This window comes from Lactuca serriola, chromosome 9, assembly GCF_051521515.1.
Source record: "Lactuca serriola cultivar US96UC23 chromosome 9, Lser_US96UC23_V15, whole genome shotgun sequence".
NCBI classification, from domain to species: Eukaryota; Viridiplantae; Streptophyta; class Magnoliopsida; order Asterales; family Asteraceae; genus Lactuca; species Lactuca serriola.
In genome coordinates this window covers 60,450,207-60,594,385 of record NC_136416.1, presented here as the reverse complement: position 1 = coordinate 60,594,385, position 144,179 = coordinate 60,450,207, and the positions used below count along the sequence as shown (strand labels likewise).

The 144,179-nt window shown below is 38.5% G+C and overlaps 1 long non-coding RNA gene across 1 annotated transcript; it reads left to right on the top strand.

The window, feature by feature from the left end:
* Window positions 1-75,026: 75,026 nt before the first annotated feature.
* LOC145074511 (uncharacterized) lies at window positions 75,027-76,156 on the top strand. Its single transcript, XR_013691876.1, has 3 exons — window positions 75,027-75,212; window positions 75,791-75,919; window positions 76,012-76,156. It is a non-coding gene; the product is annotated as an uncharacterized LOC145074511 (long non-coding RNA).
* The last annotated feature ends 68,023 nt before the right edge of the window (window positions 76,157-144,179 follow it).

Sequence of the window (144,179 nt, the reverse complement as noted above, 5' to 3'; positions counted from 1 at the left end):
AACAATGGTAATTGATGGGTTATGAGCATTCTAACACTTCCTAAGTGTACATGCAACCCTAATAACCTTGGATCTATGTTTGTCTAATTATCATGCAAAGTTGAATTCCAAGGTTATATTCCTATCTAGCATACATGGGGAACAATTTTAACTTGAATCATAGATAGAATAACTTACCTTGTTGTTGCTTGTGTTCCTTGAAACCTTGTGAGCCTAGCACCCCAAGTGTGATGCCTCAAATGCTTCACACAACACCAAATGCTCTTGGAAAGACTCTTGAGATAACACACTTCACAAAAATCGGCCAAGCCCTCTTGTTTCCTTAGTAGTGCCGATTTTGGTGGAGAATATGCTTCTTATATAGTGTTGACACATCTAGGGTTACACCATGTAAACCCTAATGTGTCATGACTCTTCATTTCCATGACCCATGGGTTTGTAACTCCCATGGAGCATCCATGGAGCATCCTATGGGTAGAACCCAACTTGATAATCCATGGAGCCTCTTAGCCCACTATACAAGATATGGATGATTTACACAATCAACCCATATATTTAATTAGTTATCCTTTGATCACTTAATTAATTCCAAATTAATTCTTTGATCAACTAATCAAATAATATTATTAATATATTAGAACTTATAATATATTAATAATCTCCACGTGTTATTTCTCTCATTTAGTCTATCCAATTGCATGGTGCCATGCAACCCAAATGGACCATGCCGGGTCGGGTCAAGTACAAGCCCGAAATAGTTATGGACTTAGACACCTTATCCAACAGTCTCCCACTTGGATAAGTCTAATAACTATATCTCTAGTACTTCAGGAACCGACCGGCAATCGTAGCTCTTTACAAGGTTTCTCGAAACTTGAGAAGATGATGGTACGCCATTTAAGATAAGTGATCATATAATCCTCCGTTCTAGATATCAGCCGGACAAATACATGGAACATAGTCTTGCTTATTGTCCAGCATTTGTTTCCCGATTTCCGATTTGTTTGACATAGAACTTAATTGAACACATCAACTTAGTTCTGACCGGGCCCGGTACATGGGTCAAAACAAAATCATCGAGGGGCCCAGATATCAACTTCTAATCCAAGAAGGAACAGATAAACTTCGACTCATATGTTTGTTCTACCACTCATTGAATTACACACAAAAGTACGTTTTATAACATCGAGTTACCAATGCGGTTTCGTACAGTCAATGCATAACCAACTTGTAAGTAACAAATCATATCTCTAGGTTTGAAGACTTATATGATATTACCGTCTCACGATCACTCGAGATAGAATTCCATGAAGTGATTCCAGTGAGCGTGGGTTGAGTCCAATGCTCAGAACTTATGAGCACTCATGATTGTTGTAGCCTTGTCCAACACCTTGGACCTCTACAACCCATCATGACAGTCTTGATTCATACCTACTTCCGACATATGACCGACTGTGGAGGTTTGAATAATATGTTACACCAAACAAAATTATTCTGGAAGTCAAAACATGCAAAAGAAATATAGTAAACGATTGACAAGAGATAGCAACACTTTACTCTTAAATAAAACACCTTTTATTCATCATCAAATGTCAATTACACTTTACAAATTTCTGAGTTATCTAACTACTAAAACTTATATCATCCTTCAGCCCTATGCTCCGAGCATGCTGGAGATGCTTAACCCTACTCAGTCCCTTCGTGAGGGGATCTGCTGGGTTCTCATCCGATGATACCCTCTTTGCCACGAGGAGTCCTTCTTCGATCCGATGTCTAATGAAATGGTATTTTCTGTCGATGTGTCTGGATCTCCCATGATCCCTTGGTTCCTTGGCTAAGGCAACAGCACTTTCACTATCACAGAAAATTTCCATTGGCTCTTTAATAGCTGGTACAACTCCAAGGTCTCCAATGAAGTTCTTCAGCCATATCGCTTCCTTTGCTGCTTCACTAGCTGCAATATACTCTGATTCACAGGTAGAATCAGCCACTGTCTCTTGCTTGGAACTCTTCCAAGAAATTGCTCCTCCGTTTAGAGTAAAGACCCAGCCCGACTGAGAGCGGAAATTATCCCTATCAGTCTGGAAGCTAGCATCACTATACCCTACAACTCTCAAGTTATCACTCCCACCGAGGGTAAGGACCCAGTCCTTAGTCCTCCGTAGGTACTTGAGGATATTCTTTACCGCAGTCCAGTGTGCCTTGCCAGGGTTCGCCTGATACCTGCTAACCATGCTCAAGGCAAAAGCTACATCGGGTCGAGTACACGTCATAGCATACATGATCGATCCTACAGCCGAAGCATAAGGTGTTCGACTCATTTCTGCTATCTCAGCCTCAGTGCTAGGGCTTTGTGTCTTACTCAACCTGGTGTTACTCTGGATGGGTAGCTCTCCTTTCTTGGAGTCCTGCATGCTGAATCTCTTCAGCACCTTATCCAAGTAGGTACTCTGACTAAGTCCAATTAGTCTTTTACTCCGATCTCTCAAGATTCTTATCCCTAGAATATAGGCAGCTTCACCAAGGTCCTTCATAGCGAAACACTTCCCAAGCCAGGACTTTACTTCCTGCAGGGTTGGAATGTCGTTTCCTATGAGTAGTATGTCATCCACATACAATACCAAAAAGCTCACTATACTCCCACTAGCCTTGACATACACACAAGATTCATCTTCGCTCCTAGAAAAGCCAAATTCCTTGACCTTTTCATCAAAGCAAAGATTCCATCTGCGAGGTGCTTGCTTCAATCCATAAATGGATTTCTCAAGCTTACACACTCTACTAGGGTACTCGTTGCTGACAAAACCCTCTGGCTGACTCATGTAAACATCTTCAGCCAACTTCCCATTAAGGAAAGCGGTTTTGACATCCATCTGCCATATTTCATAATCATGAAATGCAGCTATGGCTAACAGAACCCGAATAGACTTAATCTTGGCTACCGGAGAAAAGGTCTCATCATAGTCCACTCCAGGAATTTGAGAGAAGCCCTTTGCAACCAGTCTAGCCTTATAAGTGTGTACTTTACCATCCATGTCGGTCTTCTTCTTGAAGACCCATTTGCACCCTACTGTCTTACGACCTGGTACATTCTCAACCAAGTTCCAAACTTGATTGTCATACATGGATTGTATCTCGCTATCCATAGCCTCTTTCCATTTAGCAGACTCGGGGCCTGCCATGGCTTCCTCGTAGCTGTTAGGGTCATCTTGACTTACTAGTGTTTCATCACTAATAAGTGTCTCACCTTCTGCAGTAATATGGAATCCATAGTAATGCTCAGGTGCACTCCTAACTCTCGTGGAACGTCTCAGAGGTACAGATTTGTCAATTTGCTCAACAGGAGTTTCCTCCTCAAGTTGAGGGCTAGAGTTTGAAGTTCCTTCACCGCTTGATTCTTGAATTTCTTCAAGATCAATTTGCCTCCCACTGTCTCCTTGGCTTATAAACTCTCTTTCTCGAAAGACTCCTCTTCTTGCTACAAAGACCACATTGTCACTAGGTCTGTAGAAGAGGTAACCAAAGGAATGCTGTGGGTAGCCGATGAAAATACACCTCTCGCTTCGAGGTTCGAGCTTATCATGAGTCTCGCGTCTCACGAAAGCCTCGCAACCCCAAATCTTGATGTGGTCTAGTTTAGGTACTTTACCAGTCCACATCTCGTGAGGAGTTTTGGCAACTTTCTTTGTAGGGACTAGATTGAGGATATGGGCGGCAGTCTCTAAGGCATACCCCCAGAATGAGATTGGTAGCGTAGCTCGACTCATCATGGAACGAACCATATCCAACAAGGTTCGATTACGCCTCTCAGCCACACCATTCAACTGTGGTGTCCTGGGAGGTGTCAATTGTGAGACTATCCCACATTCCCTTAGATAGTCGAGGAACTCTGAACTAAGATACTCACCACCACGATCGGATCGAAGCATCTTAATGTTCCTGCCCAATTGATTCTCGACTTCCTGTTTAAATTCCTTAAACCTCTCGAAAGTCTCTGACTTATGCTTGATCAAGTAGACATATCCATATCTACTATAATCATCAGTAAAAGTCAAATAATAACGATTAGCATCCCTTGTGGCATGTTTGAATGGTCCACACACATCCGTGTGTATAAGGTCCAACAAACCTTCACCCCTCTCACATGAACCTGTGAAGGGTGACTTTGTCATTTTTCCAAGTAAGCATGATTCGCAACTATCATCTGACTTTAGGTCAAACGACTCCAAGACTCCATCTTTTTGGAGTTGGCCTATGCGTTTCTTGCTTATATGTCCAAGACGACAATGCCATAAAGATGCTTTATCCAAGTTATTATTAGTAGAATCAATACACAAAACATTATTTCCCAAGTTATCTATAACAGATACAGCTTCATACACACCATCACAAGGTAATGCTTTAAAATAAAAGACATTATTATAGAACACATCTATAGAACCAACTTCATTATTAAATGAAAAGGTAAACCCTTGTTTGTACAAAGCATGAAAGGAAATAATATTTCTTGCCATTCCTGGCGAATAACAACACTTATTCAAATCTAAACTAAACCCACTACTTAGCGATAAAGTATAAACTCCAATCTTGGTAACAGGTATAACTTTCCTATTCCCCATGATCAAGTTTATCCTTCCTTTCTCCACATCCTCACTTCTTCTTAGTCCCTGCAAGTCACAACAAATGTGAATACCACAACCGGTATCAAGGACCCAAGAATTAGAATGGGGTGAGTTATTAGAAATGATAGTGTAAATACCTGCATGGTTGGGTTTAACTTTCCCATCCTTCACATCTTGCTGGTATTTTGGGCAGTTCCGCTTCCAATGAGCTTTTTCATGGCAATAGAAGCATTCAGCCTCTTTTGGGTCAGAAGAAGGAGTAACGAAACCTTTCTTGGTTCGACTTGAAGAAGAGCCATCAAGGGTCCGAGCCTTGGTACCCTTAGAAGAGCTCTTTCTCTTCCTCCCTCGATTCTTCCCGATTGCCAAAACCGGAGTAGAGTTTTGAGTAGGAGTGATAGCAACCGACTTCCCCTTAAGACCTGTTTCTGCGGTCTTGAGAAGTCCTTGAAGTTTGCTGAGAGTGACTTCTTCCTTGTTCATGTGATATGTCATGCGAAATTGATCATAGCACGATGGTAAGGAATGCAAAATAATATCTATTGCAAGATCCTCCGGGAAGTTCACATTAAGCTTCAGCAAACGATCCACATACCTTTGCATTTTCTGCATGTGGCTCGTGACGGATTCCCCGTCCTTCATCATGGTTGTTATCATGGAGCAGATGATCTCATACCTCTCTTGTCTTGCACTTTGATGGTATCTTTCCATCAAATCTTGGTGCATGTCATAAGGGTAGAAATCTTCATAAGACTTTTGGAGTTCCGCTGTCATCGTGGCCGTCATGATGCAAGCCACTTTCGTAGCATCCCTTTCATGTGCCCGAAATTCAGCGATCTCCTGAGGAGTTGCAGTGGACTCATTAATCTCCTTAAGCTCCTTGTCAAGGACATATTCTTTGTCCTCATAGCGGGTAATCATCCTGATGTTTCTGATCCACTCATTAAAGTTGGATCCATCAAAGGTGACTTTCCCACACAAGTTCATAAGGGAAAAGGAGCCATTAGGATTAGAGCCAGAAGCATTGTTGAAAGACATCTGAAGGAGAGAGGACAAGATTAGTTTAGATATGAGAGAGTCCTTAATAAAACACCCAAATGTAATATTAAGGCTAGGATCCAATCACAATATAATATAACTTAGAAGAGGTATGCCGTAATCTAAGCTATATCATATTTGAAAGGTAGGTGAATGACGATTCACCAATTTCCACCACGAAAACCGCAATATTTTACTATTAGGTTTTTGAATGGTTCTTAGAAATTCCTAGATTCTTTGAGATTCAATGAACTTTTCAAAGGCATGTTTCAATCTCGAGTGTGCCCTCCAAGTTTTGTGACTGGGATACCGAGGATCACAAAACGAGGTGTGAAGTAACCATGCAAATCACTTGGTACCCTTAAAGTTTATCACTCAATCGATGTGCCGGTTAACCACACACGCTCCATCGATACTATAATAAACCCTAAGTCACCCTTTACCTACCTTGTTAAGTCCAAGTTAGTGTGCCGGTTAACCACACACGCTCCACCAACGACTTAATCAAAGTGTAAAGTGTAATTTCATGGAATAGCACCTTATTCACATTTTTCCTAAAGTAACTAAGATTGGGAATTTAATAAAACATTTAGTTACTTTATAATATTCATCATACTTTGAATGAGAATTAATAAGTCCTTGTCTTACCCGTTCGGCTAACGACCCTCCACCGATCAAGCAAGCGGTGGGTGAGAGTGGACACCCATTAAGTCACCATTTTATAGGCAACAACCTTATACCCACCTTATAGACCGGCTTCGTGAATGAGGCGTACTAGCGGTAAGACGACTTTGTTCTTATACATATATATATAATTATTAAATCATAATAATATAAGTATAAGGGTTGAATTTTAACTTTTAAAATTCTAGGGGTTGGAACTAAAGTTTTAACTTAACTTTACTTGTTCCAAAACTTGAGGGCAAGTTTTGTAAACTTTCAAAACTTTTCATTTCTTGTAACTTATGAGTTTAATAGAGTAATAAAATGAGAACTTTTCATTTTTCTAACTCTTGTGTTCTTTTAATGGTTTTTTTTTTAATCCAAGAGACTTTTGGTTTTCCATAACTTGAGGACAAGTTATGGACTCCATTAAAACACATTATGATCATGAATTAATCTACCACATAGGTTACAAATAATTCCTATGATCATCTAAACATCATAAGAACAAGAATATGAATATGAACACTTTCAAGAATCAAAATCACATTTAATCTTTGTAATTTTGATAACTAGTTGTTGTAAATGAATTAGAAAACACATTACACCTTCTAAAATAAGTTTTCAAGTACCAAAACATTTTAGGGTAATGATTCTAATCCATTTCCAGCAACACAAGTCGAAATTCTGCACTCTGTCGACCCTACTCGCCGAGTGCATAAACCTACTCGCCGAGTAGGTTGAAGATACACATGAACTCGTCGAGTCCTCCCCATGGACTCGCCGAGTCCATCAGTCAGACAGCAAGATTTTCGACTTTCTTCAACTTTTAAGCACAAATAACAAACAAACAAGCCTAGGCTCTGATACCACTGATGGGTTATGAGCATTCTAACACTTCCTAAGTGTACATGCAACCCTAATAACCTTGGATCTATGTTTGTCTAATTATCATGCAAAGTTGAATTCCAAGGTTATATTCCTATCTAGCATACATGGGGAACAATTTTAACTTGAATCATAGATAGAATAACTTACCTTGTTGTTGCTTGTGTTCCTTGAAACCTTGTGAGCCTAGCACCCCAAGTGTGATGCCTCAAATGCTTCACACAACACCAAATGCTCTTGGAAAGACTCTTGAGATAACACACTTCACAAAAATCGGCCAAGCCCTCTTGTTTCCTTAGTAGTGCCGATTTTGGTGGAGAATATGCTTCTTATATAGTGTTGACACATCTAGGGTTACACCATGTAAACCCTAATGTGTCATGACTCTTCATTTCCATGACCCATGGGTTTGTAACTCCCATGGAGCATCCATGGAGCATCCTATGGGTAGAACCCAACTTGATAATCCATGGAGCCTCTTAGCCCACTATACAAGATATGGATGATTTACACAATCAACCCATATATTTAATTAGTTATCCTTTGATCACTTAATTAATTCCAAATTAATTCTTTGATCAACTAATCAAATAATATTATTAATATATTAGAACTTATAATATATTAATAATCTCCACGTGTTATTTCTCTCATTTAGTCTATCCAATTGCATGGTGCCATGCAACCCAAATGGACCATGCCGGGTCGGGTCAAGTACAAGCCCGAAATAGTTATGGACTTAGACACCTTATCCAACAGTAATGACATACCAGAATAAAACGTAATCAATCACCAGCTTCTTGGTAACCTTGTTACTTTCCCTGATCCAAGTGCGAGTCCTGTGCTTCTGGTAGTATATGCATCTACTACCTTTCACACCTACTCATACTCGTCCTAAGTATTGTCCCGCAGTTGACCAAGTCACCATACAAGAAAATCACAAAACAATTTAACACCTATGAATGTGTCCAAATAATCATAAACAATTTCCCTAGACTCTACTAGGACTTCTTCATTGCTCAATCTTCAATCATCAACTCTACTTCAACTCGATTGGTGATGAAAATATCAGACGATGAGACAACTTCAAGAATTTCATCAATCGTTCCATCATCCTGCCAATCGAAGGTGTACCTCAAACGTACCGTACTCCTCTAAACGTAGTGTTATTTCATAAGACATACTCTAAAGGCAAGATACCACTCTTATGATATCTTCTGATAGGTGTCATCCACTAGCATAAGCCTTCTTCATTTCCTCCATTTACTTAATTTCTCTACGAGTCTTCACCATGACCTCTCGTACATCCAAGCAGACATTCGGTGTACTAAGCGAGAATTTAAGATAAGAAAGCTTTAATTACGATAAACGTATAAATCTCCTTATCACCCCGAAACGTTTACATACTAGTTCTAATATCGTAGTCATATGCTTAGAATCCTACACACATAAGGTTTCAAGATCCGGTCGGCAACAGACCATAGAGTCGAACAAATAATAACATCAATTTAGCTATCACACAAAACAATTAGCACATAAAAGCATTTTAGGCATCATTCCTAAAATGAACTAGTGCTTGTGTCAATTTAGGTGTACTACATATTTTAGACACACTCCTCACAATCATTACTTAGCATTCTAAGTTTAAGTTTAGAAATTTCCTACAAATTCCTAGTTTGCTTAAACTAATGCTCTGATACCAACTATGACATCCCCAATTTCATGGCCAGAAAAGACCGATTTGTTTATGCTTTGTTTTATAAAATCAGAGTAATCTTTTATAGAAAACAATTGCGGAATTTGTTCCCAAAACAAAACATGATAAGAATTTATCAAAGCATTTCTTTAAAGAAATGTATTTTCATTATATAACAAAATCTCAGGATGTCATGTTCAATACAGACCAAAAGCATAAACAGAACAACATAGACCTTACATCAGTCATTTATAACTACTAATCTATTAATCCAAAATCTCTCATCAAGTCCACCGACTTATACTCTTGTGCCATTACATGTAATGCAAAGAAAAATGAGTGGGTCAGGCTTGGGAGCCTGGTGAGCAAATAGGGTTTTCGACCCACAATAATATAATTATTATATTCAACCATCAAACAATCAATCCAATTACCCATTCCCATTATCTTCTTTATTTCTTAGGATTTTACCCTATGAATTCAACTACCCGTCATCCATTCATTCCTAAGGATTGAACTAAGGAATTGGCACAAAATCTATTGCTACATAAGGCGCATCTACAAACATCATCCTTTAAGCGCCTCTTCCATGATTACGTCATACAGTATGAGGCGTGACTGCCAGGTTTATGACATTTTCGTTTAGGCACATCTGCCAACATTATCCAATAAGCGCATCTACCAGGATTATCCTATAAGCGCATCTGCTAGTATTATGACAATCTCTATTTGGCGCATCTGCCGACGTTATCCTATAAGCGCATCTGCCAGGATTATCCTATAAGCGCAGCTGCTAATATTATGACAATCACTATCTGACGCTTCTGCCGCCATTATCCTATAAGTGTGTCTACCAATATTATTCTTAAGCGCATCTGCTAGTATTATGACATTCTCTAATTGGTGCATCTACCAATATTATTCTTAAGCGCATCTGCTAGTATTATGATATTCTCTAATTGGTGCATCTACCAATATTATTATATTATGACATTCTCTAATTGGTGCATCTACCAATATTATTCTTAATCATCTTACATGCCTCATCATTTTATCACATACCAACTATCTCATCTACCCATGTTCTACCCAACATATTAGTAGATATAAAATACATATACAGTTTAACTAATTAAAACCTATATAGTTCATCCATTCCACCAACATCTCAAATAAACAACAATATATAAACACATAGCACGTATTTCATAGCAAATACTTCATACTTATGTGTTAGAAGAAAGTAACCACACACTCACACATATAAACAACAATATATATACACATAGCACGTATTTCGTAAAATACTTAATATATATGCGGTAGAAGAAAGTGACTATACACTCACTTGATCAGAAGATGATAGGACAGCACTATGGATTGTAGAAGTAGTATTCTTCGGTAGATCTGGAAGATCTTCACAAAAACCGGGCTCCTCGCGAGCAGAGCTTCGGCTCGGAAACTCTTTTCTTCACGGGATCTTCAGGCTTCGGGACTTGCTTCGGGTCTCGGGGTTGATACTGGGGCTTCAAGATATTTCTTGCACGTAAATCGAGGTAAAATGGGAGAGAGAGAGAGAGAGAGAAGAGAAAATAGCAACCCTAAACGGCTGCCCCTTCAAATCTATTTATCGGGTTGTTTTCCCATTTTCCACGTTGTGGGCACTTCTCCCACGTCGTGGGCTTGAATGTCATTGCAGGCGTCATCGTCCACTTGCTCTGCCTGCGTCCAGAATGCGTCAGAAGTCCTGCCACATCGTGGCCACTGCTGCCACGTCGTGGTCTCTGACACAGCTTTGGGGTTCGCGCCCTGAAATTCAGAAATTCATAACTTTTGCATACAAACTCCGTTTTCGACGTTCTTTATATCAACGCGTAGGTGAGATTACGAGGTAAAGTATATTACTTATATGTTATTTTTAGTTGGCCGGGATAGGAAAACTCCGTTATAAATTCATAACTTCTTCATCCGACGTCCGTTTACGCCTATCTTTTTATCGTTTCACTACTATTAATGAGATCTTCAATACTCATTTACATTGTTTCGGCTAAAAACCGATCGATCTCAAATCGAGTATTTGGGCTGCATACTGCTAAGTCGAAACTTCAGAAAATCATAACTTTCTCATACGAAGTCAGATTTGGGCGTTCTTTTTATGCACGCTCTCGGTTTAACGAACTCTTCAACTTTCTTTAGATTACTAAGGCTAGATATCGTTCTATCTTAAATTCATATTTTACGTCATTCGGCGTTGTGCCGGTTCTGTCGCGAAACTTCGACAGATCATAACTTCTTCGTTACAGCTCGGATTTCGGTGTTCACTATATGGACGGAATCCTTGTAACATATACTACAAATTAGTTAAAATTATTCATTCTAAATAATCTTCTATCAAAATTCATTTTTGACACTTATCTTCTCTAAATTGACAATCCCTGATCTACGGGCGTTACAATTATCTCCCCCTTAGGATGATTACGTCCCGGAATCATCAAAGAAAATAGGGCTTGTATAATGATTCCATACGTCATCCTTCCATACTAAGTAATCACCGTGATGCTCAATCTTGCATCTGCTCTTCGTACTATGTTGGACTTTCCATCATTACCTTCAAGCCACAAAATAAGTCCTATTTGTGGACTCCTTCTTCTTCTTAGGATAAATACTTTCCTTTATCTATTGTAACTGACCGATGGGTCGTGCTCTAATGACCTCTCATCAAATGATGCAACGCTTAGACTTAGCTCTCTTAGAGTTAAATTCCAAAATGGAATGTACCTCCCTTCATATTTTAATGTGATATAATCACATTCCATCACGTAGCATGCCTAGCTACAAACTCCTTTAATAACGAGCGCGATACAATTAGTCACATTAATTTCAACCTTCTGACTTACGTCCGATGTTACATCGAACTTGGGTCTCTGAACCACGTAACATACTCATCGTAGTCGGACTCAATTTGATATGACCACTAGGGTCGAAATAACAACCATCTTACTAGTCACTACCGAAACAATGGTAATGACATACCAGAATAAAACGTAATCAATCACCAGCTTCTTGGTAACCTTGTTACTTTCCCTGATCCAAGTGCGAGTCCTATGCTTCTGGTAGTATATGCATCTACTACCTTTCACACCTACTCATACTCGTCCTAAGTATTGTCCCGCAGTTGACCAAGTCACCATACAAGAAAATCACAAAACAATTTAACACCTATGAATGTGTCCAAATAATCATAAACAATTTCCCTAGACTCTACTAGGACTTCTTCATTGCTCAATCTTCAATCATCAACTCTACTTCAACTCGATTGGTGATGAAAATATCAGACGATGAGACAACTTCAAGAATTTCATCAATCGTTCCATCATCCTGCCAATCGAAGGTGTACCTCAAACGTACCGTACTCCTCTAAACGTAGTGTTATTTCATAAGACATACTCTAAAGGCAAGATACCACTCTTATGATATCTTCTGATAGGTGTCATCCACTAGCATAAGCCTTCTTCATTTCCTCCATTTACTTAATTTCTCTACGAGTCTTCACCATGACCTCTCGTACATCCAAGCAGACATTCGGTGTACTAAGCGAGAATTTAAGATAAGAAAGCTTTAATTACGATAAACGTATAAATCTCCTTATCACCCCGAAACGTTTACATACTAGTTCTAATATCGTAGTCATATGCTTAGAATCCTACACACATAAGGTTTCAAGATCCGGTCGGCAACAGACCATAGAGTCGAACAAATAATAACATCAATTTAGCTATCACACAAAACAATTAGCACATAAAAGCATTTTAGGCATCATTCCTAAAATGAACTAGTGCTTGTGTCAATTTAGGTGTACTACATATTTTAGACACACTCCTCACAATCATTACTTAGCATTCTAAGTTTAAGTTTAGAAATTTCCTACAAATTCCTAGTTTGCTTAAACTAATGCTCTGATACCAACTATGACATCCCCAATTTCATGGCCAGAAAAGACCGATTTGTTTATGCTTTGTTTTATAAAATCAGAGTAATCTTTTATAGAAAACAATTGCGGAATTTGTTCCCAAAACAAAACATGATAAGAATTTATCAAAGCATTTCTTTAAAGAAATGTATTTTCATTATATAACAAAATCTCAGGATGTCATGTTCAATACAGACCAAAAGCATAAACAGAACAACATAGACCTTACATCAGTCATTTATAACTACTAATCTATTAATCCAAAATCTCTCATCAAGTCCACCGACTTATACTCTTGTGCCATTACATGTAATGCAAAGAAAAATGAGTGGGTCAGGCTTGGGAGCCTGGTGAGCAAATAGGGTTTTCGACCCACAATAATATAATTATTATATTCAACCATCAAACAATCAACCCAATTACCCATTCCCATTATCTTCTTTATTTCTTAGGATTTTACCCTATGAATTCAACTACCCGTCATCCATTCATTCCTAAGGATTGAACTAAGGAATTGGCACAAAATCTATTGCTACATAAGGCGCATCTACAAACATCATCCTTTAAGCGCCTCTTCCATGATTACGTCATACAGTATGAGGCGTGACTGCCAGGTTTATGACATTTTCGTTTAGGCACATCTGCCAACATTATCCAATAAGCGCATCTACCAGGATTATCCTATAAGCGCATCTGCTAGTATTATGACAATCTCTATTTGGCGCATCTGCCGACGTTATCCTATAAGCGCATCTGCCAGGATTATCCTATAAGCGCAGCTGCTAATATTATGACAATCACTATCTGACGCTTCTGCCGCCATTATCCTATAAGTGTGTCTACCAATATTATTCTTAAGCGCATCTGCTAGTATTATGACATTCTCTAATTGGTGCATCTACCAATATTATTCTTAAGCGCATCTGCTAGTATTATGATATTCTCTAATTGGTGCATCTACCAATATTATTATATTATGACATTCTCTAATTGGTGCATCTACCAATATTATTCTTAATCATCTTACATGCCTCATCATTTTATCACATACCAACTATCTCATCTACCCATGTTCTACCCAACATATTAGTAGATATAAAATACATATACAGTTTAACTAATTAAAACCTATATAGTTCATCCATTCCACCAACATCTCAAATAAACAACAATATATAAACACATAGCACGTATTTCATAGCAAATACTTCATACTTATGTGTTAGAAGAAAGTAACCACACACTCACACATATAAACAACAATATATATACACATAGCACGTATTTCGTAAAATACTTAATATATATGCGGTAGAAGAAAGTGACTATACACTCACTTGATCAGAAGATGATAGGACAGCACTATGGATTGTAGAAGTAGTATTCTTCGGTAGATCTGGAAGATCTTCACAAAAACCGGGCTCCTCGCGAGCAGAGCTTCGGCTCGGAAACTCTTTTCTTCACGGGATCTTCAGGCTTCGGGACTTGCTTCGGGTCTCGGGGTTGATACTGGGGCTTCAAGATATTTCTTGCACGTAAATCGAGGTAAAATGGGAGAGAGAGAGAGAGAGAAGAGAAAATAGCAACCCTAAACGGCTGCCCCTTCAAATCTATTTATCGGGTTGTTTTCCCATTTTCCACGTTGTGGGCACTTCTCCCACGTCGTGGGCTTGAATGTCATTGCATGCGTCATCGTCCACTTGCTCTGCCTGCGTCCAGAATGCGTCAGAAGTCCTGCCACATCGTGGCCACTGCTGCCACGTCGTGGTCTCTGACACAGCTTTGGGGTTCGCGCCCTGAAATTCAGAAATTCATAACTTTTGCATACAAACTCCGTTTTCGACGTTCTTTATATCAACGCGTAGGTGAGATTACGAGGTAAAGTATATTACTTATATGTTATTTTTAGTTGGCCGGGATAGGAAAACTCCGTTATAAATTCATAACTTCTTCATCCGACGTCCGTTTACGCCTATCTTTTTATCGTTTCACTACTATTAATGAGATCTTCAATACTCATTTACATTGTTTCGGCTAAAAACCGATCGATCTCAAATCGAGTATTCGGGCTGCATACTGCTAAGTCGAAACTTCAGAAAATCATAACTTTCTCATACGAAGTCAGATTTAGACGTTGTTTTTATGCATGCTCTCGGTTTAACGATGTCACACCCCCAAACCAGAACGGCGGAAACGTTCGGGGGCGGAGGACGTCATATTCAGTATCATAACAGTTCATAGAAAGGAAAGTACACACCACCATACATATATAAAGGTTTTAAAAATGTTTACATCATTGTATTCATTACATGCTCAAAAGATAAATGCATAAACATCTTTCAAAATAAGTAGTTAATGCCAGCGCGTTAATCCCCAAAAGTTGATTTCCAAACCTGCTTAACGGTTCCCTGAGAATACAAGTTATTTCAAAGAAAAAGTGTCAACAATTAAGTTGGTGAGTTCATAAGTGATTTAGAAACATTGAATGCCATTCCAAAATGAGTGTATATTTTCCAAGAAAATCCCTTATTTTCTTATAAAAGTATGTAGTGCATGAGAGTATTTGTGTTGAAAAATGTAGATAGTTGAACCAAGAAAATCCCTTATTTTCCTAATAGTTGTTTGGTTTGTATACGGGAAAATCCCATATTTTCCTAAAATAGTAGTTTGTTTAATGTCCAAGACTAAAAATTGGAAGCAATCCACATGCTTTAGAAGATTTTAAACATAGATTTATATAATAAACCTATCAGAAGATTTCAATTTGTTAGATAAGGAATAACTTTAATAGCTACTCGTTCATCAAACAGAAGTACTATAATAGTTGTGTATCCGATGAGTTTTATAACCATACTAAACATAATATGCCTGTAGCGACGTTCTTCAGGCGTCGTAGCGTTATGACAAACTGTCACCCCAAAGGAAGGACTGTAGCTAACAGTCAGGGCGCGGGATCATGACTTCCCGTACAGATCTATACACATTTGACACGTTCTCCGAACGGGAGACTCTGGTTATAGACAGGACTTGTAGCGATACCCTCTAACAAAAGACAGTATTTGAAGATGTACACGTCTCATGGATTCTCAACTAAGTCTGTATTAAAGTAATAGTTTTGTATGCAAAGTTTATCCTTTTTCACAATGTTTGACAAAACATAAATCATCAGTTTTTTAAAATGTATAAAACGGTTTAGCAACGAAGGATACGTTGGAATTACTAAATACTTTGTATAAATCTAGTGCATGCAAAGTATGACAAGAGTTTTCACATAGTAGAACTAAATCACAAGTGATTCATTTGATAAAAACGAGTAAAGTGAAATTTTATGAAATACACGATAATAACCGTATGTTTACTTGTATTCCCCCCCCCCCCCTAAAAGAGTATATATATATATATATATATATATATATATATATATATATATATATATATATATATATATATATATATATATAAAGAAAAACATTTAAAACGTAATTAAAGTGTGTTTGTAGGGGTATGAACTCACTTGAAAGTTTGAAGATAGCGAGATGGAAAACCGGGCAGAGTTTCGTCTCGGGAAACGGATTTTTCTCGGGATTCTCGGGAATCTCGGGAGAAAAATCGAACTTCGGGACTTGAGCAAAATGATCAGGGCTTCGGGGTAGTGCGGGCACGGAAAACGAGGCAAAACGCAAGAGAAATGAGAGGAAATGAGCAAATTTTCCGGAAACCCTCGCATCTCTATTTATAGGGGTTGAGAGGTCTCGGTACGCGGGGCGTACGAGCGTACGCAGCGCGTACCCGTGCGTCATGCATGAGCGAGTCCTCGACTGCCCCGGAGCTCGGATGGGACGGATTCGCATAAGCTCGCATAGGGGCGACATGGACGGACCGAGACCAAGGCCCTCGCGTACGCGGGGCGTACGAGGCTACGCAACGCGTAACCCGGATGAGGATGCTGACTCCTCCTTCGGATATTACTAGAATTTTGATTTAAATTTATTTATAATTTATTTAATAAACTTCAAAAAATCATATCCTCTTCATACAAACTCCGTTTTCGATGGTCTTTATATCCACGCGTAGGTGAGACTATGCTCTACAACTTTCGTTTAGACTCCGTTGGCAAATTATGAAATTATTTTTATTATTTATTTTATAAAATGACGTGATTAAGGAATTTCTTTAAAAATTCATAACTTCTTTATCTGACGTCGGTTTTTGCCAGACTTTTTACCACTGAAATACCATTGTCGAGACCTTCGATTCTCGTTTAGGTCATTCCGGCCAAAAGTCGCTCGATCTCCGATTCGAGTTTTTAGTTGTCTGCTGCTAAGCCGAACTTGGAAAAATCTTAACTTCAATATACGAAGCCGGATTTGAGCATTTTTTTTACGTACGATTCTAGTTTAATGATATTAAACATAGTAGGAATTTAAATAGATACTTTTTGGGCATTTTATTATCAAAGTTAATTTTATTAACTCCAAGGTGGTTACAATACTTGACTTTTTAGGTCATTACAAAGGGTTGAAATATCGGGTTGTTACATCATCCCCCCGTTAGAGGGAATTTCGTCCCGAAATTTTAATACAAAAGAGAAGTCTTAGGCGCTGAGGAAGAGGTGCAGATACTTCTGTTGCATTTGGTCTTCCCGTTCCCATGTGAACTCGGGTCCTCTCTTAGCATTCCATCGAACCTTTACTATTGGAATGCGACTCTGTTTAGTTCGTTTAACCTCCCTATCCATGATCTCGACGGGTTCTTCCACAAAGTTAAGATTTTCATTTAGTTCGATTTCATCGAGTGGAATTACAAGTGTTTCGTCGGACAAACACTTCTTCAGGTTCGATACGTGGAATACTGGATGTACTTTGTTAAGCTCGATTGGAAGTTGGAGTTTGTAGGCCACTGGGCCAACTCTTGAAATGATTTCGAAGGGTCCAATGTACCTAGGATTTAGCTTTCCACGCTTTCCAAAGCGTATCATGCCCTTCCAGGGTAAGACCTTCAGTAGTACACGGTCGCCAATCTGGAATTCCAAGGGTTTACGTCTTTTGTCGGCATAGCTCTTTTGCCTATCCCTTGAGGACTTCAGTCGTTCTCGTATTTGCACGATCTTTTTAGTCGTTTCTCTGATGATCTCCGGACCAGTGAGGGTGCTATTAGGGACTAGACCTTTTACCAATTGCGTGTCGCCCACTTCCGTCCAGCACAGGGGTGATCTGCACTTACGGCCGGAAAGGGCTTCAAATGGAGCAGTCTTGATACTAGTATGATAACTATTGTTATAAGAGAACTCGACCAAAGGTAAGTGAACATCCCATGCCTTACCAAAGTCAATTACACATGCTCGCAACATGTCTTCCAAGGTTTGGATCGTCCTCTCACTCTGTCTGTCAGTTTGTTGGTGGTATGCTGTACTCATATCCAACCTTGTTCCCATGGATTTTTGCAGTGATTGCCAGAATCTGGAAGTGAATCTGCTGTCTCTATCTGAGATGATGGACATCGGTACTCCATGAAGTCGTACGATCTCCCGAATGTAGGTTCTTGATAGTTTTTCCATCCTATCAGTTTCCTTGATCGGTAAGAAATGGGCTGACTTGGTTAATCTGTCGACGATTACCCAAATAGTATCTTGGCCACTCTGAGTTTTGGGCAGTTTGGTTATGAAGTCCATGGAAATCTGCTCCCATTTCCACTCAGGTATTTCAGGTTGTTGGAGTAGACCTGAGGGTTTCTGGTGTTCTATTTTTATTTTGGCGCAAGTCAAACACTTGCTCACATAAGTAGCAATCTCCGCTTTCATGTTTGGCCACCAGTAGAGTTGCTTGAGATCTAGATACATCTTGTCTGACCCTGGGTGTACGGAGTATGGAGTCCTATGTGCCTCGCTCATAACTACCTCTCTGAATCCACCAAACTTGGGTGTCCAGATCCGGTTCATGAGGTAGTGTGCTCCGTCACTCTTGATTTCTAAGTTCTTGTCCATTCCCCTAAGGGCCTCACCTGTCATGTTTTTGGGTTTCAAGGCCTCTATTTGAGCTTCCTTGACTTGCGCTGACAGGTGCGAATGGATCGACATGGCTAATGACTTCACTCTTCGGCCAGAGTACTCCTTTCGACTAAGGGCATCGGCCACAACGTTTGCCTTTCCCGGATGATAGCGAATCTCACATTCGTAGTCGTTGAGCAATTCGACCCAACGTCATTGTCTCATGTTTAACTCCTTCTGGTCGAAGATGTATTGGAGGCTCTTGTGGTCTGTAAAGATAGTGCACTTGGTACCGTATAGGTAGTGCCTCCAGATTTTAAGAGCGAAGACCACCGCTCCAAGTTCTAAGTCATGAGTGGTGTAATTGACCTCATGAGTTTTTAGTTGTCGTGAGGCATATGCAATAACCTTTCCCCTCTGCATTAGCACACAGCCCAGCCCTTGCTTCGAAGCGTCGCAATACACCATAAAATCTTCGGTCCCCTCCGGAAGAGAAAGGATAGGTGCACTGCAAAGGGCTTGTTTTAAAGTCTGAAATGCAGCATCTTGCTTTTCTCCCCAGTTGTAGGTCACACCTTTCTGGGTTAAAGCGGTAAGAGGCTTTGCGATGCTGGAGAAATTCTAGATGAACCTTCGATAATAACCAGCAATACCTAGAAACTGGCGAATTTCGGTTGGTGTAGTTGGTGCAGACCAATTTTCGATAGCCTTGATTTTTGAGGGGTCCACGTGGATTCCTTCTTTGCTGACCACGTGACCGAGGAAGTCCACCTTTCTAATCCAAAACTCAGATTTTGAGAATTTTGCATAAAGTCTCTCAGTCTGTAACGTCTCTAAGACTTGTCTCAGGTGTTGACTATGTTCTTCTTTATTCTTTGAATAAATGAGTATGTCGTCTATGAATACTATCACAAATTTATCCAAGAATGGACGACATACCCGATTCATTAGATCCATGAATACGGCCGGGGCATTGGTTAGTCCGAACGGCATCACTACGAACTCATAATGTCCGTATCTCGTTCGGAAGGCCGTCTTGGGAACATCACTCTCTAGGACTCGCAGCTGGTGATATCCCGACCTCAGATCGATCTTGGAGAAGTAGTTGGCTCCTTGGAGTTGATCGAATAAGTCGTCGATTTGGGGTAGGGGGTATAGGTTCTTGATGGTAAGTTTGTTGAGTTCTCGGTAGTCGATGCACATCCTGAACGATCCATACTTCTTTTTCACGAACAACACGGGTGCTCCCCATGGCGGGAAGCTCAGCCTGATGGATCCTTTTCCATGTAGTTCATTCAGTTGGCTGGATAGCTCCTGCATCTCTGCCGGGGCTAATCGATAGGGTGCTTTGGCGGGGTAGCTCCGGGAACCAGATCAATTCTGAATTTGACTTGTCTTGCGGGTGGTATTCCTGGAAGGTCCTCGGGAAAAACGTCGGGAAAATCGCATACGTCGGGCACATCCTTGATGTCCTGGACTTTGCGCTTCACATCTACAACATGTGCCAAAAACGCGTGACACTCCTTGCGTAGGTACTTCTGAGCTTGGATACTTGAGATGATACTAAGAGTGGTACTAGGTTTGTCGCCCAAGACAAGGAAGGTTTCGCCGGTTGGCAGATTAAGGCGAACGACCTTATCGTAACATAAAATGTCCACACGATGTGAACTCAGCCAATCCATGCCAATGATGACATCGAAACTCTTAATCGAGACTGGCATGAGGTTGATTGGAAAGGGATTATCGTTTAGAGTTAGGGTGCAGTTTAAATATATCTCCTTAGTGCCTTCGGTTTTCCCGTTGGCCATTTCTACTATGAATGGTTCCCTTAATGATTGTGGTATTGGTTTTAGCATGCCTTTAAAGTCGTGACTCACAAAACTCCTTTCCGCTCCACTATCAAACAAAATGCATGCATACGAGTTATCGAGAAGAAACGTACCCGTAACAACCGTAGGGTCCGCAACGGCTTCATCTTGTCCCATTGCGAAAACTCGGCCCCTTCCGCCGGTATTCCTGTTGTTTGCCTTCGGGCAGTCCCTGCGGTAGTGCCCCGTGTCTCCGCACTCAAAGCAGGCGCGACTTACTCCGGTATTAGCAGTGGGGGCGGATTGTTGGGTTGGCTCTTTGCAATAGCGGGCTGTATGACCCTTCTTATTGCACCTGGTGCATTGAAGGTCACGGCAGAGACCGTGGTGGTGGAAGTTGCATTGGTTACATTTCGGAAGTTTTCCATTGTATGAACTTGTGGGAGCAGTGGTGGTAGGTACAGTAATAGCGTGGGTCGCTACCACTTGTTGTTTCTTGGGGTTCTCCTGGAGGGCTTGACCCCTCCTCTTGTTCCAAGGTCTACTCTAGCCCTGAGCCTCTTTAGGTGGAATTGCGGTTGCTGCAATGGTACCTTGTTTTACTCCGTGGTCGATAAGTCGCTGAGCCAGGCGTTTAGCGCTGTTGTAGGTAATAGGGTTGGAAGCTAGGACATGCCCTTGAATCTGGGGTGACAACCCCCAAATGTACCTTTCGACCTTCTTTGATTCTGGGTTGACCATGGTAGGGCACAAAGCAGCGAGGTCATTGAACCTAGCTATGTAGGCGACTAGATCAGACCCAGTCATTTTCAGATTCCAGAGCTCCTGCTCAAGCTTTTGCACTTCGCCTCTTGGGCAGTATTCTTCTAGTAGTAGAACCTTCAGATCTTCCCAACTCATGGCGTTAGCGACAGTGAGCGTCACTGAATTCACATGGCTTTTCCACCAAGTGAGGGCTCGATCTATGAAGGTGCAAGCGGCGAACTTAACCTTGCTTGTTTCTTGGCACGAGCAGATCTCGAAGACTGTTTCGGTCTTTTCAAACCATTGCATTAGTGCAATGACTCCTCTAATGCCATTAAAAGTCTTTGGCTTTAAGTTGGAGAACTCCTTGTAGGTACACTCCCTTAATTGACCATGGCCGGTGCCACGATTTGAATGATTAGTGCTGCTTCCTGTACCTCCATTTGCATTGGAGTTTATTTGCGAGAGAGCTGCTGTTACTGCTGCCGTGATAGCAGCCTAGACCATTGCCGGATCATAAGTTAGTGGTGGAGGTGGTGGTGGGGTTGTGTTTGTACGTGCTGATCTACGAGGAGGCATTGCGCTGCCAAAAGAAAAAAAATGAGATATTATAAGTTTTGGTGGTTACGAGTTGAATGATATTGAGTTAACTTCCTTTAATAGATTAAGAATTTGGTTTGGCCAACACAGGGTTTTGAGCTTGATTCATAAATAACGTTTGAATAGATGTACTTATGAATTGAACGGACTACACATAATTAAAACAAGAAAGAGATATGCCCTATATATATTAAACATATAGTTGTGTTACATCCGAGTTTAGACAAAACTTTTTGACCTTTCTAAAGGTCTCTGATTACAGAAAGTTTTAAAGAAAATTATATTCTTATCCGAAGTCCTAATTTATAACAAAATTTGAAATCCTGGCAAGCACTATTTGCGACGTAGGTTGCGCTTGGAGCTTGACTCCGCATCTGATTGCTTCGATTCCATTAGACACCTATCAAAAGCGGCTTGTTGCTCCCTTAACTCGGCTAGGGCTGCAATCATTTGTGCCTGAAATGCCTCAGTTTGGAGTTGGGCATGGTCCTGAATCCCATCCAGCCTACGGATGTCAGAAGTGTGAACCTGTACTTCTACGTTGATCTCGCGGATCCGGTTGGCTTGAACTTTGGATTGATTGCATTGGTTGGCTAGTTTGCCAACCATGACCGGAAGTGCTCGGTCTGCCGATCCCCCGCCTCTGACATCATAAAAGTCTCGGCACATGCCGTAGGGAGGGCGTAAGCTTTGTTGTCGGCTCCAATGGTGGAGGTGACTTCCCCACACAGGAGTGGGTCCTTGGAAGTTCCTCACATGGACATGAGGTTGTGGGGTCGGTGGATTGATAACCTCTGGCTCTGAATCTGTACCAGATTCATCTCCCTCATCCAATTCTATCGGCTCTTCGTATTCTTCGGGATCTTCTTTGATCCATCCTCCATTACCTTGGTTGGGGTAGTAGGGGTCATTGGGGTGATGGAATCCAACCATTTAGTCTGTACGAGAATAGGGTTAAGAATATACTATAAGCTAGAGCACATGAAATTTACCCTTAAGTTTAATGGTTGATGACAACACAAAAACTCCCTTAGTATTATGTAATGATGTGCTTTTGGTAAGTTTTAAAATTGTTGTCCACTGCAGACACTCCTTGGCACATGTTAGTCGACTCTCAGACAAATATAGTTGATCAGGCTATATTCTTCCCAGTTCCGATTACATGTTCCAAGGCGTACCTGTACTGCACAACTTATTTATAATACTTCTAAAATTATCCGATATGAAACTGTTATTAGTATGAAATGAGTGCATGACTACTTTAAAAACTAATTAAATTTAATTTCAAAAGTATGACTCTTCTCAGAGTGTTTTTGCCCAGCTGAGTTTATAGTTGTATACCAAAAAGAAATGGTTTTTATATACTTAATTCCCTATAAACAAAGATCTGATACCAATCTGTCACACCCCCAAACCAGAACGGCGGAAACGTTCGGGGGGCGAAGGACGTCATATTCAGTATCATAACAGTTCATAGAAAGGAAAGTACACACCACCATACATATATAAAGGTTTTAAAAATGTTTACATCATTGTATTCATTACATGCTCAAAAGATAAATGCATAAACATCTTTCAAAAGAAGTAATTAATGCCAGCGCGTTAATCCCCAAAAGTTGATTTCCAAACCTGCTTAACGGTTCCTTGAGAATACAAGTTATTTCAAAGAAAAAGTGTCAACAATTAAGTTGGTGAGTTCATGAGTGATTTAGAAACATTGAATGCCATTCCAAAATGAGTGTATATTTTCTAAGAAAATCCCTTATTTTCTTATAAAAGTATGTAGTGCATGAGAGTATTTGTGTTGAAAAATGTAGATAGTTGAACAAAAAAAATCCCTTATTTTCCTAATAGTTGTTTGGTTTGTATACGGGAAAATCCCATATTTTCCTAAAATAGTAGTTTGTTTAATGTCCAAGACTAAAAATTGGAAGCAATCCACATGCTTTAGAAGATTTTAAACATAGATTTATATAATAAACCTATCAGAAGATTTCAGTTTGTTAGATAATGAATAAATTTAATAGCTACTCGTTCATCAAACATAAGTACTATAATAGTTGTGTATCCGATGAGTTTTATAACCATACTAAACATAATATGCTTGTAGCGACGTTCTTCAAACGTCGTAGCGTTATGACAAACTGTCACCCCAAAGGAAGGACTGTAGCTAACAGTCATGGCGTGGGATCATGACTTCCCGTATAGATCTATACACATTTGACACGTTCTCCGAACGGGAGACTCTGGTTATAGACAGGACTTGTAGCGATACCCTCTAACAAAAGATAGTATTTGAAGATGTACACGTCTCATGGATTCTCAACTAAGTCTGTATTAAAGTAATAGTTTTGTATGCAAAGTTTATCCTTTTTCACAATGTTTGACAAAACATAAATCATAAGTTTTTTAAAATGTATAAAACGGTTTAGCAACGAAGGATACTTTGGAATTACTAAATACTTTGTATAAATCTAGTGCATGCAAAGTATGACTAGAGTTTTCACATAGTAGAACTAAATCACAAGTGATTCATTTGATAAAAACGAGTAAAGTGAAATTTTATGAAATACACGATAATAACCGTATGTTTACTTGTATTCCCCCCCCTAAAAGAGTATATATATATATATATATATATATATATATATATATATATATATATATATATATATATAAGAAAAATATTTAAAACGTATTTAAAGTGTGTTTGTAGGGGTATGAACTCACTTGAACGTTTGAAGATAGCGAGATGGAAAACTGGGCAGAGTTTCATCTCGGGAAACGGATTTTTCTCGGGATTCTCGGGAATCTCGGGAGAAAAATCGACCTTCGGGACTTGAGCAAAATGATCAGGGCTTCGGGGTAGTGCGGTCACGGAAAACGAGGCAAAACGCAAGAGAAATGAGAGGAAATGAGCAAATTTTCCGGAAACCCTCGCATCTCTATTTATAGGGGCTGAGAGGCCTCAGTACGCGGGGCGTACGAGCGTACGCAGCGCGTACCCGTGCGTCATGCATGAGCGAGTCCTCGACTGCCCCGGAGCTCGGATGGGACAGATTTGCATAGGCTCGCATAGGGGCGACGTGGACGAACCGAGACCAAGGCCCTCACGTACGCGGGGCGTACGAGGCTACGCAGCGCGTTACCCGGATGAGGATGCTGACTCCTCCTTCGGATATTACTAGAATTTTGATTTAAATTTATTTATAATTTATTTAATAAACTTCAAAAAATCATATCCTCTTCATACGAACTCCGTTTTCAATGGTCTTTATATCCACGCGTAGGTGAGACTATGCTCTACAACTTTCGTTTAGACTCCGTTGGCAAATTATGAAATTATTTTTATTATTTATTTATTAAAATGACGTGATTAAGGAATTTCTTTAAAAATTCATAACTTCTTTATCTGACGTCGGTTTTTGCCAGACTTTTTACCGCTGAAATACCATTGTCGAGACCTTCGATTCTCGTTTAGGTCATTCTGGCCAAAAGTCGCTCGATCTCCGATTCGAGTTTTTAGTTGTCTGCTGCTAAGCCGAACTTGGAAAAATCTTAATTTCAATATACGAAGCCGGATTTGGGCATCTTTTTTTTTACGTACGATTCTGGTTTAATGATGTTAAACATAGTAGGAATTTAAATAGATACTTTTTGGGCATTTTATTATCAAAGTTAATTTTATTAACTCCAAGGTGGTTACAATACTTGACTTTTTAGGTCATTACAAAGGGTTGAAATATCGGGTTGTTACAAACGAACTCTTCAACTTTAGTTTAGATTACTAAGGCTAGATATCATTCTATCTTAAATTCGTATTTTATGTCATTCGGCGTTGTGCCGGTTCTGTCGTGAAACTTCGACAGATCATAACTTCTTCATTATAGCTCGGATTTCGGCGTTCATTATATGTACGGAATCCTTGTAACATATGCTACAACTTAGTTAAGATTATTCATTCTAAATAATCTTCTATCAAAAGTCATTTTTGACGCTTATCGTCTCTAAATTGACTAGCCCTAATCTACGGGGGTTACAAATCAGTTATTTTACTTAATTTGTTCTTGATTCGTGTTTTAGAAGAGAAATAGAAGAAGAATTTCGTGTTTATTCTCATATTTGTGTTCAGATCTACTTTATCTCTCTAAAAATCGTCTCGCATCTACTTTCTCTCTCTAGAAACCATCTCAAATCCATTTTCTTTACCTAGAATTCTTATCAAATCTACTTTCTGTCTCTTCAATTTCAGTTTCTTGTTGAAGATCTAATGGATTCTTTATTATTTGACTCCATTTTAGAACTTGGATTAAAGGTTACTAAACCAATATATGGTGTTAAGAAAGTGACTATGTGGCATATTCTTAGTGAATCTACATTGAATAATGCTACTCAGTTGTATAATCTTTTTGTTGATAAGAAAATATATGAATACTCATGTGTTGATATGGGTGAGTTACAAAAGAATGAGAAAATAGTATAGCAATTTCATGATGTTCTTGGCATTTTTTTGGTGAAGTTGATAATGTTCTTCATGTTTCTGAAGAAAAGGTGACTCTAGATGTTCTTGTTGAGGGGGAGTCAAGTAGTTCATGTTTTTCAGAAGTGTTCCGAATTTGGCATTTCTAAAGATGAATCTCAAAGAAATTCTTCTAAAATCGTGAAAGTGAAGAAGTTTTGTTCCATTGGAACTCAAACAGACGATTTTTCATGTTTTGATGATGTTTTTTAAGGAATGGTTCCCTACAGAAAGCCAATAATTCAAGATATTCAGATTTACCAAACTCCTAATGATTGAGTTCAAAAGACTTCTAATGCTCAGATTCAGAAAGGTGAAGAGGTTGTTCAGATCTGAAAATCCTTTCTGAAGCCTAGAAATCTGAAAAGAAAGAAGAAGAAGACTAAAATGAAGAAAGTTTGGATGCCCTAGGTACAAGTCCCTCAAGCTTGTGAAAAAGTTCAAAAACTTGAAGCCAATCATGTTCAAAGAAAATTTATTTCTCATTTTTCTTCAGATGTAGATGTTAGAAGTTGGAGAAAAGAAAAAAGAGTATTTGGTCGGTTTAATGAAATTTTTGTATTCCAACTAAAAAGCGAATGTCGTTCTCAGAAGATAATCGTTTTTCTTCAAAGAAGTGAGTATGCAAAAAGTATTCATCAATTTTGAATCTTAAATGGGTACCAAAGGTTTCATAAAGTTGAGTTTAAAAAAAATGACGAAAATTCATTAAAAAGTGTGAAGTCTTGTTGAAGAAATCTATTTTTATTGATTTTTAAATGGTTGTAATTGACAAAAGGCGGAAAAGTTCAAAAAGATAGGCTGAAAAGTAACTTTTTCTGCAAAAATGGCTGAAAACCCACACATTTCAGCAAAAAGGGGTGCAAGCTGTCAGTGTCTGTAACAGGAGGGTTAAATTCGGAATTATTGCCAAAAAGGTGTTACTTTCGGAACTTTTGGTGAAATCTGCCATTTCTTTAAAACATTAAGGATTGATTTCGGAATTTATTAGAAACTCTCTTGAGTTACGGAAGTCTCTCAAATTGGACTGTATTTGGGCGTCAACATTAGCAAACAGAAATCGGTTCTTCAAATCTTGATCGGAGTTTATTAGACACCGAAACTGTTTTCTGAACTTGAATTCGGAATCTACTGTTCGCATTCCGAGCATTCGGAGTCATTCGGATTCGGAATTTGTTCCGTTCATCGGAGTTTACTGTTTATCTCGGAAACGTTCGGAATCGTTCGGAGTTCTGCGATCGGAATTTGCATTAGGAATTGCACAGGCTTTCGGAACAATTATCTGCAACCGTTAGTTTCCCGATACTGAAATCGGAATTTCAAGCATCAAAATTTTGAAATCCTTTTCAAGACATATTAATCGGAATCTGGGAACAGAAGAATGCGTTACTTGTATTCGGAATTGATCGGAAAATTTATTCTAATTTGATTAAAGGTCTGCATTCGGTATTCTATCCTCGGTATAAAATCGATTTCGGAATTGGTTTTGCTAAATCAAAATCAGAAATGAAGAAAGCAAAATCGGAAATTGTTGACTGCATCATGATAGGAATTACTAAAGAAATTTGACATCAGAGTCAATTGATGTTTCGGAATTGTCGATTTGATAGAACGAATTTGATTAGTAACTGATTTGACTTTTTAAAGTCAAAGAACGCGTCGTCCAATTATTGAAGATGATTCAATTTATGAATTCAGTCCTCAGAGGTTACACAGCTTGGCAAAATTAAACCCTATTTCTAAATCCTTTAAAAATCCATGGGTTTTACCATTAGAATTTTCAGAAATTGACAAATTCTACCCTATTTCTTTATTCTTCACAAATTAATGGATTTTTAACATTTTTACCCCTTCTTACCAAAATATTTTCAATTCTTATCATTTTCTTTGTTCTTATTCTTTTCAAACCCTTTTAAATAATTGCTTCTTATTCTATTCTTTATGTCTAATATTTACAAACCAAAAAATACAAAATAATTTATGTTATTTTTCCGGTTTTAATTTTTGAGAATTGCGAATATTATAAAAGGATTTATTTCATCAAATTTGATGGGTTTTGAAGATCTATTTTGTCAAACTCGCTCCTTATGACAGACCAGGTTATACACAGACTTACTCTATGAGATAGCGAAGATTCTTGGTGATTCTTCTTAACTATCTGGATTCTCTCCATGGTATTTGTTGAAGATTGAAGGGGGAGTTCGTATTTGGAAGATGATATTCGTTTCTCTCGCTTTGAAGACCCCATGTACTGATGAGTCTCACAATTTATGGGAGGAATGCCAAGAAGATTGAAAATCGTGATCTTCATCAGTTTCAACTTCTAGGGGGAGATTGTTGAGTATTTGAGATATTGAAACTAATTTGGCATCTTTGGTTATTTAGGGAAACCTTTTTAGGGTTTTATATTTTTAGTAAATATTTTACATTCCCTATAAATAACCATTAGTTTAGCTTTTGATGTAAGCTTTTTTTCATGAAAAGGTTTCTTTGTACGTCCCATTCCAAATCATTAATACACAAAACCTTTGACAAATTACTTGCAACTTATTGGTGATTGATTCATGATTGTTCTTCAGATTCCGCATTCGTCATCTCGTCTTTATTCCTAACAAAAACACCTTCTTTTACTTACAAGGCTCAAACTAGGGTTAGGGTTTCAATGGAGGATATTGGAGAGGTAGTGGTTGAGAATGGAAAGGGTTTAGGGAAGTTAAGGAGCTTAAATAAGGATCAAAACCCTGAAATTAGGGTTTGGGTTCTAATCGCGTAATCCAGCATACACTTGGTACACCCAGCGTACCAGGTTGAATGCCCGCGATCATCCTTGCCTACTACACCTAGTGTACACCCTGTACGCCCAATATACTAGGCTAAATCCAAAACCCTCTTAACTTCTAACAGTCATAATGTACTCATTCCAACTTTGTTTTCGACAATATTTATATCCACGGAAAGGTATTGAAGAGCCCTACAATATTATCTAAATATCTTGGACTAAAAATTATCCAACAAAAATCCATATTTCATGCAAGAACCCAGCCTGTGACTTTTCCCTTTCTACCCTTCGGCCCAAAACACAATTCAAGGGTTAAATCTCTTAACCATCATTAACTCCTTCCACATGGACTAAACTTTGCCTCCTTAAGGCCCAAAGCCTTTGCACAATCGACTTTCGGCCCACAATCCTGAAATAAGAAACGATAGGAAACAGGATGTTACAATTATCCCCCACTTAAATTAGATTTCTTCCTTGAAATCAACTCTCACATCCAATTCATGATGCAAACCCTCACATCAACCAAACTGTCTGTAAATCCTCAGATTTGATTGCTTCAAGACCTTCTCGGCCAAAGATCGTCATGCTAATCTCGTACATAAGCGCATCATCTTGACGAAAACCAATTGGTCACATATTCTAAACGGGGCCATGCTCCTACTCGGCTGTGACAACTCTACTTAGCTATCTACTGTCAACATTCAGGCTCACCCTTGGTCTTATAACTGACAACAGTACTCGGGCATACCCCTGATCCACTAACCAAAAACAGCACTCGGGCTTACTCCTGATCCAATAACCAACAACAACACTCGTAGTCTAACAAAATGCAAATCGATCTGAATAAGACTTAACTGATCCTACTAGGTCTTTGGTTTGTGACTCATACCTCCAAGCCCCAATCAAACATGAACAGACAAGGAATCCCTCATCACATCCCTCAACCAGGGATCCTAACACCCTAGAGTCTAAATCACAAACACGCTCTACAGATGCTTTCACAACTAAAACTAATATGACTCAAAGGGAAATCCAACAGTTGTCGATGATCTTTACGCGAAATCAGAAGATTCAACAGGTGCATGGAAGTCTTAGACTTGGAGAAATCCGACTAAAAACCAAACCTTGGTACAAGGTCTTCTTGTTGTGAGGTTCTACTCTCCCTTACTTGAAATATACTAGAATCTGAAAAATTCACAATTCTTCGATATCCAGACTAACTTGAACTCTACCACTTGATCCCAACCACTGATATCCAGATACACCGGAAAATCTGAACCCACACAACATTCTCAAATTCCAATACACATACAACAGAGGACAAAGATAATTAATTCATTCATAACAAGAAATAAAATTTAACAGAGCTAAAGACAATTTCATTCAACTGATAATCCAAGATTACAACTGAACTTCAAACATCAACAGAAAATACATATGAATACCAACACTACAACAATCAACCAAGTAGAGGAACTGATAACTCAAACCTCGATCTTCAGGACTTCGGCCGCCCCATGACGACCATCGGGTAACTGCCAAGCTAGGGGTGTATCGTCCAGCACCTCACCAAAAGTAAGAAAGGGAAAATGAGCTCTGATATGGCCCTCTTGACCGCAATGGAAACAAGCCCGCAAACACCACCTGCAATCCCTACCAACATGAACCTCTTCGCCACACCTATGACATACAAATGATCGGCACCTTCCATCATGAAACTTCCCACACCTTCCACACTCGGAACTCCTCCCCTCAGTTGATCCTAAACCTGAGTCAATAGACTTGACCACCTTGGTTTCCGACTGATACTATCCTAAAGTTGTTCCCTCCTCCTTTTTCTGAATCTCCAAGTCAATCTCCCTCCTCATAGCGCTTAACTGCATCTCAGTCAAGGTATGGTATTGCTAAGCAGATACAAACTCTCAAATCTCCTTCTTGAGCATACTCAAGTATCGTGACATCTGTGCCTGCTCTAAAGCGGCGTACTTAGGGCAGAAAAGTGCCCTATCCGTGAACATTTTAATGATCTCCATTACAAAATCAGTCGTCTGCATGAGTGACAGGTATTCCTATAACAGTTGCTCTCACTCCACAAGAGGAACATACTCCGCTCGGAAATATCTAGAAACTACTCCTAAGTTACTATAATTCACTTTGCATGCGAAAAGCCCTGGGTCATAAAATCCCACCAATCCTCTGCACCTCATCGAATAAGATTCATCGCAATTTCACATTCTAGACCTCAAGGAATGAACATGTGAAGAAACATCCCCCCACATCATAAATCCATCTCGAAGCGATGATCGAGTCCTTGTTGCCTCTGAACTCTAGAGGCTTCGTATAACTGAACTCTCGGTACTGCATCACCTCACCTCCCTGAGATCCTATAATGGCTACAACTGTTATGGTTGCAGCAATAGCTATCTGTGTGACGGCGGCATAGCACCAGTCAAAATCCTCGATCAACGCGATCTTGACTAACCCAAACAACTCCAAAGTCACCTCCTTAATCACCTCAGCCACTCCGACATCAATGATCCCGCGGATCTCCTCCTCACTCAGACCTACTCTCCCAGTGTCACCAGTTCCTGATCTTGAACCTTTAAAAGTTGCCATAATGAAAATATACCAAGGAAAGATCAGATATCAAAACATAGTGCCCAACATACCAAGAGACACTCCTATTAGTCCCTTATTAGCTTCTAGGTTCCTCCTGAATCTCATACGAATCCTGTGCTTTCAATTGTACAGACCCGTACTACCTTTCACACCTATCCATAGTTGATTCAGAATTCATCCCAAGGTCCTAAGTCACTACACCATACCACTCTTAGGCATGCTAACACCTACTTCTCCTACGAGATACAACTAACTTCGTAGGCACTCTTTCTAGGATTATCCTGGATCCTGTACCACTGGTTGGTTTTATGCATGCCTGTTGTACACAATACGAGGTCAGATAGACTATCAAATAATCAACTCTACCCTACATCGACAACCGAACAAGGAACATGAAGTAAGGCTAAGTCGATCATTCTAATGTTATTCAATCCTGACCATATACAGCTAATCAAAATACATGTACCAATCACACAATAAAGTAATGTAACATCCTGATGTCAAGGAATTTCTCATTTCAGCCCCATGTATGAATAATATTGTATTTTAGCCCTTGGGATTTAAAAAGATTGCAAAATGTCCCATAGTGGCAATATGATAATTTTGTCTAGGTGTAGTACGTTGAGCGTACGTTGTATATGCTAGGCGTACTAAGGCACGCCCTAGTACGCTGAGCGTACACCTCGTACGCGGGGCGTACGTGAAGGAAGTTCAAACCCTAAATTTTAAGGTTTGGTCTATATATAAACCCTATTATAGCCTCGTGTCTCATTTCTTCATTAGCCTCCCTCTGTGAAAAATGACCCCAAGTAAACCCTAAGTGAGAAGAGTGCATTTTGAGTCCGTTGGAGTGTTTTGGAGATGTTCTTGAAGAAAAAAAGTGGTGAGAAGAGCTTGGAGCGTGGAAGCATCTTGGATCTGAGATATCCTTCTTGATAGCAACCTCCAAGAGGTATAAAGTTTGCAACTTGATCACTCAATCTTGTAGATATAGGCACTTCTACCTTTAAAACACTTTTTGTCCCAAATATGGTGATTCTTAAGCATGGCATGTCCTTGGCCCAATAAGTCATTCTTTCAGACCTTAGGAGGGGTCTTAAGTCATAAAAATGTGGTCTTGATGGTTAGTTTTTCTCCATTCATGCTATAGAAGTTTTTAATGCATTAAGATTTTGAGATTTTGTGTTTTAAGAACCTAATGGACATGCAAAGTCATAAAGTTGGAAACTTTATGACTCTTGATGATATTTTGGCTTTGGATCTGATTTTGGACATGAAGATTTGGAGTATTAAACTCTTAATGGGGAAAGGGTTGAATTAGAACATACATTGGGCATACGAAGTGGTACGTTGCACATACGTGGTCAGTGGCTCGTGATCTAGTCAACCACCGAGTATGCCCCGCATACAGAAGAGTATGGCCAACATACTCGGCTGAGTCGAGTTGGTCAGGTTGGCACGGCTGGGTTGAATCGGCTTGGTGTTGACCTAACTTCTAACCATTAACCAAGTTTGACTAAATGCATTTTGGGGGAAAATATTATTAATGGATAATTTTTTGACATTTAGGATTTAGGTTGAGCCGCTATTTGGGAGCAAGTATTGATCAACTATTCGTTCGATTGTAAGGTGAGTCTTCCTCACTGTACTTACGGGTCGAAGGCACCAAGGCCGACCCATTAGATTGGATATCCTGTTATTTGATAATATGTTATTATGATGTAGAGATCTGTTAGATCGGTATCCTGGTACATAGGATGTTAGCATGTGGTAGTGATCTGTACAGCTGCCTGTTTTTCTGTTGACTGATTGTATGTTTATTTGTTATGTATATGTCGACATGTTATGTTTTACTAGGTTGAGGAGGTCCTCCTTTGTGTTGAAGGCCAAGATACCTGAGGCAGTATGGATAGACTGTAGGCCCTACGAGGCGGTCCAGTCAAGTCGAAGGCTCGAAGAGTGGTCCGGATAGGTTGTAAGCCCTATGCATTGGTACAGTCATGCTAAAGGCTCAGAGAGCGGTCTATATAAGTTATAGGCCTTCTGAGGCAATCCAGTCAGGCTAAAGGCTGATTTATGCATGTTGTTGTTTGTTATGTTTATGTGATGGTACTTTGGGGGAAACTCACTAAGCATTGGCTTACAGTTTTTGGTTATGGTTTTAGGTACTTCAGAGGACTATGGCAAGGCAAAGCCGTGACCGTGCACATCCTGATTTTTTACACTGTTGATCTTGGGAGACTCTGTTCTACATAATATTTTGGAAATAACGGTTTTGTAAACACTTTTATTAGTAAATGGGTTGATTTGAAAAGTTTAAATTGGTTGTGATGTTTAAGACGTTACAAGTTGGTATCAAAGCCTTGGTTTTAGCAAATTGGAGGAACATGCGTGTGAATCTAGACTCAAACTAAGGAACTGCAAAGGTTTTAAAAATGATTTTCAAAAAAATAATAATCAAGAAACGAAGTGATGTTTATGATCAACCAGAGCCAGTAATTATACCCCTAAGTTACCAAATAGTTATTTGTTATTATGTTTACGGTAGAATAGCATGCTAGTTGTAGGATAGGGATTTTCAGGAATTGCATAATAGAATTGTTTGATATATGATGCCCTAATTCCTACAGAGTTTTCTTGCTCGTTACTATATGACTCTTTCGGGTGTGAATTAACTATTAATTGAACACACTAAGTTACATGCTACATGGGTTAAATAATTTTAGAGTGAAGGGTTTGGTCCTGTTGCATAACTCTTATCTGGGTCCAACCGTTGTAGGGTTGAATCTTTTAATCTAGGATTATTTAAGTTATGTTGCATGTGATTGTATTTATGAAATAGTTAACTGGCACAAATGGTGGTCGTTTGACAGTTGACGGTTGGGTGAGACGTGGTCCTAAGATAACCTAGGGAGTATGTAGTACTTATGTTGTGTGTTTGCAAGTGTTGGGGAGTTTCATTATGAGTGAGTATGGATGTAACGGCCCGGTTTAGAAGGATTAGTCACTCTCTAGAGAGTGGGGATAGGATGTATGTGTATCCTAGTTGTTGCATTGGTTTTGGGTGGTTGTGATGATCCTTGAGACAAATATGGGTAGTTGTGGAAAGTAGTATAGGCCCGTACTATAGGAATCACCGGACCCGCGAATGTTCAGACAAATATGGGTAGTTGTGGAAAGTAGTATGGGCCCGTAGTTGTGAATCCATTAATCAAGAGTAAAAATTTCATTTTTAGTATTGCTAAAACATTGATACAATTGATTTCCAACATTCCGAATCATCCTTAAGTAAAACATTTATCAGAGTTTATCCCAAAACGATTCATTGTAGAAATCATAGGTGTGTACATTGCGATCAATCTAAGCCCTTCCTTTCCAAAACAATGATACCTTAAACCATAAACAAACATGTAAGTAAGAAGATTAGTGAGTTTCCCAGAGCATACCACACACACAATTCACATATCACATAACCTGTTAGCTATAAAAGCTACCTATATCACATAAGCCATGTATACATAAACCTGTAAGGATGTCGTGGGCTCCCCCAGGGTCTTACACCGTTGTGCCATGGGCTACCCCACATGGTCTTAACCTAGGAATGTCATGGGCTACCCCACATGTGCTTACATCTAATGTGCCATGGGCAACCCCACATGGTCTTTACCTAGGAATGCCATGGGCTACCCCACATGGTCTTACATCCAATCCCACGGGCTCCCGTCGGGGTCTTCCATGCAAGTATCATAAAGAAAACTAACATATCACATATCATATAATTACTAGCATACCACTTAGCATAAAGCTAACTAACTATCATACCACATATCTCTACTACAGCTAGTGTACCACATAACATATGGGTCAGCCTTGGTGCCTTAGACCCGTTGATATGGTGAGAAGACTCAGCTCGCACTACAGAAGCTTCCCGCATGAATTCCTTAGCTGCTACTCTGACCCCTTCCGGAGTTATCAATACCGATCAATATACCCAATTAACAAGTGGGCCCAATACCATAATCCTTAATCCGTGCATGGGGGTAAAATGACTATTCTACCCCTGTCCCAATATCATCCAAACTTAGGCCCAATCCCAAAACAAAAGCCCAACACTAGGTAGGACTTCCAAGCCCACTAGTGGCCCACTAATGGCCTAATTTGCAAAATTGGGCCCAACCCATCTAATGAGCCTTACCTTAAGCCCAAACATATTTCTGGCCCAAAACATCTGACTTCTGATGGTCCACTGAGGCCCAAAGGGCCAAATTCCATTGCCTGGCCCAACCCTAGGCCCAAAACACTCCAAGCCCATAACTGATGGGTATGCGGGGCATACTCCCTCATACGCTAAGCGTACTAGCTGAAGGTGGTGTATGCTGCATGTACCTACATGTACGCCCAACGTACTCCTCTGTTAAGCTACCCCACATGGTCTTAACCTAGGAATGTCATGGGCTACCCCCACATGGTCTTACATCCAATATGCCATGGGCTACCCCACATGGTCTTTACCTACGAATGCCATGGGCTACCCCACATGTTCTTATATCCAATCCCATGGGCTCCCCCCGGGGTCTTCCATGCAAGTATCACAAAGACAACTAGCATATCACATATCATATAATTACTAGTATACCACTTAGCATAAAGCTAACTATCATACCACATATCTCTACTACAGCTAGTGTACCACATAACATAACATGGGCATGACTTGGTGCCTTAGACCCATTGATACGGTGAGAAGACTCACCTCGCACTGCAGAAACTTCCCGCATGAATTTCTTAGTTGCTGCTCTGACCCCTTCTGGAGCTATCAATACCGATCAATATACCCAATTAGCAAGTGGGCCCCAATAACATAATCCTTAATCCGTGCATGGGGACTAAAATAACCATTCTACCCCTAGCCCAGTATGATCCAAACTTAGGTCCAATCCCAAAACAAAAGCCCAACACTAGGTAGGCTTTCCAAGCCCACTAGTGTCCCACTAATGGCCCAATTTGCAAAATTAGGCCCAACCCCTCTAATGGGCCTTACCTTAAGCCCAAACATATTCGTGGACCAAAACATCTGACTTCTGATGGTCCACTAAGTCCTAAAGGCCCAAATTCCACTGTCTGGCCCAACCTGAGGCCCAAAACACTCCAAGCCATAACTGATGAGTACACGGGGCATGCTTCCTCGTACGCTAAGCGTACTGGCTGAAGGTGGTGTACGTTGTGTGTACCTGCATGTATGCCCAGCGTACTCCTCTGTTAAGCTACTTTTCCATTAAGTTCTTAATACTTCATTCCAATAGCTACTATTACAGATCTAGATCCTCTTCGACATCTTAATTCATAAAGTTGATTACTTGATGGCTTGCAATCCACCAAATGAGTCCAAACTTGGAATGTGATGGCAGACTTCCATGAAAAGGTCTAGATCTCATGAATGGCTACAAATAAGCCATAAAGATTGAAACTTTATTGCTTATGGGACTCACATGATACTAAGGGTGGAAACCCTGGACCTAAAAACATGCTTGGGTCATAAAGACCCATTCTTGGGACCAAAAGAGTCCATAAACTCATCTTAAGGGAGATCTAAGAGATTAATCATCAAGCTCATGACTTTATACCTTGAAAAGGTCTGAAGTAAGGCAACAATCCCATATCTAAACCTTCTCTTTTGCACCAACACCTTGCCTTGACCTTTGCTTCCTTGAAGGGTGGATCCAAAACACCAAAATGCTCCCACAAAGCCTTCCAAGCTCCAAGAACACTAAAAGAAGATTAGGGTTTCGTGAAAACTATCTAAGGGTGAGAAGGAGGCTGACCCTTGAGGGTATAATGTTCTGTATATAGTGGCACGCCCTAGAAATTAGGGTTTAAAGACTCGAGCGTACGTTGGGCGTACGTCTCCAACATCCACGACCACTTATCCCATCTACGTTGGGCGTACTCTTGTGCTGGCCACCTTGAATGCGTGGGATCTCCTTTCCATTTTTCTCTACTAAGGATTAATAATGCCAATATCTTCGAAGTACTATAACTTTTTCATCCTAAGTCTGTTTCCTACGAACTTTATATCCACGAAAAGTAGATTAGAAACCCTGTTCTCCCAGCTCCACACCCGAGCCCTACAACCTTCCGAATAAGACCCGAGATCCATAAAAGGATGAATCGACATATTATGCTTATACCCTTGGCCTCTGAAGTTGAAATCGAACACTTTCAAAACCGGGTGTTACAATATGGGCCCAGTGATAATGATTATTTATCTCTTCTTCATATCGTACATTCGGTGTTGGTGCATTGTTGAAAATCGGGAGACTCATAAACCAACTTGTTTGGATCAAGTGAGCTGTTAAGGGTTGTTGGGAGTATCAATCGTACATCATGGAGTCTCTTAAGGAGTGGTTGCATTATAGATCTAGTTTGTTTGTTGGTTGTTATTAGGGATTTGGTTATCAAGTTTGGGTACCAATTATGTAGCCTCGAGTCATGAAGTTCATATGTCTCGAGTGATTTCAAGGTGGGGGTACACCTGAGCTGATAAGGGCGGATGTTATATGAAAACTCTTGGATTAATCATCTTCACTCGTAGGAGCAGTGGTTGGTAATGGTGTGTTAGGGAGTTAAGGGTTTAATTAAGGTTTTGGTACATCTTATGGATTTAGAATTGGTTGAAATTTGCAATAGATGTGTTTTGAGTACTTCATTCCAATAGATGTGTTTTGATTACTTCATTCCAATATATGTGTTTTGGTACATCTTATGGATTTGGAATTGGTTTAAATTCGAAATAGATGTGTTTTGAGTACTTCATTTCACGTGTTCGGTGTTGTTTTTAGTCAAAGACGAGGGGTGGGTTCAATGAATAGTTGAATATCAGTCCTGGAATATAGGTTTTGAAGGTTAGATCTGATGGGTTTCCAATCCCATGAAGCAAATCATTAGAGTTGACTTGATGATTGTAGCTTTGAGAGTCCATGGCTCTATAGCTCTCATTAGAATATAGGTGTTATAGATAGGAAGTTGTGGAATATGTTGGCGTTGTATGTGTTTGTCTACAAAGGATATCTAGTTGAGGCTCGTGTTGGGGGTCGCCTTGTTTTCAGATAAAGGGTTCAAAAATAGTGAATGGTTGGGAGTCCTGTTTTTTCAGTGGTATTAGCAAGGCAATTCAGGTTCAGAAGGGTTCTGTACGGTTCAGATTGTAAGGAGAAGTCATAGTAACCACATTCCAAGATAATTCCGCTCTCTTGAGAGTCAGTCGAGGTATTGGATTTCCTAATTTTTAGGAGAATAATTGTGATGGTTTTCTTCAATGGTAAAATTTAGCGAGTTAAGGATTTGTTATTGGTCAGGGTGCATGATTTTTGTTAAGATTGGGTTAAGGATAGTACGGGAAGGTAGTCGCCTAAAAGATCTGACTTTTAGTTCGAATTGGGTTCTAGGGAGGACCGTCCGAGTGACCGAGGTGGAGATGTAGGAATACTATCCTAAGTTAGTTGCAGCAACAGACGTCGAGGACGAAGTCTAGTTCAAGTGGGGGAGAAATGTAACATCACAATGTCAAGTAAATTCCAATTTCAAACCCATGTTTGAATAATATTACAGTTTAGCACTTAGGATTTAAAAGGATTGCAAAATGGCCCATATTGGCAATATGGTAATTTTGTCCTGGTGTAGTACGATGAGAGTACTTTGTGTACGCTAGGCGTACTAGGGCGCACTTTAGTATGTTGGGCGTACACATCGTATACGAGGCATACGCTAAGTTAGTGCAAACCCTAAATTTTAGGGTTTGGTCCATATATAAACCCCATTATAGCCTCATGCCACATTTCTTCATCAGCCTCCCTCTGTGAAAAACGACCCCAAGCAAACCCTAAGTGAGAAGAGTGCATTTTGAGTCCGTTGGATTGTTTTGGAGGTGTCCTTGAAGAAAAAGAAGGTGGTGAGAAGAACTTGGAGCTTGGAAGCATCTTGGATCTGAGATTTCCTTCTTGCTAGCAACCTCCAGGAGGTATAAAGTTTGCAACTTGATCAATCCATCTTGTAGATCTCACTACAAGAAAAAGACCCTTTTACGACGTGCAAACCACGACACTCATTGATTTGTGTTATGCAAAAGGGAGTGACATTAAAAAGGTGTCATCTCTTAAAAATATTTAAGGATTTATGTCACGCATTATTGTGTGCCCTTAAACTAGTGTCTCATGTAAAAAAATTAAAAACACAGAGGGCACTTTATCTAAAATGTGCATCCTTTGTCAAAGTCGTTTTATATTTTCTAAGAAACGTGTGTCTCTCCTCTTATAGGGAAAATGAAATCCCCAAAAAATTTAACCCCGCTTTCTTCTTCTACATTCGTTTCTATCTGTTGTCTAATATCTCCTCTCCTTCGTCTCCGCCCCTCAACCACCACCACTACCTCCAACCCAAACCGACTCTTCAGGCCTGTACGACAACGATGTACCGGCCTTATCGACCAATACTTCATCAACCATCACCATTTGCAACTCTCTCACCGCATCCTCAAGGAAACCGACTCGCTAACACTTAGGAAAAACAAAATGAAAATGACCTATGATTAGGATTATTCGATCGGTGCAAGTCCCAAAGGAGAGGCTCTACTTCTATCAGCAATGGCATCTTCCATCTCCACTTCATGAAGGTTTCTCATGATTTTTTGTTGTACTTACAAGCCCTAGGTCCGATTTCAACCAATATCTCGTTCGATTAACACAATTTATCAAACCCTAGAATCATAAAGGAAACCCAGCCCCCATAGCTTTCTTCACACTTCACCTCCTCAAAGATCTATCGGTAATAAATCAAATTATTCTATTCTTTATACTCTTCGTATACGACCTTCTAATCTCTTTGATCCAAGGTATATTTAGGCTCCATCTGGAGGAAGTATCTTCGTATGCGACCTTCTAATATCTTTCATCTCTTTTTACTTGTCAACGTGTTTCTCGGAAGCATCATAACTGGAACCGCGCTTCAGCAACTAAAAGACTTCTTGGATCAGTCGTCATCCCAGAGAAGATAGAGGAAACCATAGATCCTGGTTCATTTCTTTGGCCAGTAACTGAGCCTCGATTACAGTTGTACTTCTTGCTTGGACTTGTGTACTCAACCATCACCCTTACTCTCTTTCTATTCATCATCGTCTTCTTTGCGTTTGATTATATGTTTTTTCATCATCAGGTAACGTGATTTTTCTTATATCTGAAACATAATATAAAGTTTAAATTTGTGAGTAATATCTGAATTGTGGAATTTTCGTTTTGTAGTGTTAGATTATCAATGCGTAGCACCGGAAGTATGAGAGTGCAGCATCGTTTTGGACAGATGTTCATAGGCTTATTATTATTGGTTTGATGATTTTGCTTATATTTTTCTTTTTCTCTTTCAACTGGGTTTCTTCCTAAAACCCTAAATTTTGTTTGTTCTTCTTCCATATTTTGGGTTATGGTGTGACAACCCGATATTTTTTAAAATCAATGTAACATTCAAAATGTCAAATATAACGAACTATTTGGAATCAACGAAATTAACCTAAAAAATGAAGTGTTTTAAAATCTTAATTGGGATGCATAAAGTGTTAGATATCGTGTCAAGGTTTCCAAAAACATAAAGAACACTCAATTCCGAGTTATAACGAAGGAGTTATGACCAATCGAAGATCCACGACACACCCGGTAAAACATTGCTAAACATAAAAAGTGAAATTTCAATAAAATGCTTTTCATCCTCAGGTATCTAAACGAAAGTCGTAGATTACGTTAAACTGTAAACATGCATAAAAAGAACGCCCAAATCTGACTTCGTATGAAGAAGTTACGATTTTTCTAAGTTTCGGAACAGCGGTAGACAACTAAAATCTCGGAATAAAGATCGAGCGATTTTTAGCCGACGCAACCTAAACGAGAGTTGAAGATCTCTACAATAGTAGTACAACGGTAAAAAGACAGACGAAAACGGACGTCGGATAAAGAAGTCATGGATTTTAAACGAAATTATCGTGTCCCGGCCTATTAAATAAAATATAATTAAAATTAGAGTCAAAATTAGCCGACAAAGTCTAAATCAAAGCTGTATAGTATTTTCTCGCCTAAGCGTGGATATAAAGAACGTCGAAAACGGAGCTCGTATGCGAAAGTTATGCATTTTAGAAGTTTTTGGCACACATTTCAAAGCTTATCTGAAGGAGTACGCCCAGCATACTTCGGAGTACGCCCAACGTACTGAATGAAGGGCCTCGGATCGACCACGTCGCCCCTATTACTCTACGCCCCATCCCGTCCGAAGTCTAGCAGTCGATGATGCGGTAAGCAGTGACGCCCGAGTACGCCCCGCGTACAAGGGTACGCCCAGCGTACGAGGTACACCCCGCGTACTTCGGAGTACGCCCAGCGTACGAGGGCAGTGTTCCTCACCTATAAATAGGATGCGAGACCTCCGACTTTCCTTGCCCATTTCCTCCTTCTCTCTCATTCTTACTCCACATTTAGCATCCCGAGACGATCCCGACTTCCTGGTTTCATACCCCCGCCCCGACGAAGGTCCGAAGCCCCGAGATTCCCGAGAATCTCGCCACTTTCCGGTCGAAGTGCCGCCCGAGAAAAAGCTCGCTTTCTTCAAATTGTCACACTTTCCAAGTGAGTTCATACCCCTACTTTTTCACGTCTTTTTCATGTTTTATGGGGGAAATACAAGTGTAATACGAGAACGCATATCGCTTTATATAGATTTAAATACAACATCTACAAACACTTCGATATCAACATTATGCTTTACATGGAAAGTTATTATTACATCGAGTTATTATCACCAAAATGGAACACACTTTCGGAAAAACTATCATGGGTATAGTTTGCGAGTAATTCATTACATCCTTACGTAAACATTGTGAAAATGAAATACTTTCATCTGCATGAAATATAGACTTTCTTTTCGTAAATCTATTAATACTAAGTGTTGTCAGATATTCAACTTTAACATACTCTTAAGTATGCATTTCAAGTCCTGTATTATAAACCATAATCTCTTGGAGGGAGAGTGTGATACTTGTGTATAGATATATACGAGATTGACAATCCCGCACCTAAATTGTTAGCTACAGTTAGACCGGCAGGTCTGGGGTGACAAACGTCATAACGCTACAACGCCTGAAGAACGTTGTTACATGCAGTCTGGGTCAATAGCATGGTTATAAAACTCACACGGAAGTATGAAAATAAGTTTGATTTACGAGACTCTTGAATGCATTCAGTAAATACAATATTTTGAGTATAAATTTACTTTCTTCATTTGAGCACGAAAGATACTATTACACTCCAACCTTTGGGACTTTTTCAAACTATATGTAAAAAATATTGGATTTTCTGAAAAACACATTCATCTATTTTTACTAAAAGACATGGTACAAAAACACTTATGAACTCACCAACTTAATTGTTGACACTTTTTCGAAACTACTTGTGTTTCTCAGAAAATCAGTAATTCAGGTAACCACCAGCTTTTGGAGAAGGAACGCTAAGGCGTGTATTATCAAAATATTTTAAATCATCATATTTGTAATATTCTTTTGAAACATGTATTACACGCAACAATGTAGACTTTTATTATATTTATGATGGTTATGTTACTTTCTTTACAATATTCAACTGTTATGATACTACGTGAAGTCACCCACCCCCGAATGTTTCTGCCATTCTGGTTTGGGGGTGTGACAGATTGGTATCAGAGCATTGTTTATAATGAACTAAGTATATCGAACCACATAAGATATACAAACTATAAATGCAAAGGGACCGAAAAACATCTGAGAAAACGTTTTCATAAACGATAGTCTTAATAAATTAAAGTGATATGCATTTTTATTATACAAGTATAAGTACACGCATGCATCAGTCTCGTATCATAAGCAAAGCTTTATAAAAGTATTATGGCAAGTTGAGACACTATGACTAGGCCTTGGGATATGTAATCAAAACGAGAATAAATATAGCCTGATCAACTATATTTATCCTGGATGTGACCAACATATGTCAAGAAATGGTTGTAGTGAGTAACAAGTCGAAAACTTACCAAAGAAATTACTAGAATCAAACTTACAAATTTGAAATACTGTAGGAGTGTTTTATAGAACTATAACATGGGCATGACTTGGTGCCTTAGACCCATTGATACGGTGAGAAGACTCACCTCGCACTGCAGAAACTTCCCCCATGAATTTCTTAGCTGCTGCTCTGACCCCTTCTGGAGCTATCAATACCGATCAATATACCCAATTAGCAAGTGGGCCCCAATAACATAATCCTTAATCCGTGCATGGGGACTAAAATAACCATTCTACGCCTAGCCCAGTATGATCCGAACTTAGGTTTAATCCCAAAACAAAAGCCCAACACTAGGTAGGCTTTCCAAGCCCACTAGTGTCCCACTAATGGCCCAATTTGCAAAATTGGGCCCAACCCCTCTAATGGGCCTTACCTTAAGCCCAAACATATTCCTGTACCAAAACATCTGACTTCTGATGGTCCACTAAGTCCTAAAGGCCCAAATTCCACTGTTTGGCCCAACCTGAGGCCCAAAACACTCCAAGCCATAACTGATGAGTACACGGGGCAAGCTTCCTCGTACGCTAAGCGTACTGGCTGAAGGTGGTGTACGTTGTGTGTACCTGCATGTATGCCCAGCGTACTCCTCTGTTAAGCTACTTTTCCATTAAGTTCTTAATACTTCATTCCAATAGCTACAATTACAAATCCAAATCCTCTTCAACATCTTAATTCATAAAGTTGATTACTTGATGGCTTGCAATCCACCAAATGAGTCCAAACTTGGAATGTGATTGCAAACTTCCATGAAAAGGTCTAGATCTCATGAATGGCTACAAATAATCCATAAAGATTGAAACTTTATTGCTTATGGGACTCACATGATACTAAGGGTGGAAACCCTGGACCTAAAAACGTGCTTGGGTCATAAAGACCCATTCTTGGGACCAAAAGAGTCCATAAACTCATCTTAAGGGAGATCTAAGAGATTAATCATCAAGCTCATGACTTTATACCTTGAAAAGGTCTGAAGTAAGGCAACAATCCCATATCTGAACCTTCTCTTTTGCACCAACACCTTGCCTCGACCTTTGCTTCCTTGAAGGGTGGATCCAAAACACCAAAATGCTCCCACAAAGCCTTCCAAGCTCCAAGAACACTAAAAGAAGATTAGGGTTTCGTGAAAACTATCTAAGGGTGAGAAGCAGGCTAACCCTTGAGGGTATAATGTTCTGTATATAGTGGCACACCCTAGAAATTAGGGTTTAAAGACTCGAGCGTACGTTGGGCGTACGTCTCCAACATCCACGACCACTTATCCCATCTACGTTGGGCATACTCTTGTGCTGGCCACCTTGAATGCGTGGGATCTCCTTTCCATTTTTCTCTACTAAGGATTAATAATGCCAATATCTTCGAAGTACTATAACTTTTTCATTCTAAGTCTGTTTCCTACGAACTTTATATCCACGAAAAGTAGATTAGAAACCCTATTCTCCCAGCTCCACACCCGAGCCCTACAACCTTCCGAATAAGACCCGAGATCCATAAAAGGATGAATCAACATATTATGCTTATACCCTTGGCCTCTGAAGTTGAAATCGAACACTTTCAAAACCGGGTGTTACAATATGGGCCCAGTGATAATGATAATTTATCTCTTCTTCATATCGTACATTCGGTGTTGGTGCATTGTTGAAAATCGGGAGACTCATAAACCAACTGGTTTGGATCAAGTGAGCTGTTAAGGGTTGTTGGGAGTATCAATCGTACATCATGGAGTCTCTTAAGGAGTGGTTGCATTATAGATCTAGTTTGTTTGTTGGTTGTTATTAGGGATTTGGTTATCAAGTTTGGGTACCAATTATGTAGCCTCGAGTCATGAAGTTCATATGTCTCGAGTGATTTCAAGGTGGGGGTACACCTGAGCTGATAAGGGCGGATGTTATATGAAAACTCTTGGATTAATCATCTTCACTCGTAGGAGCAGTGGTTGGTAATGGTGTGTTAGGGAGTTAAGGGTTTAATTAAGGTTTTGGTACATCTTATGGATTTAGAATTGGTTGAAATTTGCAATAGATGTGTTTTGAGTACTTCATTCCAATAGATGTGTTTTGATTACTTCATTCCAATATATGTGTTTTGGTACATCTTATGGATTTGGAATTGGTTTAAATTCGAAATAGATGTGTTTTGAGTACTTCATTTCACGTGTTCGGTGTTGTTTTTAGTCAAAGACGAGGGGTGGGTTCAATGAATAGTTGAATATCAGTCCTGGAATATAGGTTTTGAAGGTTAGATCTGATGGGTTTCCAATCCCATGAAGCAAATCATTAGAGTTGACTTGATGATTGTAGCTTTGAGAGTCCATGGCTCTATAGCTCTCATTAGAATATAGGTGTTATAGATAGGAAGTTGTGGAATATGTTGGCGTTGTATGTGTTTGTCTACAAAGGATATCTAGTTGAGGCTCGTGTTGGGGGTCGCCTTGTTTTCAGATAAAGGGTTCAAAAATAGTGAATGGTTGGGAGTCCTGTTTTTTCAGTGGTATTAGCAAGGCAATTCAGGTTCAGAAGGGTTCTGTACGGTTCAGATTGTAAGGAGAAGTCATAGTAACCACATTCCAAGATAATTCCGCTCTCTTGAGAGTCAGTCGAGGTATTGGATTTCCTAATTTTTAGGAGAATAATTGTGATGGTTTTCTTCAATGGTAAAATTTAGCGAGTTAAGGATTTGTTATTGGTCAGGGTGCATGATTTTTGTTAAGATTGGGTTAAGGATAGTACGGGAAGGTAGTCGCCTAAAAGATCTGACTTTTAGTTCGAATTGGGTTCTAGGGAGGACCGTCCGAGTGACCGAGGTGGAGATGTAGGAATACTATCCTAAGTTAGTTGCAGCAACAGACGTCGAGGACGAAGTCTAGTTCAAGTGGGGGAGAAATGTAACATCACAATGTCAAGTAAATTCCAATTTCAAACCCATGTTTGAATAATATTACAGTTTAGCACTTAGGATTTAAAAGGATTGCAAAATGGCCCATATTGGCAATATGGTAATTTTGTCCGGCCTGGTGTAGTACGATGAGAGTACTTTGTGTACGCTAGGCGTACTAGGGCGCACTTTAGTATGTTGGGCGTACACATCGTATGTGGGGCGTACACATCGTATACGAGGCATACGCTAAGTTAGTGCAAACCCTAAATTTTAGGGTTTGGTCCATATATAAACCCCATTATAGCCTCATGCCACATTTCTTCATCAGCCTCCCTCTGTGAAAAACGACCCCAAGCAAACCCTAAGTGAGAAGAGTGCATTTTGAGTCCGTTGGATTGTTTTGGAGGTGTCCTTGAAGAAAAAGAAGGTGGTGAGAAGAACTTGGAGCTTGGAAGCATCTTGGATCTGAGATTTCCTTCTTGCTAGCAACCTCCAGGAGGTATAAAGTTTGCAACTTGATCAATCCATCTTGTAGATCTCACTACAAGAAAAAGACCCTTTTACGACGTGCAAACCACGACACTCATTGATTTGTGTTATGCAAAAGGGAGTGACATTAAAAAGGTGTCATCTCTTAAAAATATTTAAGGATTTATGTCACGCATTATTGTGTGCCCTTAAACTAGTGTCTCATGTAAAAAAATTAAAAACACAGAGGGCACTTTATCTAAAATGTGCATCCTTTGTCAAAGTCGTTTTATATTTTCTAAGAAACGTGTGTCTCTCCTCTTATAGGGAAAATGAAATCCCCAAAAAATTTAACCCCGCTTTCTTCTTCTACATTCGTTTCTATCTGTTGTCTAATATCTCCTCTCCTTCGTCTCCGCCCCTCAACCACCACCACTACCTCCAACCCAAACCGACTCTTCAGGCCTGTACGACAACGATGTACCGGCCTTATCGACCAATACTTCATCAACCATCACCATTTGCAACTCTCTCACCGCATCCTCAAGGAAACCGACTCGCTAACACTTAGGAAAAACAAAATGAAAATGACCTATGATTAGGATTATTCGATCGGTGCAAGTCCCAAAGGAGAGGCTCTACTTCTATCAGCAATGGCATCTTCCATCTCCACTTCATGAAGGTTTCTCATGATTTTTTGTTGTACTTACAAGCCCTAGGTCCGATTTCAACCAATATCTCGTTCGATTAACACAATTTATCAAACCCTAGAATCATAAAGGAAACCCAGCCCCCATAGCTTTCTTCACACTTCACCTCCTCAAAGATCTATCGGTAATAAATCAAATTATTCTTTTCTTTATACTCTTCGTATACGACCTTCTAATCTCTTTGATCCAAGGTATATTTAGGCTCCATCTGGAGGAAGTATCTTCGTATGCGACCTTCTAATATCTTTCATCTCTTTTTACTTGTCAATGTGTTTCTCGGAAGCATCATAACTGGAACCGCGCTTCAGCAACTAAAAGACTTCTTGGATCAGTCGTCATCCCGGAGAAGATAGAGGAAACCATAGATCCTGGTTCATTGCTTTGGCCAGTAACTGAGCCTCGATTACAGTTGTACTTCTTGCTTGGACTCGTGTACTCAACCATCACCCTTACTCTCTTTCTATTCATCATCGTCTTCGTTGCGTTTGATTATATGTTTTTTCATTATCAGGTAACGTGATTTTTCTTATATCTGAAACATAATATAAAGTTTAAATTTGTGAGTAATATCTGAATTGTGGAATTTTCGTTTTGTAGTGTTAGATTATCAATGCGTAGCACCGGAAGTATGAGAGTTCAACATCGTTTTGGACAGATGTTCATAGGCTTATTATTATTGGTTTGATGATTTTGCTTATATTTTTCTTTTTCTCTTTCAACTGGGTTTCTTCCTAAAACCCTAAATTTTGTTTGTTCTTCTTCCATATTTTGGGTTATGGTGTGACAACCCGATATTTTTTAAAATCAATGTAACATTCAAAACGTCAAATATAACGAACTATTTGGAATCAACGAAATTAACCTAAAAAATGAAGTGTTTTAAAATCTTAATTGGGATGCATAAAGTGTTAGATATCGTGTCAAGGTTTCCAAAAACATAAAGAACACTCAATTCCGAGTTATAACGAAGGAGTTATGACCAATCGAAGATCCACGACACACCCGGTAAAACATTGCTAAACATAAAAAGTGAAATTTCAATAAAATGCTTTTCATCCTCAGGTATCTAAACGAAAGTCGTAGATTACGTTAAACTGTAAACATGCATAAAAAGAACGCCCAAATCTGACTTCGTATGAAGAAGTTACGATTTTTCTAAGTTTCGGAACAGCGGTAGACAACTAAAATCTCGGAATAAAGATCGAGCGATTTTTAGCCGACGCAACCTAAACGAGAGTTGAAGGTCTCTACAATAGTAGTACAATGGTAAAAAGACAGACGAAAACGGACGTCGGATAAAGAAGTCATGGATTATAAACGAAATTATCGTGTCCCGGCCTATTAAATAAAATATAATTAAAATTAGAGTCAAAATTAGCCGACAAAGTCTAAATCAAAGTTGTATAGTATTTTCTCGCCTAAGCGTGGATATAAAGAACGTCGAAAACGGAGCTCGTATGCGAAAGTTATGCATTTTAGAAGTTTTTGGCACACATTTCAAAGCTTATCTGAAGGAGTACGCCCAGCATACTTCGGAGTACGCCCAACGTACTGAATGAAGGGCCTCGGATCGACCACGTCGCCCCTATTACTCTACGCCCCATCCCGTCCGAAGTCTAGCAGTCGATGATGCGGTAAGCAGTGACGCCCGAGTACGCCCCGCGTACAAGGGTACGCCCAGCGTACGAGGTACACCCCGCGTACTTCGGAGTACGCCCAGCGTACGAGGGCAGTGTTCCTCACCTATAAATAGGATGCGAGACCTCCGACTTTCCTTGCCCATTTCCTCCTTCTCTCTCATTCTTACTCCACATTTAGCATCCCGAGACGATCCCGACTTCCTGGTTTCATACCCCCGCCCCGACGAAGGTCCGAAGCCCCGAGATTCCCGAGAATCTCGCCACTTTCCGGTCGAAGTGCCGCCCGAGAAAAAGCTCGCTTTCTTCAAATTGTCACACTTTCCAAGTGAGTTCATACCCCTACTTTTTCACGTCTTTTTCATGTTTTATGGGGGAAATACAAGTGTAATACGAGAACGCATATCGCTTTATATAGATTTAAATACAACATCTACAAACACTTCGATATCAACATTATGCTTTACATGGAAAGTTATTGTTACATCGAGTTATTATCACCAAAATGGAACACACTTTCGGAAAAACTATCATGGGTATAGTTTGCGAGTAATTCATTACATCCTTACGTAAACATTGTGAAAATGAAATACTTTCATCTGCATGAAATATAGACTTTCTTTTCGTAAATCTATTAATACTAAGTGTTGTCAGATATTCAACTTCAACATACTCTTAAGTATGCATTCCAAGTCCTGTATTATAAACCATAATCTCTTGGAGGGAGAGTGTGATACTTGTGTATAGATATATACGAGATTGACAATCCCGCACCTAAATTGTTAGCTACAGTTAGACCGGCAGGTCTGGGGTGACAAACGTCATAACGCTACAACGCCTGAAGAACGTTGTTACAGGCAGTCTGGGTCAATAGCATGGTTATAAAACTCACACGGAAGTATTAAAATAAGTTTGATTTACGAGACTCTTGAATGCATTCAGTAAATACATTATTTTGAGTATAAATTTACTTTCTTCATTTGAGCACGAAAGATACTATTACACTCCAACCTTTGGGACTTTTTCAAACTATATGTAGAAAATATTGGATTTTCTGAAAAACACATTCATCTATTTTTACTAAAAGACATGCAAATTTCAGTACAAAAACACTTATGAACTCACCAACTTAATTGTTGGCACTTTTTCGAAACTACTTGTATTTCTCAGGAAATCAGTAATTCAGGTGACCACCAGCTTTTGGAGAAGGAACGCTAAGGCGTCTATTATCAAAATATTTTAAATCATCATATTTGTAATATTCTTTTGAAACATGTATTACACGCAACAATGTAGACTATTATTATATTTATGATGGTTATGTTACTTTCTTTACAATATTCAACTGTTATGATACTACGTGAAGTCACCCACCCCCCGAATGTTTCTGCCATTCTGGTTTGGGGGTGTGACAGATTGGTATCAGAGTATTGTTTATAATGAACTAAGTATATCGAACCACATAAGATATACAAACTATAAATGCAAAGGGACCGAAAAACATCTAACAAAACGTTTTCATAAACGATACTCTTAATAAATTAAAGTGATATGCATTTTTATTATAAAAGTATAAGTACACGCATGCATCAGTCTCGTATCATAAGCAAAGCTTTATAAAAGTATTATGGCAAGTTGTGACACTATGACTAGGCCTCGGGATATGTAATCAAATCAAGAATAAATATAGCCTGATCAACTATATTTATCCTGGATGTGACCAACATATGTCGAGAAATGGTTGTAGTGAGTAACAAGTTGAAAACTTACCAAAGAAATTACTAGAATCAAACTTACAAATTTGAAATACTGTAGGAGTGTTTTATAGAACTATAAGAGCTATAGAAATCGTGCAAACCTCCAATATTTAGTTAAAATTAGGAAATCGTCAAATAAATATTTTCTTATCAAAAATTACTTTTCTCCCAAATTTCTTACCTCTACTTCTCGACCAGACAAAATGGCAGGATTTTCACATTCCCGGGGACCCCTACTATCCCAACCAAGGAAATGGAGGTTGGATTGAGGACGACCCGGAAGAGGATTCTGAAGAGGAAATTACCGAGGAAGAACCAGAAGAGGAATCCGAAGAGGATTCTGAGGAAGACCCCGACGAAGAATCAGAAGAGGAAGGTGATGGTGGGAGCACAGACTCGGAGCCTGAAATCTACAACCCTCCCAGAGGAGCAGCAATTCCCCGACGAGAATTTTAGGGCCCGACGCCATGCTGGGCTATGGATCTGAAACAATGGAGCAGGGAACAAGGGCAACGCCCACCCTATGGCATGGCGCGGAGCTTTTATAACCTCCACAACGGGGGTTCGGCTGACAGGGCCCTCCCTGTCATGGTTCGTCGCATTGCCAACCAAGGAGAGCAAGCAAGAGCAAATGCCAACCAACTCTTGGACATTGGGGCTACCACTGTTGTCAATGTGGTACGTCTTCGTCGTCTGGACGAAGAACATGATCGGACAATGGAGCACACCTTTTCCCTTTAGAAAGACATTACTACTACTAGAGACGAAGTAAGGGCGTTCCGTGAGCAACAAGCCGCAATGGAAAGGCGTATCATCGAGGCTGAACGTCAAGTAGCCCGAGCTAAGAGTTCCACAACTACCTTCCATGGTCCGCAACACCCTACCCGCTCAGAATAAAACACGTACTTCTGACACTATAATTATATCTATCGACTAAGTGTTGGTGTTACCTTTTCTTGTATAAATGTAAAACCCGATGGATTGTGAGTACACAATTCGGAGGCCAGAATGCTGTCAACTGTTCCATTTTCATTGATGTAACCTAGACCTATAAAAGGTCAAATTTTCCTGATCGTTGTATCATATACTGATATCAATGAAGTTGAAACGCATTTATTACTTTCTTGAGTATCCCATTAATCATACGCTTGTTTCTTTTGAAAGTTTCCATTAACATACAAAAACCAGAAATGTTCAGAACAAAAATTTATGAACCTTCCTTAATCATTCCAAATGACTTATCAAGTATTCGTCTCTTAACTTATGGCAGAATCATGCCACCAAGAAGGAATCCCCGACGTTTCAATACAAACGAAGCACTAGCACCACCTCCACCACCCCATCCAACGATGGATGCTGCTACCTTTCAGGCTACTGTAACAGCTGCGGTAACCGCAACAATGGCACAAATGAGTAACAACGGATCAGGAGGAAGGATAAACAACTTTATAAATGGCCAAATCCAAGGTCGTTCTGGGGAATGTACTTACAAAGACTTCTCCAATAGCAAACCCATCCCGTTTAATGGAACTGGGGGAGTGATGGCTCTATCCCAATGGATAGAGAAAACGGAAGCTGTGTTCGAGATATAATCATGCCCCGAAGAAAGCAAAGTAAAATTTGTCGCCTGTACTTTCTCCGAACGAGCCCTAACGTGGTTGAATGGCCACGTCAAGTCACTAACTCTGGTGGTGGCAAAATCCATGGGTTGGGAGAACCTAAAACGAATGATACTTTGGGAGTACTGCCCAAGAGGCGAGATTCAGAAGCTCAAGCAGGAGCTTTGGGGCCTTACGATGGTAGGCTCGGACATCACAGGCTATACAAATAGATTCAGTGACTTGATAATATTTTGCCCAGGAATGATGATTCTGGAAATCCAAAAGGTAGAAAGGTATATCTGGGGGCTGTCACCCCAGCTTCGAGGAAGTGTGCTAGCTTCCAAACCCACCACGTTCGACAGCACCAAGGAACTGGCACAATCTCTCATTGATCATGGGGTTTGCCAAAGTGTCACAACCGTCGTCCCGGAACCAACCAAAGGAAGCAAAAACAATGACAACAATGCCAACAACAACAACAACAACAAGAAGTTTTGGAACAAGAGAAAAGGTCAAACTTTGCAAGAATCTTCAAAGAAACAGATAGTGGCGGTCCATACCGTTACTGCCCCCACTGTTGTTCCCGATACCCCCGAGCCAACAAAGCAATATGCTGGGAACCTGCCAAAGTGCAAAAAATGTAATTACCGTCACCACGGTAATTGCCGGGAGATGCACTGTAAAAACTGCGACAGGAAAGGGCACACTGCCTGTTTCTGTAAGGCACCAGCGCGACCAATCACCCAAGTTCCTGGAACTGGAGTAAGCCAGGCATGTTATGGGTGTGGGGAAACTGGGCAGTTCAAGAGGGATTTCCCTAAGACGAAGAATACAGGCGATGTAGGAAGAGTGCTGGCAATAGGGCAGAACGAAGCAATAGCCGATCCCACGGTGGTTACGGATACGTTTCTCCCCAACGACATTTATGCATGCATACTCTTTGACTGCGGTGCGGAGAGGAGTTTCGTGAGTCATAAATTTAAACACTTACTTAATCAAAAACCCCAAGCACTCAATAAAATATTCATTGTAGAAATGGAAAACGGTAAAACGGAAAGCGCAAACGACATGTACTTAGGCGGTACATTAAATTTAAATGAGCACTTGTTCCAAATCGATCTTATGCCAATTACTATAAGAAGTTTTGATGTCATCATCGATATGGACTGTTTAAGCCTTCACCATGACGATATACTTTGTCATGAAAGGGTCGTTCGCCTCAATCTGCCAAACGGAAAAACTCTTGTCATTTATGGTGACAAACCCAACACAAATTTACAAATCATCTCCTGCGTCAAAGCCCAAAAATACCTTCACAAGGAATATCATGACTTTCTAGCCCATGTGGTAGACAAGAAACGAGAATCGAAAGACATTAAAGACATTCCGGAAGTTTACAATTTCCCAGATGTCTTCCTAGAAGATCTTCCAGGAGTCCCATTGGAGCGCCAAGTCGAGTTCAGGATCGACTTGATTCCCGGAGCTACCCCAGTAGCAAAATCGCCATACCGTCTAGCCCCAACCGAGACGCAGGAACTGTCCAGTCAGCTAAACGAGCTATTGAGAAAAGGCTTCATCAAACCGAGCTTCTCACCATAGGGAGCACCGACCCTGTTCGTAAAGAAGAAGGACGGATCTTTTCGCATGTGCATCGATTACCGGGAACTGAACAAACTGACGATCAATAACCGATATCCCTTACCGCGCATAGACGGTCTGTTCGATCAACTACAAGGAGCAAGCTACTTCTCAAAGATCGATCTAAGATCTGGGTATCACCAGCTACGAGTCCTGGAAGGAGACATTCCTAAAACGGCATTCGAAACTCGCTATGGTCACTATGAGTTTGTAGTGATGCCCTTTGGATTGACAAATGAACTAGCGGTGTTCATGGACTTGATGAACCGAGTATGTCGTCCCTTCCTAAATAAATTTGTGATCGTGTTCATAGATGATATACTCATCTATTCAAGGAGCAAGGAAGAACATAGCCAACACCTCCGCCAAGTTTTGGAAACATTAAGGACAGAGAACCTATACGCGAAATTCTCAAAGTGAGAATTTTGGATTCGGGAAGTAAATTTCCTAGGTCACGTGGTCAGCAAGGAGGGGATATACGTGGACCCATCCAAAATCAAGGCAATCGAGAATTGGACAACTCCAAGGACTCCAACGGAAATCCGGTAATTCTTGGACCTCGCAGGGTATTACCGAAGTTTCATACAAAACTTCTCAAAGATTGCTAAGCCACTTACCACCCTGACTCAGAAGAGTGTAACCTTCGACTGGGGAGAAAAACAAGACAACGCATTCCAAACACTAAAGCGAGCCCTATGCAGTGCACCTATTTTAACATTACCGGAAAGAACAGAAGACTTTGTAGTCTACTGTGATGCGTCAAACCAAGGACTTGGATGTGTTCTAATGCAGCGAGGGAAGGTCATCGCCTACGCCTCAAGACAACTGAAGACACACGCGGTAAACTACACGACGCACGATCTCGAGCTAGGAGCTATGGTGTTCGCTCTAAAGATCTGGAGGGACTATCTCTACGGCACGAAATGTACAATCTTCACCAATCATAAAAGCCTCCAGCATATCCTCAACTAGAAAGAACTCAACATGCGACAAAGACAGTGGGTAGAACTACTGAACGATTACGAATGCGAAATTCGTTATCATCTCGGGAAAGCTAACATAGTAGCTGATGCACTCAGCCGAATGGAATACTCGGGGTGCTGAGTGAAATACTTAACCATGACTATCCATTCACACCTGTCCACACAAATCAAGGAAGCTCAAATAGAAGCCTTGAAATCCGAAAACGTGGCAAGTGAATCCTTAATAGGAATGGATAAGAATCTTAAAATCAAGGATGACGAAGTTCGTTACTTCATGAATCGGATCTGGACGCCGAAGTTTGGCGGATTCAGAGATGTTGTCATGGATGAAGCCCATAAGACAAGATACTCCATACATCGCGGTTCAGATAAGATGTATTTGGACCTCAAGAAATTGTACTGGTGGATGAACATGAAAGCCGAAATTGCTACCTACGTAGGCAAATGTTTGACTTGCGTCAAAGTCAAGGTGGAATACCAAAAGCCTTCGAGATTGTTGCACCAACCAGAAATACCCGAGTGGAAGTGGGAACGGATAACCATGGACTTCATAACCAAGTTACCCAAGACGACAAGCGGATTCGACACCATCTGGATGATCGTCGACAGGTTAACCAAATCCGCGCACTTCCTACCATTCAAAGAAACGAATAAACTGGAGAAACTAACTAGAACATACATCATGGAGATTGTACGACTGCATAATGTGCCTATATCCATTATCTCGGACCAAGATAGTAGATTCACCTTGAGGTTTTGGCAGTCACTACAGAAATCTCTAGGAACGAGGCCAGACATGAGTACCGCTTATCACCCGCACACCGACGGCCAGAGTGAGAGAACCATACAAACCATAGAAGATATGCTGAGAGCTTGCATAATCGATTTTTGGCAAGGCGTGGGACACCCATTTACCATAGGTCAAGTTTTCGTACAACAATAGCTACCACACTAGCATCAAGGTTGCCCCATTCGAAGCCCTTTATGGCCGTAAGTGCAGATCACCTCTGTGTTGGGCTGAAGTGGGTGACACGCAGCTAGCAAGTGGTCAGGTATCCAACAACACTCTCACTAGATCGGAGATCATAAGGGAAACTACAGAGAAGATTGTTCAAATCCGGGAGTGACTGCAGGCTTCAAGAGATAGACAAAAGAGTTATGCGGATAAAAACATAAACCCTTGGAATTCCAGGTTGGAGACCATGTTCTACTAAAAGTCACGCCCTGGAAGGGGTTAATACGTTTCGAAAAGTGTGGAAAGCTAAACCCAAGGTACATCGGGCCATTCGAGATACTTGCCAGGATCGGACCAGTGGCTTACAAACTTCGATTACCACAGGAACTCAACAACGTACACCCTACCTTTCACGTATCGAACCTAAAGAAGTGCTTGTCCGATGAGACCCTCGTTATCCCTCTGGATGAAATTGCAATCAACGAGATTCTCCAATTCGTAGAAGATCCAGTAGAGATCATGGATCGGGAAATTAAAAGAACTAAACAAAGTTGCATGCCTGTTGTGAAGGTCCGCTGGAACGCCAAACGAGGACCTGAATTCACCTGGGAACACGAGGAACAGATGAAACAAAAGTACCCGCATCTTTTTCCTAACCTATAAACTCTGTCTTAGATTAAATTTCGGGATGAAATTCCCTCTAACGGGGGGATGATGTGACAACCCGATATTTTTTCAAATCAATGTAACATTCAAAAAGTCAAATATAACGAACTATTTTGAATCAACGAAATTAACCTAAAAAATGAAGTGTTTTAAAATCTTATTTGGGATGTATAAAGTGTTATATATCGTGCCAAGGTTTCCAAAAACATAAAGAACACTCAAATTCGAGTTATAACGAAGGAGTTATGACCAATCGAAGATCCACGACACACCCGGTAAAACATTGCTAAACATAAAAATTGAAATTTCAATAAAATGCTTTTCAGCCTTAGGTATCTAAACAAAAGTCGTAGATTACGTTAAACCGTGAACGTGCATAAAAAGAACGCCCAAATATGACTTTGTATGAAGAAGTTACGATTTTTCTAAGTTTCGGAACAGCGGTAGACAACTAAAATCTCGGAATAAAGATCGAGCGATTTTTAGCCGACACAACCTAAATGAGAGTTGAAGGTCTCTACAATAGTAATACAATGGTAAAAAGACAGACAAAAACAGACGTCGGATAAAGAAGTTATGGATTTTAAACGAAATTATCGTGTCCCGGCCTATTAAATAAAATATAGTTAAAATTATATTCAAAATTAGTCGACGAAGTCTGAACGAAAGTTGTAGAGTATTTTCTCGCCTACGCGTGGATATAAAGAATGTCGAAAATGAAGCTCGTATGCGAAAGTTATGCATTTTAAAAGTTTTTGGCACGCATTTCAAAGCTTATCCGCAGGAGTACGCCCAACGTACTTCGGAGTACGCCCAGCGTACTGAATGAAGGGCCTCGGATTGACCACGTCGCCCCTACGCCTCTACGCCCCGTCCCTTCCGAAGTCCAGCAGTCGATGATGCAGTAAGCAGTGACGCCCGAGTACGCCCCGCGTATGAGGGTACGCCCAGCGTACGAGGTACGTCCCGCGTACTTCGGAGTACGCCCAGCGTACGAGGGCAGTGTTCCTTGCCTATAAATAGGATGCGAGACCTCAGAATTTCCTTGCCCATTTCCTCCTTCTCTCTCATTCTTACTCCACATTTAGCATCCCGAGACGATCTCGACTTCCTGGTTTCATACCCCCGCCCCAACGAAGTGCCGCCCGAGAAAAAGCTTGCTTTCTTCAAATCATCACACTTTCCAAGTGAGTTCATACCCTTACTTTTTAACGTCTTTTTTCATGTTTTAGGGGGGAAATACAAGTGTAATACGAGGAAACATATAGCTTTATATAGATTTAAATACAACATCTACAAACACTTCGATATCAGCATTATGCTTTACATGGAAAGTTAGTATTACATTGAGTTATTATCACCAAAATAGAACACACTTTTGGAAAAACTATAATGGGTATAGTTTGCGAGTTATTCATTACATCCTTACGTAAACATTGTGAAAATGAAATACTTTCATCTGCATGAAATATAGACCTTCTTTTCGTAAATCTATAAATACTAAGTGTTGTGAGATATTCAACTTTAACATACTCTTAAGTATGCATTTCAAGTCCTGTATTATAAACCATAATCTCTTGGAGGGAGAGCGTGATACTTGTGTATAGATATATACGGGATTGACAATCCCGCACCTAAACTGTTAGCTACAGTTAGACCGGCAAGTCTGGGGTGACAAACGTCATAACACTACAACGCCTGAAGAACTTTGTTATAGACAGTCTGGGTCAATACCATGGTTATAAAACTCACACGGAAGTATTAAAATAAGTTTGATTTACGAGACTCTTGAATGCATTCAGTAAATACATTATTTTGAGTATAAATTTACTTTCTTCATTTGAGCACGAAAGATACTAATACACTCCAACCTTTGGGACTTTTTCAAACTATATGTAGAAAATATTGGATTTTCTGGAAAACACATTCATCTATTTTTACTAAAAGACATGCTAATTTCAGTACAAAAACACTTATGAACTCACCAACTTAATTGTTGACATTTTTTCAAAACTACTTGTATTTCTCAGGAAATCAGTAATTCAGGTAACCATCAGCTTTTGGAGAAGGAACGCTAAGGCGTCTATTATCAAAATATTTTAAATCATCATATTTGTAATATACTTTTGAAACATGTATTACACGCAACAATGTAAACTTTTATTATATTTATGATGGTTGTGTTACTTTCTTTACAATATTCAACTGTTATGATACTACGTGAAGTCACCCACCCCCGAATGTTTCTGCCATTCTAGTTTGGGGGTGTGACATATGGGGATAAATTCTTGCTCAGCATTTCAACAGTTATGAACTAAGCTATTGAATCTGAGGGGTGACACTATGGCATCTTTACTATTGTTTGACTCAGTTTGAGAGAATGAATCTGAGGAGACAGTATTTTAAGCCACTGGACTTTTTCTGAAATCAAATCCATTGTTCTTCTTCTTTTGTGAATCATCATTATGTCCATTTGGAAATGAAAATAGATCATTTGGTTTGTGAGAAGTATCATTAAGAACAAATGGGGAGTTGATTTCCTTAGATACTTCCTGCATGTTTAGGTTAACCTTAAATTAGACTTGGTCAAACCTAGATATCAAGTGTATTATAAGTTAATAACTAATGTCAATTCTATAACAGACTAACAGTTTTGATTCAGAGTAGGTTGTCATCACTTGAGGCAAGTTCACTTTTATATCATTATTTTACTATTAAAGCTAAATAAATATGATGTCCTAGGTGAGCTTTATGGGATTTCTTTGTTCATTATCAATCGTTTGTTGGATTTACACCTCTTTCAAAATTGACCCCAATTCCAAATGCTACAGCTAAGATAATTACTAAGTGGAAGGGTCATCATTTGTTAAGGTATATGCGTTTTTGCACTCCTATTATTAACAGTTGTTACTGATTCTGATCCTGCAACTAATTGGAAGGGTTATCATTTGTTGAGGTATATACTATCTAACAACCTTACGATTAAGTGTGGTGAAGTTGATGGGGCTGTTTTAGGTTTATGGAGAGATGCGACCAAATATTCAGAGGTTTGGTGTGCACTGGACCGAAACCAGGACTGAGTGGACAAAAGTTGTAGTTTTTGTCCCACACAAAAGACATAAATGCCCTCATCCTCATTATTGGAAAATGGAAATAACCGTCCTGATAACTTGATTTTTTGAACATGAGTTCATATTAATAAGGGGCTTCTTGCACTTGGAAATGTCATAAATGCCCTTGGTGATGAGAAAAACGAAAAGAACGTGCTCATGTTCCATATAGAGATAGTAAACTTACTCGCCTCTTGCAGGTTTGACATTATTAATTAACTAATTTTTTTAATGCAACTCGGTTTATTGCTTTTAGTTTAATCTAAATATGTTTTACCAAATTGACAGGACTCACTTGGTGGGAACAACAGAACTGTTATGATAGGTAACATATAAAATTTATAGTTTTGTTTATAATTTTTAATTTATAATTTGGTTTATTATTTAAAATCTTTGGTACTAAGTAAACATATAATTTTTCCTAATTTCAACTTGTGTTAGTCTTGCTGACATGAATGCTAAGGAGACTCTCAACACTTTAAAGTATGCAATTAGGGCTTGAAATATACAGAATAAGCTTGTGGTAAGTTTGAGTTATATGCTAGAAATAGCAACCTGCTTTCATTTATTTGCTTATTATAGAAAAAAATATTAAAGTGAGATGCTATAATACACAAATAAATCATTACTTTTTAAACAATTTAATAGGTGAATAGGGATCCGGTGTCTAGTGAAATGTTAAAGATGCGCCAACAACTAGAATGCTAGCAAGCAGAAATTTGTGCTCGTGGTGGAGGTTCTACAAAGCGGTACCACAAACCAAAACGACAACCGCCACAATCATCATACCCTCCGAAATCCCGTAGCCCCAAACACGTCCCACATTGTCTTGTATATACACCAACACAGTCACCGCAAAATGGGACCCGAGACTTATACATAAATAAAACTGGTTAAAAAATAAACCATTTTTTTCTCCTCTTTAGGGTCAGGAATGTCAAATTGGTCTGACCCGAAACTTGAAACGTTTGACTTTATGCCACCTCCACTTAAGGCGATTGTGTAAAGTGCAACAAAAAGCATTGCGAGTTGGCTTCCAGAAGCTTCTATACATTGTTATTTCCTAGGTTGATCACAATGAGGTGGCCTCATGCCTGGAATGCTTGTTGCTAATGTCAACAGTCTCACCCCCTGTCATATGTCACAACAAAAATTTTAATTTAAAAAATAAATAAATAAAATATTTTTTACTATTAAAGTAAAAGTAAACAAAAATTTTGTAGCCTAATTGACCCAAAATGGGTTTAAGTTTAAGATCCTTATCCAACCAAAATTTAGGCAAAGTAGTTTCACTGGTTAATATTGATAATGCTCTTTTGTTTCCTTATATTTCATTTTTTTAAAAGAAAATATAATCCATTTATCGTAATAAATTGTTATTTTCATTTTCAAGTGTATGATTAGTTTCTTGTCTGTAGACTATGGATCTAGTAGGTGGACCCCAAAAGATTTTTCACAAAATCTTAAAGGTATATATTATTCATCTTTTTAATCCATCTTGAAGGTGTCTGATCCTTTTCATTTCCTAGTTATTTTATTTGTAAATAAATAATATATGTTCATTTGTATTCAATGTGTTATTCAGAATGATCACATGATACTTCTGTTGATGTGGCACATTCTTCATTTAATTTTCAAAGTCATATACTTTGTTTAGGAGAAGATGCATGCAATTGAAAGCTATCTTATAGCAAATGGAATTGTGAAAACATATGAAGATCTGAATTTAGACAGAGTGAAGTATCTTGGAATTGTGGTGGATAGTGATGAAGCCCGTGAAACCTCAAAAGTTATTGAACTTTTGGAGTGGCTTTCAGATATTGGTGTGAAAAAGGTCTGCCTTTATGACAAAGAAGGTAAATTTCAATATGACTTCTTACTCATTTTATTTTTATTATACCTAATATTATTTGACTTTATAAATTATATCACATAACATATTAATATGTACTGATGTTTGTATGTATGTATGTAGGAGTGTTGAAGAAGTCCAAGGAAGTGTTCTTGGAGAAATTTGATTTTATGGTATATTCTTGAATCTTGATATAGTATTATACAAATGAATGAAAGTACATACACTGCTATAAACCTTTAAAATCGTTGATGTCTCCATCTCCTAAATTACACTACGAGAGATCTAGCTTTCTTAAGCATCCACTAGAAAACCTTGAGAGTGCAAGAGTCTCGAGTTCCTTTAACAGGGAAATGTCTGGAGGCATCGTATAATTGCGAATATGGTCTATTTCTACAAAAGCAAGCTTTTCCAAATGTCCAAATGATGGTTGAATCTCTTCTAAATGAAAACATAAATAAACATGAATCTTTCAAGGTTCAGAAGCCCGGCAAAATCTGGTGTCTTTGTTAGGGTCTTCAATTGATGAAGTTCGATCATCCTTAAATTTGGGAGATACTGTATACACAAGTTCACATAACTTAAAAAAATATGATGAACAATCTTATATTTTATTATGTTTGTAAACATGATTGTTTTAAAAAAAATTGTCTGAAACTACATATGTTTTAAGAAATTGGTCAGAAACCATCACAATTTAAAAGAAAATATAATCTCTTTATTGTAATAAATTTTTTTATGATAACAAAGTTGTCATATAAAATTTGTATCACATAAACATTAATTAGGTCCTAAAGGAGCGGATTTCTTGGCTTGAAGCTACAAATTAGGATCTATGTTGCGAACTTCATGAGTATCATAGAAGGGGTGTCACTATCGATCAACAATCTGGATCCAGGGAGGATATCATTCCTGAAACAAGATGCAACTATTTTCATGAAGAATGTTGCTTCTAGGAATGAATTATGAGACATAGTGATTATGGATCCCCCTAAGTTAGCACCTCGGCGAAAGGTATTTGAGATTAAATCATGTTATTAATAATTAAGTGTAAAATGTAAATGAAATCTGACATATAGATGGTATTGCATTTAGGTTCTACAAAGTGCAAGTGGAATGTATAGAAATATGAACTCACTGGCGATGTGGTTAACAAAACTAGGTGGGTTTTTGATGACTTGTTCGTGTTCAGGAGCTATGACTCAGAAGAGTGGGCAGTTCTTGGGTGTTCTCCAGGTTAGAGTTGTTTTATAGTATGTTTTTTCAGATCAAGTTGTGTATGTAGTAAGTAGTAACTAAGGGAGATGTTTGTAGGGGCTGCATCAATGGCTGGTAGGAAGATAAAACTTGTACGCCAGTGAGATGTTTCAGGTTGGTGATTCCTTTTGCGTGAAAAATGAAGGGAAAAAAAGGGGTTTGCAAAGTATTGATTAGTCAGTTTATCAAATGAGTGAAAGTGGTATGTTTTTATTTTAATTTTTTTATACAAAGGTAAAATTATTTGTATTTCATCTTCTTTTTTAATGACAATGAATATAGTCGATTCTGGTGTGATAGAGTAGGAAACAACAAAAGAATTGGAGCATACTCTTCTCCAAGACTCCATGGATAAAGAGTTACATGAGTTAAATAAATGGTTAGAACAGAAAGAATCAGATGTGCCATTCTTCATTGTTGGTGTCATAGGACTCATAATTTGCTATCATAAAACCTTCTTTAAGTTGAGGTTTGCTTCTAGATCTAATTTATACATAATACATGGAATCTTTAAGTTATTGGACATGCTTTTACAAGGGAAAATTTATGTTATGCATATTTGTTACCAAAGTTTACAAGGTAAATCTTTAAGTTAGTGGACTTACAAAAAAACAAATTCACTGCCTCTTTGTTTGTAGATGGTACATTGGTGTAAGAAACATCTGCTCACCCTTTTGGTGGTTGGCCGGTCCACTTGAATAATTTCTAACTTCTAACAATTTGACTACATTTACACCATGTTTTGTAGCATTTTTTACTTGTTTATATAACGAGCTACATAGTATAGTAAAAAACATTAACTTTGTTACATTTAATGGTTGAATATTACAAAGTTATCTGCTATCAATACACACTTATGCAAATATTTTCAATGCAGAGCAGGTTTTAATGGAACCCGGAATACAACATGGATCAAACATCATATCTAAAGTGCAGTCCCACATTCTTTGTATGGAGAAAAGGGTAATTTCGTCTTTTACAACTACCATTCCATATTTGATTCTTCTAATAATTATATTATCATATTAATTTTTTGACTTTTATTTGATCAGGTCACAAGAATTATCGGAGCAGGGTTCATTAGTCTTAATGAATTATGAAAGAAATATGAAAGGAAATATGCAACTTTACTTAGTTGGAATTTTATGTTTATCATTTGTGTGTATATCTTTTTAGTTTGTATATCATTACATTGCAGAAGGTGTCCCTTAATAGGAATATAGTATTAGGTTATATAGTTAGGGAAAACCTCTTAATAACAATGTACAATTAGATCCCCTTAATATCAATGTATAACACTTTTTTGACATGATGTTACTGGATGCACTACTAGAAAAACAGCCTTTTACGACGCGCAATGCGTGTCGTATAACGCTTAGACGACGTGCAAATGCATGTCAAGGAAGGCCCTGTCATAACGAGAGACGACGCGCATTTACAACGCGCAGTTACGACACACATTTACGACGCTCATTTACGACACACAATACGTATCAAGGAAGGTCATGTCATAAAGGAAGACGACACGTACTATGCGTAAATAAGTATCGTAAAGACGCGTCGTAAATGCATATCGTAAATGGTTACTGAAGGTTACGACACGCAAATGTGTGTCGTCTTCCTTCAGTAAATGGTTACGACACGCATTGCGCGTCGTAAAAGCTTGTTTTTGTATTAGTGTCTAGACATTTCTTCCTTTAAGATACTTTTTGTCCCAAATATGGTGATTCTTGAGCATGGCATGTTCTTGACACGGTAAGTCGTCCTTTTAGACCTTAGAAGGGGTCTTAAGTCATAAAATTTTGGTATTCATGGTTAGTTTTGCGCCATGCATGCTATAAATGTAACGCTCGATATTCTCCAAGGTATTATTATATATATATATATATATATATATATATATATATATATATATATATATATATATATATATATATATATATATGTTGGGTTAATTAATTGAATTGGTTTGGGCTTGGACCCATTGGGTCCTTATGATTGGGCTGAGGAGTGTCGTAGGTGGGGCGTACCACTCTAAGTACATGCATCGTACTCACGAGATATGGACGCGAATGTCATGCACATACGCACAGCATACACATGAAGTCCTTAAAACCCTAAAATTTAGGGATGATCCCTATATAAAGAACATTATACCCTAAAGCCCAGCCACCCTCTCATCCTTAAGCTACTCCCATAAAACCCTAATCCATATTTTGTGTGTTCTTGTTCTTGGAAGACCTTTTGAGAGCATTTTGGTGTTTAGGATCTGTTCTCCAAGGAAATAAAGGTCAAGGCAAGGTGGTGGTGCAAAGGAGGAGTTATAGATCATTGATTGTTGCTTCATTTTGGATCTCTTCAAGGTATAAAGTCTTGAACTTGATCTATGAGTGCTTAGATCTCTTATGTTGAGTTTCCCGACCTCTTTGGTCCCAAGAATGGAGATTTATCGTTCCAAATCCATTTCTGTCACACCCCCAAACCGGAACGGCGGAAACGTTTGGGGGTGGAGGACGTGATGCTCAGTATCATAACCGTAGTGATGAAAGTAAACACAACCATCATATATATAATTTAAAAGGTTACATCGTTGCAAAATACATGTTTCTAAATGAATTACATATGATATCAAAATAGTTCAAAAGAAATCTACGCCTTAGCGTCTTGCCTTCAAAAGTCTTGTGGTTACCTGTATTACTAATTACCTGAGAATACAAGTTGTTTTTGAAAGAGTATCAGCATTAAAGTTGGTGATTTCATAAGCAATTTATGAATGAAAAATGAATATTGTTCCTTAAAGTTTGTTTCTAGAAAATCTAGTATTTTCTAAAAGGTTTATTGTAGTCTTAACTGAACCAAGACATAGTATATGTAAGTAAATCATCATACTTATATGTGGTTTTATATTTAAATAAAACTCCTTTTTGTGAAATCCTTAAATTCCCGTGAACGGTGTGTTTGTTAATTTCCCATGTGAGTTGTTATAACCATACTATGACTCGAAGACCTCGTACCCGACGTTCTTCAAGCGTCAGAATGTTATGACACTTGTCACCCTAGACCTGTCGGTCTAGCTGTTGCAAGCAGCTCAAGTGCGGGTTGTCAAACCCAATATAGATCTATATACAACTATCACGCTCTCCCTACAAGAGATTCTGGCTATAACTACAAGACTTTTCTGTTGTACTAAAGAGTACTGCGAAGATGAATGTCTCACAAATTTATTCATTAACATGTTCACGTAGTTTGTAATAAAATACTCGCTTTGTAAATCGATAGTATTACCACTTCTTTGTTAAATGAGGTGTCCAAACTATACCTATTATAATTTTATCAAAATGTTTTATGTTGTAAATGAAACCTTGTTATGCATGACCTTGTATTTCAATAAAATGACATTGAAAATGCTAAGTATAAAATCTTACACACCTTGCTCAGCATGTTACAAGGTGTGAATAACTCTTAAACTTGTTTTGACAATTTAACTCTTAACTGCCACTGTTTTAGATTATTTATAGAAAAGTCATCTTAAGTCGAAAAATAAATCTTTAAACTCAGAGAGTTTGGAAAAAGACTCTACTATGTTCACAAATTTTCTTATAATTTTTGGTGGTCTCAAACCAGTGTGAAAATGTTCATTTTCACGACCTGGTCAGATTTCATTGCTGTAGTGATAGGCAGTTTTGTAAAAATCACCATAAATTGTATAAAACTCGTATGGCGATGAGCAAGTAGTCATTTTAAAGGTATAAACCTGAACCGTTTTCACAATGAACAGTTTTGAAAAATATTAAGTTTAAGTTGCGTAAAACAGTTCGTGAACAGGTCACAACTTTTCTGTTGTAAGCTGTCAAGTTAAGTTTCAAATATGTTTTGGTGTTTTAACTTGTATTCCCCTCCCCCCCTAAAAACTAAAGAAAACTAGAAAATGTAGAGTTATGAACTCACCTTGAGTGATTCTTGGAAGAGTGGAAGGTCGAAGACGATGAGTATCAAGTCAAGAATACTTGATGAACACGTGAAAGTTTGGATGATCCTAAGAACGATTTTTGGTGTTAAAATGTGTGTAGACGATTCAATGATGTTATGGAAACATGGAATAACACTTGATTTTAGATGAAATACTTACCAAAATTGAAGTAGTAGCTCAAGAACACTAGCACAAAGTGGTGGGAAGTAGAGAGAAAAGAGTTTTCTTGAGGTAATATGAGAAGTATGTATGTTTGAAATGATCAAGTAAATCATGAAATCCTCCAGGGATTTCTTTATATAGAAGGTTGCTGGAGCAACTTGTGAGTTTGAAGTGATGTGTGCATTGGTTTTTGTGATTTGGATAAGGTTGGACTATTGAGAGGATGACACATGGAAGGCAAGTGGGCACACTTGACCCACTTGTGGGGTAAATATCTTCTTAATATAAAATAATGATTTTTAATTAATAAATCCTTGAGAAATAAATAAAATATGAGTTTTGGGGGTTTAAAATGGTAAAAATATGAATTTGGTGAAAAAATCCCGTCAAAAACGGATTTAGGAGGCGAAAGTAGTCGAAAACCGGAAGAAGGAAGCGAACCTGCAAGGGGTTCGGTGCTTAAGGCTGAGGACCGAGAGTGGCACTAGGAGGGACCGAAGGTGGAGGCTTGGGCCCGAAGGGTTCGGTCCGAGGGGTAAATTTGCTTCTGACAAGCTCGCCTTTGACAACTTCGGTTCTTAAGAGAGGTTCAGCCCTAAGAGGTTCCCTCTAAGAGGGTTCGGTTCCTAAGAGGGTTTCGGCCCTAAATAGCCAATTTTCAATATAACTTCTCGTCTTGAGTGATTTTTGGCCAAGTTAAGGGTCGGGATGACCCGGTTGAGTATAAAAAGTTGAGAGAGATTTTGAGAGAGATTTGGGAGAGATTTATTCTTAGCCATTATCATAGAATAATCTTGCAATGCAAGGTCCGTGGACCCCGTTATACTTCGTTTATCATTATTTTAAGTCCCCAAAAGGGTTCATAGTCGTTTTTTGATGCATTTAACTCCCTTCTAAGGGTTTCACATTGATAAACACATAGATTTACCGAGACACTCGAATTCTTGACATACAAATGTACGTTTTCGTAGAATAACTTTTAATCATACAAGTATTATACAAGATTGACCGATTTGACTTGTTGACTTTGACTTTGACTAGAATTTGGCGGTTGTCACAATTTCTAGGCTTAGGGTTGCTACCCTTGGTGCTATTTGAGTCCCTAAGACAGAAAGTTGCCATTATGAAGGTCTTAATGGGTTCATGTAAGAGTTATGGCCATTTTCATAGAAGTAGATTGCTATAATTTCAATTTGGGTTCATGTGGGTCATATAAAGTCACCAAGTCAGTGACTTTATGGATTAAGACGTTGAAGAACACTTGGATCTTTGATTTTAGACTTTGGAATAAAGTATTAAGTGCTTAATGGTATAAGTGGCTTAACATAGCAGTACGTTGGGCGTACAAGCCCGTACGCACAGCGTACAAGCCATGCAGCCTGTACGTTTAGCGTATAGAGGAGCACGCCCTGCGTACTCACTAGATTTGAGCTTTTCATCATTTTGGCCTCGGTTTGGACCATTCCTTGGACATTTCTATTTTTTGCCATAGTGGGCCGTCAAAAATTAGTTATTTTGGGTTAAGAATATGTTTGGGCTTAACGGAAGGTTCATTTGAGGAGTTAGGCCCAATTTAGAAAATTGGGCCAATGGTGGGCCACTGATGGGCTTGGGAATTCTACATATTATTGGGCTTTTCATGTTATGGTTTTGGGCCTTAGGCATGGACCAAATTAGATCAGGGGTAAAATGGTCATTTTACCCTAAGAAGGATTATTGGTTTTTGACTAAGTGTTACTTTGGTAATGATAGCTCAGTGAGTCATCGGAGCAACCTTTAAAGATTCCTTACCGTGAGATTTTGCATTCAACTTTGCGAGTTGAGTTTCATACTAAGGTCCGATGTCAGGCGGTGCCCGAGGTATGCTAAAAGATTTCTGGATTTCGTTTCGATGTTGGGCGATGCCCGAGGAATGCTTGTATGCTTGTATTTGTATGTTTCCGGATTACGGTCTAACGTTGGGGAAATCCCCGAGGAATGTTAGTATGCTTCCGGATTTTGGTCCGATGTCGGGCGGGGCCCGAGGAATGTTTATATGTTTATGTCATGTGAATATTTTATGTGTATTTTTTGATATGTAATTGTGTATACCGAGCTTTTCTCAATGTCAAGCGGGGCCCGATGCCGGACTATGTCCAATGTTGGGTGGGGCCCGATGTCGGACGGTGTCCGATGCCGGGCGGGGCCTACGATATGTTTATATGTGATTATGTGCTTATGTATATGGTATGTGGTAGTTTGGGGAGACTCACTAAGCTTCATGCCTACAGTTTTCAGTTTTGGTTTAAGGTACTTCTAGTAACAAAGGGAAGAGTTCGGGATGACTGTAGTGCACACACCATTATGTTGATTACTCTGATGTTTTGATTTGGAAACTCTGATAATAATTTTTGTGAGATAGTTTGACTTATGTTTCGATGAAGTGTTTTGATAACTATGGTTTTATTTAATGATTTAAAACAAAAAATTTTGTCATGATTTTTTGGATGTTACAAGTTGATATCAGAGCCTTGGTTTGAGGGATTCGGGCACTCTCGGGTGTGTCTGAACTCAAACTGAGGACTTGGTATAAAAAAAAACGTAAGAAAAAAACATTTTTATAAAAAGAATTTTAAAAAGAGAAAAAGGGTCTGGTGCATGCAATCAACCGAGCTCAAGTAAGTTCTCCCAAATTACCCATACATGCTTGTTATGATATGATATGATTATGAGAACTGCATGCTAGATTAGGGCTAAGGATCTACAAAGAATGCCTTGTGTGCCTATTGTATGTGTATGAGAACTGCATGCTAGATTAGGTATAAGGATCTATGAATGATGCCTTGTACGTCTACTGTATGAGCTTATTGAAATGCATGCTAGTACTGATTAGTCAATGATATGATGGCCTGATAAGTTTATGCTTGGTTTTGATTACTCAATGCTCGAATTTTGCTTGCTTTGTGCTTTTAGGAGTTCTAGTTACCTTTAACTAACTAGTAATTAAATATGTTAAGTTACATATTACGAGGACTAAATAATTTCAGAAGGTTAGATTTAGCCCTATTTCGCGGCTCTCGTCCGAGTCTAACCGTTGTAGGAGAGACCGCTCATTCGAAGAATTATCTGCTCTTAGTAATATGTAATGGTATTCGTGAGCTAGTTAGGGAAAGGCAACAGAGACTTCTTATGCAGCTAATGGTAGAGAGTGGGATGGAGATTACTCTAGGGAAAGCCTAGGATGAGATTAGAGCGGAAAGCAGTAGTAGTGAAAGGGACTTGGTGGAGTGAAGGTAACTCTTGAGGAAAGTACAGATAGATGTGGAAGGTAGTATGGGCCCGTACTACTGAAAGCAGAAAATTCGAAATCGAGTCAAGGAGAGCTGAGATGAATCCAGGGAACTTGTAGTGGGTGTGATCCCTCGAGTTATGATGAGTATTCTGATGTTTGTTATGGTGTATTTTTAGTATGGTGACACTACTCACTAGACCAGTTTGCAATTCTGGCACCGGCGAGGGATCGGGCTCGGGCTCTACAGCCGGGCAGCTCGATGACCAGATGAGAGAGTTTATTTCATTTGAGATTACGTGCAGTATTATGGGCCAGACTCCTGTGAACTTCGGTACGGTCAAGGAAGGCATTTTGGAGATTCTTAACGAGAGGTTGGGTGCATTCTGCACCGAGATGGCGGCCATGATGGGAGCGTGCACGTTAACATTCAAGGAGTTCCGAACTTATAGAGCTACAGACTGTCATAGGGCACGAGACCCCATTGCTAGCAGCAGGTGGTTGGTAGATGTCGCCAACGCCTTTCGCACCAGAAGTTGTCCTGAGGGGGACAAGGTCCGACTTGCTTCCTGCCTTATGAAGGACAGGGCTCTTGATTGGTGGTAGGAGGTTGGACGAGCTATTGGAGATGATGTCGCTATTCATGCGATGACCTGGAGTGATTTTTCAGCTAGGTCCAGGGCTGAGTTTGCACCTGTGATCGAGGTGCAACAACTTGCGACGAAGTTTCAGGATCTCCAGTAGATTACTGAGACGGTGGTCGAGATCACAACTATGTTTAAGGAGACGGCCCTTCTTGTTCCAAAGTACGTGACAGACGAAGAGATGAAAAAGGCCTGGTACCATGAGATGTTGTGGAGTGATATCCACCAGTTTGTGAGCTGATCCAGCTGCAAGACGATGGAGGATATGAGAGCGAGGGCTCGGGAAAGGGATCTGAATTTAGAGATAGAGAGGAAGAGGAAACCTAATGAGGTTCAGACAGGGAGTTCGGGAAAGAAGCCTAAGGTATCATATCATATATCGAGGAGCCAATAGGGTCGCAGACGTTGTGGCAAGTGCGGCAAGATGCACAAGGGGCGTACAGGGGGCATAGTTAGGGCTGCTTTAAGTGCGGCCGAACTGATCATGTCAGCAGGGATTGTACTGCTACCACCACCACGACAGTATCTTATATGATTTGCTTTCAGTGCAATCAGAGGGGCACTGGTCATGTTAGCAGGGATTGTATTGCTACCACCACCACGACAGCATCTTATATGATTTGCTTTCAGTTCAATCATAGGGGCCACAAGAGGTCCCAATGTCCGAGTTTAGTAGTAGCAGGACAGGTGGCGGCACCTGCTCCTGCTACATTGAGGATTACCAACGACCGTCAGAGCCGAACGGAGGCGCCTATGGCGAAGAGTAGGGCCTTCCAGTTGACAGCAGAGGAGGCATGTGCAGCTCCCGATATTGTGACGCATATGTATCTTCTCCTTATTTATATTGATTCATTGCTTATGTTTATGTGTTTCATTATAGGATCATTCCTTGTGAATGGTATATCTGCTCTAGTATTATTTGATTCGGGGGCTACCCGATCTTTTGTATCACTCGCGCTCAGCAAGCGATGTTTGGGAGCTCCAGGAGAGTTAGACTATCCACTTGATGTGGAGATAGCAGATGATAGGACATTTCAGGCTGCGAGGGTTCATCGGGGATGTACATTGTAGTGGTTTCATGAGCAGTTTTTTGTGAATTTATTCCCTATTCCCCTACGAGGGAATAAGGTTACCATGGGTATGGACTGGTTGAGCCCTAACGGGAGCAGCAACTAGTGCGAGTTCGGACCCCAAGTGGGGGAGGGTTGCTGATTCAGGGCAAGAGGCTACAACATGGGCCGACTTTGTGTTCAACAGTAAGAGCAAGGTGCTACCTTCAATAGGGTTACACAGTTTATGTCGCCTATGTTATGAATACCCAGGATAAGGGTAAGGTGACCGTGGATGATGTACCGATCGTATGGGAGTATCCGAACATGTTCTTAGAGGATTTTCTTGGGGTACCTATGGAGAGGTAGGTAGAGTTCAGGATTGACCTAGTTCGGCTCCGATAGACAAGGCACAATATCGGTTGGCTCCTCCCGAGATGCAGGACTTGTCTACACAGCTGCAAGAGCTGTTAGACAAGGGATTTATCAAGCCGAGCAGTTTGCCATGGGGAGCCCCGATTATGTTTTTGAAGAAGAAGGACGGGTCACATCATATGTGTATAGATTATTTGGAGTTGAATAAAGTAACGGTGAAGAACCGTTATCCCCTCCCGAGGATTGACAATTTATTTGACTAGCTTCAAGGTAAATCTTGGTTTTCCAAGATTGATCTGCGATCGAGTTATCACCAGATGCGAGTCAGGGACGACGATGTGCAGAAGACAACCTTTCGGACTTGTTATGTTCACTATGAGTTCGTGGTGATGTCTTTTGGGCTCACCAATGCTCCTGCAACGTTCATGGATCTCATGAACCACGTGTGCAGACCGATGCTGGACCGGTCTATGATAGTCTTCATCGATGATATCTTGGTTTACTCCAAGAATCAGGAGGAGCACAAGAAGCACCTAAGGGAGGTGTTGGAGACAATGAGGAGGGAGAGACTTTTTGCAAAGTTCTCTAAGTGTGAGTTTTGGTTGCATGAGGTGCAGTTTTTAGGGCACCTTGTCAACCAGAAGGGTATTCTGATCGATCCGACAAAGGTAGAGGCTGTGATGCAGTGGGAGGTTCTGAGGTCTCCATCCGAGATTTAGAGTTTTCTTGGTCTAATGGGTTACTATCGGAGATTCATCCAGGATTTCTCCAAGATTGTTGTTCCACTGACCCAACTGACCAAGAAGTCGGTGACATTCTGTTGGGGGCCTGAGCAGCAGGCAACTTTCGAGACTCTCAGACAGTGGTTGTGTGAGGCACCAATTTTGACTTTGTCGGAGGGCGTCGATGATTTTGTGATTTACTATGACACTTTGATCATGGGTATTGGTGCATTGCTGATGCAGCGGGGTCGCGTGATTGCGTATGTGTCGAGGAAGCTAAAGCGTCATGAGACAAACTATCTGACGCATGAACTGGAGCTGGGGGCTATGGTTTTCGCCCTCAATATTTGGTGACACTACCTATATAGGGTTCGTTGTACCATTTACACGAACCACAAGAGCTTGAGGTACTTGATGGATCAGCCGAATTTGAACATGAGGCAGCTTCGTTGGTTGGATGTGGTGAAGGATTATGACTGCAAGATCCTTTATCACCCGAGGAAGGCCAATTTGGTGGTCGATGCTCTCTGGTCGTGAATCCGATTCAAGATATATACCTGAGGATGAAAATGATTACTCGGTTGTTCGAACGGATTCGGGAGGCTCAGGTCGAGGGTATGAAGGAGGAGCGTTGTAAGTGTGAGCGGATCATAGGTCATGTAGCTTCATTTGATTACGACAACCGAGGGTTGTTGGGCCTGCATCGAAGGGTTTGGGTTCCTTACTGGGGCGATGTACGCCAAGTTCTGATGGAGGAGGCTCATAAGTCGAGATTATTCATTCATCCCGAGGCGACAAAGATGTATCGGGATCTTTGCCCTGATTATTGGTGGCCCTGCATTAAGCGGGAAATATCTTGGAAGGGGTGTTCATGGTCTGGTTTGAAACCATGAAACTGGCCAAACCGGGCATCGGTTTGGGTTGGCGATTTGTATTTTTCTTTATCGTTTGGCTTGCGGTTTCAAACTTTTAAAACCGTAATGAACGGTTTGGCTTGCGGTTTCAAGTTTTTCAAACCGTATAAAAACTGGACCAGACCTTAGGATTTATACATATACAAATTAATATTTGTTATATGTAATTAATTTTACTTTTAATATATTATTTTTATTTGTAAATAATAAATGTTGAAAACCTACAGGAGACAAACTCAATGACAGACCAGCCCAATTCTTTTTTTTTTTTTTTTGTGAAGTGAGAAATATGAACGAAATATAAATGTGAAGCCCACTAAAGTCTTGTAAGTCATTTGCAACTTGTAACCTAACCCTAATTTACAATCGCATAGACGCATACTTTAAAGTCGGTGTTCATCAATTCATTGGTAGAGCCGCAGAGAACAGGATAAACAACTTAGAGTCGAAGAACGCAAACACGTCCGGCCCTCCATAGCTCCACTTACAGCTCCGTCGCAGGTCCGCTTAGGTGCTTACAAATCACGTCTTCTAATTGCTTCGGTTAGTCGCTTACAGCTCTGCTTTCTCTCTGATTTGGTATGTTCCGTTTAGTCGCTTACAACTCTTATAGACGAAAGTAACCTATCCCTGATTACTCATAACAGTAGTTGAATCAAGCAAGTATTCTTCATTTTCTTTAATGATTCTTAACACACGATTTCTTTAAATTTACAATCCTTGTGCTTGAACATTTGAACTAGATGTATCCATTATCTGAAATGGTTAACATTACATATTCACATAGATTCTTTTTCACACGGTGATTGGGTATAATCTTCAACAGTTGAACAAGACGAAACTACCCACACAGTTTTTGGCTCAGTCTTTTAAACATTTGTAATGATAAATTGATATCTTTAAAATGTTGTTGGGCTCTTTCATATCTTTCAGATGGCACAAATGATAAAATCCAAGCTGTCATTAAAGAAAATGCATGTCCCTGATTGTTACATGAGATGATATGCAAACTCAAGTAGCATTTCTTTTGGAATATTTTTTAAAGAAAGTTTTTGCATTTGTTTTTAGATTATAGAAAATTGACATTATATTTGTTGCTGACTTACATTTGTGTGTTGTAGTATATAATCAATCATCAAGCATTGCCTTGTCTTCTGAACTTGTTGACCAATAATCACAAAAAATGTATTAAGAAAGAAACTTGTTGGACTATATCAAACATCACCGCCGGCAATACGGAGTAGATTCGGGTAATGAATTATAAATTTTATCCAAAATTAACTCTTTAAGTATTAAACATTATTTTTTACTGATATATGTACTTTGTGATTTTTATAAACAGTCATTGAAGCAAATATCGTTGGAGGTATATAGCATTTTGGAAGTGAGCTTACTGATAATGTTTTTTGGACAAATTTGTGTGTATTAGTCTAACGTTTGATGTAATGGAACAATATTTGATGTTTTAATTTACTATTTTGGCTTAATATGTTTAATAGTATAGTTTTTTTTACGAAATTAGTCTAATGGAATCGACTAAAATGGGCCTAAATGGCCGAAACTGTGAAACCAAACCGGAGCCAACTGTTAGTAATGGTTTGGTTTGGTTCGGTTTTAAATTTCAACGGTTCGGATTCGGTTTTAGCTTGAAAAAAACCATTAGTAACGTTTTGGCTTCGGTTTAACCTAAAAACCAAAAAAACCGGACCATGAACACCCCTATAGCTTGGTATGTAGAGAGATGTTTGACTTGCAAGAAGATCAAGGCAGAGCACCATTGACCTCATGGCAAGATGCAGCCGTTGGAGATTCTCGTGTGGAAATAGAAAGACATCACCATGGATTTCATCTCAAAGCTTCCCAAGATTGCACGTGGAGTGGATTCTATTTGGGTCATCGTGGATCGTTTAACCAAGAGTGCACACTTCATCTCGATCTAGGAGAGTATATCGACTGAGAAGCTAGCCGAGATCTGTTGTTTTATGTACTATAACACTCTTATGGTGCACATACAACCCTAATGCTTTGGATCTAATTTTTATCTAGTTATACATGCAACAAAATTATCCAAAGCATGAAATCGATATAGCATACAAATTTGGTACATGAATCATCAACCTAGTTAGAAGAATACCTCTTATTTGTAGCTTGTAGTTGTTGGCCTTTCAAGAGCTTAGCATCTCAAGTGTGATGCCTCAAACAAGCCACAAACACCATGAACAAATAGAGATTTTGAGAGAGAGACTAGAACCACCAAAATTGGCTAGGGTTCTCTTAGAACCCTTGGGGGTAGTGAATATGGAGATAAGGGGATACTTTTATAGTCTGGAATTCCTAAGGTTTGAACTTGTAAACCCTAATTCATTCCTTGGGCCATTAATCCAATAATCCATATGATAAGCCTTATGGACTAACACTTCATGGACTCTCACATAAACTTTGTCCATCAATAATCAATCATGGATCATTAGCGCAAACTATATGTATTACTGATTTACTTAATCAGTCTCCTTAATTTAATAAATCTTTTTTGATCACTAAATTAATTTTTGACCAATATTAATTAAATAATATGATTTCTCAATTAACATATTATACTTATAATATATTAATAAATCAAAAACAACCTCTTTCTCAAATATCCATCATGTCAAATTGTGTAACGCCCGTAGATCAGGGCTAGTCAATTTAGAGACAATAGGCATCAAAAATGAATTTTTGATGAAAGATTATTTAGAATGAATAATCTTAATTAAATTATAGTATATATTACAAGGTTTCCGTGCATATAAAGAATGCCGAAATCTGAGTTATAACGAAGAAGTTATGACCTGTTGAAGTTTCGCGACAGAACCGGCACGACGCAGCGCGACGTAAATAGTGAATTTACGTTAGAGCGATATTTAGCCTTAGCAATCTAAACGAAAGTCGTAGAGTTCGTTAAACCATGAGCGTGCATAAAAAGAACATCTAAATCTGACTTCGTATGAGGAAGTTATGATTTTTCTAAGTTTCGACTTAGCAGTATGCAGCCCGAATACTCGATTTGACATCGAGCGGTTTTTAGCCGAAACAATCTAAACAAGAATCGAAGATATCATTAATAGTAGTAAAACGATAAAAAGATAGGCGAAAACGGACGTCAGATGAAGAAGTTATGAATTTATAAAGGAATTTTCCTGTCCCGGCCTACTAAAAATAAATAATAAAAATAAAGTCAAAATTAGCCGACGGAGTCTAAACGAAAGTTGTAGAGCGTAGTCTCACCTACACGGGGATATAAAAAACGTCGAAAACAGAGTTCGTATGAGGAAGATATAAATTTTTGAAGTTTATTAAATATTTTCAATATTGAATTTAAATATAAATTTTCGATATTATCCAAGTGGGCAGTCACCGGGCTTATCCAGGTTACGCCCAGCATAATGTGGGTTTCAGCCCCCTATAAAAGGAAGTCGAGTCTGCCTTATTCCTTTGCTCATTTCTCTTCTTTCTCTCGCGTTTTTGCATCGTTTTTCGTGCAAGAATTATCCCGAAGCCCCGGTATCATTCCCGAGCCCCGAAGCAAGTCCCGAGGCCCCAAAGATCCCGAGAAGTGCGATTCCCGAGCCGAAGCTCTACCCGCGAGGAGCCCGGTTTTTGTGAAGATCTTCCAGATCTACCGAAGAATACTACTTCTACAAGCCGTAGTGTTGTCTGATCATCTTCTAATCAAGTGAGTGTGTGGTTACTCTCTTCTAACACATAAGTACGAAGTATTTGCTACGAAATACATGCTATGTGTTTATATATTGTTGTTTATTTGAGATATTGGTGGAATGGATGAACTATATAGGTTTTAATGAGTTAAACTGTATATGTATTTTATATCTACAAATATGTTGGGTAGGACATGGGTAGATGAGATCCGTGAGTATAGATCAGATCAAGAGATTAATTTTAGATCTGTGAGTATGGATTAGACCAAGAGGTTAGTTGTAGATCCAGGAGTATGGATCAGGTAAAGAGATAAAACTTATTATTAGTCCGGGAGTATGCATACTTGGTGTGTGGCATAACTAATGTTTGGACAAACATAGTGTGCATACTTGGTGTATGGCATGACTACTTTTTGGATAAACATAGTGTGCATGCTTAGAGCATGGCATGACTAGTGTTTTGATTGAAGTATAAAGTTGATTAGTTGAAACAATATACAATGAATAATGTGTAATCAATATGGTGATAAATAAAAGGTGTTCTATTTATATTCATAAGCTCTGAGACCATATTTGATTCGATTATTCTTGTGTTTCACTTTGCATGTTTTGACTTACAGAATAACTAGGTCATTCTTTCCGAATGACTAAGTTATTCAAACCATCCACAATCGGTCATATGTTGGACATAGATATGAATCAAGATTGTCATTAAGTTGGCTAAGATGTTTGACACAGCAAGAGTTGCTACAACACTCATGAGTGCTCATAAGTTCTGAGTATTAGATTAAACCCACGCTCATTTGAATCGCTTCATGGATTTTATCACGAGTGATCATGAGACGATAATATCTTATATTCTTCAAACCTAGAGATATGAGTTGTTGACTGTGAGTTGGTCATGCATTAATTGCATGAAAACGCATTTGTAACTCGATGTTATAAAACATGCATTTGTGTATGATTCAACAAGTAGCAGGACAAGCATATGAGTCGAAGTTTATCCATTCCTTTTACCCTTGAAGGGATAAAAGTGATATATGTGGTCCCCTCGATGATTTAGTGATGACACCCCTAAAGTGCATGGCCAAACCTAGACTGATTTGATTTGTTCAATTAGTCGGTCGTCATAAATCGGAAATCAGGAAACAACAAATGGATAGAGATAATGATTATAATCCATGTCTCGGTCCATATGATATCTATAATGGAGGAATATATGATCACTTATCTAATGGACGCGTCATTGATTTGTTCAGAGTTCGACAACGGCTTTAAGAGCTACGATTGCTAGTCGTGTTATGAAGTCGTACTTGCAATAATAGTTTTAGACTTATCCAAGTGGGGGACTGTTGTGTTAGATGTCTAAGCCCATAAATATTATTGGTATGTACTTGACCAGAGAGTAGCATGGTCCATTTGGGTTGCATATCATCAGGACAATTTGTTAGGATGGACTTTTGAGAGAAGAGGATATATATTATTTATTAATATATTATAAGTTCTAATATGTTAATATGAAATCATATGTTTTAATTAGTGTTGATCAAGAATTAATTTGGAATTAATTTATTGATCAAAAGATACTAATTAAATCTATGGGGACTAATTATGGTAATTAGTTATATTTATATGTGGTGGGCTTATGATCCATGTTGGACCAAGTTTATGTATAGATACAAAAAGAGTTGAGCCATGTGAGCCATGGATCATAAAACCCATGGGTATGGGTTTGGGTTATACCCATGACTCTTAGTATTCAAAACATATAAATACATATATGATGACCTAAAATCGCCAACCTTAGAGTGTGTGTGCATGTTCTTGGACTTCATGAAGGTTTTAGAGTTCATGGAGATTCTCTCTCAAGTACTACCTTTGTCCTTGATGTGTTGTGATTCCACTTGAGGCTTCCACACTATTGGGGCTAAGATCTTAAGGCTAGATACATCAAGACTTCAATCTCCACCATAAGGTATGTTATCCTAACTAGATTCTTGTGAGGTATATGAAAAGTGTATGCTAGTCATAGGTTTAATACCTTGGAAACACCATTGCATGTATAATTAGTGAAAACATAGATCCAAGGTATTTAGGGTTGCATGAACACCTTAGGAGTGTTAGAATGCTCAAAACCCAACAGTGTACACTAGGCGTACTTGGGCGCACTTTAGTATGTTGGGCATACACATCGTATGCGGGGCATACGTTAAGGAAGTGCAAACCCTAAAATTTAGGGTTCAGTCCATATATAAACCCCATTATAGCCTCATGCCACATTTCTTCATCAGCCTCCCTCTGTGAAAAAACCACCCCAAGCAAACCCTAAGTGATAAGAGTGCATTTTGAGTCCATTGGATTGTTTTGGAGGTGTCCTTGAAGAAAAATAAGCTGGTGATAAGAGCTTCGAGCTCAGAAGCATCTTGGATTTGAAATTTCCTTCTTTCTAGCAACCTCCGGGAGGTATAAAGTTTGCAACTTGATCACTCCATCTTGTAGATCTAGACATTTCTTCCTTTAAGATACTTTTTGTCCCAAATGTGGTGATTCTTGAGAATGCCATGTTCTTGACACAATATGTCGTCCTTTTAGAACTTAGAAGGGGTCTTAATTCATAAAAATTTGGTATTCATGGTTAGCTTTTCTCCATGCATGCTATAAATGTAATGCTCGATATTCTCCAAGGTACTATTTATATATAGGTTGGGTTAATTAATCGAATTGGTTTGGGCTTGGACCCATTGGGTCCTTATGATTGGGCTGAGGAGTTCCGTACGTAGGGCGTACCACTCTAAGTACGCGCAACGTACTCACGAGATATGGACATAGATGCCATGCGCGTATGCACAGAGTATGCATGCAGTCCCTAAAACCCTCAAATTTAGGGATGATCCCTATATAAAGAACATTATGCCCTAAAGCCCAGCCACCATTTCATCCTTAAGCTACTCCCACAAACCCTATTCCATATTTTGTGTGTTCTTGTTCATGGAAGGCCTTTTGAGAGAATTTTGGTGTTTTGGATCCATTCTCCAAGGAAGTAAAGGTCAAGGCAAGGTGGTGGTGCAAATGAGGAGTTGTAGATCTGGGATTGTTGCTTCATTTCAGACCTCTTCAAGGTATAAAGTCTTGAATTTGATCCATGAGTGCTTAGATCTCTTATGTTGAGTTTTTAGACCTTTTAGGTCCTAAGAATGGAGATTTATGGTTCCAAATCCATTTCTAGACTTAGGGTTGCCACCCTTGGTGCTGTTTGAGTCCCTAAGACAAAAAGATACCATCTTGAAGATCTTAATGGGTTAATGCAAAAGTTATGGCCATTTTCATGGAAGTAGATTGCTATTCTTTGAGTTTGGGTTCATGTGGGTCATATAAAGTCACCAAGTCAGTGACTTTATGCATTAAGACGTTGAAGAGGACTTGGATCTATGATTTTTGCCTTTTGAATAGAGTATTAAGTACTTGATGGTATAAGTGGCTTAACAAAGCAGTACGATGGTCGTACAAGCCCGTACGCGCAGCGTAGAAGCCATGCAACTTGTACGCTTAGCATACAGAGGAGTACACCCCGTGTACTCACTGGATATGGGCTTTACGTCATTTGGGCCTCGGTTTGGGCCATTCCTTGGACTTTTCTATTTTGGGCCATCGTGGGCCATCATAAATTAGTTATTTTGGGCTAATAATATGTTTGGGCTTAAGGGAAGGCCCATTTGAGGAGTTGGGCCCAATTTAGAAAATTTGAACAATGGTGGGTCACTAATGGGCTTGGGAAGTCTACTTAGTATTGGGCCTTTCATGGTATGGTTTTGGGCCTTAGGCATGGACCAAATTAGATCAGGGGTAAAATGGTCATTTTAACCTAATAAGGATTATTGGTTTTTGATTAAGTGTTACTTTGGTAATGATAGCTTGGGGAATCGTCAGAGCAGCCGTTAGAGATTCCTTACCGTGAGATTCCACATTCAGCTTTGCGAGGTGAGTTTCCTCCTATAGGAGCGTGTCGAAGGCACCAATGCCGACCCGTATGTATGATTATATGTTCCAGACTAAGGTCCGATGTCGGGCGATGCCCAAGGTATGCTTATATGATTTCCGAATTTCGGTCCAATTTCAGGCGATGTCAGGTGGGGCCCAAAGAATGTTTATATGTTTATGTTATGTGAATATTTTATGTGTATTTGTTTATATGTTATTATGTATACCGAGATTTGCTCGATGCTGGGCGGGGCCCGAAATCAGATTATGTCCGATGTCGGGCAGGGCCCGATGTCGTACTATGTCCAATGTCGAGCGCGGCCTAATGCTGGACGTTGTCCGATGCCGAGCGGGGCCCACGATATGTTTATATGTGATTATGTGCTTATGTGTATGGTATATGGTAGTTTGGGGAGACTCGCTAAAATTTGTGCTTGCAGTTTTTAGTTTTGGTTTCAGGTACTTCTGGTTGTAAAGGGAAGAGCTTTGGATGATTGCAGTGCATACACCATTATGTTTAGCCTGGGATGATTACTCTGATGTTCTGATTTGGAAACTCTGATAATAATGTCTGTGAGATAGTTTGACATATTTTCGATGAAGTGTTTTGATAACTATGGTTTTATTTAATGATTTAAAACGAAATTTTTGGTCATGATTTTTGGGATATTACAATAAAAGGTCTTAATGCATTAAGATGTTGAGATTTTGTGTTTTTAGCACTTAATGGACATGCAAAGTCATAAAGTTGGAAACTTTATGACTCTTGAAGATATTTTGGCTTTGGATTTGATTTTGGACGTAATGATTTGGAGTATTAAGCTCTTAATGGGGAAAGGGTTAAATTGGCATGTATGTTGGGCATTCCAAGTGGTATGTTGTGCGTACATGGTCAGCACCCCGTACGCTGATCAACCATCGAGTACACCCCGCGTACAGAAGAGTACGCCCAGCATACTCGGCTGAGTCGACTCGGTCAGGTTGGCTCAGTTGGGTTGACTTGGCTACGTATTGACTTGACTTCTGACCATTGACCAAGTTTGACCAAGGGCATTTTGGGGAAATATTATTAATGGATAATGTTTTGACCTTTAGGATTTGGGTTGAGTCGGTATTTGGGAGCAGGGTATTGATCAGCTATTTGTCAGATTGTGAGGTAAGTCTTCCTCACTGTACTTATGGGTCGAATGCACCAAGGCCGGCCCATTAGATTGGATATCCTGTTATATGATAGTATGTTATTATGTTGCAGAGATCTGTTAGATCGGTATCTTGGTATATAGGATGTTAGCATGCGGTAGTGATCTGTAGAGATGTATGTTTGCCTGTTGACTGGTTATATGTTTCTCTGTTATGCATATGTCAACATGTTATGTTTAACTGGATTGAGGCGGTCCTGCTTTGTGCTGAAGGCCAAGAACCCGAGGCGGTCCGGATAGACTGTAGGCCTGCGAGGCAGTCCAGTTAGGCCAAAGGCCCAGAGAGCGGTCTGGATACACTGTAGGCCCTGCGAGGCCGTCCAGTCATGTCGAAGGCTTGAAGAGCAGTCCAAATAGGCTGTAGGCCCTATGAAGCCGTCCAGTCAGGCTGAAGGCTCATTTACGTATGTTGTTGTGTGTTATGTTTATGTGGTGGTACTTTGGGGGGACCTCACTAAGCATTGTCTTACAGTTTTTGGTTATGGTTTTAGGTACTTCAGAGGACTGTGGCAAGTCGAAGGCGTGAACATACACATCCTGATTATACTATTGATCTTAGGAGACTCTGTTCTAAATAATATTTTGGAAACAATGGTTTTGTAAACACTTTTATTAGTATATGGTTTTATTTGAAAAGCTTAAATTGGTTGTGATTTTTGATACGTTACAAGTAATATATAGCAAGCAATTCCCAATATCATAAGGCATCACCAAAATCACGCACTTTTATCCAACGGTCCCTATAAGAACCCTAGATTATCCACTAGCATGCTTTCTAATAGTTCATATATCAACAAAATCAAAAACTCATCGCATATAACAAGTATGGGTATTTGGGGAACCGCTCTCCTGTATTGGCTCTGGCTGACTGTACACACCGTATCTTCCTGTAAAATTAAAGTTAAGTTAAGTTCCACGTTCCCAATCCCAAGCAAACAATCAAAAAAGATAATGAAAAGAGACCGAGACTATGTTCCTAACCCAACCCTTTTATTATAAACTATTTTTCAAAAATGTTTTGTGAAAACTCTCGAATCCTAGTTTGAGACTGGATTCACACAAGTTTTCCCCCAATTCGCTCAAACCAGGGCTCTAATACCAACTTGTAACTTCCCATTTTCACAACCAAAAAATTTGAATTTTTATTAGAGTAAAATTGCCCAATTATAAATCCGTTATTAACAAAATCATTTATTCCAACATATATTTGTTGAAAATCAAAGTAATATTAAAGCGCGAAATCTTCATTGTTGCTGACGAATGTGTACAATCACACCTTCGCCTACCCATGATAATCGATGATAACTGAAACAATAAACAACTGGGTTAGCACAAAATTTAGTGGGTTTCCCCCCAAAATACCCAAAACAATAAACATACAAGCATGCATAACGGCCCATAATCATCGGATTTGAATGCTCAGGCTCAATCACTCCGTGGACTGGAATGCCAACATGCAACGGGTCCAATCAGCCATTAGGCTAGAATACCCAGGGTTTGTTAGCCTACCTCCTCAACGCAACTACTCTTCCCAAGCCTCCGTGCCTACGAATTACAGTCGGCCTGCATTTGGTATCTTGGCCTACAACACAAAGCAGGACCACCTCAACCTACTATTACCATATATCGATGTATAAAAAAAATCAAGGATCAAGTAGGCACGTAATACATGAAAACATCAATCACACAACTCACTACTGCCTACTAGTCCTCTCACAACATATTGTTCCGCTACCATCTAAGCTCTATGAAATACTTTACAATAAGTAACTAAAGGTGAGATAGCCACCCGAACAGATGATCCTACTCTAGAGCCACAACCAAACAAGGAACGGGCAAGAAAGCCTAGATCAAGAGTTCTCAGGCTATACTACATGACTACATACAGCCCCTAGGGCACTCCAGTAGATGATAATCAGTATACCACTACGACAACATCCTATCATGTAAGGATATATACACATATCTAGAAGATCACTATAGCACAACAACATCCTATATACAAGGATACATATCTAACAGATCACTACATCATAGCAACATGCTATATACCATGATACAGATTTAATCGATCACTACATCACAGTAACATACTAAATACCAACAATCTAAGGAATGCATAACCACATATACTTAGAGGTAAGATAGAGACCCATACATGTGAGCATACTCTAGACCCACAGCCAAACAAGGAACATTTAAGATAGCCTAGATCAAGATTCCTCAGTCTATCCTACATGACTATATATATTCCCTATGACATCGCTACATTAAAAGATAACAAAAACTAGTGGGCCGATATTGGTGCCTTCAACCCACATGTACAATGAGGCAAAACTCACTTGAATCGAAGAAACTTGAAACACTGGGATACGCTCCCTTCTACACTGCTTGCTCCCGCGAATCCTCCAATCATCACAACTAGATAAAACCTTAAGTAACAATCCAAAACCCTCGAGTTTTACCTAAAGTCAAACTTGGTCAAAAAATCAATGGTCAACGGAAGTCAGCTAAAGTAAAAGTCCAAGGTTTTTTAGTACGCCCAACATACGCGGTCTGTCCTCACTCTTCCATTAAGCACTTTATTCATTAAGGCCTTTTTTCCAAAGCTCAGATCCAGACTCAGAACATCGAATTAAGTCATAAAGTTTCAACATTTACTACTTTCCATGGGTAGAAAAGGTCCAAAAGCTAAAACCCTAACTTATTAATCCATTAAAACATCATAACTCTTGCATGGAAGGGATAGAAGGACCAAGATCACATTTTTATGGTTTCTAATAGCTCCATGATGGATAAAGTTTCCAAATTTATTCATTACGATGGTCCAAACAACCAAGATCTAGTCTTTAAGTCTCAAAGGGACAAAAATTGCATCTCTCTCAATTTAATCCATTAAGTCCAAGTCTCCAACCATCATATATTAATCAATAAGATGTTTAAATGGATAAAGTTTCCAACTTTATCGATAACAATGTCACAAACTTTCAAGATCTAAACCTTATGCACTAAAGTGACCAAAAGCTCATAACACCCAAAACTAGCTAGATCTAACAAATACATCATCAAGATTCAAGCTTTATACCTCTAGAAGAAAGATCAAGGTGAACAAGGTCTGGATCTACAAGCTCCAATGCAACCAACACTTCTCCAATGAGCTCTTTCTTCTCTAAGATGCACCAAGAACACTCCAAAGCACTTAAGAACACCTTTTTGCTCAAAAGGCTCAAACTAGGGTTAGGGTTTCAAAGGAGGACGTTGGAGAGGTAGAGGCTGAGAATGGAAAGGGTTTGGGGAAGTTAAGGAGTTTAAATAGGGATCAAAACCCTAAAATTAGGGTTGGGGTTCTTTTCGCGTACGCCCAACGTACTCCTGGTACGTACAGTGTACCAGGTTGAATCTCCATGATCATCGTTGCCTAGTACCCCCAACATACACCCTGTACGCCTAGCGTACTACAGACTAAACCCAAAACCCTTCTAATTTCTAACAACCATAACTTCTTCATTCCAACTCCATTTTCAACGATCTTTATATCCACAGAAACATATTGAAGAGCCCCATAATATTATCTAAATATCTTGGACTAAAACCTTCTCGAACAATAATTAATATTTCATGCAATAACGCAATGCATGACTTTTCCCTTTCTACCCTTCGGCCTAAAACACGATTCAAGGGTTAAATCTTTTAACTATCATTACCTCCTTCCACAACGACTAAACTTTGACTTCTTAAGGCCCAAATCCTTTACAAAATCGACTTCTGGCCCACAACCCTGAAATAAGGAACGACAAGAAATAGGATGTTACAATTATCCACAGGAGGTTTGGGATATTTATTTATAAAATGTTTTATTTCATTAAAGTTCCAACAGACGACTTCTTTTCTACTTCTTGATTGTCCTCTCTTCCTTGAATTTGATCTTTTTCTTCCATATCCACCACTGTTTTATTTCATGTCCCTTTCTTCTGTATTGAGTAAACTGGCGGAACCTTCTCCTACATTCCTTCTCCGAACGTCTTCGTCAAGAATCAGATCTCTAATGCTTTCGAATGTGAGTTTCGTAGTTCTTAAAGAACTACTTACTGCAATAACTATTCCAGCCCAGCTTTTGGGCAACGAAGATAATAAGAATAATAATAATAAATCTTGGACTTCGTCTTCGAATTTAATTTCAACAGATCCTAACCTGGATATCATCAAGTTGAACTCATTGACGTGGTCTTTCATAGACACTCCTTCCTTCATCTTCGTGTTTACCCATTATCTGATCAAGAAAACCCTGTTTGTTGTAGATAGATTTTCGTACATGTTGGGTAGTGCCTTTATCAATCCAAACATGGTCTTCTCAATGATGATGTTGTATGTGACATTCTTCTCTAGTGATAATCTGACAACACCAAGGGCTTGTCGGTCCAGCAAGTTCCATTATGCTAGATCCATATTCTCAGGTTTCTATTCAGGTAACGGTAAGTATAATTTCTTCTGATATAAGTAATCTTCAATCTGCATCTTCCAGAATCCAAAATCATGCCTTCAAATTTATCAATCTTTACTTTCTCTTCTTCATCAATCATAGCTATGATACCAGTTGTTACGCAAAGAACAAACGATAAACAGAAACAGATTCGAAGAATATGAGAAACCAGAAAACAAATTCAAAGCATACAAAACACAAGGATTTAATTGGTTCACACTATCTTGTGATAGGCTACATCCACTATTGAACTAGAGATTTTTATTCCACACACGCTTTTTTCTACTACAATGTTACAGATACAACCGTTCATAAGTATATAAACGAGAAAATTTGACCTAAACATCTAAAATGCCAAGCCCGAAAAATAAAACAAAATAGAAAAAACATCAAAAGAAATTGGCCCACCCAGGTCAAGCCCGAGATCTTGTGGTCTACACCCAAAAAAATTCAGTCCTTATGATAAGTCTCCATATCTAACAGAAAACTATTATGAAAGTTGTTTTATGTTAAGTTTTTTAAATTGCTTATAGATTTACGATCTTCTTGCATGTAAAAAAAGGTTTACTGAGCGGTCTACATCAGTTTGTTTAAAGTTCCACATAAGAGCTAAGTCGTTAAATATTAGCAATACTAGGTTATAATCCGTGTACTACACGGTTCTGCAAAATAAAAACAACTTTGAAACATAATAAAAATAATAATAATTAGTAATATATAGTATAATTATTATTTTTCTAAAAACTTAGATATTTTGTCTACAACTATATAATTATAAATTTAAATTAATTATATATAAAAATGATGACCAATATACCCTTATGATATTATGCCTAAGTAATTTACATAAAAAAATTTAGGGCTACACTGAGAACATTTAAAACACTTTCATTAAAAAAAACATAACTCACCGACTTTATATATTAGTGAGATAGTAACAGCCGATGCCAACAAAGAAAAACTTGTTCTTGAAACACAGATTCAGATACACATATATCAAGATTTTACAATTCTATCATCTTACTTGCATTCTTTTGAAAATGCAATGTATGGGTAAATAAACCTAAAACTACTACCTTTTAGTAAATATATTTCTAACTATTATATTTTTATTAAAAACTCTATTTATCAACATATATTTGAAAATCAGTAGCCATGAAAAGTGATAATATCATCGTAAGCATATTTTCCATCGTCAAACATTACTGGCAAACCTAGGTAAAACTGATTTATTTGGAAAATATACCTAAAATATTCTATGTTTTATTAAGAAAAATAAAATACTGATGGTTAAAACGCAAAATGACCACAATTGATGAAAATAATGATAGAGAAGAAACTAAAATCAACACATAAGATACATTGATAAAACAAAATCTCGATATAACATTTTTACCACCATCTAAATAGTAAACTTTTTATGTAATATAATGTTTGTTTCAATAATATGATAGTTAGTTAAAAAATAAATATAATGAGTAATTTATCTTTGTTATAATCAGGGGGAGGCTAAGTGTAACTAAGGTGGGTCCAATGACCCACCTAATTTTTTTAATTGATCTAAAATTTCTAAAGAAATTTTTTAACGACCTATCTTAAAAAGAATTTAGGAATCATCTTACCTATAAAATCTTTGAATTTGTATAGAAAATTTTCTATAACAAAACTAGTGAATTATGCAGTTTTCCATTCTAGACTCGCCACTGGTTATAATTGTCTAAAATAATATTTATAGTAGATTTCATTTATCATTAAATAACAATAAATTGTGTTAATCCATAAAATAGACAAACTACTAATGTATGGGAATGATGAATTTAAACGCATTGCAAAATATCCTTAAAAAATCAAGGTTGTTCTTTGTTAAAACAATTCAAATATATATATATATATATATATATATATATATATATATATATATATATATATATATATATATAGACTTAGGTTCAAATGTTTTCACTATCTATTGTGTGCATGCATGATTAATTCTGGACCAATCATTTTAGTTATTTTAATAAAGTAATTAATGTATACTAAATGCTGAAGATGTAATTAATATTCATTATATCTTCAACATTTAATATGCATTAATTACTTTCTTAAAATAACTAAAATGATTGGTCCAAAATCAATCATACATGCACACAATAGATAGTGAAAACAAAATAACCTAACCCTATATATATATATATATATATATATATATATATATATATATATATATATATATATATATATATATATATATATATATATATATATATATATATATATATATATATCCTTCTCTATATTCCAAAAATCTATAGATCAAGAAAAACACAATAAAGGAATTAGATCCATCTAAATATAACAAATGAAGAACAAATTACCATAAAGAGTGTTCGAGTGTTCGAGACTTAAATGGGAGAGTAGTACAACAAAAATCAATCCTTATAGAAGAACTTGGCATTTAATTGATTAGAAATAAACATATAAAAATAAAATTTTATCTGTTAGTACCTTGAAATCATCAATGAACAAAAGAACTCATTCATCTAATAATCGAAGAACTCATCCACATGTTACAATAATCAAAATGAATTAAATGGAATATTCATCTCCATATAATGTGAAAATCATGGCGTAAAAAACATAGTCCGATGAATTGTTTGATAATAAGGTGTGATACGCATATAAAAGTGAAAATAGAAAGATTGTCTTCCAGATTTTTTAAGATAAGAATTCATCCACGATTTGAAATTGATTGCGTAAAAAAAAGGAAACTAAATGGTGAGAAGTTAGGGGTTGAGTAATTGATTACCAAATGAATTCATTTATCATTTAATAGGATAAATCGGAGATATTCTTAAAGCTTAGCATTTGAGCAGAAAAATCATAAAATACGTTAACCAGAAGATACTACGTGGCAAGTAGATGTGTAGAAAAGGGAGATATGGTAGCTATAGGAGTCTTACTAGGAATAGAGATAGAGATTTTGGATGTATGAGGATTTGATTCATAGACATTCTATGTAGAATATCATTCCTCAAGCACTATATAAGGTTTTCGGTTTGTTAATACAATGATGATGTTATTAGTAAAATCGTTAAATAAACTTTGTGAGTTACAACGGTAAAAAAAATATTAAGGTCTTTGGTTTGTGATACGATGATGATGCCAAATAAATAAAACTTTTTAATAAGTTATATCGTAGATCTTTTAAAAATGCTGTTAATTGAAATGATTGAAAACAAAATAAATGGAAATCGTATGGATAATAAATGCCAAAAAAAAAAGTAATAATAACCTAACCACAATTATTGTTATAAAATTTGAAATAAAAATTTTAATTTACTTTATATTTTATATTCAAAATATCAAAACTCACCAAAATATGCGTTTATGAACTCCTAACAAACCGAACCGCAAACCAAAAAAACCGAAAAAACCGCATAAACCGAAACCGAAAAACCGAAACCGAAATGAAAACCGATGGTGCGCCTTTTAGTTTTGCAAAAACCGAAAATACTCGGTGCGGTCCGGTTTATAGTCTCGCAAAAACCGCAAAAAACCGAACCGCACCGCATATATATATATATATATATATATATATATATATATATATATATATATATATATATATATATATATATATATATATATATATACACTAGCCGTTTACCCGCGCCAAGCGACGGGTGCAAATTGTTTTTTCAGAAATTAGTTTCTGGATGTGATCAATTATTTTGCGCAAATAGTTTTCTACATCTAAACAGTTATCAATAAGAATTATTCTAGTAGAAAAAGATTGCATTTTGTTTTCAGAAAATAGTTTCCTAAGCATTGAAAAGTTCCATTTTTTCGATAAATAATTTTCGAATGACTTTAATTTCTATGTCGACTAATATTCGTTTTAGCGATTAAAGTTTGGGTAGGTGTTTAGTGAATAGTTTTTACACAATATGATAGCACTTAGGCAATGCAGTCATGACGCAGACCTCTAAATATCATTCGATATGATTTTTTTAATCGAAAAACTGAATTGGAAGTGGTTGGAACCGGTTAATGGTATTTAGCTTAGCTCCCGGTTACCCCAATTTATCATTTTCGATTTTTAGACAAATAATTCAGCGGGCTGTGATTATTTCCAATACATATCATATTTCAAAAAATGCACAACATATCCACAAAATAAAACATTGTTTGTCTGTTTCAACTTCAAATATATTTAACGGAATAATAACATTAAAAATGACATCTAACTTTTTGCAAAAGTTTTACGTATAAGGGTTTGGCTATAAAAATATATAAATAATCAAATTATAAACCAAAGCCATAAATATGGCTAAAATGTTAAAAATCTTGATTTATGTCTATTTAGTCTTTTATATGCATTTTAATTTTTATCAATAAACTTAGATTAATATAAAATTTAGCCAACTAACTATGTAAATTGTTTTTTAAACACTTATTTACACATTAATATTAAAGTGTAACACACCATCAAAATTTGACCTAAATTTCTTTAAAAAGTTTGCTAACTCTCTTTTATAAATTAGTGTTTCTTTTATAAATTTATTTATTAAAAAGGTGAAGATGGTATAGCAAAGGTGTATAAAATAACTAACTTTTTATACTTTGTATAATAAAAGTAGTGTAAGAAAAAAAATTCCACGATTTACACGTCAACTTAAATATTTTTGAGATATTATCCTAAATAGTAATTATTTTAATTATAAAACTGATTTCTCAAACTTGTAACAGAAAATACAATTTAATTAACAAATTTAAAACAAACAGATACGTCTTACTCTATGTAGTTAAACAACAATATCGTAACATAATTTTTTAACTAAATCGAACTTTCTAAAGAAAAATATAATGTATGAAGTTCATATAATTTTCTAGCAAGATTAGTATATACCAATTTTGGAAGGTTTTTAATAAATATTTGAATGACTAATTTTGTATAAATTTAATAACTTATTAAAACATATTTTCAACTAAGAGATAAATTTAAACATTAATGTGATGCACCATATAATTCTACATAAAGTAATTCAAAGGATATTACAACGATATAAGCATGCCAAATGATATAAAACGATGTCACTTGCTCCTCTAAATGGTCTACAATAGTATGTAGCACAAATAACACATTTAACAATCCTAATTTGACTTGTAAAAATAATCATGTTCCTCAAATTCGACTCCTAAACAAATTATAAATTTTTTATTGAGCGACACATGTAGTCGCTTTTTGTCCTTGTGAACTTAGCTCTATAAAAAGTGCAATTGATGATAAGGTAAACTTATTAGGAATCGAAACATTTAAGCTTTTGAAATAAGCATTTTGAATAATGTTTAAGCAAAGATTTGAAATACATTGAACTTTTTATGACACCACTTACTCACATTTTTATTGAATTTGCCTTTTTTTTCTTCAAAATAAAGCTTGGTAATGGGAGAGGGTATGCTAGTTTTCCTTTTTACAGGTTGCGTTGCATTCAAAATGAATACCACATTACTAAAAGATAAACATCTTTACCCATGGGGTATTTTAGTAATCTTCTTGGTTAGGTAACAATTGCATCCTTGCAAAAAAAGAATTTACATATGTAAGATAATTAAGCAATAGAAATGGACAGTAAATGACAAAGCCATAAAAAAACAAAAGGGTCATAAATCAACAAATATGAGAGTTGAGTGGTAACAGTGTGTTACCTTATCAATATTTCAACCATCTATGCACTTCATCAACATGTTTCCTCCAAAAAACCATTATACTCCTACATGTTCAACTGGTTGCTAAGCAAAATAAAATGTAGATGTCCACAAAGCTCACTAATGACGATTTTACCCCTGGTGAGTCAACCAAATAAAATGAAGATTTAGGTTACATATTTTTCTGATAAAAACATAGAAAAAAGGTAAATGCTAGAAATTCCAACACACTTCCGTGTGTTTGTTCAAGGTTCCTCTTCTGCTTTGTCTCATCAAATTCAGTAAAAAAAAGTACCTACTCCAGACCAAACCAGTGGTCTAGACGACTTTCAGACTCTTTTGGCCATGACTACCTCTACCAAACATGGTCTGTCACATTTGCAACCGCTCAAATTGAAAATTACATAAACTGAAAAAAAAACACACAATTTGACAAAATGGAAGATGGGCTGCTATAATACCTCATTAGTAGTACGTTAAAGATTACATAAATTGAAAAAAAAAACAAATTATTATCATTATAAATGTAGAATGCTATAATAAACAATTTAATGTAAGTACATTAATTACTATAAATAGCAACTTACTTTCATGAAAATGTACTTTGAGGGAGAGGGAGCACTTGTTATGATCTCACCTGGATGGGCTGCTGTTTTTGCATCTTCACCTGCTACATAGGCACCAACAATGAGTGGACACCATATTTAATAGAACATGTTCATTTTCTATGCATTACCAAATTAAAATTTGGGATAAGACGCACTGAAACAGGTAAAGATGCAAGCCAATTTCACATCTCCAACATACATACTCTCTTGTTCATCCACATACTCTGAAAAGGAAAGGCCAGGTATGACGATTGATATAATATATAGCTTAATAAATAAACTGAAGTTAATCTATGAACAAAAAATGATGGGAAAAACTCACTAACCGAGGTGATCAAGAGAAAATGGAAGGCAAGGTTGTAAAAGAAGAATGAAACACCAAGTGCTCAGAAGTAATGGAATAGAGAGTACACATACACAAAGAGAAACTGCATAAAAAGATAAATGTGGAAATCTACCTACAAAAAAGGAGAGCTTGTATACAGGGGAATATTTTCGTCATTGAAATAAGGATCTGAAGTTTCAATGTTGATTTTCACAATTAGAGGGAGCACATGTACTTGAAACATGAAACATACCAACAATTTCACGAATTTGATTTTGGAAGCTCATGGAACTTCGCCGGAAAATAAGAAACAATGAGAGTGGTCTTTTTTTTTTTATGTTCTTTCTCCTCTGCCTTTTCTCATTTATCAACTAACAATGACAACAAAGTATAAAAATAATTTCATACTTGAATTAAATCCTTCTCATCAATTTTCTATCCTGCTAGTCACAACCCATCATGATATATATGTAACAATATGCATTCTATAACTATTTTTCATTCCATTCCAGATCACTACAGAACCAAAAACACATTTAGCTATCTACAAGACTTGGATGTTTATAGATTGCTAGTACGAAGTGACCTTCCAGATTTGTCTTAGACATAAAAGGAATCTGATTTTTCTCTATTATAGAAGTTAACGTTTAAATCCAAGGGATGTACGAACCACATCTTTATTCAAACATCGCTTTTGTGTCTCTTCTTTGTTGAACTTATTTGCTTTTTAGATACTAAATCATCAGCCTTTTCCTACACCAAAATATAACAAAAAATCTTTCTTTGAATCTTTATTTCCAACATCATGTGTAAAAAAACTAAATTATGTAATGTGTACCTTTTCATTTATCTTTAATTCTTGTTTGGTAGACTTGTCATTTTTATGTTTAAGAGATAGAAATATCAACACCATTGTGTTTTTTAGATCATAAACACTATCTATATCTAAAAAATGAAATAGCTATACACATATAATAATCAGACTGAAAATGGGTTAAAGTTACCTCAAGAGAAAAAAAAATGAGGAAATATGAGTGATTCCATACATGTAATCGAGTCTATATGCATAACGAAACCTGTAAAATCGAAAAGGATAACTTCTTAAGAAAAAATCAAACCAGAAAATCAATAGCATACATGTGATCGATCATCTTACCGAAGATGTGTAGACCAACCACTGATTATCTACCATTAGTTGCAACGGGAGTATGATGCTTTCTTACCGTCAACTGAAACACTTTCTAGGGTTTTCAAATAAGGCTAAGGGGGTGTTTGGCTTAGCTTTTTAAGGGACAAAAGTCCTTTTTGAAAAAGTTGCAAAAAGTCAGGTTTTCTTGACTTTTCCAAAAAGTTGATTTTTCTTCTATCAAAAATCCAAAAGTAGGTTTTAAAATTGTTTTGCCAAACATCTTTTGGCTTCTATCTTTTTCTAAAAGATCTTTTGGCTTCTCAAAAGCTAAGCCAAACACCCCCTAAGTGGTAGGTGGTTGTAAAGTGGTTTAGAGAGATAAAGAGAGACTGTATGTGTGTGTATGAGAGAGAGAGAGAGAGAGATGAACCTACAGTATGTGATGGTGGCCATGTGGTTGTAGCAGGAGAAAAATGGTGACATAAAAGAAGGTGACGTCTCATGCTATGGTCCTCTAGCGATGGTGACAATTAGAGATGGGGAAAATTTGGATTAAGGGGAGAGAAAAGGAAATAAGAGATGCTTACAGTAATGAAGGTAACATTTGGATTTTGAGCATCTATTGGAAATGGTAGTGAATGGTGAATGATCTGATGGTGGTGGAAATTGGTTTCTTGGGGATACGCTTATGACAGAAGATAGTGTTGTGGTTTGCTGGCGGTGGAGGTGTTAGCCGATGATGGTGGTGGCGGTTTTCATGGAATGGTGAGGGGTCTAGGGTTTTTAGGGAGAGAAGAAGCACAAGTATAATGGTGCTTCGACAGTGGTGATGAGTGGTATGACGCAATGACTGTGGTGGTGGGTTAGCAGAAAATATATCGATGAAGGCGGCCGATTTAGTAGCAACGCAAGAGTGGAGGTTGGTGGTGGCCGTCAAATTTTGAAGTCGACGTTTCCAGGAAACAAATTTGGGTGGAAGGCATGGGACTATTGTGATCGAAATTGTGAGCATAGGATTTTTGTAGTCGACCACTGATGAGTTCAAATGAGAAAGAAGAGATAATGGAGTTTGGAATAGAGGGGCGGCGGACGCCGGTTCTGGTAGAGGTGGATTTCCAAGGCGTTGGCCATCCAGTTGGGTACGTGAAGGTTAATTGGGGAAAGGATGGCAAGTGACACACTTCTAGGTTGTATGGGTGGCGTTAAGAAGTTGGTGGTAACAGAGGTTGTCGGAGACCGAAGAGAGCGAGGTGTGACATGGAAGAGATGTGGTGTGATGGCAGATGGCGGTGTGTAGATGAGATTAGGGTTTTCAATATAATGCCGTAAGATACATTTAAGTACGCGTTTAAGACGTTTACATTGTACGCTTAATATGATTGTATATTATGCTTAGGTAGTTATACCTCTTAAATTTCAAGAAATATGCAATATGTTTAATAATATAGTAAAGATATATATATATATATATATATATATATATATATATATATTAAGTGTTGATATTTGTAAAAACCAAGAACTTATGACAATTAAAATTTCTATAAATATAAATATCTATCTTATCTCTGGGATGATGATTGTATATTGTTAAGCATACAGTCAGTGGTATTTACAATAACAAATAATGTTTATGACATTTTTTAACATTTAAAGGTGAAGAGTATTAATGATGATAGTATCATTTTTATAAATACATTAATTGATATTATTGCATGTACATGTGAAATAAATATTATATTAAATTTGTATTATGTTCAAGCATTAGAAACATGTTGGATGAGTGGTTATGTAATTTGATTTCAAACAAAGAGGTGGTGGTATCGGTTCATCTCCAAAAAATGATTAACATTCCTCATTTGAGTCAAAGTAACTCGCCGAGTTACTTGAGTTTTAGTACAAAGGCAAAATGAAAACAAAAAGAAAACTAACAAAAAACCGCAAAAAACCGAACCGCAATAAAAACCGCAAAAATCGAACCGCATAAAAACCGAACGGTGCGGTTTCTAAATTTTAAAAAACCGAAGTTGCGGTTTTCGGTTCGTTTCGGCCAAAAACCGCACCGAACCGCACCATGCTTACCCCTAGACTAACCATTGAAAAATATAAAAGGAAACTTATTGAATTTGTCCATTTCTTAGCCCCCAAGAAAAGCTAATACCACTTTTGCAAAGGCATATAAGAAAGGGAATCTCTTGTCTCTCCTTTTTGTGTGCGAGTACAACATAGGAAGTTTCGAAGAAAAAAGGAATGCAATATAATATATAAATATACTTCGTACGATAATGATGTTTAACAGAAATTGACAATCTACGTCTTTGGTTGAGATGAACCTTGATCATCAAAATGATCAAATTCTATAAATATATTTATGATTTTGTGTTGAAGCTGGTAAACGAATAAATATAGGAATGATCATCAAAATCAAAATAACCAAATTCTATTTGTATATAAATATACATATATATAAAAGTAACTTAACTTCTCTATCAAAGATAAACCGTCAAGCTCCAAAATCGGTTAATTCAAAGTGGACTGTTGTGGTTCCTTTTTTAAAATTGATTTTTTTTTTCATAGATATTTATTAATATCGAAGTTTTTTTTATAGACAATTTCATAATTGGTTGATGTGGTTTGTAAAATATTACATTTTGAGAACAATTCTAATATGGTGTTTGGTTCGCAAAATGTTTCTAAAGAAATTGAAATTGAAATTGAAAAAAGAATCTGTCACGAATTTGAATCCAATTTCATATAATGTTTGGTTGGTAGGAAATGAAATTGAAATTAATTTCAGGTTTTGTTTAGTTGGCAGGAAATGAAATTAGAATCCATGTAAAATGATAGGATTGCCCTTTTTTTATCTGTTTTGCTCAATTTTACTTTGATTTCTATCTTATATGTAAAGATATATTATATAAACTATAAAGATGGTATATTTTCATTTTATTAGTTGAGCATTCATGTCGATGGTGGCGGTAGTGGCGATGGTTGGTAGTGGCAATGGTGGTGGTGGAGGGTGGTGGGTGATGATGGTAAATGGTAGTGGTAGATGGTGGCAGTAGCAATGGTAGGTGGTATGTAACATCCTGTTTCGGATTGTCCGTGATTAGGGTTCGTGAGCCATGAGCAGGGCATGAAGAGGTCTCGGGTTGCAGCGAGTTGCCACAGCGTAGGGCATCTCATCACCTTTCCGTAGGTATGAGGACCTCCGGAATCTGAGTTATATCAAAGAAGCTATGATAGTTTGGAAGTATGGCAAGTTTGGTCCTTATTGAGAAATGGGTGGCATCGAGTACGTTGGGTGTAAGTATGATTACGCTTAGCGTACTTATGAGCGTGGAATGGATGCAAGGACCACCTAGTATGTTGGGGGTACCAGAGGGTACGCTGGGCGTACTAGGCGCTAAGGGAAAACCCTAATTCGAGTAGTGTCCCTATTTAAAGAATGAGATGGTCTCATTTCTGGCCACCTTCCTCAGTCAATAAACCCTCTTAAACCCTAATATCCATTCTTAAGCTTGTGGGTGGCCATGTTGAGCTTATATGTGTTATTGTGGGCCCATTGGAGTTAAGAAGGAGCATGGAAGAGAAGGGAGTTGAAGTCCAGGCCTTGGATCTAAGCTTAATTGGGGTTAGAGCATCATTTGAAGGTATAAAGCTCAAAGCTTTCCCATTATTTTTGATCTATGCTTAGTATGGTCCATTTTTAGGGTTTTATGTCCGAAGATTGGAACTTTGTGAGTTGGTGAACTCCAGATCTTAATAACCTGTCCTTTTAAGTGTTTCTAGTGGTGAGGAGCCATAAAAATGACATCTTGATCATGAGAATCAACCCATGCATGAGTTATGTGCATTTTAAGTTAAGAAAGTAAGAGTTTCATGTGTTGTGACCTTATCAGCCATGCAAGGGCCTAAAGTCGTTAATTTTATGGAGTAAGAGATGTTAGGAAGTCCAGTTCCAAAAGATGAGTTAAGGTCTTAACGGGTTAAGACCCAGAAGTTTGATTAAGCAAAACTGAGAGTACGCGCGGCGTAATTCCAGTACGCCCCGCTTACTGGGATGAGGTCCCCGATCAGTTTCATGCGCGCTTGGGTACGCCTCGCGTAACCCCTTTGTGGGCTTTTGGACTAGACTTTGTTATGGGCCTTAGATGTTGGGCCTGAATCTTTGGGTTGTGTAATTGAGTCTATGAGTGAAGAATATTATAATTAAGCCTTAGACCCTTGTGTTGGGCTTGTCATGTAGATTGAGGTTTGGGCCTCAGGGAAGCCCATTTATTATTGGGCCTTAGTAGTCCTAATAGGTTTAGGGCATGGATGGGCCGGTAGGTGGTCTATCTTTAGACCTAATAAGTGAGAGGTTGGACTTAGCTCCTAATTGAGATAATTGTTGGTTTGGTACAGAGATAAAGGCCGATGCGTAGCAGCAGTGTCTATAGGAGCTGTTCTTCATTCGAGGTGAGTCTTCTCACTATACTTTACCTAGAGTCGTAATTAGAGTTATGTAACAGAGTATCTTGTATGTTATTTATGTTATGCGATGCACTGCACTATTTCTGTATGATTTATTCAGTGTGTGTTCCAGAGTTTACAGAGTTAGGACCGGAGGGTCCACAGAGTTAGGATCGGAGGGTCCACGGAGTTAGGACCAGAGGTTCCATTGAGTTATAGTCGTGAGTGGCTAATATGTGTTGTATATGGTATTTTGGGGAACTCACTAAGCTTCGTGCTTACCGTGTTATTTTATATGTGTTTCAGGTTTCTCAGGATTGCGGGACGGCACCGGCTGGATTGTACACACCAAAGGAAGAGTTATGTTTCAAGGATCCTGGATTGTTAATTAACCAAATATGGAGTTATGTTTTGAAAATTGGAACAAATGAGATTGTTAGACAAAGTGTTATGAAAAGTATACATTTTAAAAATGAAAATTTTGTTTTAAATTTTCACGTCGTTTGTAACGCCTGTGTTTCGGGCTTGCCATTTGTAGCAATGTAATAGTCTAGGTTAACCTCTGTAACCCGTTTTGAAATAATAAGATTGTATTATTTGAGTATTGTGTGTTTTGTGCTTAATTGCTTAATTATGTGGTTTGATTAATTAAGAATAAAAATAAGCGTCAAAATTTAAGTGTAAAATAAACTTAATATATTTGGTTAATGTTGTAGTAGTTGAAACGAGGTTTCCGAATATATATAGAACGCCCAAATCTGACTTCGTATGAGGAAGTTATGATTTATCGAAGTTCCGGCTTAGCGGTATACAGCCTGTTTTACTCGATTTGAGATCGAGCGGTTGTTAGCCGAAGCAATCTAAATGAGAATCGAAGATCTCATTGTTGGTATTGAAACGATAAAAAGTTAGGCGAGAACGGACGTCAAACGAAGAAGTTATGAATTTATAACGAAAGTTTCTGTCCCGGCCTATTAAAAATAATTAATAAAAATAAAGTCAAAATTAGCCGACGGAGTCTAAACGAAAGTCGTAGAGCATGGTCTCACCTTTCCGTGGATATAAAGAACGTCGAAAACGGAGTTCGTATGAAGAAGTTATGAATTTCCGAAGTTTATTAATCATTTTATATTTATTTTTAAATCAAAATTGGAGGCATTATCCGAAGCCGAGTCACCCGTCTGATCCATGGTACGCCCCGCGTACGTGAGTACGCTATCGCGTACTCAGCTTAGTGTCGACACTTCGGATGACGCATGCAGTGACGATTTCGGACGCGTACGCGCTGCGTACGCCTGTACGCCCCGCGTACTCCGAGGCTCCAGCCTCTATAAAAGGAATCCGAAGGCAGCCGAGTCATTTGCTAATTTCCTCTCGTTTTTGTGCCGAAGCTCTGCGCGTAAACCCCCGAAGCTACCCCGAAGCCCCGGTATCATACTCTAGCCCCGAGGCAAGTCCCGAGATCCCGAAGATCCCGAGAAGCGCGGTTCCCGAGTCGAAGCTCTGCCCGCGAGAAGTTCGATTTTCGAGGAGATCTTCCAGATCTGCTGAGGAATACTACTTCTATAAGTCGTAGTGCTGTCCGATCATCTTCTGATCAAGTGAGTGTGTAGTTATTTTCTTCTAATACAATAATACGAAGTATTTTATATAAAAATACGTGCTATGTGTATATATTTGGTTGTGTTATGTGTGAATGAGTATTCACTCTCTTCTATCTTATAGATCTGCTTATTTCTTTATGAGATATGTGTTATGTGTGTGTGTGCCTCATCTGTTATGTGATATATGTGTTGATTAAAGCATGCTATACAGGTTTTCTTTAAACTATGTATACAAATGTATATTTTTATCTACTAATATGTTGGGTAGAACATGGGTAGACAGTTGGTGTGTAATAAACAGATGAGAGGCCTCGTTGTTGTTTGATTGAGTCATCTAGCGGAGTTTAGATGACGACCACTGGCTATTCTAGACAGTCTTGTGGAAACATTAGCAGGTTCGCCACCTGTAGGTGTTAATGAACTTGGGTGTTCATTCGCTGTACTCCATCCCCCTCATGGTTGCCTTATTTGACTTATATTGCTGAGGTACCCCCGAAGCATGTGTTGTCACCCCGATGAAATATTCTTAGACTAGGTCCCTTATGTTAGTTGTTTTAGGGACATTAAAGTGAGAATAACGGGAATGGGTAATTGGGTTATTGTTGGTTGGTGAAAATTAAATATGATATTTATTGTGGGTTGAAAACCCTATATGCTCACCAGGCTCCCAAGCCTGACCCACTCAGTTTTAAATTGTATTACAGGTAGTGGCGGAAGGGCATGAGATGGATGAACCATCAAGTTGTTTTGTTTACAAGTCTGCATATGTTTATATTTGTTATATGACTTGTAATGTATTCGTTTATGCTTATTGGTCTGTATCGGAACATGACACCCCGAGTTTTGATTATAATGAAAATACATTTCTTTTATGAAATGCTTCGGTAAACAATGTTTTATCATGTTTTGTTTTTGGGAACAAATTCCGCAACTCTTTCAAATCAAAAGGATTTACTCTGAAAATATTTAAAAGCATAAATGAAAATCGGTCTTTTCTGGCCGAGATTTTGGGGATGTCACAGTTGGTATCAGAGCATTAGTTTAAGCGAACTAGGAATTTGTAGGATTTCTAGACTTAAACTTAGAATGCTAAGTGAAGTTTTGAGATGTGTGTCTGTTGTGATTTAGACACGAGCACTAGTTTATTTTAGGAAAGTTGCCTAAAATGCTTTATGTGCTAAATGTTATATGTTGCCATATATGATATTATTTGCTCGGATCTATGGTCTGTTGCCGACCGGATCTAGAAACCTTATGTGTGTAGGATTCTAAGCGTACGTCTACGATATTAGAACTAGCATGTAAACGTTTCGGAGTGATAAGGATGATTTGAATATCTATCATGATTGAGGATCTAATTTCACCTTATTCGGTGTAGATCAAAATGGTGAGAACAAGAAGTGGAGTTGGAAATGCTGACGAAAACAGGAATCAACCACCAGTGATTGAGCCAATACCTGTCGTAGCAGCAGCACCTGAGCCAATAACCATGGCTGGTGTGCAATTGATGATTCAGACGATGTTGGATCGTCAGATGGATGAAACTAGACGGTTGCTTCAACAAAATCGTGAAGAACTGTCGATTCGTGTGGAAGAGCCTGAACTGAATGAAGGGCACTCGGAAGGTGGAAACTTCAGTGGGTCTGTTGGTCCAGCCAACCCACCGATAGTTAGGCAAGATAACCGGGAAGGAAGGAATGATGGAATGGGATGCAAGTACAAGGACTTTTTGACTTGTAAACCATCGACCTTCAATGGAAAGGAGGATCCGATTGGGGTTATGGATTGGATCTCCGAAATGGAGTTAGCCTTTATGACATGTGGCTGTAGAGGCAAGTTGCAGACTATCTATGCCGTGCGACAATTCCGAGGTGGAGCCGTTCGTTGGTGGAACACTCTAGGGAAGACCTTAAGCCCTAGCGAGCCACTGCAAATGTCATGGGCAGAGTTCTTGGTGCAGTTCAAGCGCAAGTTCTGCTCGGCTCAAAATCTATTGGAGTTGGAGAACAAGTTTCTGACATTGACGAAGGGTAGCATGTCAGTAGATGAGTACACCAATAACTTCACCGATAAGATGGAGTTTGCCTTGCGTATCGTTCCAGACGAGCTGACAAAGGTGGATCGGTATGCGAAGGGACTTCCATGGGAGTATGAGGTGCCGGTACGTCAGGCACTTACTCTAGAGGCAGCTATCTGGGCTGCCAAGTCTGTGGAGAACATGATCAAAGGGAGAACCACCGTCAAGGTTGAGGTTGGTGAGAAAAGAAAGTTTGAGGGAACATCTGGTTCTGGTAAAAGAAGCAAATTTTCGAAATCTGATTCGAAAAAGTTTGGAGGAAAAGGAGGGGAAGCAAAGTGGTGTGATAAGTGTAGGAAAAAGCACTTTGGGAAATGTAGCGAGGATGTAACCTGCTACAAGTGTGGAAAGGTTGGACATTTTGCCAATGAATGTCCGAACAACAAAAGGATGTGTTTTGGGTGTAATGAAGAGGGGCATATTTTGAAAGACTGTCCGAAGAAGAAGGAGGCAGCTAGGCCCAACATTCCACCAAAGCCGAAGGCAAGAGCCTTCCAGATGACACTTGAGGCTGCGAAAGATGAAGCTGATGTCGCTTCAGGTACCTTTCTCGTAAACGAATTACCTGCTCATATATTGTTTGATTCTGGAGCCAACTACTCCTTTATTTCGCATGAGTTTGGTAGAAAGCTAGCTTTGCCTGTTGATAGACTAAATAATGCTTTATTAGTCGAAGTAGCTAGTGGCAAGTTTGTACCTGTTAGCCATCGTATGAGAAACGTCTTGATCGACCTTAATGGGAATAAGTTTCTCGAGGAATTATTGCCTATCGAACTTAATGGTTTCGACATCGTCTTGGGAATGGATTGGCTTAGCGCCAATGATGCCGAAATTTTGTGCAAGAAGAAGATAGTTAAAGTAAACCCGCCTGGGAAAGATTCGTTTATGGTGTATGGGGACAAACGCAGAGTGAATTCTGGAATCATTTCTCTAATGAAAGCCAGAAAGTGTTTGACCAAAGGATGTACATCATATTTAGCATTCGTGATTGATGCTAAGAAGGAAAAGAAGGTGATGCAGAGCATTCCAGTGGTGTGTGATTATCCGGAAGTATTTCCCGAGGATCTTCCTGGATTACCACCGGATAGACAAGTGGAGTTCAGAATAGACTTGTTACCAGGAACCACGCCAATAGCAAAAGCACCTTATCGATTAGCACCGACGGAGATGAAGGAGCTGATGATGCAACTTCAGGAGTTATTGGACAAAGGTTTCATTAGACCTAGTTCATCGCCCTGGGGAGCTCCGGTGTTATTTGTAAAGAAGAAAGATGGAAGTATGAGAATGTGCATCGATTACAGAGAGCTGAACAAGGCAACAATAAAGAATAGATATCCGTTGCCGAGGATTGATGACCTGTTTGATCAATTGCAAGGTTCGAGCTATTTCTCGAAGATCGATCTTAGGTCAGGATATCATCAGCTGAAAGTAAGAGAGCAAGATATCGAGAAGACTGCATTCAGAACTAGATATGGACACTACGAGTTCTTGGTTATGTCGTTCGGACTAACCAATGCTCCAGCAGCGTTCATGGATTTGATGAATAGGGTTTGTAATCCTTTCCTTGATAAATCCGTGATAGTGTTCATAGACGACATTCTGATCTACTCGAAAAGCCAGGAGGAGCATGGCAGACACTTGCGAGAAGTGTTAGAAGTTTTGAAGAAGGAGAAGCTTTATGCGAAGTTCTCCAAATGTGATTTTTGGATTCGTGAGGTCCAATTCTTGGGTCACGTGGTCAACCAAGAAGGGATAATGGTTGATCCAGCGAAGATTGAAGCTGTGACGAAGTGGGAACAACCGAAAAGTCCCACGGAGATTCGAAGCTTTTTGGGATTAGCCGGATATTACCGAAGGTTTATCCAAGGCTTTTCTTCGATTGCTACTCCATTAACAGCTTTGACCCACAAAGGAGCTACTTATGCTTGGAGTGAGAAGCATAAAGAAGCATTCGAGAAGTTAAAGAAGAAGCTATGCGAGGCACCGATACTTTCTCTACCCGATGGAGTTGAAGACTTCGCTGTTTATAGCGATGCGTCTGGTGTTGGATTGGGTTGTGTTTTGACCCAAAGAGAAAAGGTGATAGCATATGCGTCTCGACAGTTGAAAGAGCATGAAAAGAATTACCCGACTCATGATTTGGAGTTGGCAGCGGTAGTTTTCGCTCTGAAAATATGGAGGCATTACCTCTATGGCACGAAGTGCAAACTTTTCACTGATCATAAGAGTCTCCAGTACCTCTTTAATCAGAAAGAATTGAATATGAGGCAACGACGCTGGCTAGAATTACTTAAAGACTACGACTGCGAGATACTTTACCACCCCGGTAAAGCTAATGTTGTTGCTGATGCTCTCAGTCGGAAAGTCAATCTTGAAAGGAAGAGGCCAAGAGCGTTGAAAATTGAAGTTGTCTCGACCATTGTGGAAAGTATAAAGAAAGCTCAAGAGGAAGCTTCTGAGAAAAATGACCGAAAGGAGGAACGTTTGGGTAAAACGTTGGTGTTTGGTACTAACGGTCATGGACTGAAGGTATTCCAAGATCGTATTTGGGTACCTAAGTCAGGAGGAATTAGGGATCTTCTGATGGAAGAAGCTCACAAGACCATGTACTCGATTCATCCGGGTAGCACTAAAATGTATAGGGACCTGAAACCCTACTACTGGTGGCCGACGATGAAGCTTGATGTTGCAAGGTATGTGGCCGAGTGTGTGACTTGTGCGAGAGTCAAGACACAACATCAGAAACCTTACGGGAGTTTAGAACCATTGCCTGTGCCTATGGGTAAGTGGGAAGACATTGCTATGGATTTTGTCACTAAACTGCCCAGAACAAAGAATGGTCACGACATGATTTGGGTGGTCGTTGATCGATTCACTAAGAGTGCACATTTCATAGCGACCAAGGAGAAATGGTCTATGGAGAAGCTTGCGAATTCTTACGTGAAGGAAATTGTGAGGCTTCACGGTGTTCCGTTAACGATTGTATCGGATCGTGATAGCCGTTTCACCTCAAGGTTTTGGAAAAGTCTACAAGAGGAAATGGGTACCAAGTTATGTTTAAGCACAGCTTACCATCCGCAGACTGATGGTCAGAGTGAAAGAACAATACAAACACTTGAAGATATGCTGAGAGCATGTACCTTGGAATTCCTAGGTAATTGGGATGAACATTTACCGTTGGTAGAATTTTCCTATAATAATAGTTTTCACTCGAGCATTAAGATGGCACCTTATCAAGCTTTGTATGGACAGAAGTGTCGTACGCCGTCTTGTTGGCTTGAGGCTGGGGAAAAGCAGTTTATGGGACCGGAGTTGGTTCATCAAACTGCTGAAAAGTTGAAAATAATTAGGGAAAGAATGTTAGCAGCTCAAGATCGTCAAAAGAGCTATGCTGACAAGAAGCGAAGACCGATGACTTTTGAGGTTGGAGATTCGGTTTTGCTTAAAGTCTCGCCGTGGAAGGGACTTATAAGATTTGGTAAAAGGGGAAAGTTGAGTCCAAGGTTTATTGGACCGTTTAGAGTCCTTCAGAGGATTGGGAATCAAGCTTACAAGCTCGAATTACCCGAAGAACTGAATGGAATTCACAACACCTTTCATGTGTGTTATTTGAGGAAGTTCACGGGAGAAGTTCCCGATATAATTCCAATTTCTGAATTGAGAATTGATGAGAACAAAAGGTTGATTGAAGAACCAGAGGCAATTGTTGACCGAAAGACTAAGAAGTTGCGACGCAAAATGGTTGGGTTAGTGCTTGTCCGATGGAAACACACGAATGGGCCGAATCTCACCTGGGAGACGGAGAGTGACATGTTGAGTCGCTATCCGCATTTGTTTGTTGATGTGTGATTCCGGGGACGGAATCATTCTAAGGTGGAGAGAATTGTAACGCCTGTGTTTCGGGCTTGCCATTTGTAGCAATGTAATAGTCTAGGTTAACCTCTGTAACCCGTTTTGAAATAATAAGATTGTATTATTTGAGTATTGTGTGTTTTGTGCTTAATTGCTTAATTATGTGGTTTGATTAATTAAGAATAAAAATAAGCGTCAAAATTTAAGTGTAAAATAAACTTAATATATTTGGTTAATGTTGTAGTAGTTGAAACGAGGTTTCCGAATATATATAGAACGCCCAAATCTGACTTCGTATGAGGAAGTTATGATTTATCGAAGTTCCGGCTTAGCGGTATACAGCCTGTTTTACTCGATTTGAGATCGAGCGGTTGTTAGCCGAAGCAATCTAAATGAGAATCGAAGATCTCATTGTTGGTATTGAAACGATAAAAAGTTAGGCGAGAACGGACGTCAAACGAAGAAGTTATGAATTTATAACGAAAGTTTCTGTCCCGGCCTATTAAAAATAATTAATAAAAATAAAGTCAAAATTAGCCGACGGAGTCTAAACGAAAGTCGTAGAGCATGGTCTCACCTTTCCGTGGATATAAAGAACGTCGAAAACGGAGTTCGTATGAAGAAGTTATGAATTTCCGAAGTTTATTAATCATTTTATATTTATTTTTAAATCAAAATTGGAGGCATTATCCGAAGCCGAGTCACCCGTCTGATCCATGGTACGCCCCGCGTACGTGAGTACGCTATCGCGTACTCAGCTTAGTGTCGACACTTCGGATGACGCATGCAGTGACGATTTCGGACGCGTACGCGCTGCGTACGCCTGTACGCCCCGCGTACTCCGAGGCTCCAGCCTCTATAAAAGGAATCCGAAGGCAGCCGAGTCATTTGCTAATTTCCTCTCGTTTTTGTGCCGAAGCTCTGCGCGTAAACCCCCGAAGCTACCCCGAAGCCCCGGTATCATACTCTAGCCCCGAGGCAAGTCCCGAGATCCCGAAGATCCCGAGAAGCGCGGTTCCCGAGTCGAAGCTCTGCCCGCGAGAAGTTCGATTTTCGAGGAGATCTTCCAGATCTGCTGAGGAATACTACTTCTATAAGTCGTAGTGCTGTCCGATCATCTTCTGATCAAGTGAGTGTGTAGTTATTTTCTTCTAATACAATAATACGAAGTATTTTATATAAAAATACGTGCTATGTGTATATATTTGGTTGTGTTATGTGTGAATGAGTATTCACTCTCTTCTATCTTATAGATCTGCTTATTTCTTTATGAGATATGTGTTATGTGTGTGTGTGCCTCATCTGTTATGTGATATATGTGTTGATTAAAGCATGCTATACAGGTTTTCTTTAAACTATGTATACAAATGTATATTTTTATCTACTAATATGTTGGGTAGAACATGGGTAGACAGTTGGTGTGTAATAAACAGATGAGAGGCCTCGTTGTTGTTTGATTGAGTCATCTAGCGGAGTTTAGATGACGACCACTGGCTATTCTAGACAGTCTTGTGGAAACATTAGCAGGTTCGCCACCTGTAGGTGTTAATGAACTTGGGTGTTCATTCGCTGTACTCCATCCCCCTCATGGTTGCCTTATTTGACTTATATTGCTGAGGTACCCCCGAAGCATGTGTTGTCACCCCGATGAAATATTCTTAGACTAGGTCCCTTATGTTAGTTGTTTTAGGGACATTAAAGTGAGAATAACGGGAATGGGTAATTGGGTTATTGTTGGTTGGTGAAAATTAAATATGATATTTATTGTGGGTTGAAAACCCTATATGCTCACCAGGCTCCCAAGCCTGACCCACTCAGTTTTAAATTGTATTACAGGTAGTGGCGGAAGGGCATGAGATGGATGAACCATCAAGTTGTTTTGTTTACAAGTCTGCATATGTTTATATTTGTTATATGACTTGTAATGTATTCGTTTATGCTTATTGGTCTGTATCGGAACATGACACCCCGAGTTTTGATTATAATGAAAATACATTTCTTTTATGAAATGCTTCGGTAAACAATGTTTTATCATGTTTTGTTTTTGGGAACAAATTCCGCAACTCTTTCAAATCAAAAGGATTTACTCTGAAAATATTTAAAAGCATAAATGAAAATCGGTCTTTTCTGGCCGAGATTTTGGGGATGTCACATCGTTACATGGTAGGTGGTAAGAGGTGTATAGTGGTGTCGGTGGTAATGGTAGCGGTGGTGGGTGGTGGCATGATTTTGGGTGGTAGTTATGGCGGTGACGGTAGGTGGGTGGTGGTGGAGACGGTGGCAATAGCGGTAGCGGTAACGAGGGTAGGTGGTAGTGGTGGTTGTAGATGCTCATGGTGGTGATGGCGGCGGTGGCGGTGGCGGCGGTGGCGATAATGGTGGTAGTTGGTGCTGGTGGGTGATAGTGGTGGTGGTAGATGGCGGCGATGGCGGTGACAGGTGGTGGGTGGCGATGGCGGTAGGTTATGGTGGTGGTGGTGGGTAGTGGTGACGGTGGTGGTGGGTGATGGTAGTAGAGGTTACGTTATGAAATAAAACAAGGGCAATAAGGTAAAATTTCATTTTCCTTCTTAGAAGATAATTAATTCCATCATCTTCTTGAAGGAAAGTGTTTTCCTTATTTGATGGAAAGTTTTCTCATTTAGGATTCCAATTCTATCATACAAATTTAAACCAAACAATGGAATGTGGTGGAATTGGAATCATTTTCCCCCGAATTTCATTTCATTCCAGCAAACTACACGCACCCTAAGACCCTGTAATTTCAGTTTATAATTTGTCATTTCTCAATTAGATGTTTATAAAACTTATAAAGGACATTTTGATCCATCTATTGTTAAAATAGAATGATATGGTTGTAAATAAAAAGAAGTTTAATCTCATTTTCACAAATACGTTATTACATCTATAACATAAAAAACACTACATCAAAACATTAGATCTACAAAACTCATTCTCCATCTCTCACTAGACATCTCTTCCTCTCCCTCCTACCTCCAACGACTTTCCACCGTCACTGCCTACCTTTGATGGAACAACCTCTACCACCGCAATCCTACCACTTTTATGGCATTGCTCCGGTGACACATCCCCATCTTTTTTCTCTCAATCTCCATGAAACACCACCATATTTGTTCAGATTCGATCCACCACCTCCTCCACCAATCATCGATTCCTGTCATCGACCTCCAAAATCTTTCGTTTACATCATATTTGGGGTGGTTCATTCCAGATCTATGATCTTCAGTGGTAGATCTACGGACTTTGACGACAGATTTACGATTTTCGCCTAGAAATCTATGATTTTCACTTCCAGATCTACTCTGTGGTGAGATTGAGTGACCAGATCTTGCTCCGATGACACATCTCCATCTCGCCTCCATCTTTTTTCTCTCAATCTCCATGAAACACCACCAGATCTATTCAGACATGGTCCACCGCCTCCTCTACCAACCATTGTTATATGTCATTAACCTCCAAAATCCTTTATTTTCATCCGATCTGAAGTGGTTTGGTCTAGATCTATTATCCTCGGTAATATATATATATATATATATATATATATATATATATATATATATATATATATATATATATATATATATTCGATACTAGATCTAAGATTTATGCCTCCATATCTGCGATGTACGCCTCCAGATGTAACACCCTCAAACTGATAACATCTAATCTATAAAAATATTAGAGTTTTTATTTACAAATACAAAATTTTACTCAATGTTTAAAACTTTTTACATCCCAAGTTAAATCAAATGAGCACAATTAAAAATATATTTTTTTATACAAGAATGAAGAATATAACAATAGCATCTTACTATTTGAATCTTGCTCTTGCGCTCTTGTCTTCTCCTTTGGTACCACGGTTGCTGACACCTGAACTTGAACTTGAACTTGAACCTGCAACACATAGATGTATCTACAGTATCAGACACAAATTCTCTGGTGAGTTGTTCTTTCTATCATTTCTTATCTATCCTTATCTTATTTCATACTCGTCTTTATAGGTACTTTTCCAACTCATCTCATACCCTACGTATATCTTAACTCTATCTCCAACTCTATCTCTTATACTCTATTCTATCTCCTCATTACTATGTTTCTTATACTTGGATCTATATCATTTTTACTCAGTCACTTATGCTCTTACATGTATCATCTTTTCTTTGTCTCTTATACTCTATTCAATCTCGTCTCTACTTTCGCTCATATGCTCTGGTATGTCTCACATCTGCTCTATCTTATGTACCCTGTTATAACTCATCTCTACACAGTTTCATATACTATGTATATCTTATCTCTACTCAGTCTCATATACTTTGTTATATCCTATATACACTCAATCTCATATTCTCGGTATATCTCATCTCTACTAAGTCTCGTATACTTTATTATATCCCATATCGACTCAATCTCATACTCTCTGTATATCTCATCTTTACTCAGTCTCGTATACTTTGTTATATCCCATTTATACTCAATCGCATACTCTTTGTATATCTCATCTCTACTCGGTCTCGTATACTTTTTTATATCTCATCTCTACTCAATTTCATACTCTTTGTATATCTCATCTCTATTTAGTCTCATATATTTTATTATATCCCATCTCTACTCAATTTCATACTCTCTGTATATCTCATCTCTACTCAATCTCATATACATTGTTATATCCCGTCTCTACTCAATCTCATACTCTCTGTATATCTGATCTCCACTCAGTCTGGTATACTCTGTATATGTCATCTTTTCTCAGTCTCATATACTCTATATACCTCATCTCTACTCAATCTCATACTCTTGTCCTGAAGGAACCTTGATCTTATTCCCGTCGGAAATATACTCAGGTTCCCAGAGGAATCTCAATCTCATTTCCGAAGTAAATATACTCATGTTCACGGAGGAATCTCATTCTCATTTCCTAAGTAAATATACTCATGTTCTCGGAGGAATCTCATTCTCATTCCCGAAGGATATATACTTATGTTCCTGAAGGAATCCCAATCTCATTCCTGAAGGAGATATACTTATGTTCCTAGAGGAATCCCAATCTCATTCCCGAAGGAGATATACTCATGTTACCGGAGGAATCTCAATCTCATTCCCAAAGGAGATATACTCATGTTCCCGAAGGAATCTCATTTTCATTCCCGAAGGAGATAAACTCATGTTCCCGAAGGAATCTCAATCTCATTCCCAAATAAGATATACTCATGTTACTGAAGAAATTATACTAATTACATGCTCTGCTACATGTCTATGAATATCTTATATATATATATATATATATATATATATATATATATATATACATGCTCTGATACATGATTTCTATATATTTTATGCTCTATCATCATCTGTGCCTCAAGGTTCTCATATATATATATATATATATATATATATATATATATATATATATATATATATATATATATATATATAATCAAACATATAGCAATCATAAAAAAGAGTGAGAGTGATAACTCACTTTATCAGTTAGTGAACACTAACTGTCCCACTTTGGCTCCTTTTGTCGATTGATGCTTCTTGATCCATCTTTCGCTCTTAGGCCTATTCATACACATTTACAAGCATCTTAATACTCATTTAATCTATTTAGACCTTAATGACTCTTTAAATCAAAATAACCACTTAATTGGTTTAACTCTATCTTTTCTCTATCTATGTTAAAATCTCAATCAATTAATAAATTAAGCTTTTTACAATACCTAATTCATTATAATCTAAATCTAAAGCATCAATTACTCAAAATCATTAGTTAGGGTTTTAAGCCGTAACTCTCAATTGGTTGATTTCACCATGGAAATCACTTCCAAAGCTTGTTAAAAGCTTCTATACACTCTCAATAACATCGTAACCGAGTTAAAAACTGATTAACTTAAGCAATCTAACCATATTAACGATTCTACTATTGAATCTCAAAGCTTCTTACAAGGAATAAACCATTACCTCAAGAGGGAAAGGATGTTAATCCTTGCAATCCACTATCTCTAGCTTCTCGTGACACCATTTTTGAATCATAATCACCCCCATCTCATGATGAATGATTGAAATGAGCTCTTCAAATAGATTACAACTTGTTTTATGTGCGTAACCACACCATGGTGGCTCTCCTCCATGTCATGGTGGCTCCACATCAGCAAAGTACATTGTTAATTCCATTACAGCTCGAGACAATTTTTCTTCCAACTTCAAACGCACATAACTTCATCGTTTCTTACCAGTTTTTAGTTATCTTTATACCCACGCGAAGGTGGGAACATATTCTACAACTCTATTAAGTCACTTCTCACTAAATTAATACATGACTTAATCTATTAAGTCACAAATTAGGCCCAAAAGGTATAAAATTCCCCTTTTACCCTTTTGACCAAAAATGCATCTTCTCATACATTCTTTCTCTTGAACTTACTCATCTAACCTCTTCTTAGTGACTTAAACTCCTCTTGGACATTTTCATGAAGTCACAACTTCATAATCTCATCTTTTATCATAAATAACCAAATTTCCCTTTTGGTCAATATTTGACTAAACGTAAAATATTTCCAAATTTTGGGTTGTTACACCATATCTACAAGCTCCGACGAGATTTATGGACCAGATATGAGATCGCCGTCAACCGCCACCACCGCTGCTTCCTTGCCGCTCCGATGAAGCACCGCCAACTTATCTTCATTTCCTTCTCTTTGATCTTTAGTATAACACCACCATATCTATATCAAGTATGTCGATTTTGGAGTTGATTGTTTTTTTTCTTTTGCTAAGCTGTAAATGTAATGTTTAATTTGGATTTTTGTTGTTCACTATTATTAATATTTGTTTTAGAATCAATATGATCACTTTTTCAATCCTCATTTTACAACTTATCTTCTATTGAAAAAAATATATAAATTCATCATTTTTCAAACTCTTTCCATATTGATACTTAAAGAAAACAAATCTAGGAAAAATATGCACAATATGCAAATTTTTCATAAAAAAATATTTTTTTAAAAGATTTACAATGAATCACATTCTATATCAACATCTTAGACACTATATATATATATATATATATATATATATATATATATATATATATATATATATATATATATATATATAATATGCATATATGTACAAACTCAAATGTGCATGATTTTCAATATTTGCTTTAGTAACTTATCCTATATCGAAAAAATATGTAAATTCATCATTTATTAACATCTTTCTATATTGATATTCAAAAAAATTACGTAAAATGTGCACCTTATGAACTTATACACAAATAAAAATATGCATATATACACATCTAACATATGTGAAACATATTTTAGCAATTTTTGTTTAAATCTATGTATCATCTACTACATACTAATTAGTAAGTGTCCTAACATAGTTTGTACTCTGTAATATAATTTTTTTTCATCAATTACTTTGGATAATATGACTCGAAAATATATTATGAAAAACTTGTTTGAAACTATTTAGCGGATAAATTTCGAACACGCTTGTTGCCATATATATATATATATATATATATATATATATATATATATATATATATATATATATATATATATATATATATATATATATATATATATATATATATATATATATATATATATATATATATATATATATATATATATATAGAGGTTTCCATTCACTTATTTGACAATTTTTAGCTTTGATTATAATAACTAGTTGTTCGATCCGTGTATAACACGAGTTTATTAAAAAAAATATGAAGATCTACAAATTTATGAAATTTGAAATTATAAAGAAAAAAAATCTTGAATTATTAAAATGTAATGTTTAATTTGTTATTTTGAACTTTTTTTCATTTCTTTTTTAAATTTAAACAAATAATTTAAATAAGTAAACAAATGAAATTATTGGATTAAATTTAGAAACTTAGAAATTAAAAGGAAATTGCATTAATTAAACTGATATGCATTTATTATTACATTTATTACAATTATTACATTTAAATATTATGCATAATTTAATAAAATGAAAAAAAAAATCATAAAATGACAAGTGGAAAAACAATAAATCAAAATATCTTAGAAAATGACATGTATCAAATGCAATGAGAATATGACAGGATAGATTATTTAAAATATCAAGTATTATACCTATCATTATTCGTAAGTCAACACAATAATGTATTTATATTACTATTAACTATTGTTTTTATTAATTTACTTTGAAATAACTTATTATTATTATTATTATTATTATTATTATTATTATTGAAAAGTTATAAAATAACATCCATTGATGAATGATTTAAAACCAATTATTATTATTATTATTCATTATAAACCATTTATTTAACATTAATCTAGAATAAAATAATAATGTGAATCATGAAAAATGATATGATTTATATATGTTTATGAAATATTGCTCCATGTTATTATTATGATCCATTTGTAAAATGTTACTATATGTGATCATGTATCAATAAGTGAATTGTGTAGGTTTAAAGCAATGCAAGAGTCAACCAACTAGCCTAGGACTCCACAAGGGAACTAATGAGACTATGTTGGAAGGGTACATTTCGTTGCGTAGTAGGAGTCTCAAATAATGGGGACATAACATAAAGAACGACATGGAATTCGTAAGGTTGCATTGTGTGAGGACATGCATCACATGGTTATGAAATTGTTTTATAGTTTATGAAAATGATATTTGATCAAATATTATAAAATTTTGGGTCCAAACTCATATGACTCATAAGATATTATTGTCTTATGTATGTTTTTATTTGATACAATGTATCACAAGTTCAGGCGCGAAGAACTAGTATGTGTGAAGATTAGCAACGAGCTTTTTAAGAGACTGAATTTAGTTTCTTTAATGCGTATGAAAATGTTGCTTTATTATGGTTTGTGCACTATAATTTGTACACCCATTGATGTTTTGAAATGGAAGTAAATATTTTGGGTTTCTTTGGAATCAAGATTTGGTAATATGTTTATAAAACTATTGTCGAAACCATAGTATTTAATTGTCTACAAGGATAGGTGTTACATCAACAACCGAATAAATATCAAATCTACTCGACGATAAAGGAACACGGACAAAAGTGTAATTGAGTTCAATGCGTTGGTCATCAACTTGAACCGACAATGCCCAAGTGGTGTAAATGATGTAACCATCATAAACAAAGCGCATGAACTTTTTTCGAAAATGCAACAAGAATGCTTTCAAACGTGTTGAGTTTTGGAATTTTGTTAAGGATTCATAAAAAATAGCTTCAAATATAACATCGGAACATTTCACGACGTGTGGTTCTAAAAGAACCAAAACTTCTAAAACCACCTATAACCAGTCATTTAATGGCCATGTTGGGTTATACCTCAACCTAGACAGACCAGTTGAGGCTCCAAGGTGTTGGGTCAAAAATATGGTTTATACTTTGCTTTTCTGGGCAATTATATTTTTTTGTAATATTTTTGGAGTTTACGACCGTAAACACCTTACGGCCGTAAACCCATTTACAGCCCATGTCCACCAAGCCCATATTCTCCAAGTATAAATATAGGTGTTAAGGTGAGGAGAATAGACTGATGAACCCTAGAGAGTTTACGGCCAGAGAGACAGAAGAGAGTGCACAGTCTAGAGAGAAGAGTGTGTGTTAGTGTGTGTGAATCTCTTGTATCCGGATCATAATTCATATCAATACATACAAGATTCATATTATTCTTCTTCTCCTTCTCTTCTATTTGATCTGACATCATCCGTTTGATTGGGATTCCGCACCATCAAACGGATCTGATTGATACACAGGGACATTAGGGACTTACAATTGGTATCAGAGCCAAGTTGTATCAGTCAATTTTGTCAGATTTGGAGCATTATTTGATCTTATTTTCGAAATATTCTTGTGTTTTTGGATAGATCTCTGAAAAATAAGGGGGGTTTGTTCTTCGTGTTTTTCATAAAAAATGGTTTTTGATCGAGTTTTGGAGCAAAAAAGGGCAAAAATCGATGTTTTTGGTCGTAATCAGCGAGGGGGTGGCGGCCAGCAGCTAGGGTTTCCGAAGTGTTTGCGGTCCGAGGCCTCGCATGTTTACGGTCCGAGCTTACGGCCTCGGAGTTCACGGTGCGAGATTACGGGCCTCGCGGTTTCCGGTTCGCAACAAATCCTGGCATCACGCGTCGCACCTCGGCCTCGCAACCAGCTTCGCATTTAAAAAAATAGGACGCGACTTTGGAGGTGCTGGGGATCAAACCCGCGACCTCCAACTCCCAAAGACAGCGCCTTACCATCTCAACTACCAAGCTTCATGTTTCACTCCTCCGAAATTTAAAACATAACCCGTCTTTTTTGCTTCAAGTTTCGCATTTTTGACACTTTTAACCCCAAAACTCAATTCCTTTTAATTTTAAATTTATTTTTCATCCAAAATAAAAATAATAATAATAATAATAATAATAAAATTAAAAATAATAATAATAAATAAATTAAATTAAAATTAATAAATAAAATTATATTTTAATTTTTGACTTTTATTTTTTTAACTTTTGACCTTAAATTTTGACTTTGACTTCCAAGTTTGACCTTTGACTTTAAACTTTGACTTTTTCGTTTAATTTTTAAATTTTCAAATTTAGTTTTTCGGTTTGACTTTTAAGTTTGACTTTTGAATTTAACCTTTTAAATTTGACTTTTAAGGTTGACTTTTGAGGTTTATAATCAAAGGGTTTGACTTTTAAGTTTGATTTTGGCTTCTAGTTGTGCTTTTTAATTGATTTTAAGGTCTACAAGGGAGTTGAAAACATGAAAGAGAGTCGTCAGGATATGTTAAGACAAAATTTCAACATTTTCGATTATATCCCTGGAGAAACCTTCGAAACTCAATTGCAGCGATTTACTACACTTACTACTGAGATGAATATAGTTGGGATCTTCTTGTCTAAGTTTGAGATTAACAAAAAGCTATTGAATTCACTTCCGAAATCGTGGGATATGAACGTGGCCATCATCAAGAAGACAAAAGATCTCAATCATCTTAGTCTTGCTGATGTAATTCAAGAACTTGATGCTTTGAAGTATAGAGAAACAATGAGTTCTAAAAACATTCCGGTCACTGAAGTTACATGTACTCCAACTTATGAAGTCACGATTAAATTTCTTCGGGAACAAATTGATTTATTTAAAAGAGAAGTTGAGGACCTGAGATATGAAGGATATCAACTCAGGAAAGGACAGAAACCCCTGAAGGCTGAATTAGAAGCAAAAACCAAATACTTTAGGAAACTTCAGGAAGAGTATAGCAACAAGTGTGAAAATTATAACTGTATTAAGAGACAACTTGCTGCTGTAACTGAAGAACTTGACGCTTTAAAAACTAAGTGTGGAAAAACAGACGTTAGTTTTAAAAATTATACTGCATCAAGTCAGACAGTCGAGTCCTTATATGAAACCCAACTAAAATTCAAAGAAAATCAAAACAAGGGTCTAGGGTATGATAGTGTTCCTCCACCTTTCAATCATAACTACACATCCATCCCTATGACACAGGACGAAATTGACAGGGAGGCACATCTTCGATATGGCAAACCAGCTGGATTTGTGTCAGGAGGATATATTCAGGTTGAAAATACTAATGTTTCTGATTCATGTGCAGGTAAAGTAGCAGAAGATGAGAACAAGGAGAAAACCATTGAACAAACCAACATATCCTTGAACTCTGAATCTGTTGTTTCGAACTCAACTGCTTCTGATCAACCTGTCGTTGAGAAATACAGGCCACCAATTCCAATGCAACAGTGTTCTTGTGGCAAGTGTGCATGTGGGAACAACAAGAGACAAGGCAAAGATACGCCACCAGGGGCAGGAAGAAACAACTTCCCAGTGAAGAAGAAGATTTGTTTTCACTGTGGAACACCTGGTCACATTGCCCGAAATTGTCCAAATCACGCATACGTTCCCTATTATGCACAAGGATGGAAAAACGCGCCAAGTGAGAGATACTTCAAAAGAAACCCTTCCAGGTCACGTTCAGACAATGGTGACTGGAATGCGCACAAGGCCAAGAATCAAACCCACAAGGCAAAGAATCCGAATCCCAAGGGAAATAAGGAAATGTTGGCCAAGCAGCCCAATCCAAGAGATGCTCCAGTGAAACAAAGACCAGTTAGGTCAAAGTCATCTCGGCAGCCGGCTTCAAGTTCCAAATCAAGTGCCGAGGCACCCATCGGATCGAACAAGAAATGGGTTAAACCCGAATATAGATGGGTTCCAAAGGTGAAAACTCCCAACTCTTCTAATGACTCTAATAAGCAGGATATGTCATGGGAGAGAGCATCGTGCGTTGATGACAAAGGTCGACCCAGTTTCAAAATGAACTTGGTTCCAAAAACCAACTGATCTCACTTTGTGTCGGAGCAGCTATGGAGGCATATCATCAGACTTTGGTTTGTTGGTAGTGGCTGCTCCTGGCATATGATTGGGGACATCTCTCAACTGTACAACACTCAGAACATTATTTGAGAGTATGTGTCCTTTGCGGGAAGGGAAGAAAGGAAGGGATCACTCATGCGGTTAGTGCTTAATAATATGAAGAATTTTCGGATCTGTTCTGAGATTACGCGTGCGGTTCTCAGATCTTCTGAATGCAGATTCAATCGGTGAATTACGGTTTGCGTTTTCTTCTCTATACTATGGAGTTTTTCTTAAGCTGATTCGCTTTAAAGACTAATTTTTGTTTTAGCATAGTTTAAATTTGCGCATTTATTTTGGTTTCTCTCCTATGCACAAATTTAGGGGGAGAAATAAAAACAAAACAAAATTTAGAAAATTTAACAAAAAAAAATCCAATAACATTACAAAATCAAAAAAAAAATATGGTGTAAATGGAATGTGTTTGAGGGACATGTTTTGGGAAGTGATATTATCAAGTGATAACAGGCAACATGAATCTGTGTAACGTACCCGAAGTTGAAGGGTCTATGCTCTGGTTTGATGCGTCGGTAGGCACGAAAAATTTTAAATGGACTTGACTAGGGACAGTTGAACTTAGGAAATTTATAGACTTGACAAATCTTGAACTAGTTAGATACGTTCAGCCTGACAATACAACGCTCAGATAGGTTGAGAAGGGAGATATATATGGGAATCTACTCGTCACATTAATTGAACCCATACTTGGAACCGTGGTTTAACTTTTCCTCGATGTGAAGATTATGTCCTTAATTCTGGTTGGATGGGGCGACTGGTAAATTCCGATAAATTAGGTCTGTGGAATATCATTTTCTTTCTTTCTGTCTGTTAGTCATATGTTGTCTCCTTTGCGTGACTTCCAATCTGACCTGGTACACAACATATGCAACTCTATTTCTCTGCATGTTATATATGTGAAATATTTCTTATTTGTTAGCCATATGTTGTCTCCTTTGCGTGACTTCTAATCCGACCTGGTACATAGCATATGCAACCTTCTACTTCTCAACCCCTCTGAAGTAATAAGTAATAGAATTCTGAATCTATCCTCTCTCTGAATGGTTGTCTGCTCACCCGGTGTAAGGAGTACTCTGGAAGTTCTTGATGGCTGGGGCATATCAGGAAGCGGGAAACATGTTCCAGTACAATTAAAATTGAACACTCAAAGATTGTCTATAGATCTCGCTGCTCAATTTAGGTGGACAGCAATATCCCTGGTCGTCGTCAGATGAATGGTCCTTAAGATATAGTATCTAAGGAATTAGGATCAGATATAATTTTTAGGAACTTAAGTTCACCTTGTCTTGTATCAAATAGTATGTCCTAAATAAGTCACAATTTTTCGTGTTTAAGTGGACAACAATACCGGCGATCGACCAAACAAAGACGTGAAGATAGAAGGTACCGACAAGTGGATAAAGGCTGTCTAAAAACTTTGATCCCAAATCTCTCTTAAAGTTAGATATCATTTTTATTTTTGTTAAATTTGTCATAGTTTCTTCTAATTTAAATATTAGGGGAGAATTAAAAATTAAAAAAAAATTAGAAAAATTCAAAAATCAAAGAAAAAAATCAAAAATCCAAAATTAGTGTTATTTATGTTTTATTTCTTGTTCAGAAAAATCAAAAATCCAAAAATATTTTTGTTTCTGTTTTAATTTGTGTGCTAAGTTTTCTTTTAGTTTTGTTTTGTCTTGAAAAGGGAATTCAGGTATAGATAAGACTCATGGAGTTTGTGTTGAAGATTTCTGAGCCAAAGCCTCGTCTGTGAGCATCGAATAATTCGCATTCGAAGGAGCAAGAAATGAAGATTATTCTTTCAACATTCAATTTTTCAACCCCAGAAGCAAGGTGAAGCTGAAATTGAAGATTATGTGACGGATTGCATTGAAGCCTCCTCAATCAGTCTATTGCTATCTTTGTACCTGCTGAAGTGATCCAGAAGATTTGTTCTCTCTGATGTTCTCTCTAAAGATTCTCAAACTGAAAGCACCAATTTTCAAGAATCAGTACATCAAGCATCCTCACCCAATGTGCGTTCAATTCCAAATCTTGAAGAATAGATCAAGTGCTCAAGATGAAGTCATTCATTGAAGATTCATTAAGTTCATTTTGAAGTCGTTAAGAGTTTGAAGATAAATGCTGAAGCAAATATCCCAATGAAGATCAACAAGAAGAGCCAGCTACTTTTTAGGGGGAGCTTGTTGGGTCAATTAAGAAAAGAAAGCTATAAACCAAGGGGGAGATTATTGGGTCAAAAATATGGTTTATACTTTGCTTTTCTGGGCAATTATATTTTTTTGTAATATTTCTGGAGTTTACGGCCGTAAACACCTTACGGCTGTAAACCCATTTACGGCCCATGTCCACCAAGCCCATATTCTCCAAGTATAAATATAGGTGTTAGGGTGAGGAGAATAGATTGATGAACCCTAGAGGGTTTACGGCCAGAGAGACAGAAGAGAGTGCACGGTCTAGAGAGAAGAGTGTGTGTTAGTGTGTGTGAATCTCTTGTATCCGGATCATAATTCATATCAATACATACAAGATTCATATTATTCTTCTTCTCCTTCTCTTCTATTTGATCTGACATCATCCGTTTGATTGGGATTCCGCACCATCAAACGGATCTGATTGATACACAGGCACATTAGGGACTTACACAAGGTCTAGGCGTCCAATGGGAAGAGATCAAGCCAGTGGAAAAACCAAGACAAATTTCAAGGTGAACACATGATTTTTGAGGCTAGCACTCTGGAAAAGTAACACTATGTGACAACCAATAGGTTTCCATCACTGATTGTCATTAGGAAAGAGTAGGAAAATAGATGTAATAGCTTAGTATTATAATATTTTATTGTTGAGATAATAAGAATCAAATGTGTTGTTACATCTATTTGACAAAAACGTCGGTTAGGCTAATAAATTAGCGTCCTAAAATTGTAACGTTTTCTTAGCTGATAAAAACATACATGGATAGTACTTGTTAACGTGATCTCAATGATATAAGATTCGTAAAAATCTGACTAAAAGGAAAGAGTTATGGATTTTATAAAAATAGAAATTAACCGCGTAATTAAAATTAATTACGTCAAAACTCAAAACGGTGCTTAGAGATTGGTTGATTTTTTACTAAAAGTGCAAAAAGGAGTTTCATAGTACTCTTCGAGATATAAAATTTAGGAAAAAGCTTTCCGAAAATGGAGTCTGTACGAGAGAGATATGATTTTTATAAAATCGTTTATTTTTAAGCCTGTTAGGCACAAAAATGAAAGTCAAAACTAGCCAAAACAACCTAAAGGAGAGTTGTAGTACCCATTAAGATCATCGTATATATATAGAGAGAAGGATTAGATCGGAGCTCACACGAAGCAGTTATGATTTTTGTAAAATCTTTCGTGCACGCCAGGTGCGTGTCTCCACACGCAGCGCACTTGACACCGAATTCGAGTAGATTTCGAGAGACGTGGTCGAGTGGGGGAGTGACACATGGCAGCTTCTGGATGGAGCCATGATTGTTACGTGCGGTGCGTGCAGATATTTGTCCGACATGAGGGTTGTGTCATTCCAGCTTCACACACCCTTAGACTTTTCTCCCTATCTAAGTCTTGAAGTAGATGCCTTATAGAGAGATCCCTAAAGTCCCGAGCCCGATTCAACCCTACATCAAAGGTTTTCGCACGACTAGGGTGAGTACATGACCCCTATTGTCACTATTTTAAATGTTTACCAGGGGGGATACATGTGTAAACTCATAAAAATCAAAAAAAAAAAATTAAGCTTTTTTAAAACAACCCAAATTCATAAATTATTTACAATCATTATTTTCAAAACATTTTCAAACATCAGAGTCTCCCAAAATCATAGGTCATGAAACAAGAGGATGTGTACGATCATGTCTTCGCCTTCCTACAGTCATCCGAAGTACCTGAAACATAACTCAAAACTGTAAGTCAACGCTTAGTGAGTTCCCCCAAAGTACCAACACATAACCAAATAACATATGTAATAACAACATGTAATGGGTTCACAACTAAAAGACTGGATTACCCCTAAGCCCACAACAAAAGTCCGACTTGTCCTCGGTACACACAACTTATGTCTGGCTTGCTCCCTGACCAGATCAGTCATCGGAATGAAATACCATCAAACCCTCAGTACGATTCTAGCATACCGCCCGGTCCTCAGCTCGTATCTGGAATTCTCATGAGTCCTCAGTATGAGTCTGACATGCCCTAGTCGGCCCTTAGATCATATCTGGAATACTCCAGGGTTCGTTGGCTATAGCACGGAGGAGTACAACCTCAACCCAACACAATATGTCGATATATAACAGATAAAAAAACATATACAGATAGTCATGTAGACAGAATCACAAGTACTCATACAGATCTACCAGACTAGCATATCAATAACTAGCATAAACATGCACATCTATTCCATATGCAACATCTCAGTGAATATCAGGATATAAAAACAATGTGCCGGCCTTAGTGCTTTCGACCTGCAAGTATAGTGAGGAAAACTAACCTCGTAAACTGAACAGAAGCTAATGAGGTCTCGACTCTGAATCTTAGCTCTACCTGCCTTCTATTCCAACCACATTATCTCAATCAAAATCCCAAAATACCTTTGAGGTCAAACTTAGTTAAAGTCAAAGTTAAACTGGTCAAACCAACTAAGTCAATTGAGTCAACCCAGCCGAGTCAACTCAGCCGAATCGACTCAAAGTGAGAACACGGGGGTACTTCGAAGCTACACTAGGCGTACTTGCATCCTTGCGTGTTGACCACCATCGGGGTGGTTGACCTCGTATGTAGGGCTTACTCATAGTACGTGGGGCGTACTCCCAGAAGTCAAAAATCCATTAAGAGGTTCAGGGCTAAAGCTCTTACGTCCATATTGCAGATCCATGACTAAAATACTCTTAGGAGCCATAAAGTCTCCGACATTATGACTTATCATGCCCAATAAGTGCTAAACTCAAGGTCTTAATCCATTAAGACCTTCTAAATGATGCATGGAGCAAAACTAACCATTTGGGACCCATTTGACTCAAGAACCCTCCAAAGGTCTGAAATGATAGCTTAATGGGTCAAGAACAAGCTTTGTTCACGAAACATGTGACAACCGTCAATTTCCAGTCAAATAAAGTCAACAAGTCAAACTGGTCAACTCAATTAACCTTTGTGTATTAGGGTTTACATCATGTTTACTATTATACAACAAACTATCTTTATGTAAAGTATCACTTCGAGTCTTCACGTGTTCAGAAAATAAAAACCCTAATCAGTGTAACTGATGGAACAACTCAATAAAACATTAATACGTACCCTTCAGGAGCGTATGACGCTCATAACAAGGCATAACGGGGTTTACGAACCTTGCATTACAAGGAAAAACACAAATAAAGGTCACAAATGAAGTCTCTCTCAATCTCTCTCACTTTATCAAAATCTCTCCCAAATCTCTCTTAAAATTCCTTTCAACTTTTTATAGTCATTCGGGGCATCTCGACCCTTAACTTAGTCAAAAACCATGCAAAACGAGAAGATTTTTGAAAAACAGCCATATAGAGTCGAAACCCCTCTTAGGAACCCAAGCCAGCCTCTAAGGAACCGAACCTCTTAGAGCCGAAACTACCTAGACCGAAACTGCTCTGTGGACCGAACTCACCCTTCGGTTCAGATGACCCTTTGGGCCCGAGACTGCCTTCGCTCCATTTCGCTTCCCACATAGTACCTTCGCATGCGAGACTTCTTGGATCATCCTTCTCTCGGTTCTCAGGGACCGAACCCTCCTCTCGGTTCTCATCAGACAAGCGAACCTACCTTCGGTTCTAATGGCTAGGACCGAACCTCCAACCCTGACTTCGCAGACTTTGCCCCTTTTCCCGGTTTTCGACCCCAACTTCGTTTTAAGCCCGTTTTTCATGATTTTGACGCAGGATTTTCACCCAAACTCGTATTTTGGCATATGAGACCCTATATAATCATATTTTAATCGTTTTTGGAGGAAAATCATTTCCTAAGAATAAAATCTAGTGGGTAAGATTTTGAGGTGGAGTGTTGACTTTACCTTAATGTATGACACAAGTTAACACCCATACCCTCATATGACAACCCTCAGTCACTATTCCTCCCTACCTAGGCAACTCTTTGTCCTTTGACACCCCTCCTCCAGCTGCATACCTTCATCAAAAGCTGGAAACTCTCATATCTCCTTCCACTATACTCACTCTCTCTCACCAAAAAGCAAACACCTCTCTCTCTCTCACTTTCCCTCTCTAGAACTCGAGATTTAAAGGCTGTTCTTGAGCTTTCCCCTCCAAGTTTGGTAAGTAACTTCATCCTACACTTGATTATCTTGCTAACTCAAATCATGGGTTCCTTACACAAATATCATCATAATTGTTGCTAGATCTTCAAATCTTCAAGCATCTCCCAAGTGTTCTTGACTTGGAAACTTCTTTTCTTCATCATCCATCTCCTGAAATCAGTCAAGGTGAGTTCATACCCCCATATTTTCATGTTTTCTTCAAGTTTTAGGGGGAGAATACAAGTTCAATCACCAAAAATTTAACTAAACTCAAATATCAGCTTTCAATAGGAAAGTTTTGTTCCATTCACGGACTGTTTTGAGCATCTTAAACTTTTTAATTTTTATAACTGTATTAGATGCAAATAGTTCAGGTTTATACCTTTAAAATGACTACTTGCACATACTCAGATGATGTTTCTACAATTTATGGTGATTTTTACAACACTGTCTATCATTGTAGCTACGAATTCGGACCAGTCTGTGAATATGAATGTTTTCACGCCAGTTGGAGACTCCTAAAAATAATAATAAAATTTATGAACAAACTAAACACATTTCCTAAACTCTCAGAGTTTACGGATTCAGTGTTCGACTTCTTATGATTTCTCTGTGATTTTTCCAAAACAGTGCAGAAATGTTAGAAACAAGTTAACAGCTTATAACTTTCATCACACTTTGTAACATGTTGAGAAAAGTGTTAATCTTTGATGATTTCATATTTTACATGTGTTTCCTGTTGTGGTATAATTATATGACATAAAATACTCACTGATTTGTAAGAGTCATCTATCATTACCAATAGTACCAGACAAGACATGATAAACATAGTTATATTTTTGCTATACATTCGACTTACATGGAAAAGGGTTCTTTTACATTAAAAACGTTTTGGATAAACTATAATAGGTATAGTTTATGTTTCGTATACATTACAAACATTTATGATAAACTATAGTAAGTATAGTTTATGTTTCACATACATTATAAACAATTATGTTAAACTATAATAGGTATAGTTTATGTTTCATTTACATTCCAAACTCATTACCAAAGGTTTTCAGTTCATATAAACGGGGTGCAAATACAAAGTACCAGGTTTATACAAAAAGGGGTTTTCAGTTCAGTTCACGTAAATCTGTTAATGAATAAATTTGTGAGACATTCGCTTCACGTTACTTCCAAAGTAATGAAATCAAAAGTCCTGTAAATTGTAACCAGAGTCTCTTGTAGGGAGAGTGTGATAGTTGTCTATAGATCTATATTGGATTTGACAAACCCACACCTAAGCTGCATGCAATAGCTAGACCGGCAGGTCAGGGGTGACAAGTGTCATTTAACTTTGCGATGCCTGAAGAACGTCGTATTACGAGGCCGTCTAAGTCATATTATGGTTATAATAACTCACATGGGGTATTAACAAAACATAACATTTACGGGTTTTACTTCCAATTAAACGATTTTATGTCGATTTAAACTTGGATAAATTACTTTAAGTATGGAAAAATACTAATACATTTCGGTCTTGACTTTTAAGATTACAATGCAATTTATAAGGGAAATATTGGATTTTTCTAGAACAAACATTACTTTTACAAGGAAAGAAATTCAAACACCATGTTCAAAAGCTTATGAACTCACCAACTTAATTGTTGACACTTTTTCGAAACTACTTGTATTCTTAGGAAATCAGTGAACCAGATAAACAACAACTTTTTAGGATGGGACGCTCAGACGTCAATCATTTCATTTTGTCATCATAATGTAATTGATTTTGAAATATGTGAACACATGCTACATTGTAACTTTTTAGTTATATTTATGTCGGTTGTATTTACTTTGAGCACTATATTATACTCGTTATAATACTACACATGAAGTCCGCCACACCCGGACGTTTCCGCCATCCTTGGTTTGGGGGTGTGACAAAACACCACATTTGGGACAAAAAGAACCTAAAACTAAGCCCAAAACAAGATCTACAAGAAACTACACCAAGTTCAAAACTTGATACCTCAAAATGGTGGCAAAAGGTGGTGTGATCCTCGATCTAGAGAGCTTCACCCCATCAAGGTGATCTCCTCTTCCTTCCTTCTTCTTCAAAAGCACAAACATACACACACAAGCTTAGAAATTCTTCACAAGAAAGATTATGGTTGCAAAAACATATCAAAAGGGTGAAGGTTGATGAGGTGAGGGAAAATAAGGCTATAATGGGGTTTAACTATGAGCCAAACCCTAAAAATTAAGGTTTGCATGCCTGACATGTATGTCCTGCGTACCTATGTACGCTCTGCGTACTAAGGTGTGCCTTAGTATGCTAAGCGTACACACATATGTATGGTGTACTCCCAAACCTTCCCAAATTACGAAAATTCCATTAGGGCTTCCAATGCACACTTCATTTTTTCTTAAGGACCAAAATGCAACATAATTCAATTATAGGGCTAAAATTAGAAGTACCTTCTCATCGGAATGTTACAACATGCTTATCAAATGGTTTTATCAAAATATATTTATTGTTATAAATATCAAATCATTTTGTAAAGCTTAAAACCTAAGGATAATGTAGTTATAGATACTATGCTTAGTTATAAGCTATGATATAATGTCTAAGAGATACGATGTCCGAGAATCTAGGAAAAGAAAATACCTAGATGTTATAATGGTCAAATCCCTAGGATAATGTATTACCTAGAAGTTATGTTGGTCAAATATAACGATATTCATTGTACTTAGTTGTTACTCTGCCAAAATATCATGTTTTCAAATAACCATAATTCGTGAATATATATATATATATATATATATATATATATATATATATATATATATATATATATATATATATATATACAAAATAATTATGATATCAAATGTTATAATTATCAAATATAAGATAACATATTTATATTGTGATAGTTACAGGAAATCCGTAGGAATGATTAAGATAACATATAAAAGATAAAAAGATAAAAGATAAATACCTAAGGTCATTGCGTTAATGATCTCTTAATTCATCCAAAGGCCTTGATTAAATTCGACATTCCCCAGATACCTATAATCTGAAACAACCCAAAAATACCACCCAAAAATTTCGATTATTATTATAACAAAGCCACGAGACTGAGTATCACATAATAAAACCACATGCTGCGTGTTTCAAAAACCATAATAAAATACTATGAGAAAAACTGCATCACAACTGTATCCAAACATATCAAGAACACTAAATCAATTCCCAGGACAAAACTGAAGCTATGGTGTGTGCGATGCCATCATCCCGAGCTCTTCCCTTTGCTTGCGGAAGTACCTGAAACTAAAACTGAAACTATAAGCACAAAGCTTAGTGAGCTCCCCCAAACTACCACACACCATACAATACATAAAAACACATACTGGGCCTTGCCCACTGACTGAGACCCCTTGTCCCCTACATTGGACCGAAGTCCGACACTGGCTGGGACCCCCGTCCCCTACATCGGGCCGAAGTCCGAAGCTAACTGGGACACCCCGTCCCCTACATCGGACCGAATTCCTAAGCTAACTAGAACTCCCCGTCCCCTACATCGGACCAAAGTCCGAAGCTAACTGGAACTCCCTGTCCCCTACATCGGACCGAAGTCCGAAGCTAACTGGGACTCCCCGTCCCCTACATCGGACCGAAGTCTGAATCTGACTGAACACGGCATAGCATAACATGTCATCTAGCATAAACACATAACTCCTGTCTAAGCCACGAATGCGTCAAACATACTAGCTACTGCATTGGACCGAAGTCCAGAAACTACGACTAACTGAATGGGCCGGCATTGTGGCCTTAGACCCGTTCCTACTGAAGGGAAACTCACCTCGTGAACTGGCTGTTGTGTGAATGGCTCTGGAAGCTAACTGTTGCTGCTCCGGTATCTCCCCGGCTACAAGTCCATAAACACACTCAATCAAATGCTAAACACTACACTGGGGGTAAAATGACTCTTTTACCCTTGGTCAAAGTCAACTCTCTCGGTCAAAGTCAACCCACAGTTGACCTGACTCGCCGAGTTGGGCCGCCAACTCGCCGAGTCTCTAGTCTCACTTCTCAACCCTACTCGTGGCTACTCGTCGAGTATGGCATCGACTCGACGAGTACCCTCTCGATCCAAGAACTCAGACAATCTTCATCCGACTCGCCGAGTCATATGAACAACTCGACGAGTTGTTCTTGAGCTAAGAAGATTGCCTTGGACTCGCCGAGTTGTATGAACAACTCGTCGAGTCCCTCCATTACTGAGTCTGCCCTCCAACTCACTGAGCCCACTCTACTACTCACAGGCTTCCACTCGTCATCACTCAAAAAGGGGAAAAACGGGACTCGCGACTTGACTCGCCGAGTTGTTCTTCCGACTCGCCGAGTCACATCCATGCAGCTACTCTAAACTCGATTTCTGCTTGAATCCAGCGGCTGAAACTTATAGATTTGGGCTTCCTTAACTCGATTAGCACGTAAAGATTCTATCATTACGTGCCCATAAGCGACCAAGAAGATAATAAGGCTCAAAAAGCATAATAAAGGCTAGATCTAGGGTTCTTATGCAAAGCATCTTCAAAAAGGCAAAAGATCCGAGCTCTACAACTCCTAAATGAACAGACCTAGTGATATCTCGACCTATTAAGGCATCCATACAACTATAAGGCTTGGAAAATGCACCAAACTACCCCTAGGAGAGTTCTAATGGTGGTCTAAAGCATAAAACAGAAAGAATCCGAGAATACCTCAATGAACTCTAATTTTGCCCTTGGATCTTTGCTCTACACCTCTTCTCTTTGCTCCTTTCTTCTTCTTCTTCTTCAAGCCTTCAGAATCCCCACACAAAAGCACATAAAACAATAAGGGGATGGATTAGGGTTTTCTCACAGCTCTCTGAGGGTGAAGAAGGCGAGTTTGGGGCACATAGCATTGCTTAAATAGTGAGCAACCCGGGGATTTAGGGTTTCTTCCAAGCAGGCAGACTCGCCGAGTCCCGAATATGGACTCGCTGAGTCGCCGACTAACACGTGCACGAAAAATCGACCCTACTCGACAAGTCATGCCATAGACTCGCCGAGTCCCTCAATAAAACTTCTAAATAAATGCCACGGAAGCAACATACCAGAGACGGGGCGTTACAATTCTCCCCCACTTGTCTCAGACTTCGTCCTCGAAGTCTGCTGTGGCTGAATCTGCAAATAACTCTGGGTAATGCTCTCTCATTTCTTCCTCAGCCTCCCACATCCACTCAGACCCTTTCCGCTGCTGCCACTGCACCTTCACTAACTGAATTGTTTTGTTCCTCAAGGTCTTTGTCTTCCGGTCCAGAATCGCGACCGGCCTCTCAATATAATTCAGGCTGCTATCAACCTGAATATCCTCTAGGGGAACAACTGCTGACTCATCCACCAAGCACTTCCTCAACTGAGACACATGGAAAGTGTTGTGGATCTGGCTAAGCTCTACAGGAAGATCCAACCGATAAGCAACCTGACCCACTCGGGCCAAAACCCTGAAAGGACCAATGAACCTGGGGCCCAACTTTCCCCTCTTCCGAAACCTGATGACACCCTTCCAGGGTGAGACCTTCAGGAGGACCATATCGCCCACCCGGAACTCTAAGTCTGAACGCCTCCTGTCGGCGTAGCTCTTCTGCCGACTCTGCGCAGTCTGCAGTCTACTACGGACCTGCTGAATCAACTCGGTCATCTTGAGCACCACCTCTATGCTCCCAACGACTCGCTGACCGACCTTGCCCCAACAAATCGGGGTCCTACACTTCCTCCCGTAAAGCATCTCAAAGGGAGGTCGATCAATGCTCGCATGGTAACTGTTGTTATACGAAAATTCCGCTAATGGAAGATACGTATCCCAACTGCCACCGAAGTCTAAAACACATGCCCTGAGCATGTCCTTGAGAGTCTGAATCGTCCTCTCGCTCTGCCCGTCCGTCTGAGGGTGGAAAGAGGTGCTGAAATGAAGACGAGTACCCATCTCGTCGTGAAACCGCTTCCAGAATCTGGATGTAAAACGGACATCTCAGTCTGACACTACCGATACCGGCACTCCATGTCGTGCCACGATCTCACGCACATAGATATCGGCTAACTTTTTTGCTGATATACTCTCCTGGATCGGGATAAAATGAGCACTCTTCGTCAACCGATCCACTACTACCCATATCAAATCTACTCCTCGTGCGGTCCTGGGAAGCTTGGTGACAAAATCCATGGTGATGTCCTCCCATTTCCACACGGGAATGTATAACGGCTGCATCTTGCTGTGAGGCCTCTGGTGCTCCGCCTTGACCTTCCTGCAGGTCAGGCACCTCTCAACATACCAAGCAACATCCCGCTTCATGCAGGGCCACCAATAATCGGGTCGAAGATCTCTATACATCTTCGTCGCCCCTGGGTGGATAGAAAATCGAGACTTATGAGCCTCATCCATCAACACCTGCCGTACCCCACCCCAGTACGGTACCCACACTCTCCCATGAAGTGTCAGCAATCCCCGACTGTCATAATCAAACGAAGATACTCAACCCACTATCCTCTCACACTTTTGCCTCTCCTCCTTGAGGCCCTCAACCTGAGCCTCCCTGATCCGTTCCAACAACGGAGTAATCACTGTCATCCTCAAACACAAATCTCTGATAGGGGCTGCCGACACTTTGCGGCTTAGAGCGTCGGCCACCATGTTGGCCTTCCCTGGATGGTAAAGGATCTCACAATCATAATCATTCAGCACATCCAACCACCTCCTCTGCCTCATGTTCAGACTCGGCTGATCCATAAGGTACCTCAAACTCTTGTGATCCGTGTAGATAGTACAACGGACCCTATAAAGATAATGCCTCCAAATCTTGAGGGCAAACACAACCGCCCCCAGCTCTAACTCATGAGTAGGATAGTTAGCCTCGTGAGGCTTCAACTGCCTCGAGGCGTAAGCTATCACATGGCCTCGCTGCATCAACACTGCTCCCATACCTATGATTGAGGCATCATAGTAGACTACGAAGTCCTCTACTCCCTCTGGCAAGGTAAGGATCGGAGTCTCGCACAATCTCTGCCTAAGGGTCTTGAACGATGCCTGCTGCTCAGGCCCCCAACGAAATACCATCGACTTCTTGGTCAGTCGGGTGAGTGGCACTGCTATCTTGGAGAAATCCTGAATGAACCTCCGGTAATACCCTGCCAACCCTAGGAAGCTCCGAATCTTAGATGGAGACTTCGGGACCTCCCACTGCATCACGGCCTCTATCTCGGTCGGATCCACCAAAATACCCTTCTGGTTGACGAGGTGACCAAGGAACTGCACCTCGCGCAACCAAAACTCACACTTGGAGAACTTTGCGAAAAGTTTCTCCCTCCTCAAAACTTCTAGCACCTCCCTCAGGTGCTCCTCATGCTGCTCCTGCATCTTGGAATATACCAAGATATCATCTATGAATACTATCACTGATCGATCCAGCATCAGCCTACACACGCGATTCATGAGATCCATGAACGCGGCTGGGGCATTGGTGAGCCCAAATGGCATCACCACAAACTCATAATGACCATACCTGGTCCTGAAAGCAGTCTTCTGCACATCCTCATCCCTAACCCGCATCTGATGATACCCGGAACGTAGATCGATCTTGGAGAACCAAGACGCTCCCTGAAGCTGGTCAAACAAATCATCTATCCTCGGAAGTGGGTAACGGTTCTTCACCGTTACCTTATTCAACTCCCGGTAATCTATACACATACGATGCGACCCATCCTTCTTCCTCATAAACAGGATCGGCGCTCCCCAAGGCGAACTGCTCGGCCGAATGAAACCCTTGTCTAGCAGCTCCTGCAGCTGCGTAGACAACTCCTGCATCTCAGGGGGAGCTAGGTGATACGGTGCCTTGGCTATCGGAGCCGCACCAGGAATCAGGTCGATCCCAAACTCAACCTGCCTCTCAGGAGGTATTTTCGGTAAATCCTCGGGAAATACATCCGGAAAGTCTCTCACTATCGGGACATCATCAACTGTCTTCTTGCCCTTCTCCCGGGCATCCAAGACATAAGCTACATAACCAGCGCAACCCTGCTGAAAATAGCGTCTCGCCCTTGCGGCGAAACAAAAGGTCGGTCCACGTTGTGGCCTCTCTCCCTGAATCACTAACTCTCCCCCAATGGGAGTGCGAATCCTCACTAGCTGATGTTCACAATCAATCACCGCCCCGTTGGGGCTTAGCCAATCCATGCCCACAATAACCTTATTCCCTCGCAGGGGAATAGGAACCAGGTCCACCGAAAACTGCTCGTCAAACAACTGAAGAGAACACCCTCTATGCACTCTGGCGACCCTCATGGTCCTGTCGTCTGCTATCTCAACCTCTAGTGGACAATCCAGCTCCCCTGGAGCTCTGCTAAATCTCTTGCTAAGCGCAAGCGATACGAATGATCGGGTAGCCCCCGAATCGAATAACACCATAACAGAAATGTCGTTCACAGAGAACGACCCTATATAAAACATATAATCATAAGCAACAATAAATCAATAATAATATAGAGATGAAGGGAAGATACATACTCGTCACCACATTAGGAGTCGCCCGCGCCTCCTCTGCTGTCATCTGAAACGCCCTACTCTTTGCCATTGGCGCCTCGGCTCGGCCCTGCCGGCCATCTGTAATCCTCAAAGTAGCAGGGGCAGGTGCAGCCACCTTCCCTACTGCAGCTAAACTCGGACACTGGGACTTTTTATGTCCCCTCTGATTGCACTGAAAGCAAATCGGATCTGATGCTGCAATGGCAGTAGGGGTCGTACAATCCCTGCTCAAATGCCCCATCCGACCGCACCTGAAACAGCCGGAATTCCCTGCCTTGCACACCCCATCGTGCATCCTCCCACACTTGCCACATCGACCGTGGCTCTGCTGACCCCTGGATCTGTGATCAGAAACCTTGGGCTTTTTGCCCGAACCTCCTGAACCCGAAACCGTCTCTGGTTTCCTCTTCTTCTCCATCTCAAGATCAATCTCCCTCTCTCGAGCCCTAGCAATCATGTCGTCCAACGTTTTACAGCTGGACCGGCTCATAAACTGGCGAATATCGCTCCGCAACATCTCATGATAGCGGGCCTTCTTCATCTCCTCATCGGCTGCATACTGAGGAACAAGAAGAGCCCTCTCCCTGAACTTGGCGGTGATCTCCGCCACGGTCTCTGTAGTCTGGGTGAGGTCCTGAAACTCTCTAGCTAACTGCTGCACCTCAATAACTGGTGCAACTCCGCCCTGAACCTGGTAGAGAAATCAGCCCAGGTCATGGCATCCAACGCTGCATCATCTCCAATGGTATATCCGACCTCCTCCCACCAATCCCGTGCCATGTCCTTCAGAAGACAGGACGCCAATCTGACCTTGTCCCCCTCGGGACACCTGCTAGTGCGGAACGCGTTGGCCACATCCGCCAACCATCTAGTACTCGCTATGGGGTCCCGCGCCCCATGATAGTCCGGAGCTCCACATGCCCTGAACTCCCTGAATGTAAGTGTACGCGACCCCATCATGGCCGCCACCTCGGCACGGAAGGTGCCCAATCTCTCATCCATCAGCTCTAGGATACCCTCCTTGATCGAACCGAAGATCACAGGAGTCTGCTCTAAAATGATACAAGTAATCTCTGAAGAAAGAAACTCTCTGGTCTGCTCATCCATGTGCTCGTCCCCCGAGCCTGATCCTGATCCCTCCCCGGCACCTCCACTGTCGGCTGCTATCCTCGGACGCAAAACCACCATTCTGAAACACATCATAGCAACATCAGAAAACTAAAATATCTCAAGGGATCATTAATACCACTACTAGCTTCCTGGTCTTGTCTCAGCCTTCCTTGATTCGAGTACGGATCCTCTGCTTTCAGTAGTACGGGCCCATACTACCTTCCACATCTATCCGTACTTTCCTCAAGAACTGCCTTGACTCCACCAAGTCACTTCTACTACTACTGATCTCTGCTACTCTCATCCTAGGCTTGCCCTAGGGAAATCTCCGACTCCACTCAAACCAGTCCTCAGCTGCTGAAGGCCTCCTTGTAATGCTAATTAGCCACCACCTGAATACCATCACATGCAATGAGGCTCGGATAATCCTTCGAGTAAAAGACTCGTCCCTACAACGGTTGGACTCAGACAAGAGCTGCGCAATAGGGCCAAATCCAGCACTCTGAGATTATTCAACCCTGCTCACATGTGATGTGACGCATTCACCTAATGGCTAACTCCCACCACTCAGAGTCCCACAAAGCACAAAGCAAGCAGCATTCGGATAAATGGAACATACTCAGGCAAAACTATTCTCATAACGAGAAACTACACTAGCATACAATGCTAAGCTCGCGCTACCAGGCATAACCTAAACAGGCTATCCTACTGCTGTCTACTCAATACTAGCATGCAATTCTCATAAAGCTGTAACACATATAGCAGGCACATAAGGCATCCTCCTAGATCCTTAGTCCTATACTAGCATGCTGTTCTACTGAAACTGGAACAATTAATCATAATAATAAAACTTGTATTGGTAATTTGGGAGTACTTACTTGAGCTCGGCTGATCGCATGCACCACACCCTTATCTTGTTTGAAACTTCTTTTCTTTCTAAGTGCTTTTCAAAATTTCATTCGAAAACATTTTTCTTTTTGAAAATCTTTTTATCTTTCCCTTAGTTTGAGTTCAGATGCACCCGGAGGTGTATCCGAATCCCTCAAACCAAGGCTCTGATACCAACTTGAAACAACCCAAAAATACCACCCAAAAATTTCGATTTTTATTATAACAAAGCCACGAGACTGAGTATCACATAATAAAACCACATGTTGCGTGTTTCAAAAACCATAATAAAATACTGTGAGAAAAACTGCATCACAATTGTATCCAAACATATCAAGAACACTAAATCAATTCCCAGGACAAAACTGAAGCTATGGTGTGTGCGATGCCATCATCCCGAGCTCTTCCCTTTGCTTGCGGAAGTACCTGAAACCAAAACTGAAACTATAAGCACAAAGCTTAGTGAGCTCCCCCAAACTACCACATACCATACAATACATAAAAACACATACTGGGCCTTGCCCACTGACTGAGACCCCTTGTCCCCTACATCGGACCGAAGTCCGACACTGGCTGGGACCCCCGTCCCCTACATCGGGCCGAAGTCCGAAGCTAACTGGGACACCCCGTCCCCTACATCGGACCGAAGTCCTAAGCTAACTGGAACTCCCCGTCCCCTACATCGGACCGAAGTCCAAAGCTAACTGGAACTCCCCGTCCCCTACATCGGACCGAAGTCCGAAGCTAACTGGAACTCCCCGTCCCCTACATCGGACCGAAGTCCGAATCTGACTGAACACGGCATAGCATAACATGTCATCTAGCATAAACACATAACTCCTGTCTAAGCCACGAAGGCGTCAAACATACTAGCTACTGCATTGGACCGAAGTCCAGAAACTACGGCTAACTGAATGGGCCGGCATTGTGGCCTTAGACCCGTTCCTACTGAAGGGAAACTCACCTCGTGAACTGGCTGTTATGTGAATGGCTCTGGAAGCAAACTGTTGCTGCTCCGGTATCTCCCGGCTACAAGTCCATAAACACACTCAATCAAATGCTAAACACTACACTGGGGGTAAAATGACTCTTTTACCCTTGGTCAAAGTCAACTCTCTCGGTCAAAGTCAACCCACAGTTGACCTGACTCGCCGAGTTGGGCCGCCAACTCGCCGAGTCTCTATTCTCACTTCTCAACCCTACTCGTGGCTACTCATCGAGTATGGCATCGACTCGACGAGTACCATCTCGATCCAAGAACTCAGACAATCTTCATCCGACTCGCCGAGTCATATGAACAACTCGACGAGTTGTTCTTGAGCTAAGAAGATTGCCTTGGACTCGCCGAGTTCTATGAACAACTCGTCGAGTCCCTCCATTACTGAGTCTGCCCTCCAACTCACTGAGCCCACTCTACTACTCACAGGCTTCCACTCGTCATCACTCAAAAAGGGGAAAAACAGGACTCGCGACTTGACTCGCCGAGTTGTTCTTCCGACTCGCCGAGTCACATCCATGCAGCTACTCTAAACTCGATTATGCTTGAATCCAGCGGCTGAAACTTATAGATCTGGGCTTCCTTAACTCGATTAGCATGTAAAGATTCTATCTTTACGTGCCCATAAGCGACCAAGAACATAATAAGGCTCAAAAAGCATAATAAAGGCTAGATCTAGGGTTCTTATGCAAAGCATCTTCAAAAAGGCAAAAGATCCGGGCTCTACAACTCCTAAATGAACAGATCTAGTGATATCTCAACCTATTAAGGCATCCATACAACTATAAGGCTTGGAAAATGCACCAAACTAGCCCTAGGAGAGTTCTAATGGTGGTCTAAAGCATAAAACAGAAAGAATCCGAGAATACCTCAATGAAATCTGATTTTGCCCTTGGATCTTTGCTCTACACCTTCTTCTTCTTCTTCAAGCCTTCAAAATCCCCATACAAAAGCACATAAAACAATAAGGGGATGGATTAGGGTTTTCTCACAGCTCTCTGAGGGTAAAGGAGGCGAGTTTAGGGCACATAACATTGCTTAAATAGTGAGCAACCCAGGGATTTAGGGTTTCTTCCAGGCAGGCAGACTCGCCGAGTCCCGAATATGGACTCGTCGAGTCGCCAACTAACACTTGCACGAAAACTCGACCCTACTCGACGAGTCAGGCCATAGACTCGCCGAGTCCCTCAATAAAACTTCTAAATAAATGCCACGGAAGCAACATAACAGAGACGGGGCGTTACATAATCGTTAATCTTGCGAGAGCTAGAAAGATATGTATAGATCTATACGGGGTCTGACAACCCCACCTACGATTGCTAGCTACAGTCCCGACATGATAACTTTTTTATTATTCACTATTCGACGTCCGATGAAACGTCGTGGCAGGGCATAATTATTAGTCAAACAGTGTCGATCATGGGGGCTCATGGTAATATATTAGATAACTTTAGAGTATGACTACTATTAGGGACGCCTTAGAATGGTAGATAAAATACGTTATTATCATTAGATATCCTACAGAGATGGTAAATTATGAGTAATAAATATATCATAATAAAATAATAAGATATGATCGTTAGATATATTCTAAAATATTGTAAGCTATGGTTGATAAAATACTTTAGGAAATGTCTTTTCTAAAAGAAAAAGGATTCTTCGAATAATACAACCCAATAAAGTCTGAAAACTAAAAAACATGTACACTCGTCAACATTATGTTGGCGTTTTCAAAAATACATGTATTCTCAAAGAGATAAGTGTAGAAGATAGTAGTGTCAAGGAGGAAGATGACAGTCGTGTCAAAGAGGAAATGGATAATCGTGTCAAGAAAGGGGAAGTCTACAAGGAAGCTGATGGAGTTTTGTACCGTCTGTTTATTGTCTTTAGTCCTATAGAAAGCATGTTTGTCTTTTTAAAATAATGTAACCCTAGAATAATTTATAATCAATAAAAGAAATGTGTGTGATATTCTATTATGTTATGTTCTTTATATATATGTATGTATCGACCCAATTTCTCATCGTTCGCACTGCCAAGTGTTTCTGCCGCTGGCCAAGGGTGTGAAACACTATGTCGGAAATTTTTGCAAAAAAAAAACTATCTTATACTTGGAAATTTAAGGGGTAGCACATGCCACCCTTATAGAACCCCTAGTTTCGCCACTGGATCAAGAAAAAAAAAAGCCAAAAAGGTACCAAAGGTAGTTCAAGTGAATTTGATGATATGAAACCGGCGAGTCAAACCAGGGGCGGCTCAACCAATTTAGAGGCTCGAAGCAAATCAAAATTTTGAGGCCCTTTGGTATTTACTATATTTAGTTTTATAAACCCTGATTCAATGGTAATGTACTACACATCTAGTTCCAAACATTATTCAATGGTAATGTATTACACATTTAGTTCAAAGATAGATGTTCCTTCATAGAACAAGAAGAAAATCATGTTTACACCATATTATTGAAATTGGAACATATTGCCATACAAACTAGACTACTAGAGCATCCAAAAAAATTATAGTCACATCATAATTCATAAATCAAAAAAAAAATAATCACTATTTAATATTAACCGTAATTGATAATCTTTTAATCTGATAACCAGATTTAGATATTCATAATTCAGATAATGGAACTGGAACTGTGGAAGGTTAGAAAATTGATATACAATTATACATATAACATATATCAACATAAGCCTAATAGACTAATGGAGAAATAAGAATCAACATGGAGGCTCGGATTATCAGAGAAAGAAGTCAAGAAGAACATACCGTTTCACTGTTTCAGACTTTTGGTTCATATCTTCTTGTCTTCTTGACCACAGTTGACAGCCTTGAAGTTTTCAGTGAGGTAGAAGAAGAATCGAAAATCAACTAATCAAGAATGAAGAGTCGATCAATATTCAATGGATACTACAGATTGTTGATGGTCGCTTCTTCTGATATGGAGAATCAGAGAAAGATAAGTAGAGAAGGAAGATCGGAAGAAGAAGAGGAGTCGGCATGCTTGGTTGAAGTTTTCTTCTGTGGTGTGTGCGAATACCGAATGGAGAATGGTTAATGGATATTTGGGTTAAATGGGGCCCCTTAGAATTAGGGGCCCTAAGCCCTTGCTTAATTTTTAATGAAGTAAAGCCGGCCTTGAGTCAAACAGTAATATAAAAAACAATGTTGAAATTTTACAAGAAAAAGAAAAAAGCCATGATTATAAACTCCCAATGAAAGATTTTTCTCATTTATCTGAGAATGAACGACGAATTGCATTGAAGGCGAAGATTGTGCTTAATAAGATATATAAGCTTTTAAGTATTAAATTATGTTTTTCCTATGTTTTAAAACATATTTAAAGTGGTATAGTTTTCCATTTAAATGTAACATTGTTTTCATAAAAACTACTTTTAAATAAAAAATAAACCAAAAAAACATACAGATTAATCCACCCATCCTAAAAATATACAAAAAAAAAATAAAAGGTTAAACATATATAATGGCAAAACGAATATCACAATAAGATGACAGAAAATAATAATAATAATAATAATAATAATAATAATAATAATAATAATAAATAAATACACCAACCAGTCCTTTAGCCTTGCAAAACACGTACACGGACGTCTTCCATAGCCCTATCTTTGACTCTCCGGTAGGACACACAAAGCGTGTTTTCTTCAAAAGTAGTGAAGTAGGTTAAAAATGGTAATATTACCATCTCCACAATCTAATTTTATAATGTGGAGAAACTTTTAGAGAAACAAATAATAAATCTTTAAATTTCGTGGACCACAGTTCATTTGTTTTCTTTGTACTCTTTAGAGTTCCTAGTTATTGAAAGTATATTTTATTTTATGTCGTTACCACGGTTAAGTATTTAAATTAAACACTAAATATTATACTACAAAAAAACTATCATATAAACATATCGTCGGGTCTTTAAAAGAACTCATCCCTATTCTAAGAAATGAATAGTTTTTAATCTTTTTTGTCAAGTATCACTGTAATACAATTATTTATTAGTATTATGTCATGTGTCATCTAGATATATTAGTCAACTCATTTTAAAATTCAAATTTATATTTTTCTAATTATATATTAAATTTGAAGTTATATTAACTTTAAAATTTTGATATATCACTTAATTCATAATTTATTTAAAATGACTTATTTAAAATAATTGTTTAATAATAATAATTTTTTATTATAAAAGTTTAATTAGTTTTATAACATTTTCTAAACTAATTATCAAATATAATACTTAACTTGTATTTATCAGAGCATAAATATAAAGCAAATTTATATAAAATAAAAAGAATAAAGCATAACATTAGTTAAAAAATAAAATTTATCAATATTCTTTAGCATTTATGGAAGTAATATCATAAATTTAAAAAAGATGAAATAAAACCTAAAATAAAAATATGATATTTGGTGGATGTTATCCATTATTCGGTTTCCATAGCACTATATATATAAATTATAAAAGTGATGTATATCCTAAATTTAAATGTTTTTAGATTAAAATATTCAAAGATGGAATCTTAAGATAACGACTGATTTTGTTTCAAGTCACTCTCAAACTCGGTCGGTTATAATGGTGATTTGTTGTATTTTAGATAGTGATGATTTTATTTACCAAGTATGTATACTATTTTGTGTAATGAGGAAGAGTATCATATTTTTTGGCGTCCTTTTCGATTTATTTGTCATATCTAGTTTTTTTAATCATCTACGGCTCTACGCCTCAATATATGGAAATTTATCGTTTTCATCCCTTCAAACTCATTCAATTTTTTATTTTAAAATAAACATAAATTAATAAGAGAAGAATTACGAACAATACAAATTGGAATGATATATCGACAACGATTATTCTCGTCACATGACTGAGAGAAGAAAAGAATTACGAGAATTTTGATCTTTAATGGATGGCGGTAGACTGAAGTTTGGAAACAACGCCACTGGGGAAATACAAAGCTATGAAATGATTACGAATGGCGAATTATCGATTAGGAAGGTAATATATGTCGAGGGTCTGCAACACAATCTAATAAATGTTTCACAATTAGTTGTAGGTACATGATTGAAGGTTTCGTTTGACGAAGAAGGTTCGGAGATAATTGAAAAGAAATCTAAGGCAGTGCTTCTGAAGTCCAAAAAGAAGGGAGAGATGCATCCTCTGAATTTAAATCCAATCAAAGGGAAGCCATTTATTTGCTTACTTACGAAAGCATCTTCGGATGATAGTTGGTTATGGCACAGAAGCCTTTTTCATCTGAACTTTAAGGATATAAACAAGATCGTCAGTAGTGATCTTGTTCGTGGACTACCCCTTCTGAAATTCAAGAATGAACATTTATGTACTGCTTGTGAGCTCAGAAAACAAAGCAAAAAGAGTCACTCAACCATCATCAATACCAAAATCATTGAACCACTAGAATTATTGCGCATTGATCTTTGTGGTCCATCAACCATCGAAAGTCTTGGTGGTAATAAATATATTTTGGTTATTGTTGATTTTTTCTAGATTTACCTAGGTGTTCTTTCGTAGACAGAAATCGGATGCAACTCCATCAAGCAGGTTGAGCTACAATTACGAAAGTCTGTTCGGAAAATTCACAGTGACAACGATTCGGATTCAAGAATCAAGCATTTGAAGAATTCTTAACTAGAAAAGGTATCTCTCACAAATTTTCTTCGCCTTACACTCCCTATCAGAACGGTGTAGTTGAAAGATGAAACCGCTCTCTTTATGAAGCTACGAGGACGATGTCATCATTTGCGAATCTTACTCTCCACTCCTGGGTTGACGTTATTGCAACTGCTTGCTTCACACAAAACCATTCCTTCATCCAAAAAAGATATCTGATTACTCATTATGAGATCTTGAACAATAGGAAACCAAACGTTAAATTCTTTCGTGTATTTGGTTCCAGTTGCTTTCTTTTCAACTTTAAAGAAAATCTGAATAAATTTGATGTGAAAGCAGACAAAGGAATTTTTATGGGTTAT